Below are 121,896 nucleotides of genomic sequence, written 5' to 3'. Positions count from 1 at the left end.
AATTCCTACCAGATCCCAGGGATTCCCATTTCCACCACCCAGCCCTCCCACCCCACTTTTGTCCCCATCCAACTCTCAGCGTGGTAAAAGGCAAGTCACACCAAGATATTGGAGGAGATCCATTTACTCCAAATAAAAGCCCGAGAGCAAAACAACAGCAAAGCCAACAAAAGGAGACCGGGGATAAATGATTGTTTTACTTATTGATAGAGCCTCCAATACAGTGTTGAATAAAATAACACACTGGCATTCCTTGCCCTGGAGGTGATTTTCACGACGAAAGGCCCAGTCATTCACAGTCATTCATTACATGCTACTTAGATATTTTCACAGGTACTCATTGTCTCTCCCAGACGTCTCCTCTTATCTCTGTCTCGTTGGGGTATTTTTATCCTAAGTGAGTACCGGCCTTGTCAAATGCTTTTCTACAGTTACTGAAACGACCAGATGTTTTGTACAGTTTCATGGAGAAAGAATTTATTTCTTCACTCCCAAATGCTACGGGTAGAGTATTTCCCACTAGGAGAGAATATTGATTATATTACTTATTACTCGTACTTTGTCTGTTCATGATCTTTCTTTTTTCAAAACTGAGTGATCTTTTTTGTATGTGTTTATTTCCTTTTTTCCTTTTACTATTATTCTTCTTACTATTCCTTTTTACTATTGCTTGTATGATATTGTTTTAATGTATTAATTCCAATTTTCCAGTGTTTGAGTCTCTTTTTATCATTGCTATAATTCTCGCTCTGAATGCCTTATTTTTGTGTGTGTGTTTTAGAATTTTGAGACTTGCTCTCAGGTTTACTATGTAAAGGCTGCGCAAGAATCATGGAAGCTGCAATTTAAAGACTTGCTCCTTGTGGTTTGAGTGAGAAGTGAGCCCTATGAGCTCATGTGTTTGATCACTGAGTCCCCAGTTAGTGGTATCTTTTGGGAAGGTTCCAGAAGTCAGTCTTTCCGGAGGAAGGGCAACATTGTTGGGGAGTGCTGAGACTTTATAGCCTTACTCCACTTCTAAGTCAATGTCTCTGCTTCATGCTTATGGTCAATGATGCAACCTTTCAGGTTCCTGCCCCCCTAATAGATTCCACCCCTGGGAAGCATCACCAAAGTAAACTCTCTCTTCCATTTGTTGCTTTTACTCATGGTGTTTTATCACAGCAACAGAAATGGTTTGAATACACTCCTTCGAAGGTGACTTACAATTGACGCTTCTGTGCATCTCAAAGCTACCAACGCTGTATGGGTTCTTTTAGTATTGCGGTTTTTGGATCCTTCAGGAAGTGTAATTACAAATCCAGAGTCCTGTGAAAGTCTAACTATGAGGACAAGCACTTAGGAACCATTTCCTCCTACCGATATCCCGGGCAGTAAGGTGACACTTTACTGTGATCTTTTCATGTCCTTTTCCTGTCTTGGTTGCTGTGTGTTTCTAGTCCTCATTGTTCTATGGATTCAGCATTTTGGGGTTCTCCTCACACTGTTTGTCTTGTTCCAAAGTATTGTCTTTTGGGGATTATTAATAAGTGCTGTTATCTTTAAGTTCAGTGATATGCTACCTATGCTTTAGACCCAAGATATGGTGCCATGTTATTTCTACAAAGGCCTTTTTTTTTCTCTAGGATTTCTTTATTTCTCAAGTGTACACCTATCTAGGTACCATTATTGTATTTGGTTTTGAAGAGAGTCTTTAGTGTTCTTTTCCTGTTGGTACTCAGATCTTGTGCTGCTCCCTGCTCTTCAAATGGCTGCCTCTGGCACCATTTGTGTTATGTGGAAATGACAGCCTGATTTCCAAGTTACATCATCTTACAACTTTGGTTTTGCCTGGCTCTTGTGCTTCTGTTTCTAAAGTTTCCATTTTTCTTTTCCCTTACCCTTCTTTTCTGATCCCTCTCACAGGTGCTTAAAACCATTAAAGATACAATAGCTTTTACTTGTCTATATTTACTAGGACATATAAATTACAGAGACACAGGTTCTGGTCTGATAAATCTACTGCTATGTTTTGTAATGTAAAAATGGTGCCTGGAAAATGGTAAGTATCCATTAAGTGTGCCTAGAATGAGAAAGGGAACTGGAGAGATTTTTAACATGAACCTTCTTCAGGTTATTTTTGGTATGTCTCTCCCCTGAGAACTCTGGTCTATCCCCAAAGATTCTCAGAAAGATCAAGTGTGAAGCCTCTGGTCTTCAAATTCATATTCATATTTGTTTCTGCTCCTCTCAATGCCTGTAATACTCATTTGGTTCTCAGTCACGAAAACATTCAGCTATTCACTTTTTCTGAGTTTCCTGTTTTATTTTGGTTTGTTTGATAATATCTTCAGTGCTTCTTAGAGCTTGTTTATCTGTAACAGTCACTCCATATTGAGATTAACCCTTTCAGATCACTGCACTGGGAAAAGGGAGTAACTCACTCACTTAATTTTTATCAGGTTCAGCATTTCTTCCATAAACTTTCCCAAAATTTAAATGTAGACAATATGAATGATGCCGTTCAAGATATTCAATTTTTTAAACATCTATGCAAAATTGTAATAGAGAATTCCAGGGAAGGGAATGAATATAAATAATTTTCAGAATTTTATTTCTCCTTGCACTCTGGACCAAGATGATCTTTTTGTTTTGGCATAAATACAACAAAAACGTATATTCATTTGGTTGTTCCTCATACACACACACAAACACACACACAAGAAGGAAAGAAAGGAAGAAAGAAAGAAAGAAGAAAGAAGGAAGGAAAGAAGAAAGGAAGGAAGGAAAGAAGAAAGGAAGGAAGGAAAGAAGCTGGAGTTGTTATTATAAATTGAGGAATGGAAGAATGTGGGTTACCAAGTAAGAATGTAACAAAATCAGGCTCATTCCTCCATTCTCCCCTTATAGAGTTGTATGAGTAGAGCGTGATCAGAGTATGACCACTTCTGCACTAAAAGCAATACAGAGAGACAGTTGTTTTAACTTAAGCAACATTTCTCTTAGAAATACTACTAGGAAATATTTACTTGGACAGAATATGGAAGGGAAGTTATTTCTGGTTCTTAGAGCATATGGATGTTTGAAGTATACCATAAGACTGCCATTCTGTTGACTCAAGTCAGATTCCACATGGCAAACAAACCAAGCCAATACACATGGAATGTTCTTCATTTTGAGATTGGTTCAGTTGTCACAAGATGGAGCACTACAGGAGGAGGATCAAAACCCAAATGAAATCAGTTGCGTAACTACCAACGTAGGAGAAAATTCCCTTGGGTGATTTGTCATGATCACATGAAAATTTAAGGAGGAATTATTGGCCCATTTCCTATTCCATAATCTAAAACTGAGATGACCGACCAATCACGGCTATCAAGTTGAATGGACTCATTAATCTAGTTTAACTATTCATAATTACACGCATAATATGTAAATTCTCCCATTCCTTTGTGGATCTATAATGTTATTTTGTGGTGGTGAACTCTGAGTGATTCTAGACTCCCCCTAACTTACTAGAGACTTCCAGAGTGTATGTGTGGTTGCAAACGGGCACATGTATGTGACTGTGCCAACAGCTGGGGAGAGATTTGAGAGGGGCACACTTTCCCTCCATGGCTCTTTTTGCTGCCCTGAGATTGAACTGTCAGGCCCTGCATCTTGCAGTACAAAGCATGTTTTCAGTGAGGTTGTATAAAGCCTGTGTATCTACTCCAGAGCATCAGTGCATTCGTGACTATACATACTGTTCCAGTAGGTAATCTAAGAAACCCAAACTATATTGCTTTAGCATGAGCCAAAACTAAAGCCTACATAGGGATACTAATCAGGATTGCTTTGGAATGACAGAGATGTTGGCCAATGAGAAATCAAAGACTCATGTCTCAGTGTAGGGCAAGGAAAGACTGTGTTTAATTATCAAACCATTCAGACACCAGTTTGGGAAGGGGTGGGAAAACCACAATAAATGTGGAGATGGCTGCAAGATAGGATCAGATTGAAGTGGAACACCAAGTCCTTACACGAAAATATCGGAGTTTTTAGCTTTCTGAGCTCCTTCTACCAAACATAATCTTAAGAGGAGATCAAGATATTTTCTTCCTTGGAAAATTTCCAGCACAAGGTAAGGGACTTGATGCTCTCTGTAGTGCTTGGGAGTCCCTGATACCTGTTCATATGCACATCTTATCAGTACTCCAAGTTCTGTCCCTCTTCCCAATTTGGAAGTTACTAAAGCTTGAACATAAAATATGTCTCATGGGCTCCTGTGTATTGACACTTGGTCCTCAGCTGTTGTCACAATTGTGAAACCTTTAAGTATTGAAGCTTCAAGGGAGGAAGTTAATCACTGAAACCTCGAGATTTATAGCCCAAATCTACTTCCTGTCTCATCTCTACTACCTGTTCTGCCAATAAGTGAGGAGATAAGAAGTTATACCTAAATTCTTATGCCATCATGGAGCCACCTGCTGGCCATGCCTTCTCCAAGATGATAGGCTGACTGTATTCTTCAGACTGTGAGCCAAAGTAAATTCTCCTGCTCTTAAATTTATTTAGGCAAGAATTTTATCATGGAAAAGAAAAACCTGAACATGATTAAGCAAGACACATATTTATTGATTAAAATAACTCCTCCATTCTCTCAAAACTGGAAACAATAAGTATATGTAGACGAATTGCAAATTACCAACACAACAATTTGGAGGACTATAAAAAGTCAAGGGTAAAATTACAAAATTCTCATTCTGTTTAACCTTTTAAACATTTTCTGGCCAAAATGATAAAACGTTTACATATATAATATGTTGTGTTGTACATATTTAATACCACATTTCAGGCTGGAAATTCAATGGCTTAACTGAGTAACATGTTTTAGGTTTCTTCCTTTGAATATCCTGGATATAAATAAATTGGATACTCAGTTCATAACTTTCTTCATAACCATGAACCTTGTATCTTTCTACCTTTTGTGTTAACTTCTAAAATCATCTTTCAGCTAGGAATGGCTTTGAACTTAAGTATAAAATAGATGAGAATTGTGATCATCGCCTGCCATGGGCAGATGAATTCTTTTATATTGTTTATAGTTATTGAACTTTAGGAAAAATGTAATTGAAGGACAGTAATACGAACATAAGACACAATTATCCAAGTGCTTAAATCTCTTTAAGTTCATGGGAGAAAAACATCCAGCAGACTGTCTTAAATGTAAACAGTGTTGATTTTTAAATGTCAAAAGTTGCTACTCAGGCATGCTCTTTGTTTAAATTGAGACAAATGAAAAAGTAGCTGCCACTGCACAAAATCATTTTAAACAAAATATGAGGCTGTAAACACTGAGTACCTCATTGTGTCCCTTCTTTCTAAATTATAAAAACATTTGATAGCTCAAAATATCTTATGATTGGGTTACCCTAAGTATTTAGACATTAGAAACCATTGTTGTTAGTCAAGGTAGTCGAAGAGATTTTCAAAACGTTATAGGCTATTCTGTTAAAATAACTTTCATTCGCCTGTTTTAAGTGTCATCTCATAGGCTTAAGTAGTCATCTCATCTACTAACCTAGGCCTAGTCCTGGAAGCTTCTAGCCTTTGTACAATCTAATCTAGACCTACAATGTTTTCAGCCTCTGAGACTTAATGCTAAATAAGCTTATTCATTCTAGTTCTTTCTGAACTCTGGCTGGCTGGTTCAACTCAGCTGTTTTGGCTCAAACTCCTCTCCAAGTTAACTGATTCAATCTGGCTTCTCTCAGCTTTGACTAAATTGCTCTGCTTGGCCTCATACAACCTTAGCAATCTGTTCTAATCGTCTAGCTCCTTCTCATTCTCGGGCTCATTCTGTCTTCACCTGTGTTTAGCTTATTCTCTCCTCACCCTGTCTCAGTTTTACTTTCCCAGTCAAACTGCCTCTGAATTCCACAAACTAAAACTACCACAAACTCAACTCCACCACACTGCCTCTCAACTCACTGACTCAACCAAACTGCCTGAATAGAGCTGACTAACTCAGAGGTCTTCTACCTCTGTCTCCTAGGTGCTGGGGTTAAATATGTATACCACCATGCCTGGACCTAAGCTTTTCTTTACCTGACACTTGCTCTATACCAGGCTGCTCTTGAACTCAGAAATCTGCTTGCCTCTCTCCTGGGATTAAAGGCATGTATTTCAGCCAGAGTAGACATGTCACTGGATTAAAGTTCCTCTACACCATTACCCCTAAGATACGTTCTTAAAGAACAGAACAGATGAGGACCATGGCTTCTTCCCCATTTCTCTCACAGTTTTGCAGCTACTATGTGTTCCCTACCCTGATTGCCAGCCTGTCTCGGGCACAAAGAGATAGGCTCAAATGACGACAGACTGATCCTTTGAAACTATGAGTCAAAATCAATCTTTCCTTCTTCAAGGCAGTTTATCTCAGGTGCTTTGTGACAGCAATGGAAACATCTACATTGTTGTTGCTTTTCCTAAACCCCTACTACTTGGTCATTGTATAAAGGAATGATTTATTTAGAGTTGAAGGGTGCATCTTATTAGATCTATTAAATACAATAAGCCTAGAGGAGCACAAGCCAAAACACAGTGTTTTCTGTAAGTGATTGTGAGGTCCCTACAGGCCCATAGAGAACGGCACTATTAGGAAGTGGTGGCCTTGCCTGAAGAACTGTGTCATTGCGGGGACAGGCTTTGAGGTCCCATATGCTCAAGCTGCACCCAGTATGACACACAGTCTCCTTCTCTGCACCATGTCTGCCTGCACACCACCATGCTTCTCACCATGATGATGATGGGCAAAACCTCTAAGCCAGGCCCAGTTAAGTGTTTTCCTTCGTAAGACTTGCCATGGTCATAGAATCTCTTCACGGTGATAGCAACCCTAACCAATACAGTGGTCAAATCCTCTCTAAATAATCACTCCTAAATAATTATTCTCTAAATAATAATCTGTGTAGATTATATAAGATTATAAAAAGATTAGTAGGTACTTGAAATGCAATCAATGCTAAATTAGTCAGCCGACTAAGTAATCCTGGAGTGACGGGGGACTCAGAAACAACCAAGAAAAGCTTAACTCTATTTGTTTATTATTTTAAAATAAGGATCATTTGAGCTTCAGTATCCATGTTGAGTTTTATAACACTTTGAAAACAAAGGAAGTTTCCATTTGAATTGTAAGTGGAGCCATCATCATGAACTTTATAGTGTTTGGGATTTCTCAAATTCCCAACATAGCCAAGAACAGCTTTAAACATGGAGAGATGAGACCTAGCTCCCTTACAACTATTTATATTGAGCAAGCGTTGCCCGTCCCCAAGAACATGCAGCTTCCCCGACACCAACCTCTCTTCACGGGGTTACGCTAATTTGCTGATCCCTGGCTCAATAGCAACACTGTTCATCGTTGCTTCGATTCAGATTGTAATTTCTTTTTAAACTACCTGACCCTTATAATCATATGGTGAGTGGGTCTGGCCATTCATCCTCCCTGGGTCAAGTATGGTCTGAACACAGCCTCATTTGTGTTTGAGGCCTCTCAGCGTGGTGAGCCGAGCAGGAAGACTGTTGGTTAGAGAGGTTTGAAAAGAACTTTTTGTGCATTGTTTTCATTGTCTTACTTTCCTTCTGGAACTAAAATTCCTGGTAGGAAAAACAAGTTTTCCTAGATACAAGGATGAGATTTTTTTTTTTTAAGAGATACTCTGTTTCTAATTAAGTATGGAAAACTATCAACTATTTTATTGCTGCCAGGGTTGGAAAACTATTGAGCGAGATTTTGCTCCCACTCAGGGCTCAGCAGCATTCATGAAGCATCCAGCAAATGCTTTCTGAATAAATAGAGGAAGGAAGGACTCTATGCATTAGTGCCTTTGTCTGGAAGGTGTCTTTTCATCCTAGGACGAAAACGGTTTGTTAGGGTCTGGCTTCAACGTCACAGAACACTGCTCCAAGTCTCACCCAAGTAGCACCATGGGCTGGAGGAAAAGTCATAAACTGACTGATCACTGGGGCTGGGTTTCTGCCCATCTCCAAACCATGACTGAGACAAAACAGATGTGATTACACTGGCTGGTGTAAAGCAGTGTCTGTCCATCTTGGCAGGGAGGGTGATGTCAGCTCCACCTTCCAGATTAACGAATCAACTCACCGAAACCAAAGATACAATTTCCAAAACGAGCCTGGGTGCCACAAAGAGCTGACAAGCGGTGGCTGTGGAGATGGCCCAGGGCGTAAATCACGTGATCCAGAAGCATGAGGTTGGGACCTGCATCCCAGCACCCACGTGAATACTAGGCATGAAGCATGGCGGCAGCCTATGAGCCCAGCGCTGCAGAGGCTGAGAATGGTGATCCCGAGAGCAAGCTGGCTAGCCAGGCTACCCTAATCAGAGCACTCCGGGTTCTCACGGAGCCTGCCTCCATACACAGCTGGAGGAAGATCAAGGAAGAGGCTCAGTGTTGACCTCGCCTCCACAGGCACCCACACCTACGCGCATGTGCCCTCACACACGTGACCCTTGATACATACCCGGGCGCGCGCACGCGCACACGCGCACACACACACACAAGAAACAGAGAGGACAAGTGTGCTGCGGATGCTGGATGGGCCAACAGTGATTCTGATAGTGTACTCTTTCGTGTTTAGTGTGACTCAACATGAAGAATGCAATGGAAATTAGAAACGAGCCCACATTACGTTTTTTTTTTTCAGTTTCATAAAATATTGTTTAATGTGCAATTCATGTTCAAATTATCAATCCCATTACTATATTTTTTATAAAATTCATTTTTATATTAGGTTTTTTTCATTATCACTTATTACAGTTTATTCTCCTTGTATCCAAGCTGTGGCCCCCTCCCTCATCTCCTCCCTCTTCTTCTCCTATGCTTCCCCCAGTCCACTGTTTATGTTGTAAAGAAAAATCTCCTTCACATTTGTAAGAAGAAAACACTACAAGGGTCACTATGACACTCACAGCACAGTTTTGTTTTAGCTGGTGTATAAAAGAAATGCTTTAAAATGAGCCAATGTTAGCTAACTGACTAGATTGTTATTTAACCAATTAACATTATTTACACAGAAATTTTAAGAAAACAATGACTTTAGGTAGATGATTTTTGCTGTCTTTTGCATAATTTTAAAGGAATCTTTCTGACAGCAGAGGGCTGCCTACATACTGCTCTTCAGCCTTTCATGCAAGCTTGAATGAAATAAGCACTCTTTAATTTTAGAGTATATGAGTCTTTATGAATTAATTGAGCCAAGTCTGGTTCTGTGATTTCATTATTTATTTATTTATTTATTTATTTATTTATTTATTTATTTATTTATTGTTGGCATCCCCATTTCCCCTTCTGCCTTTCCCTTATCTCTACCATTACCCCCTTCCACTTTGCTCTACTGTCATGCCCACCCTGTCTCTTAGAGCCCATCCTTCACAGTCTCATGAGTCCCTTTCTACCTTCTTGCCTTTCACTCTTATTTTTTCCCATCCGGATACACATGTTTCATAGTTAAGAGCCTAGAATTCACATGAGAGAAAACATAAGAACATATTATCATTTTCTACACTTTTATGTTGCTGCTTGAGCTAAAAATGGAAGGAAAGAACGTGAAGCATGAGGCTTCTCTGGTTTTTCCTATAGTCATACTAATTTCTTTCCACTTCGTTGAAAATTATTAATTTTAATTCATTTGTTGAGACATCTGTCCCAATATCCGTTTCATCCTTACACTTTTCATCAAATGGATTCAGAATAAAAGATGCACAGGGAAGAAAACAATACATTTTAAGATAAAACAATAAACATTAATTCCCACTCAAATAACAGGTAAGAGATGGGCAGCTACCCCAACAGACCTTAGAGACCTGTGGGACTGCATGCAGTTAGGGGCCTGGCTTTCAGGATTGCCAAGAGGAGGACAAGGGCCATTTTGAAAGGTCTTTAAGATGCTCAATCCCCATTCAGAAAGGCAAAGAGGATGGACATCAGAGGAGGGAGAAAACAGGGAACAGGACAGGAGCCTACCACAGAGGGCCTCTGAAAGACTCTACCCTGCAGGGTATCGAGGCAGATGCTGGGACTCATAGCCAAACTTTGGGCAGAGTACAGGGAATCTTATGAAAGAAGGGGGAGAGAATAAGACTTGGAGAGGACAGGAGCTCCACAAGGAGAACAACAGATCCAAAAAGTCTGGGCACAGGGGTCTTTACTGAAACTGATATTCCAGCCAAGGACCACTCATGGAGATGGCTTGGAACCCCTGCACAGAGGTGGCCTATGGCAGTTCTGTATCCAAGTGGCCTCCACAGTAATGGGGACAGGGACTGTCTCTGACATAAACTGATTGGCCTGCTCTTTGATCACCTACCCCTGAGGGGAGAGCAGCCTTACCAGCCACAGAAGACAATGCAGCCACTCCTGATGAGACCTGATAGAATAGGATCAGAGGGAAGGGAAGGAGGACCTCCCTTTTCAGTGGACTGGGAGAGAGACATGGGTGGGGAAGAGGGAGGATAGGATTGGGAGGGGAGGACAGAGGGAGGTTCAGGGGGAAACAAAGTGAATAAATTGTAATTAATAAAAATAATTCATTATGTAAAAAAAGAAATGACCCCAAATTCCCCAAATTTGGCAAAAGACATAAATGCGCAGATGAGCTGAAAACTCTCAAACGATGTAACTTCCAAAAATGCCACCAAATCACACAACCATGTTCAAGTTTAAGCATTTGAAAACTAAAAACGAAAGAAAGGAAGGAAGGAAGGAAGGAAGGAAGGAAGGAAGGAAGGAAGGAAGGAAAAGGAGAAATTAGATATATCTATACGGGAAAATTTGAAAACTGCTGAATTTCTTAAGAAGAGCCATGGAAACTAGAAAAACAAAAAAAAAAAAAAGAGCAAAACAATACTTATCACTTTCTGGCAAACAAGAAGTATTAACCTTGGATTTTATGTTTGATGAAAAAGATGGGGCATCCAGCAATGAAGAGAAAATGCAGACAGTGGTGGAGAAAAGATTATAGAATTCAGTGTTAAACAGGGCAATGACAACAGTAACAATTATAGGTCAAAGGACATTTGCCAAGCACATGAAATGATAACTGAAGAAATTCGGGCTATCAGGAGGAAATGAACGCAACAAGGAAGAATATGAGGAAATATCACCACATTCCTTGTTTTTAAATGACTTCTCACTGGGTTTGATGGTTGACCGTAGTGAAGTTCTGAAAGTGCACAGGGGAGATTCTCGCAACTGGCATAGGGATATTGACACAGCTGAACAGACAATATGGTGTCTGTTCATGGCTACAGTTGGCTAAGTGAGGCACTACATGTATCTACACTTAAAAATTTGAAAGCCAGAGCAGCCACAAAAATAGTCACAAAGCATGACACTGAAAATAAGAGTAGACAGTCCCAGAAAGGAAGGACAAAGTGGAAATAATACCTCTACATGATTTTGAGACTTCTTTATTGTAGTAACTAAGACTTTTAGCATCGGTGCAGATGCTCAAGGGATCACAGCAGATATCCAAGAGGCTGACTCCCTTCCACACCTCTAAGTAAGCTGAATCCTCTACCTCATCCTTGACTAACTGATGTTGACAGAGAAGCAAAGTCAATTCAGTGAAGGGAGAAGATAACGTTTTATACAAACACAGGTCTGGTACTACTAGACATCAACAGATGGATCTTCATCCAAGTCTCGCTTTATGCAAAATTAACCCAAAAGGAATCTGTACTTAAAGGTAATATCAAGGTATATTACTCACAAACACAAAAGAGAAAACTTTCAGAACCTAGGACTACGCAAAGAGTTCTTACTACCAGGAACATGAGGAGCAAATGAAAAATTAATTAATGGGATTTCATCAGACTCAAAATCTTTCACTCTGCAAAAGGTACACTTGAGAGAATGAGAAGGTAATCCACAGACTGGGGAAAATATCCCTGAGCCATGCCTTAGTGTTCTATTGCTGGAGGAGACCACGATGACTGAAAAGCAAGTTGGGTGGAAGGGGCTTACTTGGCTTACTTCCACATTGCTATTCATCACCAAAGGAAGACAAAACAGGAACTCAAGCAAGGCAAGAAACTGGGGGCAGGAGCTGATGCAGGGACCATGGAGGAGTGGGGTTTACTGGTCTGCTCCCCCCCTGGCTTGCTCAGCCTGCTTTCTTATAGAACCCAGGACCACCAGCCCAGGGATGGCACCACCCACCACAGGCTGGGCCCTCCCCCATTGATCACTAATTAGAAAATGCCTTAGAGCTGGATCTCATGGAGGCATTTCCTCAACTGAGGCTCCTTCCTCTCTGATGACTCTAGCTTGTGTCAACTCACACTAAAGCAGCCAGTACAAGCCATATATCCGAGGAAGGACTATCTTGCAAATATATGTTTTTAAAACTAAACTTAATTAGAAAAAGTGGAATGACCTGAAGAAATTTGTCGCTACAGAACTATTGGTGGCAATATACACAGGAAACAGGATGTTCCATATTAGCCAGGAGTAAAATGTAGTGCAAATAGCAGTCAGCATTACCTACCTACTAGAAGACGAATGGCACCATGGAGTGAAGACATAAAGACACTGGCTCACTCCCAAACCACTGGTGATTGGTGGGAATTAAAAGGGACAGCTTTTTTTTGGTCAAAAATCAAGTATCTATAGGTGTGTGGGTTTATCTCTGGGTCTTCTATTCAATTCCATTGATCCACCATTCTGTTTCTATGCCAGTACCATGGAGGTTTGTTTTTTTGTTTTTTGTTTTTTTACTGTTGCTCTATAGTACAGCTTGAGATCAGTGATGGAGATACTTCCAGAAGCTCTGTTATTATACAGGGCTGTTTTAGCAATTCTGGGGTTTTTTGTTTTTCCATATGAAATTGAGAATTGTTCTTACAAGTTCTATAAAGAATTGTGAATTCAGGGAGTCTTATAAAAGAAGGGGGAGATAGAAAGGCATGTGGAGGACAGGAGCTCCAAAGGAGACCAACAAAGCCAAAACAAACAAACAAACAAAAACAAACAACAACAACAAAAACCGGAGCCCTGGGGCCTCTGCAGAGAGTGATACCCCAATCAAGGCTAATGCATGGAGAAGACATAAAACCCAGGCTCAGATGTAGCCGATAGACTCAATCTCCAAGTAGGTTCCCTAATAAGGGGAACAGGGTCTTTCTCTGGCATGAACTCAGTGACAGGATCTCTGATCACCTCCCCCTGGGGGGTATACCCTTGCCAGGCCACAGATCAAGGTAATGCAATCAGTCCTGATGAGACCTGATAGGCTACGGTTAAATAGAAGAGGAAGAGGACATCCCCTATCAGTGGACTAGGGGAGGGGCATATAGGGAGAAAAGGGAGGGAGGGTAGGATTAGGAGGAGATAGGGGAGGGGACCATAGCCAGGATACAAAGTGTAATAAATGATAACAATAAATAAAAAATGTAAAAATAACAACAGCAACAACATCAAAACCCACTCAATTAATTTATGTGCCTTCAGATTCTAAATATTAAACATGTTGTTTACTCACTATTAAAAAAATAAAAATAAAAGAGACAGCTACCGTGGCAGCAAGTGATTTTCACATTTTCTTAAAAATTATCTACTTAGGGCCAGAGAAAGGGCTCAGTGGTTAATAGGCTGACTGATCTTCCAGAAGACCTGTATTGAATTCCCAGCACCCACATGGGCATCAGGCACGCATGTGGTTCTCAGACATAGACACAGGCAAAACACACATTCACACTGAAAATAATAAGAGTTTACAAAAACAAAGACAATTCAGCTAGCACATGAACTAAGAGTTCAACTGAGAGATATTTATGCTATAATAAAAGGAAACTTGTATTAATATAAAGCTTACACGTACATTTATAGCTGGTCATAATACATACATAATAACAGAGCTGGTCTGATGTCCCTCAGCAAGAAATAATCCAGGGTAAATCCACATAACCGAACCATGCTCACATCCCAAAGAAAATATTGGTTGATTCAATAGACCTACTGGGGTGAGTCTCTCAAGAAGTGAAATTTAAAATGTCAACCATGAAGGCTCATGCTACATAGTTCCAGTTATATGACATTGTGGAAAATGGCTGAAACCATAACATATTCCTCACTAAAACATGCCTTGTGATTCCTGAGTCATCAGAAGGGTTGGCTGGGACCTAGAAGCCTTCTTCACCTCCAAGTCTTTATTGATACTAAATTTTAAAAGGAATAAATCTCTCACATTTCTTGGGTTCGATCCCTAATTTCTAAAACTGTTTTTATTTGTCAACGCTCACTATTTCTGTTGTAAAATCACCGACACAAAGCACACATTCTGAGTGAAAGCAGGGATCAGCACGTCTTAGCCGAGGCGAAGTGGGTTCGTCTCTCAGCTTTCAGCCCATGCCCGTAGCTTTGAGCGTCTAGTGGCACTTACAGTAAACACTTAAAAATTTGTACTTTGGGTTGGCCCAAATGGGAATTAATACTCTTTCAAGTTTATTTAAAGACTAGGTTCAGTTCTAGAAGACTCCCTAGAAAACAAGTAGGGGTGTTATGCATGCGCGGCCCAAACAGGAAATCTGGTTTTGCCTTCTACCACTCACATGAAAAGAATGTCATAACTCCTCAACCTACGGGAACCCAGTCTGAGCAGCTCAGTGACTAACTTCTTAAGGCCCTGCCAGAAGCAACAGCCTCGGCTATTGAGCTAGCTCTCGGCGTTTAGAAGTCGGGTTATTTGGAGAGCGATGCTCGCTGGCTAATGTTTTTTGTGTCAATCAAAAGACAACCGGTTAAAATCGGCACGTTGATGCGTATACCTGAATTACAGGAAACTACACTGGTATCAGCTGGCAGATGAGTCTTCATTCTTCCTTGTTCTTTTTGCTCCTGTCACTCTCCCTTGCCTCTCTTCCCTTCCCCCCACTTTGTATTTGTCACAGGTAGCCCAAACTGGCTTGGACCTTGTTGTGTAGCCAGTAGAGGCTAGTATCAAATCTCTGATCTTCCTTCCTTCGCTCCCTAAGTACTGGGACTTCAATCATGGAGTTTTCAAGCATGGGATTTCAAGCAAGTCTGAGAGTTTTCTTCTACCTCCCCTTATCATTAAAGGCAATGTAAGACATAAGAAAGAAAACCAACAATGGCTGAGGATGAGGTAAGGTTAACTATGAAACATCCTGTGGTGTATTTTGCAAAGAGGATACCCAGTGTATTTGTCTGCAGTGGAATCCGAATTCCCCGTGCTCACTCCCTTCTTTGTACAGCTCTGCCCTCTACTGGAAGCAGTAATTCAGCCAATGTCTTATCAATGTGGGACCTGACATCCAAGCTACTCCTAATCCAGCCACAGCCATCAGAACTCTGGTGACTTTTTAGATAGCCCATCAAAACAGATTCTTTCTAGAAAACTCGACTTTCTAGAGGTCTTCTAAATGAGGAACAGAAATAAAACCCAGTCACTTTGTGAGGGGGAAATAGGATCCACTGGAGAGACCCCTCTTTAGAGTGGTGGCCAGTGATTTAAGTACCCAGTGGTCCCAAAGTGAATCCATCCCTGCACACTTCCTCTTCCTTTCCTACCTTCCATTTTCTTATGAAACACAAAGTGTAGCTCAGGCAGGCCTTAAGTTCCCTGTAGTGGAAGATGGCCTTGAACTTCTGATCCTCCTGCCTCCTCTTCCAGACAGCTTTATGTGGTACTGAAGACTGAGCTCTTGGCCCTGCGTGTGCTGTATAAGCATGCTACCAACTGAGCTACATCCCCAGGCCCTATATACAGTAAGTGATTTTTATGTGTCAAATGTCAAGACGTACATCCTCTGTAAGGACTACACTTGTTTGGTTCGTTCATAATCTTTATGCCCAGACATGTAGTACACTGGCAAAAAGCTGATCCCAGATCAATGCAAAATAGTCAAGTATTTATTGAGGAACTGCTATGAGGATGGAAGTAGGGAGGAAAACAAGGAGGTGATGCAGAAAGAAACTGCTGGCCACTGCTGGCCACTGCTGTCCTAACAAACACACATCTTGTTGGGAGAAAAAGTCACCACTCTCTCCAGCAGCCAGGACAGCTCCTGAGGTGGCTTTGTCACTGTGCACTGCAAGCCAAGATCAAATGTATTTCTTGGACGTTGCAGTTACTTTTCCTCCCTGCAGTTTTTATTTTTGTCCATGAACTTTACTTTTCTGCCCAGGGAAGCAAAAACAATACAAACTCCAAAATATTGTGAGTGGGTTTTGCTTGTTTGTTTTTTGCTAAAACCATGCACCTGTTTCAGGGGCCCAGCGTGAACTGGGTCACCTGCTTTTCATGATAGGCTTGTCGAAACACACTCACATTCAAAATGCTCTGCTTACAAAATTGGGGCCTTTTCATCAAATGCTAACTGCCCGAGTGCTAACATCTTCAAGTTGGGGTGGTCTTAATGGTTCCTGCTGTAGATGCTGTCGTGGTCCTTGGTATGTTCGTGGAGCCGCCAGACTGTGCACATGGCTTGCTGTTTTATCCTGCTCCCCCCCCCCCCCCCGTGCCCATACCTGTAACAGGAGACCCCATTCCCACTGAGAAATACTGCACTATATTCAAAGGGAACAGTTATTCTTTTTTCTTTTCTTTTTTATTTAAGACAAGATTTCTCTGTGTAGCCCTGGCTCTCCTGGACTCACTTTGGAGCCCAGGCTGGCCTCAGACTCACAGAGATCCACCTGCCTCTGCCTTATAGAGTGCTGGGATTAAAGGTGTGTGTGCCACTGCACCCAGCTAACAGTTTCTCTTTACCATTAACTGTTCCAAAATATCATGTCTTTACGACGTTTCAATAACCTGCATGTTAGCTGGCCATCTGACTTAAGAGGCCAGCTCATCTCACTCAGCCAGGTCTGAAGACACTGACCAACACTCAGGGAGGACATTTCTTCAGTCTGAACCAGACTCAGATGCAGTCACAAAACCCTCTCTGTTCGTTTTCCAGTGTAAAGATGCAATGTACAAGAGCTGGAGGATGGGGAGGAAGCCTGAGAAATGCTGTGCTCTGGACGTGATGTGCCTATCCCTTTCGTGAACTTACAGCAGCTGGGAACACCTCCACAAGACCCCAGGCTACCTCCCACCCCTCACTGAGTAGCTAAGGGCAATTTACAGATGTTTGGGGGGCAGTGGTCTTCTCTAGGGATGCAGCTATGGGCAGAACTCCCACGCCATCACAGACAGTTCCACACTCGTGTACATATAAACAGCACTAACTGATCCTAGTGAGCTATAAAAATTAAAGATGAATAATAATTAAAAAAAAAACACAAAGTTGGGGTGGGAGTGTGTTGAAGATATGGGCAGAGTTCAAGTGGGGAAATAGAGGCTAAGTAGGATCATATTTCACGAAATATGTAAAGTGCATGAGAGCCTCAATAATAAAGAAAAATATTCTTCCAAAGAACATTTCAGAGCAATTCTAAAACTGATGTGAGGGAGACCTCAAGCTTTTGTTCTCACTTGGCTATTCTCTTATGTTTTGCATTTAAACTTTTTTTTCAATAAAAATGAGTTTTCCGTCCCAAATATTTCCATAAAAGCTTCCTCAAATTAATGCTTTTTAAAAGAATACGAGCAACTAAAGTTCCTGTGGTAGGTAGATCACTGCCCAGCTAAAACAGTAATTTACCATCAAATTTTAAGTAAAGGCGCTAAGTCATGCCCCAGTTTTAGAAGGCGCTCTGCTGTTGGGGGCGCCTAACAACAGAGGGCACAGAAGGTTTCCTTTGGCTGTGAGATGGCAGTGCTCTGACCCTGGAAGCTGGGGGTGGGGGTGGGGGAGGCGGTCAAGAAGAGAAGACCTGCTGGGCGGGGACAAACCTGGCAGCATCTACGTGAATTCTCCTCAGATCACCCATCCTCATCATGAAAACCGGCGGAACCTGGGACCAGAAAACCTCAGCATTCCAGTCTCACAAAAATGTTTTCTTTTCTTTTCTCCCTTTTTTTTTTTTTTTTTTTTTTTTTTTGTTTGTTCGGTCAGAGCCCCAACTGTCCTGGACTCACTTTGTAGACCAGGCTGGCCTCGAAGTCACAGAGATCTGCCTGCCTCTGCCTCCCTGAATGCTGGGATTACAGGCGTGTGCCACCATGCCTGGAACACAAAAATGTTTTCTATTATCACTTTTATAGGGAAAAAAAGAGGAGGTCAGGATGTAAAATAAAAATAAAATTAAAAAATTAATTTCTGAGCTGGGCATGGTGGCACAGATCTGTAATCCCAGCACTTGCGGGGAGATAGAAGAAGGAGGAAAAGCAGGTGGATTTGTAACAGTCAAGCTACACAGAGGGATGTCTCAAAAAAATCAAACAACAAGCAAGTTCTGCTGAGATGTGAACCAATGAATAACCCACTCAATACTCCAAAATTAAAAATGCCGACCAGCGATCCAGAACTATGGAGACCGTCCCGCCATGGTGCATAGCTTCTGTCAGCAGCAAATATGAGGGAACCCTGGGTTCCACAGAAAGAGCCCTCACGAATGAAAATTAGCAGACATCGCTGAAATCATCTTTATTCTGGTTGCAAAGATACAATGATTCACTTAATATTTCACTTGTCCCAGTTAAAAGATTCAGAACCTGCCACATTAAACAATGCCTTCACTAGCCAACTGCTATGTGAGTACATTATAAAACAAACAATAAACTAAGATGGCCTATTTACAGCATTCAGGTTAGTGCATTGAAACATTGATTCATTGACTTTAAAAAAACAGTTAAGTAAGTTCACTGGCAGACAGCCTATTCTAAGAAAGGATGGTTAAAAAAAAAATGGCACACTAAATAAACTCTGAAATTTAAGTGTCAAAAATTAAGTATAAAAATTAAATCCCAAATCTGTAACGTGGGGACATTACTTTGTGAAGAGAAGATCCAAAGACACATGTCTAATCAATGTTTTGTAGAAAAAAATGGGAAAGTAAATAATGGCCCACAAAACCAGACAGTATGGTAAAAACTGTTCAGCGCAGTAAGAAATTGGAATCTTTAGCATCTAACAGAATAGATATTCGTGTGGGTTTTTCAGAGACTTCCTCCAACTTACATGGAACATTACAATAACATTACAAGAACTATACTCTCCTTAGCACACAGAGAATTAAATAGACCGTGTGTAAATACAGTCTATCTTTACTATCTACAGAAAATGCATAGATACACATCGGGAAATGACTCACTGATTTAGTCACTGCAATCCAGTAACGAAAGATCAATAATGATCTGCACTGCTGTGAACCACTGGCTAGAAAATGTCCCATAAATAATTATGTTAAGACGTTGATATTGAGAATATTTGCTGGACAAATCCAATTTAAACTTTTTTTTAAATAAGATAGAACAATCATGTTATACATGTTACACGGTGACAGAGGTGCAGACAGAGCACAGACACCAATCAAATAGTTCCCCAAACTCAGTCAGGCAATATAAATAAATTATAAATGAAAGGCATATACAATGTGAGCAAAACCCAACAGTCATTGGACTGAAAAGCATGGAAGTTATACCAGCAAGGGTATTTAGAAAAACCTCCAGTATTAGAAAATATCAGGTTGAATCCAAAGGAACCTCCTCCCCAACCCCCGCCAGTAAAAACGACAAACTGTGGAACCATCCTTTACACGACAGCCTTAAAATAATAATTGACACTGATGGCGAGAATCTGCCCACGTGACTTAGACTACATCATGCAGAAGGTCCAGTCCTTCACGGCTCAGCCTTTCAGTCCCCATACGATGAGACAGATAACCACAATTCCCACAACGAGGATAAAAATGATGATGCAAAGGGTTTTTCTGGATTTGCGCTGCAGAAGCAAGAACAAGATGCAGTGTGAGTGAGATTCAGCGACATGACAGCCCAAAGTAGCTCAGTTCACTTGAGTAACAGTTTGCAGACCTCATATCTCAGATTTTCTTCTCAAAAACCTCTACGACATGCATGGTGTTGTTCTTTTTCAAAAAAAAATTTGTGTGAAATAATGTTATAATTCAAGGAGCAATTTTTTAAAAAAATATGCAGGCAGTTTTCCTGGGAGCATGTTTGAACTTTAGAAGAAAGAAACCATGGCTGGAGAGACGGCTTGGCGTTCAGGGCCCTGACTACTCTTTCAGAGGACCCAGGCTCGATTCCAGGGATAAGCCCGCATGGCAGCTCACAACTGTGTGGAACTCAGGCATGTGGTACACAGACATACACCGGCAAAACACCAATACACATTGTTGGAGCACAGTCTAAAAATGAAGTATTGTGAGGGGAATTCTGAGTGCTTGTGAGAAAATTCCAAAAAAGTAAGAGACTTGTGACCTCAGTTTCTTCAAGAACACAGAAGTGTTCTTGGAATGTGTTTTCTTGCCCCTCCCAAGTGCAGCGGAGAGGAGTGAGTTTACCCTAGATTATTCATCACAACTGGCTATTGTTATGTGTTGTATGTCTTAATGAAAAAACATGTTGTGCCATGCGTGGCTTATCCCTGTGAATGTACATTTTACTCATGTGACTCTACTAAACCCTTGGAAAATAAATTGTCTGATGTCCTGAATAAAGCTGGCTATTGTGTGAGACTCTAGTCTGTCTTATTTTTAGTCTGTCAGGTTCAGCTGACTTTAAAGCAGTGACAGAAGTAAAATAAATAAACCTTTTTAAAGAAGAATATGTTCAGAATATAGTGTTCAGTGGCAAAGTGTTTGCTTGGCCATTTGCAAGGTCCTGGGTTAGATTCCCTGTTCTCTCTTAATCCCCAACAATGAAAAAGAAGACAGGAATAACTAAAAGCTGCCAGCTTAAGTGTTAAACTGGAAAATATTGCAAAGAAGAGCCCCCAAGACGCCAGAGTTACAGGTGGCTTACCGGATGAAAAATGGTGCTAACAGGAACCTTTCAGGTTAAAAGGGAACTAAAAAGCGGTTGAGAAATACCTCAGAAGTCACAATACTGTGCACCTTTACAAGCTCCAAAAGGTGGTAACTATGAACAACAAAAAGTGATGTTTCAGGCGGGGGTTCAGATGACGCGCTGTGACGATGTTCAGAACCTCCGGAAGAGTGCGGCCTTACTCTTACTGAACAAAGGCCTCCATATTGTACAACAGTTAATAATTAAACACTGTTTGGAGCGTTATTTATACTTCACAGACACAGACAGTCTCCCCGCGTTAATGAGATTCCCTTGAGGAATAAACTGGCGTGGATTGAAGGGTCTGCTGCATGTTACTGTACCATGTAATGATTAACAGCACTCCCAGCTAACAGTTTCCAGGGACTTTCAAGAGACCTTTCTAGTGCAAGGACCTTTGTCACTTCAACAAGACTTGTCACTGACAACAAGAAAGAAAAAGGTCTGGGTGGTGGTCATTCCCGCCCCCCCCCCTTTACTCTCAACACTTGAGAGACAGGGGCAGGTGGATTTCTGAGTTTGAGGCTAGCCTGGTCTACCTGGTGAGTTCCAGGACAGCCAGGCTTGCGAGAGACTTGTCTTGAAAAACCAAAAACCAAAACCAAATAAAAAGAAACAGACCAGAATGGGAAACAAAGGGAAAATGCTACCAAAGAGGTCTCTCCGTGTGTTGGGCTGTCACGGTCACATCAGAGACCATCACTGAGTAGAGGGCAGTGCTCCGCAGCAAGCGCCAGAAAAAACTAGAATTGCTAAACGTGCAGATTTTTTTTTCTTCAGCAGGAAAAATTGATACTGTTTCCCATGCGGAAGGCTGTGAATGGCTGCATTAATACCTGTTAGTCTTTACTGTTCTGTAAATATAGCCCTCGTCAACCCCCCAGAATACAAGCATTGTTCATCTTCACGCTTACTAAAACCCTTCCTCCCTAGGTCCTTGTCCTGAGCTCTGTTTCTGTGTCCACAGAACCCGCTTTGTGTAATGGTCACAGATGCTTGCCTCAAACAGATATACGTCAATGTAGCCATGCTCGAAGCGTTGCTACGATAGCTCACCTGCAGCCCCTTCAAAGTGATCATGCGTGTATACTGTAAGGCAAAACTCCGAGTTATAGATACGGAAGCATGCTGTGGTTCGTGTTACCTGGTAATCTGCCGCTCTTGACAGCTGCTGGTTTGCCTGCTGCACGTGAACCTCCGCGCTCTCCACGTTGGCTTCTATGCTGTCTTTAAAACAAATGCACATACACACAGCACTGTGAAACACAAACTAATGACCCAATACTAAGTCGCTACCCTGCACCCAACAGACGCTTAAAGAAAAGAAGTGACCCAACCAATATGCAAACATATAAGCAGAGGACCTTAATCGCCTTCTCCAGTTCTACCCGGACACAACACCACAACTAAGTCCTGTCATTTTGTAGCTATTGGATCAGCGCCAGAAAAAGCACCTGTCTCTAGCCTCAGAGCTCACTGTCTCAAGACCAGAGTGAAGAACAGATTGACCCCCCCTCTGCCCAGTCCCAATTCACCATTGCATAGGGAAAAAAACTCACCTCAGCTTCCCAGAAACAATCCCCTCAGGAGCAAAGGAGGAGGCCAGACAGCACACCTCGGTCCTTTGCGTGTCTGCTTACTCAAACTGCTAATTCAGTGTTCCTCAGCTCTGTGTCTGTTTCCATAAGCGCAACCCACCTCAAACCGTTCACACGAGCACGATGTCCTACCCATTGTGCACAGTCCAGTGGCCAACTCCACAGTGAGAATAACTTCAGTTCGTCTGTTCTCATCATCTACCTAACCGCAGCGAGGAGCAGACCTCACGCAGGGCCTGTGGGCCTTCACAGGGTGGCGGCCCTCCTTTCCACTCTGCTCTAACCTGAGGGTCGAGCAGACACTGATTTGCAGGGTCTCCTCCCTACAGACTCTCAATCTCTCTGTCACGTCCTTCTGGCCACCTTTGATAGCAGACATCCATAGCTTCTTCATTTCTTGACTATCTTGCCCTCTGACTCAGTGATGTTCTTTTCAATACTTCCTTTAGTGACGGAGCTGGCGACTGCGTCATGCAAGAGTGGAGCCTTCTTACTATACCGTGTGTGTGTGTGTGTGTGTGTGTGTGTGTGTGTGCACATGCCTGGTACGCACATACTTGTGCACATGGGTGTGGAAGGTTGACATCACCTTTCTTCCTCAGATGTCTTCCTCACTACTTTTTCACATAGAGCCTCTGGCTGAATCTGGAGCTCATTAATTTCACAGGAATAACAGGCTAGAGAGCTCCAGGAATAGCCTGCTTCTGTCTCTTCAGTTCTAAAACCCAGACTAGGATAGTATATGCCCACATGAAACTCAGCCTTTCCGTGTAGGCGTGAGGGATCTCAACTCAGGTCCTTGAGGCTTGTGAACCAGCCCGTTTCACTAACTGAGCCATCTCTGCAGCCCTACCATACTCTAGGGGTGCCTGTGTGTTGTGTGCACATGCACACACATGCATGCGTGTGGAAGTATGAATGTGTACGAGTGGGGTGTATGTGTGCGGTGTATGTGCGCATGCATTTGTGGGTACAAGCCTCTGTGTGTCCAGAGGCCAAAGGGAAATGCCAGGTGTCCTGCTCCATCACTCTCGGCCTTCTTCCACCAAGGCGGGGTCTCTCACTGAAGCAGAAGCTAGGCAGGGAGCAAACCTCAAAGATCCAGTCTCTGCACTCCATAGTTCTGGGGTCACAGACAGGTGTGGCCAGGCCCAGCTCTCTTTTCACAGGTGTCTGATCTCAGATCCTCATGCACAGTGAAAGGTCTCACTCACTGAACTCTCCCTCCAGCTCCCACGCTCCATTACTCCCCTCCCCCTTCCACGGTTACATCCAGACCTAAAACTTTAGTGCCAAGGGGCCCCTACCATCTAAAGGAGCTACACTAATCTATCAAAAACTATACAGTGATTGGTAGAACAAATGACCAGGCAAGTTAACCAAGTGTTTCACATAAGACAAGACAACATACACAATTACAAATATCATGAGTTCACCCAGTCCTCAGCATGAGGAACACTAGATCTGGATAAAACTGAAACTCATGTCCTGGACAGACGTTGGAATGCCACATGGGGCCTTATGAGCTCAGCATCAGGAAGGTAGGAATGCAGACAGAGGCAGGGGCAGCATATGGATTGTAGAGAGTATGCTTTTGATTGCAGAGGGGCCCAGCGAAACGGAAAGGCAGTTACGCTTGCCTGAGAAAGCGGATGCAGGTGAAATGCAATAACATGCTCCTGCCTCTCAGTCCATACCAGCAAGACTTACCAATCACATCTCCTTGCTCGTGAATCATCATCCCCAAGTCTTTAAATATTTCATTAATGTCCATAATATCAGCCTAAGACAAAGGAGCACACGTTATTAGAAATTCAGTCACCACTCCCACAAGTGGGGAAATTCAAAAGAAAAAAAATTTAACACCCATTCATACATTTATAAGCATGCATTTAGATGTAATTTATAAGTTTTAGGATCATTGGAAAGATGTGCTACTATAAGCCGTCCTAACTCGAGCCTCTGGATGGCCACTAACTGTCCAAGAGCCTGTGACATTTTCTGTATCAAGGGAGGCAGGATGGACGCTGAGGAAGGCATGGACTACAAGTTCAACCCAAGAATTTCTCTTGTCACAAGCAATATTTGCTTAGACAAATACAAATATTATTATATTTCAATAAAAAACACCCATCAATTTAACAATTTCAGTTTACAAAACGTGTAAATTTAAAGCCTTACTTTAATAAATTTAACTGTCCAACGGATCATAGTGAAATTACAAACATCATTAGTGGGTAAACATATTATAAATTTATAGGAGAAAGAAATTACTTTTTCTCAGCATATACCTATTTGATTTTCCCAATTAAAAACTTTTTTTTTATTTAGGTGTATAAGGAAATCTGCATATCACTCATGGCCTTGACTTCCCTATGTGTGAAATGTCAATGATAATGACACAGAGAGTTTAAAGAGCTTTTATGAGGACGGCATGGAAAATTAACAGTTATCAGGGTGTCCTGGCACATGAGAGACCTGCAGTGAACTGCAGCGCTGTAGCGATTAGTAGCCTACATTTCAGGGGCCAGAGCAGCTCCACAAGAATGACAACCTAGCAAGTCCTTCATCTCCATGATGCCACAGACACCCTAAAAAAAACGACAGTGCTTTTAACACTGTTGTGAAAGTCTACTCATGGAGGGATGGTGCACTTGCTGCCGGATGCTATCTCAACTCTCCGGACAGAGGTTTGTTTCCAGGATGGTATTTTCTCAGTACTGCCGAGAACTGCAGATGATTTAACCACATGGAAGGAATATGGCTTCTCATCCTACAGCCGACAGTGTCATTTCTTAAACTGGAGTCACTCCAAACTCTATACCAGAAATTTCACCAAACTGGCAGGCGTTCTTAGAGCTCTCCTCCCCACCATTCCCCAAGGGTGTGAACACAAACTCAAAGACCGAGGCAGTGGCCAGGCACGGCCATGTGAGCCTTACTTCCAGCTGCCTGATTGAAGACTCTCGCTCCTGAATGAGGCGGAGGTCGTCCTCTGTGATTTCCTCATCTTGAACTTGCACTTGGGGCTGTGTTTGGCTATCAACATAAATACAGAAAGAAGACTTATTCACCACTTAAGACGCTCTTTCTGGGCAGGATATTTTGATCCTCAAGATCAGAACGCTGCTCATGTTCCAAAGTGCTGAAATAAGTAGGCATGGTGGTACATGCTTGTAGTCCCAGGGCTCAGCAGCGGAGGCAAGAGGATCTGGAATTCAGGGTCAGCTGGCTACACAGTGACCCCAGGCTAGCCTGGACAACACAGATAGCTCCTGTCTCAGCAAATAAATAAAACATTCTGGGATATTTTGTCCAAATTGTACCCCATTTTCATTCCACTCATTATATCATCATATATAGGTTTAGACTTACTTATTAAAAGTTATGCCTGGTAACTTCACATAAGAATATTTTACTCTTAAAATTAAGTATATAAGTATATTTGGGTGATCTATTTACATATTACAAATAAATATTTTATAAATATTTGATTTTTCTGAAATCTACTATTTCAGTTTATAATTAATAGGCTATTTGTGCTACAATACAATAAAAGCTTTCAGGCTGCTTCATGGAGTATAACATACAAAACTTCAAAAATTATCTTTTGATTTAAAAAATCTTTTTCCTATTTCTTACCTTTCCCAGGATACAAGATTCTTTTCTTTTGAGCTGTCTTCAGGAAAACCACCCTGAATAATTTAGTGAGGATAGAAAGGAAGCAAGAATAAGAAAAAGTTAGCAATACTCATAGTGTCCCTTAAGATGGCCTATCTGTGTTTTATGTGGTTATGTGTTCATGTCTGTGCGCATACATATGAGTATGTGCATGAAGATGGGTGTGTGCATGTATTTGTGTGTGTACTAGTATGTAAGCATATGTATGGGTGTGTGCACACGTTGGGGGATACATGTATGTCAGCATATGTATGGCTGTGTACATACAATCGTGTTTGTGGATGTGAGCATAGTATGGGTGTGTGCCTGTGAAGTGGGTGTGGGGACGGCTAACCTCTTGTTCTAATTTTCTAGGTCACCTGCTTAAGTGATGACAAAATAAGACCTTAAGCTGACAAGGAGGGAATTCACTATTTACAAATAATAAGTAGCATTTAGCTAATATTCAATGTCATTGTGAGCCCTCTACATTAAAGTGTGAAACAACTAATGGTGGCTCCTGAGAGAATTTAAAGCTAGATTAACTCAAAGGTTCACTTTGGATCACCCTCTCATTTATCTTTTCCAGGCTCATATTCATTCTCAGAATCCTTGGCACACTCACTGAGTTCATCTCCGTGCTGGTGCACACCTAGCACCAAGCCTTAAGCAGACCTCTAACCTTTTCTTTTTTCACAGAACAGGCTCTCCTATTTTTATGTAGTCTGTACTCGCTCTTGCTCCATGAGGAGTAACTGCAACAATACACAAGGTGATACTTCTTCACACCTGAGGAGAGACCCCTTAAGATATTCACAGACGTGAGAGTGCCTCGGACCTCCACAACCTTACACAGCAGGACGATGCGAAGGCCAGGCTTTCTGCACAGCACCTACCGACACTCTGGAACTCGCTCGCACTCGAGCAACGAACTCCTTCTCTCTCTCGGCAGCCTGCCTCTGGGCCTTCTGAAAGTTTGTCAGCGAGGTGGTGAACTCCGCCACTAATCGGTCTTTCTGTATCTTTCTTTGACGCTAGAAAGACGAGACAGAAAACAGCCTACTGAATCAAACTGTGAAGGTTGCCGAGATCTACAGCAGTTGCTCCACTACTGATTGGCTCGTTCTTTGATCCTAAAATTGTCACTCACTCCAGTTACAGAAACTCTCTGATGGACTCTGAGGCACATTGCCAGTGGGGTTCAAACACTTGAGGCAAAAGGCCAACCCTGCAGGGCTTCCCACCTTAGACTTTTATAGCCGCTGATGAGTGAGTCATGGGGTTAAGGTTAATATTAAAGTAATGCGGCTTTTAGGCAAATAAAACCTATACCCTTATGTATATAATAACTTGCAGTAAGTAAGCAAGGAGCTAACTGTGCCCCCAGGCATATCTTCCGAGTGTGCATGCTCGGGGGGTGGCAGGTGTTAGTCCTGCAAAGCCAAGAAGCAATTGCACAGAAGGCATTTTTCTCAGCATGCACTTAATTATGAGCCAAGGTAGCTACAAGGAAATAATTTCTGCTTTATGGAACCACATAATACTGCCTGAACAACTAACTATAGTTTCATATTCTGGTAACTAATCTCAGATACAATTTTTTTTTTTTTTTGGCTGTCTAACTTCCTCTGTAGCATCCAAGTTCAAATATCCAGCCGTGCATTTAATGTCTTTCACGTTCAATGCATCTGAAAGTCCAGTACCTGTTCACTGGGCGTGGTGGGCAGAGATCCAAACTCTTTAATGTACTTATCTGTTTCTTTCGCAAGTTGGTTAGTATACTGTTGCTTCTGCTGCCTAAAGTGAAAAGATAGGTAGATGATAAATAAATAAATAAATAAATAAATAAATAAATAAATATCAGAAAGCAGAGCCATGTTATAGCCAAAGAAAACCTCTACCACTTGCATGAACCCTGCAGAAAAATTAGTTTTTGTCAGAGTGTTTATTCAGACTATAACCTGTGAAAGCTCTCATAGTTTTCTGTACTAGCTGTCAATTTCTTCGGCCAACCAAATCTTTACTTTTATTTTTTGATAAATACTAATAAATATGACATAGAGGGGTCTTCATTCACCCAGAGTAACCAAGTTCAGAGAAATAAATATGAATTGTTGTTACCTACAAGTAAATGTCATTGTCTGTAAATGAGAATGACGCCAGTGAGAAGGGCATGTGGTCGGACGGTGCTGGCTGGCTGCCCCTTCAGATTTAGAGGCTGGAAGTGTGTACAGCTCTTACCTGGGTCTCTCTGGGAGGGCATCTGAGAAGGAGAGACTCTTTGTCTTTGTCCAGGTATGAGGTACATTTGGATGTCTTATTTATGTGAATACTTATGTTCCATAAACACTTACAAAGATGGAGGAGAAGGGGTGATAGTACACATTTACTAGTAGTTAAACTTGATGTGGATAGTCTAACAGGGCTTCCTTCTAGATAGAACTGAATACAACAAAATGAGTAAATTATACCTATACCTGTATTTTCCTAGCTTTCTTATAAAGAAAAAGGTACAAATTTTAATGAAAAAAAAAAAAAAAAAAACCTTGGTATTTAACAATGTCATCTTGCACTAGAGGGATGCTTAGAAACGACACTGGGTTTCTGCTGTACATCCTTACTGCACACAGGGACAGCCAGAGGGGCTCACATAACACGGTGCCCAGAGGTGGATGCCTGCGCACAGCTGGCGAGGAAGAACCATAGCAATGCCCCTGCCTCGGTGTCTGAAGAGCTAGGCTTACAGTCATGAGCCACATGCAGGCATTGCTTTGTTTTTGCACAGAAGCTAAGAAGCTGGTGCTGGCTTTCAGAAGTTTTCACTGTGTAAGTCAATCCACCCAAAGCTGGGTTTCTGGTTTTCTTGTTTTGTTTGAGGGGGATTGTTCATAGGGCATATACTGTATCTAAACCAGTGAAAAAGGTGAGAAATGAGTCATATATATAAGACTCTCTGAGCCCAAATTTTCAAATTCCACCAAAACCCATTTTATTTTTGTCTACTTTTTTAAATTTTTATTTTATTTTTATTAATTACAGTTTATTCACTTTGTGTCCCAGCTGTAACCCCCTCCTTCATCCTCTCCCAATTCCACCTTCCCTCCTTCCCTCTTCTTCTCCTAAGCCCCTCCCCAAGTCCAATGATAGGGGAGTCCTCTCCCCCTTCCATCTGACTCTAGTCTATCAGGTTTCATCAGGACTGGCTTCTTTGTACTCCTTTGTGGCCTGGTAAGGCTGCTCCCCCCTCAGGTGGAGGTGATCAAAAAGCCAGCCCATGAGTTCATAAAACCCATTTTAAAACTAACAGGAATATAAAACAAACAAACAAACAAACAAATAAATAAATAAATAGAAAGTTTTCCCATGATAGAGTAAGCCTGTTCCTTAGATGGGGCTCATCCTTACTGGATGAGAAAAGTTACATACAAGTTTGGCTCTGGTGCCAGGGAAACCTTTTAATTTTCCATCAAATTTTCCAATAAAAAAGCCACTGCTAATGCAGCTTAAAATACATGCTCTTTTCTCTGTCTTAAAAAGAAAAAACACTTACAGCTGTTGCCTCAATTCCGATGAATCTTGAGGTGTTCCCAGTTGACTCAGAGCTCTTTGTATTTCCACCGCTATCATGATAGGAAATTAATGAATAATTGTTACAAACGTTACAGCCACAGAAAATTACTACCTTAGAAATAATAAGGCAATTAAATGACTGAAAGAAAGAAAAACAAAAGCCATAACGATAGATAACAATAATTGAAAAAAAAAAAAAAAGAAAGAGAAAGTAAATGGCTTATTTGTATCTAATCAGTAACAGCAACAGACTGATCTCCTAAGATTGAGTGGGAACGTTGGCCTGTGAGATCATGATCATGACCCAGAATGGTAATCTCTTTCCCATGCCACCAGGACTGCATGGAGAGTGGACATGTGTGTTTTACTGGCATTAAAATTATGGAACGCTAAATTACTGTGGCAATTATATATTTTGCTATAACAGAAGGCAAGGATGACAGCTTTAAATTAGAAATGGCTAACAAAATTAGAAAAATTATTTCCATTCATACAGATAAGGGTAATTAAAGTACGCTAAAATCACAAGACATTATTCATACAGCCTCTCTCATCCCTGAAAGACAGTGGTTAAGACCAAAGTCGGCACCAACATGGGACAAAATGGCATTATGAACCACATGGCAAGCTGTGACAGGAAGTCACAGCAGTCCTTGACATGTTTTTCTTTCCAGAAATGCTAACCCAAGTTCAAATCTTGAGGAAGAAACTGGACCATTCTAGACAATGGGACAATCTACAAGACACCTGGTCTGGACCTGTAAAATCAATCTGGCGCTTTCTCAGACAACTAGGAATAGCGCTTCCTCAAGATCCAGCCATACCACTCCTGGGCATATATCCAAAAGAGGCTCAAGTACACAAAAAGGACATTTGCTCAACCATGTTTGTAGCAGCTTTATTTGTAATAGCCAGAAGCTGGAAACAACCCAGATGCCCCTCAACTGAAGAATGGATGCAGAAATTGTGGTACATCTACACAATGGAATATTACTCAGCAATGAAAAATAAGGAAATCATGAAATTTGCAGGTAAATGGTGGGATCTGGAAAGGATCATCCTGAGTGAGTTGTCCCAGAAGCAAAAAGACACACATGGTATATACTCACTCATATAGACATACAACATAGGACAAACCCACTAAAACCTGTGCATCTAAAGAAACTAAGCAAGAGAGAGGACCCTAACTAAAATGTCCAATCCCCATCCGGAAAGGCAAAGAGGATGGACATCAGAAGAAGAAGAAAACAGGAAACAACCTAGGAACCTATCACAGAGGGCCTCTGAAAGCCTCTGCCCTACAGACTATCAAAGCAGATGCTGAGCCTGATGGGCAACTGTTGGGCAGAGTGAATGGAATTTTAGGTAAGAACTGGGAAATAGTAAGAGCTGGAGAGGACAGGGTCTCCACAAGGAGAGCAACAGAACAAGAAAATTTGAACACAGGGAACTTCCCAGAGACTCATACTCCAACCAAGGACTATTCATAGAGATAACCCAGAACCCCTGCACAGATGTAGCCCAGGGCAGTTCAGAGTCCAATTGGGTTACATAGTAATGTGAAGAGGGACTGCCTCTGACATGAACTGACTGGCCTGCTCTTTGATCACCTCCCTCTGGGGGGGAGCAGCCTTACCAGGCCATAGTAGAGGACAATGCAGCCACTTTTGATGTGAACTGATAGACTAAGATCAGAAAGGAGAGGAGAACCTCCCCTATCAGTGGACTTGGGGAGTGGCATGCATGCAGAGGGAGGAGGGAGGGTGGGATCGGGAGGGGAGGAGGGAGGGGCTTATGGGGGGATGCAGAATGAATAAAGTGTAATTGATGAAAAATTAAAAAAAAAATGTCAGTGATGATGGGATTTCGTGTGTGATGGGACCTTTCACAGTCCAGTCCTGTGTGACCCAAAGACCTAGGTGTCCAGGCATTTGAGGTCACCAAAGATTGTCCCTTGCCTTATTCCAGGGAAGATTAAAGATACAGACACTCCTGGGAGTATGTGAAGTGGAAACTCGCTTTATTAAAGAGAAATCAGAAAAGTAAAAAATTAAGGACACGTGAGAGGAAGACACCTTGGAACATCCATGTCCAGAGTTTCTACAGGGCTGTGGCGGAAACTACACAAAGGCTGGGCTAACTGTTAAGACTGGCCACTTCTCTAGGCCATCAACAGCCATTGGAGGGCCCAAACTGAGTTGGCGACCATGCCCTGTCCATGGGCTACCCATCAAGTTAGAAGATGCTGAAGTCCCCTCTGTCCATCTCTGATTTATGCTTTGCTGGCTGTTGACCTTAATGGGCTGTGAGCTGTCAGTCCTGGCCAGTATTGCCATTGATGATCTCGCACGTGTCTTGCTGGCTGCTAATTACACTATTTTCTCTCTGAGCACACATCTGCATGATCAACTTGTAGCTTTACCATAGTGACCAAACTCTATCCCAGCCACCCAGATAAAGGTTCAGTCTTCCGTGGTTACGTCCTAGTTAGCCCTTTGTCTTTGGGCGGTCTGCAGTGGTCCTATGGGAGGAGCCTGTTGTTCGAAGCCACCCTTACTCAGCCTGACAGAAGCTGCTGCATGAGGATGAAGAATATATAAAAGGACAAAAGTGCCTTCTGTGCATTCCCCGAAGGGTCATGGGGCCAGCTGGCATGCCCTAACTGGCAGAGAGCCATGTTTTAACTATTTGCCTCTTTCCCTGTCCATTTTCTCCACTGATGAATACAGGTTGTGCTGTCCACAGGTTACATGCAGAGTCTGGTCTACAGTCTGAGGAATGCTGTCCTTCAGTCCCAGTGGAAGGGAAGTATGTCCAACCAGAAATGACTCACTGGAAACTGCACTGGGCAGAAGAGATCTTACCTCAACTACCCTGTGAAAAAAGTAAATCTGTTCAAGTTGTATGAAAGACAGAAGCAGTATGCCACATTGGGGCTTTTCTTCTTTTTAAAGCTTATGTAGAGAAAGAAAGAAAGAAAGAAAGAAAGAAAGAAAGAAAGAAAGAAAGAAAGAAAGAAAGAAAGAAAGCATGCTTATTGTAGGAAACAAAACAGATGAAGCATCAAAAGCCTTACTATAGTAGTATTGTTTTAGTTGGTCATGTCATGATTAATACAAAGCAGCACCAAAGAATCAATCTTTAAAGAGAAAAAAAAAATCCTAACTGTTAAAGTAACACACTGTATAAAGACTCGTTTACCATGGCTTTCCATCAGATGAGTAATTCTGGTGAGTTTTATGATGGCTCTGGGAGCAGCCACAAAAAGAAAAACGAGAATCTTCCACAAGCCAATTATATCAAAAGGTTTTGGGCTGGAGAGCTGGCTCAGAGGTTAAGAACACTGGCTGTTCTTCCAAAGGTTCTGAGTTCAATTCCCAGCAACCACATGGTAGCTCACAATCATCTATAGTGAGATCTGGTGCCCTCTTCTGGTGTGCAGACACATGCAGGCAGAACACAATAAATAATAAATAAATAAATCTTAAAAAAAAAAAGGGTTTCTATGGACAGATAAGTTTATCACAATTCAAACATTTTGGTGAACACCCCCTTCCACTAAAGAAGGTCAATTCTTAAGAACTATGGCGTTGTCTGAGAGGAAGTATTTAATTGATGAGAGTATGGATGCAGATGGAGGGGTGTCAAGGATACCCACAGCATTTAGCCCACAGAAGGAAAGAAGTCTATAGTAGAGACCCAGAGAGGAGACCCCAAAACAAATGCTTCAAGAGACCCTCAAACCAGAACCTAAAATATCTGTGCTCTTCTGGAGGAAAATGCCCAAACTGTCAGTGGTGTGACATATGTATTGATCTGGAATAACAAGAAATAGAAAAGCAACATCTAGTTTGGAGACTCACATGTCTAATCCCATACTTAGAAGCAGAGTGACATGACCAACTCACCTATAAGACATCACAAGTAGAAAGTAAGCTCTTCACAGGCAAGAACCACAGCTACGCTTTATCCACTCCTGTATTTACATACTCTTGATACTTAATGGATATTTTTATAGTATAACTATTTGAAAAAGCATTGAAGAGATCAAAATTTATATACGAAACTAAAACTGCATGCATTTCTAAAAACAGAAAGCAAAAATAGGAGGTGAGTTTAACATTGCTAAGTGCTCAATTATAGTTAATTCACTTCTTCAATAAGTACTGGCTACCCACTATGGGTCAGACATAGTGGGGGATTATGGACATGGACAGCAATTCTTCAGTGTTTCTCTGACTCAAATAAGTGCATACCCGAAGACCAACTAAATCATCAACAACTGGATAAAGGCCATGGAAACAGAAATCAGAAAGAAAAAAAAATAGTAAGAAACTGAGCGAATCCCATTATACAAAGATGTTGATAGCTGACGTCCAAGAAGCTATATTTATTTAGTAAAGCTGCTGAGATTAAAATAAGAAAATCTGTACACTTAAAGAAACTAATCAAGAAGGAGGACTCTGGGTAAGATGTTCAATCCCCATTCAGAAAGGCAAAGGAGATGGAGATCAGAAGAGGGAGGAAATGGGGAACAGGACAGGAACCTACCACAGAGGCCTCTGAAAGACTCTATCCTGCAGTATATCAAAGCAGATGCTGAGACTCATAGCCAAACTTTGGGCAGAGTGCAGGGAATCCTATGAAAGAAGGGGGAGATAGAAAGACCTGGAAGGGACTGGAACTCCACAGGAGAGCAGCAGAACTAAGAAATCTGAGCCCAGGGGTCTTTTCTGAGACTGATACTCCAACCAAGGACCATGCATGAAGATAACCTACAACCCCTGCACTGATGTAGCCCATGGCAGTTCAGTGTCCAAGTGAGTTCCCTAGTAATAGGAACAAGGACTGTCTCTGACATGAACTGATTGGCCTGTTCTTTGATCACCTCCCCCTCAGGGGATGCAGCCTTACAGGCCACAGAGGAAGACAATGCAGCCACTCCTGATGAGACCTGACAGACTAGGATCAGAAGGAAGGGGATGAAGATCTCCCCTATCAGCAGACTGGGGGAGGGGCATGGTTGGAGAAGCAGGAGGATGGGACTGGGAGGGGAGCTACAGGTGTAATTAATAAAAATAAAAATTAAAAAATAAAATGAAATCTAAAAAAAAATTGTGACAAGGCCAATTATGAGGACAAGATCCTATTTAAAAATGACACCACCATTTTCTCTCCAAAGCAATCAATCTACAGTATGTGGCAACAAGAATGAAACTTGTAATTGAATGTATAATAAAGACATATATAAGAACATAATATAGTTTAAAAAATAAAATAAAATAGGAATTTCCTGGTTTTCAAAACAATATTTTTTTCAGTGTGCTAGAATTACTGAAAAAAGTAATTTCATGGCCTGAGTGTGTGAACAACACAAAGGAGACAAAAGTTGAGCATGCCTAACTGGCAGAAGCAACAGAACGGAGCTGAGTGGAGGCTGCATGAACCCAGCACACCAAGTAAAGGGATGACAGGGCCACTCTGTGCGGATGAAACTGGACTGCTTCTGTTCCCTGAGGTGTTATGGACTAACAAAATTCTAGAGACATCACTTTACAGCTCACTATCCCTACGTTCCAAGGTCATCAGATGGCCTGATAAGCCATGGAGCTGCTCTTGTACAGTGTTCCAAGCTAAGATGGCTATTAAATAAAAAAGGGCAAACACAAACAACAAAGAGAAGCAACTGTGGGAAATCGTGCATTGCCTGCAGAGTCAAGAATGTTTGCTATTTGGTGCGCTAATGGCAAAGCTGTCCTGAATTATTAAATATTACTAAATTCTGAATTCAAAAGCTCCACTCAGCCCTGAGAGAACTAAGAACTTACGCTATTAATTCTATTTGACATAAATACTTAACAGTGTTGCACATTTTCCACAGAGGATGCCTGGGCATTTAGCTGAGTTCCTGCACCTTTCAGAAAATGTGTTACTAGTGCTGGAAAGGACTATGAGAATGACATAAATAAATTACTTTTTCCATTGTCTGCCACTCTGTACTGTTTGCACTATTACCCATTTCCAGGGAATATACTAAAGCTGTTTATAACAAAAAAATATAACACTATCTCTAAAACATCCACCCCAAGCTGCTGTCTCATTAAAAACAGTTCCTGCTAAGAAAGAGTGTGTGCTGCCTTCCAGTGGATGAAAGAAAAACGCCCTATAAGAATGAACTTTAGTCACTAAATTGCAGGTACACTGGATGCCTGCTGTGTAGAGCGGCAGCCTGGGGAAACTGGCGTTCTTGCAAATGTTTGACAAGTGAGTGCGCCAGGCCATTGGGGACCACTGACCCTGCCCTAGCCCCACACAGCACTTTCAAACAGCTCCTCCAAATAGCCATGTGCAGAATTCACTGTATTTTAGCAGAAAAGGTCTCCATCACCGAATCCAGAATAACAGAGTTGCGACGAGTCAGAAATGAAATGACTGCCGGGACCTTTGTGATACCCTGTCGCTCCGATTCAGTTTTACACTCCTTACACAGGGGACAGGCAAGTCAGTGCCTACCAGGAAAGGTCACCAGGCAAGGGCACCTGAGTCAGCCTGCCTTGGAAATGTGATTCCACTTCCTGCTGCTGACTGCGCGTTTACCTCATCAGGCCAGCCACAGCTGCGGGCAGTCTCCTGCACCGAATCCACCTAATTCCCAGTGGTCGTTAGCTTATGGGGAAGCGGCTTGTTCTGGAGATGGGGTGAGCCACCGCACGGGCACTCACAGGAGCGAGCAAGCGGTTTGTCATTTTCTCTTCTGGGTCAGATGTGAACAGTAAGAAAATCCCTATTAACCGTTGACACTCATGCTTGAGGAGAATGCAGCAGCTATTACTAGTTTTATGTCAACATGACACAGCTACAATAATTTGGGAAGAGGGACTCTGGACTAAGACAATGCCTCCATAAGATGAGGTTGTAGGCAAGCATGTGGTGCATTTTTAATCTATCTATCTATCTATCTATCTATCTATCTATCATCTATCTGTCTGTCTGTCTGTCTATGTGCATGCTCTGTTTTCATGCACACCAGAAGAGAGCACCAGATTCCATTATAGATGGTTATGAGCCACCATCTAGTTGCTGGGAATTGAACTCAGGACCTCTGGAAAAGCAGCCAGGGCTCTTAACCTCTGAGCCATCTCTCTAGCCCAAGGTCCAGCCATTGTGAGGGTTGCCACCTCTGCACCTCTGCAAGCCATGGGGAGCAAGCCAGTAGGCAGCACCCCACATGGCCTCTGTTATCAGCTCCTGCCTCCAGGTTCCTGCCTGGCTCAGCTTCCCTCAATAGACTGTGACTCTGAACATGTAAGTCAAATATATCCTTGCTTCCCCAGGTTGCTTTTGGTCATGGTGTTGTATCATAGCACTAGCTACCTTAACTAAGATAAATCATCTCCACTATACTGCAGAACTAGAGATAATGATGAAGAAAAGAAATCACGTGAGAGTTACGTCTTAGTTAGGAGTCAGCTAGTACCTGACAGTAGCACGTATCCAGCAGCATCTACATATAAGAGACATGATTGCAAACAGAGTGAGAAAAGGGGATAAATGTTAAAAGAATCAACCCTTTCCTCGTCTATCCGTTCCTACCTGCATTACAGGCTGGGTTGGAGTATTAGAAGAAAAAGTACGGGAGAACTGGAAGTTGCGTAATCTCCTCTATAAAAATGCAAGGCATTTGCTAGGAAGTCTGGGAGCTGAAATTCAGATTCACTGTGGTGCATGAGGTGCAGTGAGCTGTGGAACGCTCACTGAAAGTCCCACTACCAGCTGAAAATGTGGACGTCATCAACACAAAACAGGCTTTAAGGGCAAGAGTCAAATGAACTTGGCCTAGTTAATACCAATAAAACTGTGAAACTAATTTAAAGTAGAAAAGTCTTCCGGAGAAGACACCAAAAAAACAGAGGCTGAAAACACAACAGCCTCTGTTCAAACTGTTTTATCTCTTGTCCTGTCTTGTGACTTCAGCAGAACGGAGCTCAGCTTCCGGAAGGATTCAAGCCCGGAGCAAACTGTGGAGGCCATTTGCTGGCAGAGCAGAGAGAGATGCCTTTGCCTCCAGAGGCCCAGTCCCTAGCTGCTGACACTCTGCTGCCCAGCTCAGCATCCCTGTGGACACACCACCCTTCCTCTGTACAGAAAGTGGGTCTAGAACACGTCTACACCTGACTACTCATCAGCTTAAGTCACCAAAGGAGCAAAATGCGGGCAGTTTACTGCTACAGCAGACTAATAGGGGGCAATTCTGTTCTTAATACTGAAGCACAGAAGGTGGCGTTCTCTTGAACTGGATTTCCATGAGCAGAACACGACAGCCTGCAGCTCTTAGCAAGGATGCTCTGCCTGGCTGTTTTACCACACACTGCGCTCTGGGGAGGGCTGCTGAGTTGTCTTGGGAGGTCCTGGCCTCTACAGAGGGGAACTGCTCAAGAAGTCAACAGACCAGGATTGGGCTGCAGGGATGTCCTTACACCTTGCAGGAACCCAGCATTCCTGATATCTGATTGCTTGGGATGCTCCCAGTTTCCTTTCTCTCTCACACTCACGGTGGCCTAGCCAGTCTGTCTGAAAGCGGCAGAGAGCACCTCAAGCAACAATTTCAAGCCTTTCTCCCCCTCCCCCATCGCAGCTTCTGATCCGTGCTCACTGCCACAATACCACTCAGGAGCCACTAAGTTACGGACTACTGACAATGGGCACTTGTCTGCTTCCTTTAGGAATGCAACAGAAGCTTGATTCTGAATCTTTTTCCTCCTTCCCTAGACCTGTCTGGTTGCAGAGAACAAGAGTGCGGGTGGGTTGGGGAATCCATATGAATTATATTTTCAGAGGCATTAAAAATAAACTTAAGGTTGTGTAACCATAGGCCAAAGGAACAGAACCAAGCAGACACCAGGCAGGTGCTACAGAGAATGCTGACCCAAGCAAGGGAGGTGGAGCTGCTAACTGTCATTTCACTTCGAACAGAGCACCCCTAACCTGGAATCCTAAACAAAACAAAGAGATGCTCCAAATTCAACACTTGTGTACACCTATGCAGTGACACAAGCAAAAAATCCCCATGGATTTTTTTTTCCTGTACAAAACCACTATAAGGAAACATTGTACACAATTTATCTTTAGACCACAAGTTCAAGGTTTATGTACATAATTAAGTTTCAACCTGAAAGAGGAAGAGAGAAGAGAGAGAGATCTCAACATAGTTGTTAGTGCAGGGCGGTAAAGTGCCGGGCAGGCTGCCAAGGCAGGGGGGTGCTGGAGGGGAGGAGGCGTGAACTTAATGGAAGGAGGAGTGTTCTACAAGGAGGGCAACAGCTTGAAAGAGGTGGCTGCTGTGTATCTTGGGACCATAATAAGATAAAGTGATCAAGACTTAGGAACAACCCTCCAACGCTAAGACAACCCTGGGAGGTACAGAAGGAAGGAATTAAGCAACCGTCACTCTGTGGTGGGGGAATAGGAAAAGGGAATCCTTGCGCTGGGAGAAGGGTCACTTTCTTTTCCACACACCAGTCTCCTGCCCTGAAGATTAAAGTCATCTCACAGAGTGACAAAGAGGCCCTGCACAAAAGGAGGTCTGAAAACGTGAAGAGGAAGATCACAAAAGAATAGCACAGTCAGCCAAATAATCACCACTAAGGAGGTAAAACTGGAGTCACTCGGGAAAGATAAGAAAGGGCAGACTGTGAAATGAAGTCTGAGGAAGTGCCAGAAAGAACCGATGCACACGAAGTGCCAAAACCCATCTCCTCCATCCAGGCCGGTTTGGAGTATTCTAGTTGCTCCGCCACCCTTGCTTCTTTCAGTAGCTGTAGCTCTTGGCTCATTCTTATCTTGCTCACCCAGACTCCTGTCTTATTTCCTGCTGATTTCAACACACAAGCGGCTCAGCATTCTACTGCCCCCCAAAATGTTTCTCCCTCAGACCTCGTACCTGCTCCAAGGGTATGTCACATGCTGTGCCTTCCTCACAATCCCAGTGCCCAGGCACAACACTCACAACCTCTGATCCTCCTGTGCATCCGGCTCCTTCCCTCTGGCATGCTGACTCCATATGCCTCCTGTGTGCCAGCCCTGCCTTACTCACGTTCCTCTTCACTGGCCTCCTGACGCAACACACACTCCACGGTCTATCATTGTAATCTGCCCTCTTGTACACACCCACCAGCCTAGGTACCTCTGACACATCTAAAACCATGACCCTCTATCTCTGCTCTGTCGCTCTGAAGCCTCTGCCCCAACCACGGTAAAGGACTTTATGATGGCCTGTGAGGCCAAGCTAACCTAGCATTGGCTCCTCCTCACTGCTAGTACCCCAAGGGAGCTGCCATCTGAACACCTTTCCCCATTCAAAACATTCCTGCATTCTTCGAGATGCAGACTGAAAATTACCTCAGTGATGAGTTCAAGTACCAGCTCAACCATTAACTCCTCAGCAGGCAAGCTTACCTGGTGCCCATGCACCCTCCTCCAAGCACGCAGTCCCCCACCTCACACAGTAGGCTTTTGTTATTGCTATTGTGCAAATCATTTCCTCTTTCCTTTGAACTCAAATCTTTATCTTATTTTTCTCTCACTAAAGTTTCACTCTACAGATGCAAACATCTCCACTTTATTCACTTATAGACTTCTAGCACCCAGACTGTCCAGCACACCACAGATGCTTCATAAAGAGGGAGAAGTTGTACAGACACACAAGTTAACACTCTGGTACCATATGACAGAGAATCTTAAATACATAGTGGCCACAACTCACATCACTAATTCTTTACCTTAGCTGTGGCTTCTTTAGTGACCATGGTACCTATACTATAGATCGAGGAGTAGGGGCAACAAACACACCAAAGCAGAACATTGTCCCTGTCCAATGTGGACTCTTCCAGGGCAACTAACTGAAGTGGTTGTTTCTAGTTTCCCTGAAGACTTGGTTTTGCCATGTGATGTTTTGCTGCAAGCCGGGCACATGATGTTTTGCCCAGGTTGGCTTGAAAGAGGCACATGTTTTCCTGTGAGCTCTCTCATGCGAGGGGCATGACTTTGACCAGCTGAGAACATCCCTGGGTGGACTCTGAGGAGAGGAGATATACAGAGGCCTACACACTGTGAGACATCACTGATGTTCAGGTTTCTACACTTGACTTCACTGAGAGAAACGTTCCAGAGAACTTCTCCAGGAATCCAACTGAGTCTTGTGGCTTTCGCTGACTTTGTGTTGCTGCTTGGTGTTGGCCTTTGGACTGGACTGCTGGTATCCTGACCATTGAGTTTGGTAATCCCCTGAAGACCCACTGACCCTAATCAGCAGGAAGTAGATAAAAGAGGTCTACAGTTCTTTTCCCTACTAATCTCCTACCGCAGGTTGGGGGAGGAGGATTGGAAGGGAAGTAAAGGTGTTTAAGAACCCTATATAAAGTAGGTTTGATGAAAAAGCTAAGCCCACACTAACAGTAATGACTACTTTAAGGAAAACCCTGTTTGCTATACACGTAAAAGACAATGACTCCATCATGAAAAGTACTGCTCAGGAATTGCTACAGAACAGACAAGCAAACAGTTCCATAAAGAAATCAAAGGGATAAGGAGCAAGTATTGTCAAAATAATTCCAGGAAGCAAAAGCTAGACAGCTTCCAGCCAACCAAACACACATGGGGCAATTGCACAACTAACCACAAACCGAAATTTCATAAAAGGGAAGCAACAATGTAATCCAGTCAATCACTGAGCATAATTATGTTCATGATGACTAAAGCCAAAACTATCTGTAATTATTTAAGTAAGTGTAGCATGATATGTACATATGGGGATGTGGATCACATGGATAGCATCGCGCTTTATCTTTGTAGATCACCTGGAAATAATACAGGTGTTAAGATCCCTGATTCATAAACACACATTTACTCTTGGGATAAAATTACCATAAGTAAAGGACTGTTAAAAGACGGATGCAACATCCAATAATGAAACGCATGAAGCCAGCAGATGTAAGAGAAAAGTAAAGAGTAATATGTGTGTATGTGTGTGTATGTGTATTATAACTCATTTTCTTAAAAATTTTTTGTATAAATACTTTGGTGGCAGAGATACTAAAACCTTTCTCTCAAAGTCTAATATTTTAATGGGGACAATAAGGGAAAAAATTATAATTATACTTTGATTTTTCTGATAAGAGACATTATAAAGACAAAGCAAGCCGATGAGGAAACTAGAGAACGGGTCAAATAAGACATCGTTAAGGAAATATGCTGACACCACTGCAATGCCCCACAAAGCCACCTGAAAGAAAAGCAAGCACAAAGACCCTGAGGTGAGAAAGGGCCACCCCAAGAAGCTACAGAAAGAACCTGAGGCAGATGGTGAGTGGAGGAAGGGGTTAGACTCATTACAAGAGCCAAGAAAGTCAGAGATGAGTTTTAAACTGCGTGGGCTGTGTGCTGATGTGCAGTTTCAAGAGTCTGCCTTGTTTATGCTGTAGAGAAGACGAGGCAGGCCAAAAAGGAGGGGGAGAGAACAACTCGGAGGCTCCCCTCATCCGAAGTGGCAGGAAGAGTGTGGGCCTGGTGGTGACAGTATAAAGGAAGAGAAATGGACAAGGGGACATATGGAAGCAGTGGGCTGTACACCTGGAATCCAGGCAGGGGTTCTGCTCTTGTCTCCCATGCCAGAGTGTAGGACAGAACCAAGGGAAAGAGAGTTCATGCTCGGGGCATCAGACCATCGATGCTTCACACACAGGGAAGAGAGAGAGAGTTCCAGGAAGCCCCTTAGAGCTGCCAATTAAGAATTTAGTGCATAAAACAAATAACAGGTGTGTACTCATGCCTCACAAATAGCAGCCGTACTCTACCTTGCAGGACAAGTCACTAGAGGTGGGGAGGGGAGTCCTTCTCACTAAGATTCCCTTGGATGAGAAAGAGTCTACTGATCTCTGTCCTGTGTCAACAGTTTGGGCATGAAAAAGTCACTACAGGAAAGTTATTGGTGTGCAAGGAGGTATAAGATCTCAGTCACCTATTTCCAAATGTTGTGTCAGGAGAAACAGGTGTATCAGACCACATAGGAGGAGGGCAGGGGCGAATTTTCAACTCCCTCTCTTCCGCTAACCACCTTTTCATTCCACCAAAAGACCAATGGAGAAAACCTCACCCTGTTTCTCAGCAAATCTGCTCTCTTTACTGGAGTTCTTTTTACAGAAAAGCTTGCTCTGGCTGCAAAAAGAAAAGTCAAGATACTAGCTTCCCTTTTGCGCAGTCATGAGTTAAGAGGCAAACATGAGCGTTTCTTCACTGGACTGGAACACGTCTCCTCCCAAAACAACAAAATGACCTATGCTTTAAAAAATATTTTTACTAATTCTTTGAGGATTTCAGACAATGTATTTTGACTACACTGACTCCCAACCCCTCTCCCAATTCCTCCGATATCCACTCCCACCTAAGAACCTACACCTTCATTAGAAGCTTCTTACTTCATTTCAGAGTCCTAAAAGCCTTACGGGTCAGGAGCTAAACAGAGATTCTTCTTCACAAACAAGAATAGAATATGTGAAGTAAGAATAGCTCCTGAACAACATGGAGACATCGTGGTTCCTGTCAAATTCTAATTAAGATTACTTTTATTGAAATAGTTGCATCTTTAAGAGACATATGATTTAAAAAAAAAAATGAAAGAAATGACTGAACACAAAACATGTTTCTGCTATCTTCTTTTAACATTTATAGCTAAGGCACAAGGGTTTACCTGACACTTTCCCAGAGAGCTCCAGAAAGCAGACACACACAGAAAAGCCTGTGTGATATTATTATGTGAACTTCAGTGGAGGTCTGCATTCGAATTCTGACTTCTTTTTAGAGTTGTTTACTTTTCATTGTGTGTGCATGAATGCGTTGCCTACATGCATATATGTGCATATACATACCATAGGTGTGCAGCGCCCAGGGAGGTCAGAAGAGTTACAGATGTCTGTGGGTCACCCTGTGCGTGCTGGCCACCGAACCTGGGTTCTCTATAAGAACAGCAAGTGCTCCTGGCTGCTGAGCAGTTTCTCCAGCCCCCGTAACAAGAAGATTTTGTTTCAGTGCATTTGACTAATTCGTCTTTTAGCCACCTTAGATTTTCCTTTATAATACTTAAATGCCAGAATTCCATTTTTTTATTGATAAATTTTATTTTTTGACTCTTTTGCACATGTATATAACGCATTCTGGATTCTCTCTCTTCAACCTCCACTTTCCCTTCTGTTCTCCTCAGCTGCGCACCTTTACAAATCTCTTTCCCACACCCATTATGTTTTGTTTCATCCCACAGAATGTGACTTGGGCTGTCTGTGTGACCTTCGGTTTGTAACCACCCCTTAATGGCAGAGACTTAACTATAACAACTATATATGGATTTTTCCTTCCCTCAGGTACTGTTTCATAGTTAGCTGTTCTCAATTCTGAATCAATTCCAGCGTGACTCACTCTAGAAACATTTATGCCCATAACTCCCACCTTCTAATATCAAAAAATACTACATAATCCTGGAGGGATTCTAGCCCAGAGGTTCTCAACCTGTGGGTCCTGACTCCCTCAAGGTTAACATGTCAGATATCCTATATATCAGATATTTACATTATGATTCATAACTGTAGCAAAATTACGGTTGTAAAGTAGCAACAAAAATAATTTTATGGTTGGGGTCCCCACAACATATGGAATTTGACTTTATAAAGTTGTTAGGGGTTATAATCTAGCCACGAAACCCACATTCTAGAAAGTGAAAGCCCTTGTTCAAGCTCATGTTCACACACACACACACACAGAGTGTGGATTAGAGAGTGTTCTATGTCCACTGAATTTCCTAATGGTTAAATTCTCAAACAACTGATTCAAATTAGGGAAATGCAATTTAAGCCACATGAGATAAGAAATAGGCTGTGCACGCAGGCAAGGCCTCGGAGCTGTGCGGGCTCTGGAGGACGAAAGCACTCCAGGGTGTTGTTTGCACTAAGACCAACCGCCATCCCCACAACAGAAGCAGCACTGCTGTGGTGGTTTGAAGAGGAACGGCCCCAGACTCGTGTGTGTGTGTGTGTGTGTGTGTGTGTGTGTGTGTGTGTGTGAATACCTGGCTGTAGGGAGTGGCACTATTACCAGGTGTGGCCTCGTGGGAGTAGTTGTGATCTAGTTGGAGGAAGTATGTTACCCTGGGGGCAGGCTTTGAGGTCTCCTATGCTCAAGCTCCGCCCAGTGTGGCACACAGTCTCCTTCTGCTGCCTGTGGATCCAGATGTGGAACCCTGGGCTCCTTCTCCAGCGTCATGTCTGCCTGCACACCGCCATGCTTCCCGCCATGACGAAAATGGACTAATCCTCTGAAACTGTAACCAGTCCCAATTAAATGAATGGCTTTTTGTTTAATCAGTGTTGCCTCAGTCATGGTGTCTCTTCACCACAATAAAACCCTTGCTTGTAACAGCAAAGGGCAAAAACGAAACAAAACAAACAAAAACAGGAAAGACTTCAAATGTTTGCTGATAGTAGAAAAGTAAACTGAGGCATAAATTTTGAATAAAGAACACTAGAAATAAAACTAAGGACCTATAGCCGTGCAGATGAATCCCACCAGCTCAGACAGGGAAGCTCAATACAAAACAAAACTCTTATTAGCTATCGGAGGAAGCTGAACAATCAAGTATATTAATTAGTGACGCTGAAAACTCAGGATCCTGCTAATCTCTGGTGGACATGAAGGAAATGTAACCGTGTAGAGGACTTTGAGGGCTCAGAATGTACTCCTCATCTGCACAATACAGTGGTGGATGATCACTGGGCTGAACACTTGTCATCCACACCACTTAGTAAGAAATGCATGCCAACTTTTAAAGACAAAGATACTATGCTGAAGACTTCACTACATCTCTTCTTCCAAAACACGAGCACTCGGGGAGCCATGGGTTACCGTGCAGACATGGCCAAGTCTAAGAACCACACTACACACAAACCGTCCCGCAGATGGCACAGAAATGGCATCAAGAAACCCCAGTCACAAAGATACGAATCTCTTAAAGGGATGGACCCCAAGTTCCTGAGGAACATGTGCTTTGCCAAGAAGCACAACAAGAAAGGCCTGAAGAAGATGCAGGCAACCAACGCAAAGGCAATGAGTGTGCGAGCAGACGCCATCAAGGCCCTAGTGTAGCCTACTACCATTAAGCCTAAAATGCCAAAGGGCCCCCGCCACAAACTCAGCTGTCTAGCTTTCATTGTTCACCCCAACCTTGGGAAGTGGATTCAAAGCTACATGACCACAGGTCATAGGCTCTGCCAACCAAAGCCCAAGGTCCACACCAAGGCAGAGGCCACAGCTCTAGCTAAGACCAAGGATTCTGCTCCAGCTCTGGCTCCCAAAGGTGCCCGGGCCCCTGTGAAGGCCCCGTAGGAAAGGCTTCTGTTAATGTGAAGACAGACAGACTGGTGTGACACAGCCACCTACACACTATAAAGATGACCAGTGTCCTATGCTGCTTTTACAAATAAACCTGAGGTAAGAGCTGTTAAAAAAAATACAAGTTCTCTTTGTGTGTTCTAAAGACATATTTTTTATGAGTTCTTTGGGGAAGAAGCATGCATGGCCCATGTGAAAATATTCTCTGGCCAGCCCACAAAAGGTTGTTGACCTCATCCATGACAGGTAGGAGTTGTCTCGAGGAAAACACACAAAGTCGACAGAAGGTAAAGACTGGATATGCCCATTCCAGATGTTCTAATAAAAAATGCTACCTTTGAACGTGAGCTCTAACTTTGAGAAACTAACTCTATCATTTCTGAGATGCACACGGAGCTTCTAGACCTAGGAGGCTCATTTGCTTAGCAACATTAGCCTGCTGGGAACAGCTGTCAGAGAGCTCCAGCTAAGAAGGACTAGACGCCATATCCGGCCTGGGACAGAAAGCACTGCCTATGGCACACGGGCACAGGAGGGAGTGCTGGCGGCACAAATGTCTCAGCAGCTCTGCTAAAGATCAACAGCCTACACCAGGGGATAAAAATACCTGCTACATCGCTTTACTGCTCCATGCTGGAGTCACAAAGAAATCCACAAACTTGGAGTTTGCTGCAGCTGTTCAACTTGTTTAAAGGACAGATTGTTTCAGTGTAAGTAGACATCTACAATATGAGCCTCTACCTGTTACATACACGTGTAAATAGTTATCTAAATATTTTGTTCACTATAAATCATATCAGTCATAGTATAAATGCTTACTTACTCTTAAAGCAGATTTATAGGAGTATAGGATCCTCTTCAACAAAAAGTTACCGAACAGCAAAAACCACTTAACTTCAAAATACTATTCCAGGGCTAAGGATTCTGGAGACACAGCTCAGTGGTGGGGCACTTGCCTCACATGTATGAGGCCCTCAATTCAATACCCACTACTTCAGGAAAACAAAGCTTCATCTATCCTGTGCTTTGTAAAACAGAACTGCCAGGATACTGGTAAAAGCAGACAAAATTATATTCTTGCTATCTGTTATTCTTTGCTTCCTCTAATAATAATAATAATAATAATAAAATGTTATTTCCTTTTTTGGCATCATATAAGCCACAACATTCAATATTCATATAATCCTTTATTTATCTGATCAAGACCAACAGGAACATAAGCCTTGCATTCTGCTTGAGCAAGACACCCACCTTCTAGCTACCTTACTCACAATATCTTTCACTTACAAAACCCGCCCATCTGGAAGGTCACAGACTTTAAAGATGCAAACGCTGGTGTCTGAAGAAGCACCCACCTCGGGTGCAGAAAACCTATTCCATTGCACCCTTGGGTATTAATAGCATTGTCAGAATGGGGGAAGGAGAACTGAGATTTCACACTTCTGCCTTTCACTTCCACGTGTCTACCCAGCTCTTATCAGAATGTCTACCGGCCACTTATTTTCACTCTAAACCTCCTTTCATTCAGTCACTGAAGTTCAAAATTAGAGAAAGGTGCAGGCAGCAGTGCTGGCCATAAAGCCATGACCAGTCTCGGGTTGGCACCAGCCAACTAAACCCTCCCACTCTAGCTTCTCCTGCACTGTAAGCTCTCCCTCAGCTGCTCAAGCCATCCACACCTATCTCTTCCCTCTCTCTCCTTATCTGATGCTTTCCCTTTGTATTTCCCACAAAGAGGAACATACTCAGAAACTCACCTTGCAGAGCAGATGAAAAGGCAAAGCGCTCTCCAGAGCAGTGGTTCTCAAACCTTCCTTATTGCCTTCAATCCCTGCTATCCGTCAATACAGTCCCTCAGGTTGTGCTGACTCCCAACCACAACATCATTTCATGGCTGCTTCATAACTGTATCAGTACTGTTTATAAACCGTAACGCAAATATCTGTGTTTGCCTAGCAACTTAAGCGATCCCTGTGAGAGGGTCATTTGACACCAAGAGGCGCATGACCCACAGTTTGAGAACTGCTGCTCTAAGTGCTACAGTTCCAGTGGCCCCTCACCTTGAAAGACTTTTCCTTTACAATTCTATTCTAAAATTTTAGCATTTCCCTTTTCTAGTTAAAAAATAAATAAAAAAAAATAATAAATGCAGCCCCTGCTCTGACCATAATCTTTCACTGGCAGTGGTGGTTCATGACTTTTAATTCCAGGCAACCAACCCCATGAAAGCAGAGAGAGTGACTTGTTCGGGTCATCCAGGAAAAGACCTGAGCACGAAAGCCACTGAAAGTGAAAACAGAAAGCCAGGTGGTGCTGGCTACTTCATCTTGATTTCGTTCCTGGTTCTCTGACCCCTCAAATGCTTCCTGTCACCTTCTCCTTGACCTCCAGAGTTTTTAACACCTTGGTCCCTTTCTCCAAACCTTTTCAGGCTTAATTCAGACCCACTGTCTTAAATACCATTTGTGCTATGATCCCAAGTTCCAAATTGGGATACGAATCCCAAGTTCCAAATTCATACATTTCAACTGTCTGCTATCTCCACTTAGATGTCCAAAAGACATTACAAAGTGGACTCGACCAAGGGGAAGCGATCCAGTGGTCATGTACTTCCCTAGAACGGCAGTAAAAATAAAAACATCTACTAGAAGGAAACAAAATCCCCCCCCCCAGCTAGTCCAGGATGGCAGTCCCACTTGTAACTGTGGTCAAGGCAGAAAGTGTGGCTCCTCCCCTCTCCTCCCAGGCCCTCCCACAGGCACCTTCAAGTCCTGCTGGGTTTGTCTCTAAAATGCACTCTCATGCCTCCTTATCTGTCAATAGACACTGCAAAGACCAATATATGGATCTGACTCTGTCTCTGAAGCTTCAGCAGTCTCCACTGCCTTCAACAGGGAAATTTAAACCCCCTACAGTGCAGACAAAGCCCTAGATAACTCAAGCATCAAGCCTCTTCTGATTTCCCCTCCAGCTACTCTGGCCTCACGTACTGTGCTTTGGACAGGTTGGCTCAGGCTCTCTGAGCAACAAGCTCTAGACTGCTTTGGGGCGTTTGTGGTTAGGGATCCCTTCATGTGACTTGTACCTGTAGCTCTCTCTGCCAGGCCTTCCCCCTCCAGCCAGGGCCCAGCTAAGCAGCAAAGCTCCCCAGATGCCTGCTTCGGCATCACTTTCACACAGGAGGCTGAGGCGCTTATTCACTTTATACCATATGTTGTTTCATGAAGACCTGACAGGGCCTTACAGATCTGTTTACGGCTACAGTCACATTCTCTGAGCTGACTGGTGTCTGATATTTAACAGAGCTCAAAGAACTACTGTTGAATATGCCAAAACAGAATAACACAATTAAAAGTCACTCAATCTGGACCATCCTTCCGATATTTAAATGTCTGAATAAATGACTTGGGAATTATCTGACCACTATTTCTAGCCACTTGGTAACAACACTCACTCCTGAGAGGCGCACCCTTGAGCAATTTGGATTATTCAAAAGCCCCTCTGCCTTCTTAGTTTGAGACCTAACTCCCAGTAGCTTCGAACTTGTGTAGTGGCCCCAATGGACAGAACAGGCTTCAGTTGCAGGACTGACAGAAGGTACTTTGCATATCTGAAGATATATCTTGACTTAATGATTTCAGTCTTCACTAAAAAATATTTTAATTATTATATTGGCACACAGCCTCCAGTTCAGGTGCTTTTGAACTGTCTACCGCTTACCATTTCCCTAACCTTAGAGTGGTACAGCCACTGCTCAGCCTCCTGCATTCCTGGCACTGTTTCATGATACAAGCCAAGAGACCTACTCTATTTTGGCACCCCTTCTTGGAAAAGGTCGGGATTTCCTTATGTGTAAACTGAGCAATAAGCTCCCTTAAATTTCACACAGGTGATTACATTCACCTGAGGCCTATCAGTAACACGGAGACACACAGCAAGGGAGCCATACAGAGATCAGGGCAATCTGAAGCCAAAGAGCAAGAAGCTGCAATCACCTTGACGGAGCAATCTCTACAGCCTGCCACAAATGCATGGTGCTGAGTGCTCCTCTTTCCCAGCTCCCCTGAGGGCAGCCAAAGAAAACACTGATTACTTCGAATCAGAGCAGACATCAGTGCCTTCTAGAAGAATCTTTATTCCCTTTGCCTCCAAAGCACATTGGCATCTCCTTAGCAGAATCACCTTAGCAGAACAGTTTTGAGAGGTTAATGGTTAAAAACGGTACGATCATTTGGAGATGTTCTGTAAGTCAGTAGTGCATTAGCTGTTGGTAAGGCTAACGAATAAAGTGTATTGACATGCAGCCAAGAATGTCACATACACTAGTGTCATGTGCGGTGGTATGTTTAATCCCAGCACGTGGATCTCTGTGAGTTTGAGACCAGCCTGGTCTGCAACAGCAAGTTTGGGCCAGATATGCATACTGAGACCCTGTCTCAAAAAAAAAAAAAAACCAAAAACAAAAACAGAACAAAAAGAGTTCTGACAATGTCCTAATATCAAAGCACCAAGAGAAAGATAGCTAGAATAGAATATTCTGGACTGTGTGATTATCTGTGATTCAGGAATTAAAAACCAAAACCTGTATGCCTATGACTACATTATGCATATACATGAACATGTGCTGAGGGGTACATGTCACATTGGATTTGTTGGTTTGCTGTCTTTGTCGAATGGGAAGTCCGTGGGGAATCAACACCATCTTCCGTAATATCTCTCTAAACAGATTAAAACATCCCCTCCTGCCACAGTCTGAATGCCATGAAGTGGCCATGTAGGAAGATGCCACCGAGAGGTGATTAGTCTATTTCTCAGTCTCTCGGAGCCGGATTGGTCTTCGTGGGTGTGATGGTGACAGCCATGACCGTGAGTCCTACCTCTCCTCATCTCCTGCTTCCCTTCCTGCCATGTGATAACTTGTGTCAAGAGGTTCTCACCAGAAACCAAGAAGATGCTGGTGCTGTGTTCTTGTCCTCCAAAACTGTGACTAAATCATGTTTTCCTTTATAACCTGTTCATCCTCATGTATTTTGTTACAGCAGCAACAACAACAACTAAAATACCTGCTTAGCTCTTTCCTGACTCTCTTAATTTTATACGACTTATTTGCAGGTACAAAATTAACGTAAGTACTATCTATCAGATCTTATTCTTAATGAATATAAATCTTTTGCGCTCTTGCTAGAACTCACCAGATCTTAACCTATGAAACTAAGCCAGCAGATCTCAGCTTCAAGAATGAGATGGTCTCAGAGAAAATCTAAACATCAACCTATAAAGCCTATTTCACTAAAGGAACAGTGCACCTCGGGCATTTGCTGACGGACACTCTGCTCCTCTATTGAATCGCCTCCATACTCACTCTAAAGAGTTCTAACCACTTCACACGTGTTCTTAGAGAACGTTCCTCCCTCCTTCCTTCCTGAACTGGTAGAGTTTTATCAACTGCCACCAGGTTCAATTAAGAACTGAAAACAACAGTGAAATCAAGTTGAAGCTGAACTCACAGCATTGTGTGATCTTCTGGATGTTAGAGGAGATGCGCTGAGCCAGTTGGGCAGGGTCCCCACCAATCCCAGGAGTGTAAGACATGGCTGGCTGGCTGACTGGCTGATTTCATCAGATGCAAGTAGGCTAGCTGGTTTTCTAGGAGTCACCTAAAATATAAAAGTTGTAAAATTATATTTTTGGAAATTATTGGTTTGCATATCCCAACTTACCCACCTGGGAGATTATAGGGTTGAAAAAAAATTACTGCTATTTTCTAGAGAGCATTGGTAAAGCATAAACATACAAGCTTTATACTTAGGTATGATTTATACAGAAAACAAAGGCCTAGACTTGAAGACCAAACAGACAGATCTAGAACATATGAAAAGGCAAATGATATTTATCAAAGAAAAGGAGGAGCTGGTGGCCAGCCCTGGACCAAATGATTCATTCCTGCTATCAGTGGGAGACAACCCAGCAAGGGAAAGAGAGAAATGATGTAACGTTTACTAAAGATCTGTGAAATGGAAATAGTTTATACTGGCTAGCTAGCAACTTCACAGCCTCCTCTTTAAAGGCTTCCTTAACTTATCTTTTGAGAGAACTGTGGCTTATAAGATTAAGTAACAAATCCAAAGTCACACAACTTTGTTACTTTGATGAAGGTGAGATTTCAGACCAGGGTTCAGATTCCAAAGTTACCCATGTTTGCAAGAGCAGGAGTCTTGGTTTCCAGTGCAAAACCATTGGGCTTCCTAACAGATGAGTGTACAAAGATACTAAAATCTGACTATGCTGTCTCAACTTATGTACATGGTTGTTACAGTGTATTTAAGGAAATCTGTATATATGTTCTGTACTGATATAATTAAATGATATTTTTGATGCAATGCTGTGTAGAAGCTACAAACAAGAAACCTGAGGGTTGGGGAAGGCACAGAGGGACAGTGCTGAGAGGAAATACTGCAGCTAAGCCGATACTACTGGTAAACCAACTGGTTCTGTGTCCCTGGAATGTGCCTGGTCATCAGACAGTCTCGAGAGCTTTGCTATGATCTCCGCTCTCCTTCCTTGTGCACATGAATCAAAGCCAATTTCATTAAAAGCAAATTCAAGCCTTAAGTAAGAGATGACCCACAGCTCCCTTCCGGGATATAGTGAATTAGGACTGCAGCCATGTAAAGAGCTGGGCAGGACTGAGTAGGTCCAGACCCACAGAGTTCAGCATAATGCTGTATGCCTGTAATCCCAGCACAGGAGCCACTAAAGCTTAAGAACCTTGAGTTCAAGATCAGCTTAGGCCTGGAGAGTCAATTACCCTGACACCATTTTAAGTATTCTGCGAACCAGTTAGATCTCTCCATTTCATATCTTTATAAATTTTTGAAAATTCATTTGTGTGTGTGTGTGTGTGTGTGTGTGTGTGTTTGTGTTCATGCTCCTGGGAGGGCATGGAGACCAAAGGACAACTCTTGAAAGTGTCTTTCCTCCCACCCTGTGAATCCTAGGGATCAAACTCAGGTCATCAGCTTTAGCAACAAGTGCCCTTAACTGCCAAGCCATTTTTGCTAGCCCATCCTTTAAAAAAATTAGATGTTTACTAAGATATAATTCATAGAGCATGCAATCTGACCATTTAAATCATATAATCCGATGGTTTTAATGTTAGCCAAGCTGTGTGACAATTGCCATGTGATTTTTTTACAATGCACACTGCTCTGAGAAGAAAGTCCTTACCTATCAGTTTTCATCTCCTGTTTGTCCCCAACCTTCTCAGCTATAAACACCATTCATCCACTTGGAATGTTTTTCTATTTCAGATGTTTCACATGAGTGGAATCATACAATATACGTTCTCTGTGACTGACTTGTTTCTCTTCCTTGTGTTTTCCAGGACTATCTCCTGTTAGGGTCCATGAGTATCTCAATCCTTTTTATTGACAAGATTGTAATAAATGGATAAAGACAATTTTCTCTTGGCTCTTTGTATCAGTCAAACTTCCAACAGTGCCCTTGGTTTATAGCCCACATGGACACACTGTGAAGAACTCTTCCTTTAATTGTGGGCACAAATTATAAGTCATACCCTTATTATTCTCTCTCTCTCAGTCTCTGTCTGCCTCTCTCTGTGTGTCTGTCTGTCTGTCTTTCTCTCTCATGTCTATATATCTATGAAGTCACTAGAACACACCAGCTGCCTATTCAGCTGCCAGGAAAACTGGCAACTGGAATTCCCTACCTTGGGCAAGATCCTTAGTTATCTGGGCCTCCTGCCAGGATCAAAATGAGATAATGCACGTCCAGGGACCAAGTGCTTTTCCAGTGTACACAGAGGACCAGGTCTGATGTGCTCCTGCACCTGCGGGGCCCTCATCAGAGGCATACAGCCACATGCTCCCCTACAGCCTAACGTCCCTCCTCCACAGAGGCTAATGACAGAGCCCTGTTAATTCCTGCAAAGGGTTTCTTTCTTTTTAAATTTTTTAAATTTATTTATGTATGCATTTTTTTAATTTTTTTTTTTTTTGAGACAGGGTTTCTCTGTGTAGCCTTGGTTGTCCTCGACTCTCTTTGTAGACCACTCTGGCCTCAAACTCATAGAGATCCACCTGCATCTGCCTTCCTGAGAGCTGGAATTAAAGGCATGTACCACCATGCCCGGCTTCAGCTTTCTCTTAACTCTCAAAATTCATACACCTAAAGTCCAAATCTTCCCAGTGTTTTCTCTAAAAGGGATTCTTTTCTTTTTCAAAAAGTAAGTCAGGCAATCACAGTCAAGCCAGTTGTTCTCATCCCTGTACTCAAGAAGCAAATTAGAGAACTCCCTGTTGGTGAGACAAGCGGGCCTGACCCATTCTAAGAGCTACCACTCACGCTTTAGCTGTGCGGAATCTATCAGAGAAAGGGTGTGGACATGACCACCTTGCTGCAGGCTTGAGAGACGAACGCACAGCAATCTGAGAAGGAGCTGACTATTTTCTACACGTGGGGCCTTTTTCTCATTCTCAAAAGCCTGTGCAGTAGGCATAATTACTATTGTAGTGATTGCGAGGCATCATTGAGAATAAATAACTTGTTTAAGGTGAGCAAAGGACCTACAATCTGAACATAAATCTGGGAGCTCACATATATTCACAAACACTGGACAAAATCTGTTGCTTTCTGGTCAACAGCTTAGCATGGGTGGACCCGCTCAGCTACGAAAGCAAATCTGCAGCCTTTCTGCGGACCCACGGGTAGTTTGTTCCAACACGGAAGCAAAAGTGGATGGACAGATGTAACGCTGTGGCATGGCATGCTCCCTTTCTGTGCAGCTCATGAACGACAGCCTTTAAAAGTCAAGAGTTGGCTCTCCGGATAAAATGCAAAGTACGTGGGACAATGGCTAACTTTTCTAAAAAGACTAAATAAACAGGCAAGTACATAGTTACTGAGAAATGGCTTTAAAGTTTATGCTTTTTTTTTTTACAAGTGAGCTAATAAATTCTGTGCATAAGATGTTTGTGCTCTATAACCCATCCTCAGTCCCTAGCTTGAGCTCCAATGTACCAAAGTATTCTTGTCGAAAACCTATCTGGAATTCCTAGTGTCTTTGCTCAAAATAATTATGTCACTCACGCTGTGTACCTGCTCTGCCTATAGAATAGCTGCTTCTGACATGGACTATTAAAATGAATTCAGTTAAATGAGAGCCACCCGAGCCACCTTTCAAGTGCTCAGAAATTATATGTGGCCAGTGGCCAGCAGCTTGGACAGCTCACATGTCCACTTCTATCGCCATAAAAGTTCTGCTGGACAGTGCTCAGCTCAACATCTCGGTAATTATCTTTTTATGAAGACATACAAACATGAAGGCGAAAGAGGAGAAGCGAGGATCAAAGCACAACAGCCTCGGTGAGAGCCATCTCAGGCTGTGTCGAAAGAACAACGAGGACGTGAACAAAGGAATTCTGACGCAGTCACCACCGGGCACACAGTAGAATCCTTCGGACTTCCGGTGTGACCCTTAGCCTGCTCCCATCAAACGGCCGGTTTCACTTTCTTAATCACGAACACCAGCATAAGATAATGAGCTTCCTTCTCTTTTGTCCCTCAGAGTTTTCACTTGTGTGTGCGGTGTGTGGGGGAGTGTAAATCGCCGGCCTGTTCTATTTTCTAGTACTTGGCTACAACACAGGTCCTGAATGAGCATTTGCAGTTTGAATGAAAAAGCGCACCAATTTCCTAAGAACACATACCCAGCCTCAGAGTAAATGCTAACATTTCTAAAACACCAACTTTCGGGCTTGTTGCTGCCTTGGCCTCTCTGGGTGCCATTTTCCTGGCTCTAGGGGGCCCTTCCCAGGATCTGCACGTGACAACCGGCTCCTTCTCCCAGCGAGGGGTCACTCACCCTAGAGGGGCCAGATCTGAGGTGAGCTGCAGTCACCACCACTGTTGCTCTCTGCTCTCAAGGTAACTTCTACTTCAAACCATTTCTCATACTTAAAAGATCCCCCCCCCACACACACTGCTTATTTTCCACCCCTGAAACGGGAGAGGAATCAGTGGGGATAATCCATGGACAGGAGGGTGCCCAATCTTGCAAACTGCCAAAGTGCAGGTCAGCCCGGCTGCTTCATCAATTGAACTATCACGCTTCACTATTTGGTTTCAGCTTAATTCACCAAGGTTCTTTTTCTTTTCTTTCTCTCTCTCACAGTTTTACACGTTAATATTTCAACTTACACTGAAGTAGTGCAAAATCCACTCAGACTGTATTTGCTTTCTGTAACAGCAATAGACACAGCGGTGCTAAAGACTGAACCAGGACCTCATGCCCGTTTCATTTAGCGGCATAGAGCCCAGCATAATTACTAACAATTTTCAACCACCGACACTTGAACAAACAGGGGATCCTCATCGAAACTAGAAATGGCTGTTCATCAGGAGATGCACAAGAAGTGAGCGAGCTGAAGGAGACCGTCCCAAGGGTGGAAGAGTTAATACAGTGTTATATTAACTTCCCCAGACACTGGGAAAGTACGGGCCTAGTCTTAACTAGTCACAAGCCTGGGGCCAACTTCGGAAGCAGCTTGCAAAGCCAGAGGCCCGTCCACGTCACAAGACACAATTTTACAGTTTTATCAGTCTGTGCCCAGTGTAGCGCAGAGTACACCTAAAAGAAACGCCCACCTCCAACAGGGCCAAACCAGTGTTTCACGGTTACTTCCTTTTTTCTTTTCCTGATTGCAGACAACTTGTAATTGAAAATTACTGCCAGAATACAAGATCTGAAGCAACCAAAATATGATATATGTGTATCAAATCTAAACGTAGTCTAAAAATTAGCATTTGAATAGAAGGCTTCCTCTCCCCACCGTCACCCACGCCTTTTTTGGGGGGTGGGGGTGGGGTGGAGGGCAGTCTGAATTCAACCTAGAATACACAGATGCGAATTCTTGAAATACTTTGTTAAGGGTCTTGGGGGTAAATCAATCAAAGGCATGCACAAGGTAGCTGGTGTAAGTCAAGGCCAACAAGCAAAGCAAACGCAATGGGCCGCGGAAAGAACCTGTGGCCAGACGACCGGGACCCACTGCTTTTGCTTTTTCTGTTCTGTTCTCTTGGAGGGGAAGTTGATAGAGAATGGGAACGGAGTTACCGCCTGCCTGGAGCTGGTGGTGGGGTCGGGCTTCCCTGCCGCGCGCCTTGGAGCGCTCGCGCGCGTGTCCCGGGGCGTGGGAGCCTGGGAGGCGCCGGCCCTGCGCCCCTGGGGAGCCCGATTCTGCGTACCCCAAGACAGCCACCGGGGGCTGCGCTTCTCGGGTGTCCCTCCCGCCACCCGGCCTCCGCCTCTGCAGCCATCCCTTACCGTAACCTCTCCGGCTTCCTCCTGCGCCTCCTCCGGCCGCTGTCACCCCGGGGGCCCACAGCCCTCCGCAGCCGGTCTCAGCTGATGGGCGGTGGCACGAGCACGCCCACTGCGCATGCTCCGCGCACAGCCTAAGGAAGAAGGAGGCGGGGCTCGCGTTTCTTCCATTGGCCAGGGACTGCTGAAGCTCGGAGGGACGAGCAAAACTGCTAGGGAGCTAGGCTTCGAAGGCTGACATTCTGATGGTGGACGTCCATGTGCAAAAGGAGAGGAAGGGATAGAGGAGAGCTGCCTTCTTTATTCGGGGGAACCATCCTCCCCGGATTCGGGGGCTCCTCCAAGTCCTGTTTCCTAACCCTCAGCTCTGCAGTAGACTTTTTTGACAACTCCACTTGAAACCATCACTGCAAAAATGTCAAGGCAGTGCTAGCTGAACCCAGGAAAGAATAAATAAATAATCACCTCCGAGTGCCACTTGATAAAGATGTTTTCCTAGTTCATGATCGATCTCTATTCCTTGATCTACTGGGTGCAGTTTCCCCAGGCTTTAAGAGCATAGAAAGTTCCAACAACAGCTCTCCAGACAACATGTGACTCACAGACGAGAAGCGTCAGTTGTTCAGGTGAAAGAAATACTTTGCCAAATTAATGATAATATAGATTGCTTTGACCTTTGCCTATAATTACGACTGAGCTGTTTTCTGGAAAAGGCATGAAAACACGTGATGCCAAAAGTGCAGAAGAATTCAAGTGAGGAAGATAATTCGGAGTATTGTGAACCAGAACCATGAAGCAAACCCTACGTTGGTTGCTACCACACGTGCAAGCATACATAGATGAATTAGGTCAGACTCAAACACTGCATCCTTTCAAGACAGAACAGATCCACCCAGTGGAGTGAGCAGAGGCCAGAGGACCTGCACCCATTGAAAGCAATGATTCGGCTAGACCCATTGTGAAATGTTGAGTTTTGCTCTGCTTTGTCGGTTACTGGAGACTGAACCAAAGGGCTTGCCCATGGGAGGCAAGTGCTTTAACTGTGCCCTGTATCTCCAGCCTTTTTTTGTTTTTGAAACAGGGTCTTCATAGGTTGCCCATGAACTCACTCTGCAGCCCAGACAGGCCTTGAACTTGCCATCATCCTGCCTCATCATTTCTGAGTAGCTAGAAGTACAGTCCTGTGTCACTCGCCCAGGTTGTTTGGGGTTTTGATTTGAGGTACTAAAGACCAAACCACATTTTGGGTATTTGATCTCCCACTGAGATCTACCTGAAGTGCCCACTGTGAACTTTTAGAAACAGCCCAATATAGTGATCTTATATGTTTTTCAAGATACAGAGGAAATCTGGGTTTTTATTTTTAAATCTCCCCTTTTTTCAAAATTGTTATATTTTTTTAAAGTCATTTTCTGACAACACAACAACCTCTGTAAATCAGAAGTCATGTTAACTGTTAAAGCTACAGAGTCCTTTTTGGAAAATCTAGTTCTGTTTCCTTGTCACACAGATTAAGGAACCTGAAACACCAAACACTTCCAAGTGACACAGATGATTAGCCACAGTGCAGCTTGAGTGTCCCAGTCCAGACTCTGGAGTCCTCCTCACAACCTGATTCACTCAGCAAATACCTGCTGGGAGTCCGTCCTGCAGCAAGAATCAAGCCTTGAACTACGGATATCAAAACGAGTGGAGTAGAGGATGGTGTTTTCCCGTGGGGCAGTGGTATCCCTCCCATGGCACCAGCAGCTGTGCTGTGATGGAGATTTACAGAGTACTGTGACAACCCAGTGCCTTACTGTAGAGTGAGGACTGATTTCTGAAGTGGAAACAGGAGCATAATTTTTGAAAGTTATATAAAAGTTTCACTAGAGAAAGCCTACGACTCGATCGTGAACCAGACTCTGTCCCAGGACAGGCAGTGACTAGTAGGGCAACCCAAGAAGGTCTCTGAGCCCCAGGGCCTTTGCTGGGGTGCAGTACCCTCCCTTCCATCCAGCCCAGGGGTCTAGAAAGTAACTCAGAAGGGACCAAGGCTGGGGGGGGGGGGGCTCAAGATTGAATCTTGGGCTTATTCCAATTTGTCATTTTTTTTAAAGAAAATTTATAATTGGGTTTCTTCCTGGTCATTTGAATTTGAAAAGGAAAATTAAATTTTAACTCTGCTGAACTTAAAGGCCCAGATGGGGGGAAATGTATTGCAAAGGAGTTCCTGACAATTGTAGTATGACATTTACTTGTCAGCTAATTAGTGAGATTCAAATGATGTCCTACACCCAGTGAGGCCCGATACTTTTCAGCTAGTGATTAAATCAAGACCTTAAAAAGCAATCATTTCACCTACCACAAAGAAAATGCTTCTACACTTCTAGGAGTCTGCCTTAGTTACACCTCTCTTTCTGTGAAGAGACACCATAACCAAGCCAACCTATAAAAGAAGGCATTTAATTGGGGCTTATAACAGCGTCAAAGTGTGCCATGACCATCACGGCAGAGAGCATGGCAGCAAGCAGGCAGGCATGGTGCTGCAGAAGTAGATGAGATCAGATGTCTGATCAATAAGAACAAGGCAGAGAGGTGGGGGTAGGGGAAAGAGGGAAAGAAGAGGGGGAGAGAGAGAACCAGTTAACAGGGAATGGAATGGCTTTTAAAACCTCAAAGCCTACCCCCAGTGAAACCCCTTCTTTAACAAATTCACATTTCCTAATCTTTCCCAAACAATTCTACCAACTGGGGACCAAACATTCAAATATAAGCTTCTTGGGATCATTATCATTCAAACCACCACAGAGTCCATTACATATGGCTTTAAAAAAAATGTAATTTGGGTTTTTCAGAGGTAGTTATTTTGGTAATTATGTTTTGTTTTTTTTTAAAGTTTGAGAGGCAATCAGAGGGAGCCATTGCATAGCTGTCAGCATCATTCTTTTCCTATGAAAATATCTCCCATGTAAGCTACCTGTGCAGGATAGGGAGCCACTCACTGCTCTTTCAACAGCTTCTGAATAGCATCCTAGTGGATGGAAATATATAAATAATAATGCCCGCTGGGCAGTGGTGGCTCATGCCTCTAATCCTAACACTTGGGAGGCAAAGGCAGTCAGATCTCTGAGCTCAGGGTCAGCTTGGTCTATACAGTGAGTTCCAGGACAGCCAACACTACAAAAAGAAATCTTGTGTCAGAAAACCAATAATAATAATAATAATAATAATTCCATTTTACTTATTGGCCACTGAACTAAAACAAACAAACAAAAAAATCCAAGGATATTTTTCAATGATTATTGTTTAATTTTGCAGAAAACCCAGAGAAATGGAAGATTAAAAAAATAATAACTATAGATAGCAAGTCAAAGAATATCTTGGTAAGTGAGACATACAGTTTGACTTAAGAAAACTTGTAATTTATAATATAATGAGAAAACCATGGCTGTGTTTCTGAAGTCAGTGCCAGAGCAGGTGAGCATTAGTTCCGGATACCATAACTTGAAGTACCTCACAGCCTCCTGGGGTCGACTTGCTTTCTATGATCACAGGAGCGCCTTGACAAAAGCTAGCACAGGTCAGGGTCTATGCTGATGCTGAAACACTTAGATTAAAACTGAGCATCCAAATAGACGGGTAAGTTGGGATAAACTTTATGTTGATGTCAGTTCATTTTTTTTTTTATTAATATGAGGCTGAGTGACTTATAAAGAAGAGAAGTTCATTTTAGTTTATGGTTCTGGAGGCCATCAAGCCTGAGACCACGATGCCTTGCCTTCCATCTGGAGGGGACCTGAGCTATATCATCAGCCTGGTAGAGGACTGCACATTCACCCATCAGAGGCCATGAGAAGTGGCTCAGTAAAGAAACAGGCATGCCTTTATTTGATCCAACATTCCTGGGTCTCTTCCATTATGAATATTTTTATACTCAATATGCAACATTCTGAAGATTAAGGAAGCCTATGTCAAGACAGCAATCTTCATACAGAGCTGCTGATGCCCTCGTGGTCTTTTCTAATCCCAGTTAGCTCCCAAGGTCTCCCTTAAGCAGCATTAACGTAGCATCTTAATTACTTTCTCCACGGCTGTATGAATTCTGAGACCAAGGCAACTTGAGCAGGCAGGAAGGGGTTTCCTGTGGCCCACGCTTTGGGCGGTCAGCCGTGACAGGGAAGTAGCAGCAGCAGGGACATGGGACTGCTGGTCACACTCCGTCTACAGCAGCAGAGAGTGGCAAAGGGCTTTGCCCGGCTCACTTCCTCCTTTCCTGTCCCGCACTGCAGCTCCGGGAATGGCGCCACCCACTGTGGAGTCTCCTCTTCTTGGTTAGTGAAATCTCGACAGCCTCTCACAGTCATGTTCAAGGGCCTGTTACAAGGTGATTCTAAACTTCGCTGAACTGACTTGTATGAACTGGGCGCTCCATTTTTTGAGCCTTAGGAGACACATCAAAACCATAGACGCCCGTTTGTTTCAGTACTTTTCAGACACTGTTTCCACCAGCCGCCTTCTTTTTGTCCATCACTGTCCATTCCTTGTCCACTACAGTAGCCATGGAGGTGACAAATCCAGTTTTGCTCCATTTTATTATCACCATAGCAGTGACTCACCAGCTGGAAGCCTGACCGGGAAACCCGCACTCCGTGATTGCCGTAAGCCCTAAGGTGGGTGGCGAGGTGTGCTCGCCAGTGAAAGTGTGGAACTTCTAGGTGGGTGAAGAAAGCTGGGGACTGGTCTACAGAGAAATGCTTGAGCAACATTCGACACTTTGAAGATTAAAGCGCACGCTGCACACTCATAAATCAGAGGCCGCGCAGGGGGCTCAGTAAAGAAACAGGTGCGACTTTATTCGAGCCAACATTTAAAAAATATATTTCATCACGGATTTTTTTATATTTAATATTTGAGAATAAGTATGTGCTGTCTAGCTTTACGCCAAGTTTTAGACAAGCTGAGGTCCTCTGGGAAGAGGAAGCATGGATTGAGAAAATGCCCGCCCTAGACTGGATGGTGGGCAGGCCTGTGGGGCATTTTCTGGGTTGATGGTTGATGTGGGGAAGGCTGAACTCACTGTGGGTGGTGCAGCTCCTGGGCTGGTGGGACGGCGTTGGATTAAGATGAAGGCTGAGCAAGCCAGGACACAGCGCTGCTCCGCGGTCTCTGCATCAATGTCTGCCTCCATGTTTCTGCCTGGAGTCTTTGCGCCAACTTCCCTGGATGATGGCCTACAAGCTGTGAGATGAAATAAGCCCGTCCTTCTCCGAGCTGCTTTCGGTTAATAGCATTTTATCACAGCAATAGAAACTCTGAAAAACAACTTTCAAATACGCACTATGGAAAACACGGTTCTCAAAATTAAGTCCAAGCTCTTTATCACGGCAAACTTCCAAATTTATTCCCAAGCTTCTTATGGTGACCACCTCTGCTTTGCATTGGACTGTCCCACTTGACCGCTTCTGCCTCAGTATCCTCCTCCTGAGCAATGCATTCATGCTTCAAGGTGCCCCGCGGCAGACAACACCTTGTTGAGTCACCTTACATCTAAGGACCGCCGCGTGCGTTGGAGCCTGACTTCCCACGCACTCTAATACCAGGTTAATGAAGTTCTCTGTCTGCTCCTACCTCCTCTCCGGCAACAGCTTGACCGCACACTGGGGGTTCTTATTCCTGTACTTGGCTCACAGAGTTATCTTTAACTATCATCTGCTGTTCCTACTTCCTCATTTTAAAGTAGTTTTTTTTTTTTTGAAGATTTTATAATTTTAGACTTAAGAAAGTTGCAGTCTGAGCACGGTAGCTCATGCCTGAAATCCCAGAATGCTGGAGGTTGGGGGAAGAAAATTGCTGTGAATTTGAGACCAACCTATCATACCGAGAAAGCTAGAGGCCAGGATCAGCAACAGTGTGAGACCGTGCAATAAGCCAACAAACAAATAAGTAGAACAGGGGCAGGGAGAAGGTTTTTATAGGTAAAGGCATTTGCCACCAAGTCTGGCAATGTGAATTCGATCCCCAGCGCTCACGTGGTGCAAAAGAAGTGCCTCTCACCAGTAGCCCTCTGAACTCCACGTGTGTGCACAATACACACACACACACATACACACTCACACACACACATACACATTCAATAAATAAATAAATAAATGTAGAAAGAGGTTTAGAAGAGTCTCCAAAGATCCTCCAGAATTTGTATATGAGCGTCATTCAGATGCATTAAGGTAAACAACTCATATGACTTCTGTCAGAAATAAGCAACGACCCTCTGTCCTGTAGTATCAATTAAACTACTACTTTAAACAGCTCCACTAACTGTCTTTCTGGGAACCCATCCAGGAATTCTCACTGTGTTTTTACACTGTTTCCTTTGCCTCTTCCCATCAGTGACTATTACTGTTTCTTTGTCATGACCTTGACACTTAAGTCAAGTGTTCTGTATAATACCCCTCAGTTTTCCTTTCCCTGATTGGACAGGGTCGGTTAGAGAGCAAACCAGAGAGGAAGTGGGCCTCTCCTCACCTGATGTCAACAATAAGACATAGGCATGGCTCGTTGGTGGTGACGACAGCATCAGTCTTTTGGTTAAGGTGGTGTCTGAGCATTCTCCAAGGTCAAGAACTATTTCCATATTACACTAGAAAAGCAATCCATGCTCAAGGGGAGTAGACTTGAACCCCATGTTTAGAAAGGAAGAACATTACGTTTATGAGCTGGGAGTATATATGAAATCTCAACACCTGAGAAGCTGAGGCAGGAGGATGGCTATGAGCTTAAGGACAGTCTGGGGTACACAGCGAAGCAATGTATTAACCACCACTGTATACAAGAGTATCAACAAAAGTTGAGGGGACTATACTGAAACTACAATGCCAATTCATCAGTTTGGGGGGAGGAATATTTTGAGATGGCACACATATTTTAAACCTATTTTAAAGCCTTATAAATCAATGAAAATTTCTTCCTTCAGCGAATTTTGAGCAGCATTCATCAGAACGCGTGTGATTATTTTTCTAGGGATCATTTTCTATATCTTTTTATGCTTATCGAAGGAGGATTTTATCACTCCTCCCAGATTTATTCTTTTAATCATCTATTTGTATCAGCATGAGTTTGTGGATCTTTATTTTATTCTTTATCCTTTCAATTCAATTGTCTCTCAGTTCTTCCATCATTTGGGAGGTGTGTGTTTGTATGTGTTCTGGGGGGAGGGTTACATGTGCATGCACATATGTGTGTACTTCTGTGGACAGAGAGAGAGGGTATTGTTGGGTACCTTTCTTGATTGCTAGGCACCTAATTTTTTGAGACAAGGTCTCTTGTTGAACTAGAGCACCTTGATTCTGCCAGGCTGGTTATCAGCAAGCTCCGGGGACCCTCTGAGGGACCCTCTCAGTGCTGCAATTACAAGCACAGGCTACTGTGACACTTGGCTTCTTTTTTATATTATTTTATTTTTTATTTATTACAGTTTATTCACTTTGTATCCCAGCTGTAGCCCCTTCCAGCATCGCCTTCCAATCCTACCCTTTCTCCCTTATCTCCTTCCATGCCCCTCCTCTAATCCACTGATAGGGGAGGTCTTCCTCCCCTTCTATCTGACCCTAGCCTAAGGGTCTCATCAGGACTGGATGCATTGTCTTCCTCCGTGGCTGGTAAAGTTGATAACCCTCAGGCGGAGGTGATCAAAGAGCTAGCCACTTAGTTCATATCGAAGACAGTCCCTGTTCCCCTTACTAGGGTCCCCCTTGGAGACTGAGCTGCCATGGGCTACATGATAAAGGGTTCTAGGTTATATCCATGAATGGACCTTGGTTGGAGTATCAGTCTCAGCAAAGCCCCCTGGCTTCTTATGTAGGTGTTGTAAATTTAAACTCAGGTCCTCTGCTTGCATGGAAAACACTGTATTGCCGGGGCCTTATATCTCCCCTTCTCGCTGAGACTTTTCTTCTTGGATACCTTGTTCATTGAACAGGTCTTTTAATTTTACTCTGCACTGTTGGCACAAGATGTTCCAGCCTTACCTTCAACTTTTATTTCCATTCCAGCTCTACACATGCTCATTTTACTACCAAAAATATTGTCTTTATTGTGAAAAGTATTTAGAAACCAAGATCAGAGAGCTTATTATTATCAGAATGGATTCTTTTGGAAACAGATAAAGCTAGGAAACAAATGTATTCTATAAACTCATCTATAAAAACATATCTATGACTGTAATTAATATGAAAAAATAAAAAATATATATCAAAAACATATCTATAATTCCATCTATTTTCTCTGTGTCTGCACACAGGGGTTTATGCCAATCTGCTTTACTGTAGGCTTCACCCTAGCCTTCTAGGCAGCCTCCTGTGTTTCTGTGGATCTCTCTCCCTCACAAGGAAGAACCTATCTGCTGTGAGCTACAATTTTTTTATTTGTGTGAGATAAAGGTTGTTTCATAATTACTGGCTCAAACTCATGTGAGAAAAATAAAATCTGGATTATAGTACTCATAAACAATTCTTTGGCCTTAGAGAATTAAGTCAAAATATGTTTCCAAAATTTATCAAGCTCAGCTCTTTGTCCCTACCTACTCTAGTGCAGTGTGGCACATTTGTGTTGCAGATAGTTTTGTTTACTGTGGGTGGGTCTGAATTCCTTCCTACAGTACTGATTTGTTTTTGTAGTTTTAATTTTTTTCCAGTTTTTTAATTAAATTTTAATTTTTATATTAATTACAGTTTATTCAATTTGTATCCCAGATGTAGTCCCCTCCTTCATTCCTTCCCAATCCTACCCTCTCTCCCTCATCTCCTTTCATGCCCCTCTCCAAGTCCACTGATAGGGGAGGTCCTCCTCCCCTTCCCTCTGACCCTAGCTTATCAGGTCTCATCAGGACTGGCTGCATTGTCCTTCTCTGTAGCCTGGCAAGACTGCTCCCCACTCAGGAGGAGGTGATCAAAGAGCCAGCCACTGAGTTCGTGTCAGAGACAGTCCCTGTTCCCCTTACTAGGGTACCCACTTGGAGACTGAGCTGCCATGGGCTACATCTGAACAGAGGTTCTAGGTTATATTCATGAATGGTCCTTGGTTGGAGTATCAATCTCAGAAAAGACCACTGTGCCAGATTTTTTCGTTCTGTTGCTCTCCTTGTGGAGCTCCTATTCTCTCCAGGTCTTACCATCTCCCTCTTCTTTCAGAAGACTCCCTGTACTCTGCCCAAAGTTTGGTTATGAGTCTCAGCATCTGCTTTGATATACTGCTAGGTAGAGTCTTTCATAGGCCCTCTCTGGTAGACTCCTGTCCTGTTTCCTGTTTACTCCTTCTTCCAATTTGTCTTTCTAAGTGAGGATTGATCATCTTACTAGGGTCCTCCTTCTTGTTTAGCTTCTTTAGGTGTACAGATTTTAGTATGTTTATCCTATATTATATGTCTAATATCCACTTATAAGTGAGTATATACCATGTGTGTCTTTCTTCTTCTGGGATAACTTATTCAGGATTATCTTTTCTAGATCCTACCATTTGCCTGCAAATTTCATCATTTCCTTGTTTTTAATTGCTGAGTAGTATTCCATTGTGTAGATGTACTAAAATTTCTGTATCCATTCCTCTCTAGAGGGACATCTGGGTTGTTTCCGGATTCTGGCTATTATTAATAAAGCTGCTACAAACATGATTGAGCAAATGTCCTTGTTGTGTACTTGAGCATCTTTTGGATATATGCCTAGGAGTGGTATGGCTGGATCTTGAGGAAGCACTATTCCTAGTTGTCTGAGAAAGCGCCAGATTGATTTTCAAAGTGGTTGTACAAGTTTACATTCCCACCTACAATGGAGGAGCGTTCTCCTTTCTCCACAACCTCTCTAGCATGTATTATCACTCGAGTTTTTGATTTTAGCCATTCTGACGGGTGTGAGGTGAAATTTCAGGGTCGTTTTGATTTGCATTTCCCTGATGACTAAGGATGTTGAACATTTCTTTTAGTGTTTCTCTGTCATTTGATGTTCCTCTATTGAGAATTCTCTCTTTAGCTCTGTACCCCATTTTTAATTGAATTGCTTGATTTGTTGCTGTTTAACTTCTTGAGTTCTTTTTATATTCTGGATATTAGCCCTCTGTCAGCTATAGGGTTGGTGAAGATCCGTTCCCAGTCTGTAGGCTGTTGTTTTGTTCTGACAATAGTGTCCTTTGCTTTACAGAAGCTTTTCAGTTTCATGGGCTCCCATTTATTGATTGTTGCTCTTAGAGCCTGTGCTGATGGTGTTCTGTTCAGGAAGTTGTCTCCTGTGCCGATGAGTTCTGGGCTCTTACCCACTTTTTCTTCTAACTGATTTAGTAAATCTGGTTTTATTTTGAGGTCTTTGATACACTTGGACTTTAGTTTTGTGCAGGGTGATAAGTATGGCTCTATTTGCATTTTCCTCCATGTAGATATCCAGTTAGTCCACTACCATTTGTTGAAGGTGCTGTCTTTTTTCCAGTGTATGGTTTCAGTTTCTTTGTCAAAAATCAAGTATTGGTAGGTGTGTGGGTTTATTTTTGGGTATTCAATTTTATTCCATTGATCCACCATTCTGTTTCTATGCCAATCCGTGCAGTTTTTATTACTATTGCTCTCTAGTACAGCTTGAGATCAGGGATGGGGATACCTCCAAACGAGGTATCTGTTATTGTACAGGATTGTTTTGGCAATTCTGGGTTTTTTGTTTTTCCATGTGAAGTTGAGAATTTTTCTTTCAAGGTCTGTAAAGAATTGTGTTGGTATTTTGATGGGAATTGCTTTGACTCTGATTGCTTTTGGCAGGATGGCCATTTTCACTATGTTAATCCTACTGATCCATGAGCATGGGAGATCTTTCCATCTTCTGATATCTTCTCCAATTTCTTTCTTCAGAGACTTGAAGTTTTTTTTGAACAGGTTTTTCACTTGCTTGGTCAAAGTCATACCAAGATACTTTATGTTATTAGTGGCTATTGTGAAGAGTGTTGTTTCCCTAATTTCTTTCTCGGCCCTTTTGTCTTTGGTATACACGAGGGCTTCTGATTTTTTTTTTTTTTTTTTTTTTTTTTTTTTAGTTAATTTTGTATTCAGCCACTTTGCTGAAGGTGTTTATCAGCTGAAGGAATTCTCTGGTAGAATTTTTGGGGTCATTCAGGTATACTATCATATCATCTGCAAATACTGATACTTTGACTTCTTCATTTCTGATTTGTATCTCCTTGATATTCTTTAGTTGTCTTATTGCTCTAGCTAGGACTTCAAGTAGTATGTTGAAGAGATATGGAGAGAGTGGGCAGCCTTGCCTTGTCCCTGATTTCAGTGGGATTGATTTATGTTTCTCTCCATTTAATTTGATGTTGGCTATAGGCTTGCTGTATATTGTTTGCCTGGATTCCACTGGTAGACCCGCAGAACAGGGGCTTCAATGTTGAGAACACTGTCCCAAGAGTCCCTATGTTGCCCACAGTGGAGCTGTGGGTGGTAGAGATCCAATGTCTGGCTGCTAGCGTAGAGGGACCCTGCATCTGGGACTCTGCATGCACTCACTTGAGGGCTCATTCACTCTCTATCAGGTCTAACTGGAAGGCACAGGGGTTTCTCCTGTTCTCTACTCCCAAATTTGGGCCTGCTGGGGCAAATGCAAATGTGGGAGATCTGTCAGCTCAGTGGTGCTCCAGCCGCAGAACTTGGAGGCCGGTATAGGGTCCAAAAGGGGTCCAGCCACAGCAGCAGAACTGGAGGCCCTGGGGAGCCCCTACAGATGTCCATGGACCTGGGTGGGCCGGCAGACCTGGGTGGCCCGTACAGCTGGCAGCCTGCCACTGACAGACTGGTGGGCCTGCCTTCTGCGTCTCAGATACCGAGCAGGGAGTCCTGTGCTGTGAGCCGTGGACACTGTGGGCCTCCTCTGCTGAGGAGGAGGGAGGTCGGACAAGGGAAGTGCAGGGGGATTGAATATTCGCCGCTATCAGTCCCCAGTGAAGTCTGCGGGTGGACCTGGATCCAGATGGTCTCAGCTCACCAGTTGTCCTCTCTCACCCAGGAAGCCTCAATGTCGATGTTCTGGCTTCAGCTGCCCCTCCACTCACCAATTTCAGAGTTTCAGATCCTCTGTCCCTCAGATACCATGCGTGCTGGTGGCTGCCGTCTTGGATCCCCTCACTGATTTTTTTTTAAGGCTGATTTTTATTCTTTTTATTATTTGAAAAGAGCTTTATATATAATAGTTTAACATATACAATACATAATCATATGTAATATATAATTATATATTGGCAAATTATAATTATATATTAATATAATATAGTTTTAATATATAATATATTATGCATACAATATATATTTCTGTTATTTGAATCAACACACACACACACACACACACACACACACACATATATATATATACACACATTTAAGTGGGTTTTTTGACAAACACAATAATACATCTATTTCCTCAATATGGTTCAGAACATTTCCACTGCTCTAAACATTTCCTCTGCTCCTTTAATCCACTACACCTTCTTCCCTAACCTGAGCAATATGGTGTTTTCTGATCTAATTGAGGCAGAATAGAAAGACAAAGGACTTTATGGGAATTTGAGAGAAGAAAAGAACCCCTTACCCAGGAACCAGGCTGAATTTACCTCTAAGGAAGCAACACCCAATACAAGGGACAACTGTTCAAGGCCTTTCTCCTTTCCCATCTGTTAGTGTGCTGTTTTCTAGGAATCTCAGTAGAAACACTAGTTACAGGAAGGCAATATTAATAACCCCTTGTGCAACTCTACGGATTTCTGGTTTTAGTTTATCAGATTATGATACCATCCAAGGTGTCTCTGGCACCACCTGAAATACCTCCTGCATTAAAAGAAAAAGTAGGGTGATGGTGGTTATTCTCAGCAGACTTTTCAGATGTAACGTGAGAACCAACAACAACAAAACTAGTGGCATTCTAAGCCAGTGAATTGCAAGCTCCTTCAGGCAACTGTACCTACACTAGAGAGCATCTTAAGACCTGTTTTTATAGAGGCCTGCACCTGAAGTCTCAACTGTGTCTTTCTACCCATCCCCGAGCTCCTTTCTTTTTATTCTTATTAAAATGTTCAGCTCTGCTTCAAACTAACAAACCAGAAGTGCTTTTCTATATCAAAGCCACAAATCTTAGTTTGGCCTGAGTCAAGATCCCTAAGAGAATAAAGCAAGTCCCTAGGTTGCAATTCTGTAACCCTTGCCACTGACACCAGTACAAAGATGGAGTTGTGCAACCTTTAGAGTCTCTGGTGTAGCAAAATGCATTTGAGATGCTTCCGAGGTGTTGGAAGAATCAATACTGTGTTCTCTTTTGTGGCTGACTGGTCAGATATGATATAACATTATTATCCCCACTGGTTACTTTGGTTTCAGGTTGTTATGAGGAAAAAGCCTGTAGATATCAGAATACAGTTTGTTTGTTTGTTTGTTTTTTAGTAACATTTATTTTTTTATTTGACTAATTATCTAGAAATGGGATTGAGGGATTGAATGGAACACACATACACTTAAAATTTGAAAAATAATAAAGCTACCATCAGAAAGGTTTACAAACATCAGTGAGTTCAAGGTGGTTTGAGTATGCAGGGATTTACTAATTTTTCTACTTACTCCTGTCATTATTTATTAAAAAACAAAGATCGAAGTCTCCAACTAATTTTGATTTTTCTACTTTTTCTTCAAGCTCAATCAGGATTAACTTTATGTGTTCATGTGTTTAATTTCTCTTTTATTATAATTATGCACTGCCCCCCTTTTTTTCTGTTGTGGCAATCCAAGGTTCACATCACATTTATTTTAGCTGCTTTAGCTTTTATTCAGTTGAGGTTTGTATAGTCTATTTTTATCTATCTCTTTAATTTTATCATCTTCACATTTAACATGAGCAGTGTGTAGATAGTATAAAGTCTTTTCTTGATTTCTATCTTTAGTCCTTATGTTTTAATTATTAGATACAGACTGTTCTGTAAAAGGACTTTTATTCTGTTTCAGTCCTTGTCTCGTAGGCTTACTGCCTCTGTCTCTTACCAAGGCCTAGTCCTGGAAGCTTCTAGCCTCCATATACTCTAACGTAGACCTAGAACATTTTGAGCCTCTGAGACTTACTGCTGAATAAGCTCACCCTTTCTTGATCTTACTAAGCTCTGGGCTGGCTGGTTCAACTCAGCTGTTCTGGCTCAAATTCCTCTCTCAGCTGACTTATTCAATCTGGCTTTTCTCTAGACCTGGGAATTGCTCTGTTTGGCCTCAAACGAACTCCAGCCATGTGCTCTACTCTCTTGGCTCCTTCTATTCTCTGGCTCATTTGGTCTTCACCTGAGTTCTCTCTCTGCAACCTGTCTCTATTACTGTCCCAGTAAAATTGCCTCTCTCTCTCCCTGCATTGCCCCTTAAGTAGCTTCCCTTTCCTCTCTCTTCTCCTGAGAGTTGGGAGTATCCTATTCTGTCAAATCTCTCTTTAATTCATCACTTTTTCTGCCACTCAATTAATCATCACTTTCAAACATGAGTGTTTCCTTCTACAAACTAATTTTACCTTCTTTGTTTGGGAATAAAGGCATGTACCATCACACCCGGACCTAAGATTTCTTTACCTGAAACTTGTTCTATACCAGGCTGGCCTTGAGCTCAGATCTGCTTGCCACTCCTTGTCTCCTGGGTTAAAGGTGTGTTTGTATTCCAGCTAGATCACTCAGACCTAGAAGGTCTTTGGATGTGATCTCTTGCCAGAACAGCCATGTTCTGAATTTAAATTCCTCTACACCATCCATTTGTAAAGTCATTGATGTGTTTGAGTTAAATCTTCCTAGTTGTTGTCTATTTGCCTCATTTGTTCATTGTTTTTCTCATTTTCTTTCTTCTTGAGTTTCATTAAGAATTTGTAAAAAAAAAAAAAAAAGAAAGAAAGAAAAAAGGAAAGAAAGAATTTTTAGCTCTACTAGTAAATTATTATATGTGCTTATGAAAATGTATAACTTAGAAAAGCTTATCTCCATTTCCTTTGAATCAGGCGTTTTAAGGACCTAAACGTAAGCCCCTTCTCAAGTCTTAGTTCTTTGCTATTGTCATACGTCGCACTTAAAGAACCCAAAGTGTCTTTCAGCTTTTTAAAAATTGTTAGCCTTTTGAGTTATTTAAGGTACAGCGGGTTTGTTTTGCCTTTGTACAGTCCATCTCTTAATTTTTTTTTCAATTCTTTGTGTAGAAACCAAGTTTGTAACCTAGTTAATATTTCTTCATGCACATTGTGTGCTGTCTCCTTGAAGTGAAGAGGGTGAGAAAAGCAGAAATTTCACAGATGTGTAGACAGGACACAAAGTGAACAATTTCTTCATTAATGTATCATTAGACATTCCCGAGTCTAATGATACAAGTGCTTAGTACTCTCACAAATACTAAGAAGACACAATTCATTCCATAGTTGCTAATGATACAACGACCAGATTCCCTTTAATTACCATGGTAACTGATTCTCAATGACTGTGGGTAATGCTAAATTGAAATTAATTTGGCCTGAAATTACCTCTCTGCATGTTTAAGTTCGTCTTAAAGGTTTCTTGAAACCAGCGTTTGTTGTGACTTTATCTTTTAATTAACCAATCAGTCAAAACCAAAACCAAACAAAACACAAGAGACCGGGGAGATGGTTCAGTGGTTGAGAGCACCGGCTGCTCTTACAGAGGGCCCAGGCTCAGAGCTCAGCACCCATATGGCAGCTTAAAATCAGGTGTAAATCCAGTTCCAGGGGATCTGATGCCTTCTTCTGAGCTCCAACGGCAGGAGATGCTGGTGCGGTGCACAGCCGTGGATGCAGGCAAAACCCTTCCACACGTCCACCAAAAAACAAACAAATGTTAACAAATAGAAGCAGGAAGCATGCCTGAACTCCAGGCAGAAGTGCTGTCCCTCCAAGAATAGCTGCCACATTCAGTCAGTACCTCTTGGTCCCACCTGCCCACTCTACTTTGGCCTTGGTTGATATTGCTTGGAAGATTTGACTGATCTTCTGACTACTTGCTTCTTCTGTTGCCAAGTGAAGTGCATTGATGTTTCCGGCCATCAGTGCGTCTGTTTACTTCCCTTCTTGGTCGGTGAGTGTTTTGAAACTGCTTTCTAAAGTGAACACACACTTGGGGTTGTTATATCTTCCAAATTATTTCCTTTACCTGAACCGGTTAACATCAGATGGCTCCTGGGCTTACAGTGGAACTAACCCTGCAGCTCTGTTTATGCTCCGGAGCATCTCTGCGGGTTTTGACCTAAACTTGTCTCTAGCTGTATCCTAATTCTGTGTGGATTGTGTGTATGTGGAGGGTGGGGGAAGGGTACATATGATGTGGTACATCCGTCTTTGAGTACATATATAGAAGATAGAGGATGACATCTAAATGTTCTTTTCAATTGCCTCTAAACCTTATTTTTTCAGACATTTATAAGTCATATGTACATGTGTACTATATATGTATATGATATGTATATACAAATGTTATATACACATATACATGTATACATGTGATATACTACACATATACATGTAACTATGTATGTGTGATATAGGTAATGCTTGTGTGTATATATGTATGTGTGTCGTGCCTGCTCATTCTCAAATTCCAGATTTAGATGGATTATATTACCTATCCTATCCTTTTTACAAAGTCAGATCCAAAGGAGGGAACTAGCCAATGCAGTAGAAACCATGAGAGAAGCCGTTGCCTCTTACGGATGAGGCAGGTTTGAAACTGTACCAGAGCTGCTAGACCCATGACAGAGACTTTGCAGAAACAGTGCTGAGGAAGCCATGAGGTCCAGAGGGTCAGGGTAACTCCGGCTCGGTGACTGAAATCTCCTGAGGTGAAGTCCTAGAAGCTTATGAAATGAGCATTTCTGCCAGGGAACTTTAAAGAGCTTACGGGAAGAACCAGAAAGTAGCCCTCATTTACATTACAAATAACAAAAGAATAACAAAAAGAACGTTAAAAGTAAAATCAAACGAACAAATTGTAAAAATCTTTTGTGGTATAAAAAAAATAACAGTAAACCTGAACTTGCAAGGAATCACTGAAAAGCTATCCCAGCAGGGAAGGGGCCCATTGCAAGTGTGACGATCCTTGGATTACAAAAATCTATAAGGGCTCCTGGTTCACACAAAGGAGTTTCGTTTTATAGAAACAGGGCCAGAAAAGACTGGGTGGGGAGAAGTGGAATGAAAGGGAGTGACCGGATCAGATAATGCTTAACCCCAGGCCTTCCTGTTCTCAGAAGAGAACTAGCTGGCTCAGACCACTAGACAGGAATTTAGGACTTGGAAAAAGAAGTCTCAGCTGAAGGATCATCAATAGGAGTTTTGTTCTTCTTGTTCAGGGAAGACCAAAAGTTGAAGTTGAGCTAACTGTGAATGGAGTGGGGGGGGGGCATTTTCTCTATATCTGGCCTCATCAAAGCAAAAGATGTGGGTCATTGTCTCAGTCCTATGGGGATGATCTTTATCAGGACACAAAATACGGGACAGGGGTTCTTAAATACTACTGTTTTCGGGGGTCAAGGTGCCCAGGAGAAATTTAGTACTGTTGGTCACCAGATAGCCATATGAGAAAGAGTGAAATTTGTGGTGACAAGGGGTGTGTGTGGGAGGGACCAGCTGTCTTACAGTACGGTAATCCTGCCATAAGTATAGCCTTTCTGAACAAGTTACAGCTGTGGTCGATTACGTCTTCAGCTCACCTGTATTCTGACATCCGTTTGGAAAAGCATGCAGAAATGACATCATAGCAGTGTTTGTAAAAGTTCCACAGGGCCGGTGAGGCAGCTGGCTTGGTGGTGAGAAGGTTCTTCCACCAAGTCTGAATGTTTACATTTGAGTCTCAGAACTCACACCGTAGGAGAGAACTGACTCCATAAAGTTGTCCTCTGACCTCCACACAAATGCCTTGGTGCACGTGACCACCCAGATAAATAAAAGTTAAAAAGTAAATAAAATAAAACTCACAACACTTGTGAACATCATAGAAACCTGCAGGTGGAGCTTTTAAGGACATTTTCATGCCCCACAGGAAGACCAACAGAGCCAACTAACCAGGGCCCACGGAGACCTGTGGAGACTGAAGCACCAGCCAAGGACCAGGCATGGACTGGACCTAGGCCTCCTACACGTGTGCCCGGGTTGGCAGCTCGGTCCTCATACGGGTTTCCTAGTAAGAGGAGAGAGGGCTGACTCTGACATGGACTCTGTTGCTAGCCTTTTGATCACTTTCCCCTGGTGGGGCTGCCCTGCCAGGCCACAGGGGAAGAGGATGTGCTCAGTCCTGATGTGACTCGATCTGTTGTGGGGAGGCAATTCCTCTTCTCTGAGGAGTAGGGGAGAGGGTTAGGGGAAACAGGGAAACAGAGAGAGAGAGGCTGAGACCAGGAGGAGAGGAGGGAGGGGACTATGACCAGCATGCAAAATGAATAAATACAAATTAAAATTTAAAAGGGGCATTTTTACATATTTAAGAACTGAATAACAAGTGGCCCCTGGCACCACCAACAACACAACATTGTGATAACAGCATGCTCTCTGAGCCAGCGTGCCTGCTTCAAACAGCTCTGGAATTGACAAATGTGTGCTTTGGTTAACTGAATCTTTCAATGCTTTGTTTCCTCACTTGGGAAATGGAGACACAGGTTTGCTGTGAGGGTTACATGAGTGAATGCGTGTCACACTCCAATACAGATGTGGTAGAATAGCTATTATTATCGGCTGTATTATTATTTTATCATATAAACACAGACACAGAGAGGGGGAGAAGACAGAGAAGGAGAGAGTGACAGAGAGAGATGAAGCAAAATCTGGAAGAATATGCTTATAAACATTCATTTGTAAACTTTTGCTTTATATGCTTCTGAGCTTTCTTTTCTTGTCTTTTCTTGTCTTTCCTTTCCTTTTCTTGTCTTTCCTTTCCTTTTCTTTTCTTTTCTTTTCTTTTCTTTTCTTTTCTTTTCTTTTCTTTTCTTTTCTTTTCTTTTCTTTTCTTTCTTGTTCTTTAAGTGACTTACATGAAGAAAACCAAGCTCCTCTATTTGAAAATGACGGGTCATGAAGAATCTCAGAGGGCCACAGCTGGCCTGTGGCTCAGATGATGCTGGTACTGAGCAGACAGCTCTCTGGTGTGCAGTGCCTGCTGAGGCCAGAAGAGGGCGTCAGACCTCCTGCAGCTGGAGTTACAGCTGGGTCCCCTCAGAGAGCAGCAAATGCTCTTAATGACTGGAACATCTTTCCATCCCGCGCCCCAACTTAAACAACTTAAAGGTTAGGAGACAAGCAATGAAACTTGGATATTCCTACTCATGGCCACTTGGCGCCAATTTTTCTCAAAACTTCCTGACCACTAGACTTATGGGTAAGATATTGGCAGCATGTGTGGGTCGCCGTGGTGTTTCAGGAAGGACCACAGAAAGTATTTTGCTGTGCAGACAAACAGAGAGGAGGGGCCAGACAGATAGACAGGCAGACAGACAGATACACACACATAGAGACACACAAGACACAAGAGAGACACACAAAGAGACGGAGAGAGGACAAAATCTCAAGCAGCAACAGAATCACCAAAATGTGAAGGTTCTAATTTAGAAAAGTAAAAATACTTTCTCTGGTTCCTTGCAGCCCTGTCTTTGTCTATCATCCCCCCCCCCCCCCCGCTTCTTTCCTTTTTTTTTTTTTTGGGTAAATAATCTATTTCAGTCTGTGGATCTCATCTCACCTCACGCTATGAAACATAATTTTCCTTCTGAACTCTTATGTAGTTCTATGTTTACTGGCAGAACGTTTGTGGAGAGTGTTTCGGAGTCAGCTCTGATAACTGCTACAAACCCAGGAAAAGCTGTGAATAACCATCAAGCAACGGAGAAAAGCCCCACAAACGACCGAGCAACTGTAAATTCACTTTTAGCCTTATGAGAGCGACAAGGACACACTCAGAGACTCCAGGGTGTGTACGGGGTCACACAGAATAGAAAATGAATGTCATTTGTCATGGCTCTATCTGGAGTCTCTTTGACGGGAGGCGCTCAGACAGTGAGTGTCTTCAACCGGGCTCTTCCGAAGGCGGGTCTCTTCTCCTCCCAAGATGCCTTGCTGCTCTCTTTCCTGAACTTTACTGTTGTTTACTTGGCCCCTCCCCTATGACCTTACCCTAGGCTGTTCCCTGCGGACTCAGCAGCCCTTGAAGACGTCTGCGCTGGAAGGTGCTTAGGAAGCCTGACTGAGAATGAAAGAAATGTTACCTTGACTCTTGTAACTCCTGCCTGAGACTTCTCCGTAACCAGGCCAGCACCCCATGGAAACGTTGTTTGAAGAGCCTATTCAGGTACCAGTTCAGACTCAAGAGGAAATTGTCTGCAGACCAGAAGGAGATCTGAAGCAAACACTTTAATGAAGACTAACGTGCTTCCGATGATGACAACAGTTTCGTGCTTTTGCATGGTTTTATGGAGAGGCGGCTTGGAAGGGAGGGGATCTCGGAAGCGTGGACTATTGTACTTTATCTGGCCTATGGCCTAGAAATTCTTTCGCTCCGGATGCTGGTGATCCCGAGACGGTGGCTCTCTGGTCAGAGCAGTTGAAGGGAGAGTCGCTTGATGTGTATACAGCGAAATTACTCTATAGTTCATTAATACTTGAAAACATTGTTTTATGTGTGGGAGCGTTTTGTCTGCGTGGACGTCTGTCGCATTTTCAAAGTGTTTGATTATGATATAGGGGGGTGGGAGAGGTCTTTTCTTTTAAGATGGATTTTAATGGTACCCAGAGGTGTGGTTGCAACAACTGTAGGGTGACCACAAATCCATGGGAAATCAGGAATCCGGAGGTTACAAAATAGCAACATGACAGGGAGGGCCGTGGGAAGAGAAGCTGTTCCAGGAATCTAGGTCCCAGTATGGCCTCTCCCTGAGATCCTGTCTGTTCTCAGCCCTGGGGTCCATCTTGTCAGCGCCAAAGTCATCTCTGTCCCCCACAAATGCAAGCCCCTGGCAGAGAGGTCTCATTTGAAAGAAACAGCCCAGGTTTCTCTAGCTTTGGTTTCCTCTTTTGATCAGTCTGGAGTTGTTCAAATTGACCAATAGGGGGCAGCAAATAACAGCAAAATTACAAGGTCTTAAATAGGCTTGGCGGTAATAAGCTTGAAACAGAGCTATAACTAAAGCTTGCTTCCTCCTTTTAGCTTTTGCTCTCAAATATAGTTTATACTGTCGTTATGTACATTATTTCTAAGTAATGCGAGGATTTTCCTCAGGATCAAGAAAATGGTGCCTGGAAACATGATTTTATTTTATTGTCTTAAAAATAATATTTATTTTTTAAATGAAAATCATTTTGTTGCAATGAACTCAAAAGTAGAGATATCACACTGCACTTTTAGAATTGTCATTCTAAAGTTATGGGGCTTCGCTCGGGGTTTCATACTTTCACTATCAATTATAAAAAAGAAAACAAAAACAAAAACAAACAAATAACAAGAAAACACTCCAGAGTTAAAACTAGAAAACCCATTACCTTTATGTCCTTTTTCCCAACCCATGTGTCCTATTTCTTACTTTCCATCCTCCCCTGTCACCAATCACCAATCACCCTCTTTGGGACTCCTTTCTAAATGTTTGCAAATATGGAGACTTTGACTTCTTGCTTTCCTATTTTTTTTCCTTCATATCTTTGTCCTGTCTGATTGCTATAGCTAAGACTTCCAGTACTACACTGAACAAGAAAGTGGAGAGCAGGCTTGCTTGTCTCTTTCCAGGTCTTGGAGGACATCCTCTTATTGTCTTTGTTTAATATGAGGTTGCTATCTTAGTTGCCATTCTACTGCTATGAGAACACACCATGACCAAGCCAACTTGTAACAGAAAGCATTTAACTGGGTTCAGAGGTTTAGTCCAGGATTGTCTTGACAGGGAGCATGGTGACAGGAGGGCACAGTGCTGGAGAGGCAGCAGATAGCTTACATTTGATCCATAAATTGCAGGCAGAGAGAAACATGAGCTTTTGAAACCTTAAAGCACACCTCCAGTGATGCAGCACTTCTAAGAAGACCACACCCACCCCAACACAGCCACACCACCTAATCCTTCTCAAACAATTCCACTAACTGGGGACCAAGCACTCAAATATATAAGTCTGTGGGGACCATCATCATTCACACTACCACAGTTGCTATGGTTTTATTATTTTGAAATATTCTCTACTCATTTCTAATGTCCCCAGGACTTTTTATCATGAAGGCATGTTAAACTTTGCCAAATGCTTCTTCTGGCATCAATGGAAATGGTTATGTAATTTCTGTCCTTCAGTTACTTTATGTACTGTGTTTCATTCATTGTTTTAAGTATTTTGAAACAAACTTCTCTCTCCAGGATAGCGCTCACTTGGTCAAAATGTGTGACAGACAAGCAGATCTCTGAATTCAAGGCCAGACTGGTATAGAGCAAGTTTCAGGTAACAAAAAGCTTAGATCCAGGGGTGGTGGAACATATCTTTAATCTCAAACTATGAAAGTAAAGTTAGTTTGTAGAAGGAAGTCCCCATATATGAAAGTGACATCTAATTGAGTGGGAGAAAAAGAGATGGATCAGAGAAAGACTTGATAGAATAGGATAGGTCCAACTCTCTCATTTTTTTTTCCTGAGAAAAGAAAGGAAAGGGAAACTACTTAAAGGAACAACACAGAGAATGAGAGAAAGAGAGGAAGCAGTTTTACTGGAAGAGTTTTACAGAGACAGGTCTAAGAGAAAACAAGCTAGACACAGGTGAAGACAGAATGAGCCAGAGAATGATTAGAACAGACTAGAACCAGATGGTTAGAGCCAGATTAGAACATACTGCTGGAGTTAGTTTGAAGCCAAGCAGAGCAATTTGGAGAAGCTGAGAAAAGCCAGATGGAATCAGTCAGCTGGGAGAGGAGATTGAACCAGAACAGTTGTGTTGAACCAGCCAGCCAGAGTTCAGAAAGAACAAGAAAGTGAGAGCCTATTCAGCAGTACGTTTCAGCAGTACTGAAAACATTCTAGGTCTAGATTGGATTGTACGAAGGCTGGAAGCTTCCAGTACTAGGCGTAGGATAGCAGACAGAGGTAGTAAGCCTCCAAGACGACAATTAAAACAGGAGATTAAAAGTTACTTTTACAGAACGCCATTTAACAAATCTGTAGAAATCAGAAACTCCTCTCTAATAATACCCTTCAGTGTAATCGCCCTCAGTCACCACAGAAAGCAACACAGATAAATGGACTTGATTTAAAACCAAGAACCAGGTATATGTAGTAGTCTCTAAGAAATGCGTTTGAACACGTCTCTGATTTTACTATGTGCTTCCCAGACATCCTCAGCAGCTGAAACTTCCTGAAGTTTCTTACTATACTTAACTTGTCTGTGTCCCAAAATGACAAGAAAAATCTTATGTAACATTTTTTTCTCAGGGCATAGTAAAAAACTGTGAAGCCATTAATCTATTTTCATGGGTATGAGGAAAGCATTTTGATAATCTAACAATGACACTTAAAAGATGCCTGAAAGTGAAGATGTATCACAAATCATCTCATTCTCATTCTTAGTACTCTAGGTGATTAATTACGGCATATAAAATGACAACTTCTCCATTTTACTGAGAAGCATTACAATGTCAACTTCCAGACATCCCAAAAATGTGTCCAAAAAGCTGTATCCTTTATCATAAACCTGATGTCACCTTGCTAACAGGAACAGCAAAGCCTCACAGACAGATCATTCCATGATGAGGCCATCTCTAAGCAGAAACAATATCCTAAAGCAACAGGTGTGTCTCCCAGCGATAAAGACCTTTTAAAACCACCTTAAAGGACCAGAGTGGATAATGACCCCCCAGACCATACATCATACTTTGACACAGACTACTTAGTTAGACATGCATGCCTTTTGCCCATAACCCCAGTTCTTCCCCTATTTAAACCTAAAGCCCATGTCTACGTTCAGAATGAAAACTTGGGGGTCATTTAAACATTTTATCTCTGCCCCTTCTAAGCCCCATATCAACTAAATCTACTTTATTTGGAGAGAGAAAAAGGAGAAAGGGAGGGAGAGACAGAAAGAGAGGAGAGGAGAAGATAGTCTCTAGATGAATCTTTCTTGTATTTGGAGTACAATATGAATCCACCCATTGCTTTGCTGGACATCTTAAATTCAACAATTCAGTATTCCCCAACCGGAAATTCTCTCCCCTTCACATTATCCATATTTACTCTTCTACCAGGTCACCTAGGATAGAATGTTAGGCGTTGTTCTGGAATTGTTGTCATTTCTCCTCCATGCCATCAAGGCTGTTTTGAGAGAGAAAGGCTTAGAGAATATCTCGCGGCAGTAGAATCGCCTATTGAGTCAGTAGGAATCAACGGAGACTCCACCATGAAGGGATCTACTGAGAAAACCACACAAGAACTTTCAACCTTAGGTGTGTTTTGCCACTGCGGACATGGAACATCATGGTGGAGTCAGAAGTGACGATCTCTAAGTCACTCTATGCTTGCGTCACACCCTGCAGGCTCTGAGCTTGTACCTGCCTGTATCTTTGCACATTAGGAACAAGCAGGAAGAGGCCAAACAGCATAACATGGATCCTGATGTCTCCTCTCTTGCTAATTCCTCACCTGTAGGTAGACATTTTGGGTATCTCACACTCAATAACACACATACCTGCATTCAACACACTTACCTCCTCTAAACTTGCATATAGAAGGTCTTCCTCATATTGTCACCCCTTGCATAACCCAAAGCTTGCCTTCCAGATACTGCTTATAGCTCCAAGTCTAGGCCTTCTGGATGGCAGCTATTCCTCTCCTATTGCTGTTACAGTACTCGCTGTATAGTCAATAACCTAAAATGGCCTAAAATGGCACTCATGTGTCTAGTGGTTCATTGCACCATCTGGAATATGAGCTGCTTCTGGATTCCTCTCGGTACAGGTACAGCCCTGCAGCACATCAGCCCGCTCTGCACTTCTTTCAGCGTAAATCTGCTGTGCTGAGTGTGTACCCTGTGTTGTACGAGAGATATCCCATAGGTAACGGATGGTGGAATGCACAGAACACAGCAAGTGGAGACTCTAGATTTGAGTTCACGTAAGTGTTTTTACAACAGCTATCCTGGCTCCCCCAAGATAATAGAGTTCTCGTAACTGATTTTCCAGTTTGTAGTAGTTCTGCATTCCTACAAAATGGAAAAACAAGGAGGGATGTCCGCCATGTTAGGCCTCTACTTAGCCCCTATTTCTGCTGCTGTCACTACTAGTTCATGAAGCCACTGACCAAGTAGCATTTGGGTTGGGAAGTGAGGTTAGTCAGCATCTCTAAGTGGGCTACCTTCATACCAAGTTGTTAATAGTTTTCTCTGCAGGTGTGGCCTTTTCATAGGTATTCACATGGAAGATAGCGCTTTTTCTTTGTGAGCCCATGTTAAAAGGTCTAGTCATCATATCCTTTGCTTAACTCTCATCTCAATTCTTCCAGGGTCCTGATCACCCAGGTAAATCAATACAGGCCATCCATGCAAATCCATACCTGAAAAATCTCTTGTTCTAGGTTAAGCGTGCATTAGAAGGCACAGTAAAAATTACAGTAAACAGTAAAAATTCTGTTTACTGAAAGCATTTGCCCTAGCCATGATCCATCATGGTTATCTTTAATATGACTATAATGTTACAGTATTTGTGTTATAAGAGGTATATGCATAACTAAAAGTCAGGCTTGATTTTATTTTCTTCTTATCAAGTCATTATGAACATCCAAAGAGATTGCCAACATAAGCGACATAGGATGAGAGAGAAGGCAGGCCCAAGTTGAAGGGCCTTGCCTTTAGAGTTAGGAGCTAGTTTCAATATGTCCCAGATGTTTGCATCTCCTCAGGCTTTATTTAAATGACACATTCATATGCTGTAGCACATCAATCTACAAAGTGACTTAGGTACATGCTACTTCTTTTTTCTTTTTTAATTGCATGCCACTTCTTGACAACTATGTTGCTTTTAGTTATGTACTCAAAGGGATTTTTTTCCCATCATAACATCTTTTGAAATAATATCAAAATTATTTCTTTTTTATGATTATTACATTTTTATTTTTTATATTAGTTTATTTACTTTGTATCCCAGCTATAGCCCCCTCCCTCATTCCTTCCCAATCCCATCCTCCTTCCCTCATCTCTTCCCTGCCCCTCTCTAAGTCCACTAATAGGGGAGGTCCTCCTCCCCTTCCATCTGACCTTAGGTTACCAGGTCTCTTCAGGACTGGCTGCAATGTCCTCCTCTGTGGCCTAGCAAGGCTGCTCCTCCCTCGAGAGTGGGGAGGTCAAAGAGCCAGCCACTGACATCATGTCAGAGATAATCCATGTTCCCCTTACTAGAGAAACCCACTTGGACACTGAGCTGCCATGGTCTATGTCTAAGCAGGAGTTCTAGGTTATATCCATGCATGGTCCTTGGTTGGAGAATCAGTCTTAGAAAAGACCCCTGTGCCCTGACATATTTGGTCCTTGTGGAGCTCCTGTCCTCTCCAGATCTTACTAATTTCTCCTTCTTTCATATGATTCTCTGCACTCTGCCCAAGGTCTAGTTATGAGTCTCAGCATCTGCTTTGATACACTGCTAGGTAGTCTTTCAGAGGCCCTTTGTGGTAGGCTCCTGTCCTGTTACTTGTTTTCTCCTACTTCCAATGTCCATCCCATTTGTCTTTCTAAGTGAGGATTGATCATCTTACCCCAGGTCCTCCTTCTTGTTTAACTTCTTTAGGTGTACAGATTTTAGTATGTTTATCCTATATTATAGGTCTAGTATCCACTTATAAGTGAATATTTACCATGTGTGTCTTTCTTCTTCTGGGATAACTCACTCAGGATGATCTTTTCTAGATCCCACCATTTGCCTGCAAATTTCACGATTTCCTTGTTTTTAATTGCTGAGTAGTATTCCATTGTGTAAATGTACCACAATTTCTGTATCCATTCCTCTGTTGAGGAACATCTGGGTTGTTTCCAGGTTCTGGCTATTATGAATAAAGCTGCTACAAACATGGTTGAGCAAATGTCCTTGTTGTGTACTTGAGCATCTTTTGGATATATGCCTAAGAGTGCTATAGCTGGATCTTGATGAAGCACTATTTCTAATTGTCTGAGAAAGCACCGAATTGATTTCCAAAGTGGTTGTACAAGTTTACATTCCCACCAGCAATGGAGGAGCATTCTCCTTTCTCCACATCCTCTCCAGCATGTATTATCGCTTGAGGTTTTGATTTTAGCCATTCTGATGGGTGTAAGGTGAAATCTCAGGGTTGTTTTGATTTGCATTTCTCTGATGACTAAAGATGTTGAGCATTTCTTTACGTGTTTCTCTGCCATTTGATGTTCCTCTATTGAGAATTCTGGCTAGATCTGTACTCTGTTTTTTAATTGGATTACTTGATTTGTTGCTGTTTAATTTCGTGAGTTCTTTATATATTCTGGATATTAGACCTCTGTCAGATATAGTGTTGGTGAAGATCTTTTTCCAATCTGTAGGCTGTTGTTTTCTTCTGATGACAGTATTCTTTGCTTACAGAAGCTTTTCAGTTTCATGAGGTCCCATTTATTGATTGTTGCTCTTAGAGCCTGTGCTGTTGGTGTTCTGTTGAGGAAGTTGTCTCCTGTGCCAATGAGTTCAAGGCTCTTCACTACTTTTTCTTCTAACAGGTTTAGTGTGTCTGTTTTTATATTAAGGTCTTTGATCCACTTGGATTTTAGTTTTGTGCAGGGTTATAAGTATGGATCTATTTGCATTTTCCTACATGTAGACATCCAGTTAGACCAGCACCATTTGTTGAAGATGCTATCTTTTTTTCATTGTATGGTTTTGGCATCTTTGTCAAAGATCAGGTGTCCATAAGTGTGTGGGTTTATTTTTGGGTCTTATATTTGATTCCATTGATCCACCATTCTGTTTCTATGCCAGTACCGTGCAGGTTTTATTATTGTTGCTCTATAGTACAGCTTGAGATTAGGGATGAAGATATCTCCATCTCCAGAAGATCTTTTATTGTAGATGATTTTTTTTTTTTTTTTTTTTTTTTTTTTTTTTTTTTTTTTTAGGGATTCTGGTTTCTTGTTATTCCATTTGAAGTTGAGAATTTTTCTTTCAAGGTCTGTAAAGAATGTGTTGGTAATTTGATGGAAATTGCATTGAATCTGTAGATTGCTTTTTGTAGGATGGCCAATTTTACTATTTTAATCCTGCCAAGCCATGAGCATGGGAGATCTTTCCATCTTCTGATATCTTCTTGTAATTCTTTCTTCAGAAACTGGAAATTTTTTTTTATACAAGTCTTTGACTTGTGTTTAGAGTTATACCAAGATACTTTATGGTATTAGTGGCTATTGTGAAGGGTGTTGTTTCCCTAATTTCTTTCTCAGCCCTTTTGTCTTTTGTATACAGGAGGGCTACTGATTTTTTTGAATTGATTTTGTATCCAGCCATTTTGCTGAAGGTGTTTATCAGCTCTAGGAGTTTTCTGGTAGAATTTTTGGGACCACTCATATATACTACCACATCTTCTGCAAATAGTGATAATTTGACTTCTTCCTTTCTGAACTGAATCCCCTTGATCTCCTTTCATTGTATTATTGCTCTAGCAAGGACTTCAAGTACTATGTTAAAGAGGTATGGAGAGAGTGGGCAGCCTTGTCAAGGCATATTATTAACTCAACTGCTAGGAAGGTCTGGTAGATGTTCAGTTTCTGTAAGCAAGAGGAGAAATTTCCTAAAAATACATCACCACAATTGAGTGTTACACAATTCACACTCATTGCAGGGTCCTATAAAAGCTGGTTGTATATGGGTATAATGTGCTATTATGTGCAATGTGCATGAAAAATACTCTGCATTGCTCTTGAAAGTCAAAAATGTATATCCTAGGTGGCTCATTTTTAAAATTAAATTTTTTAGGTTAGCATACAGAGCACTTTAGCCATAACTGTATGCTGAGAGCTCCCATAGTTATTGAAAGTAATACAAGAAGTTAAGGTAGTTGTGGGTTATTAGATATTGTCACTGAGTGATGTGGTATTACTATTCTGTTCTCTTCCTGGTAAACCACTTCTGTTTGTAGAAAAAAATTTCTGCTGCATTGACTACACTATTTCAACAGTATTTCCTTAGAAATGAATGTCATAGCTAGTACGAAGCTCCCACAATTTTCTTATTTAACTAGACTAGCTGTCTATCATCTTATATGTATGTCTTATAGACAGATCTATCCTTAATTAGTATGGCCTGATTTGGTCCCATTTCTCAGTACCTATAATTTTTCATTCTTCATTATTACTTTGGCATTGGAGATTTGTATTCTAAGTGCCTATTTACACTGGCAGCCGGGTCCTTATGAAATGTCTTGACATTAAGAAGAGGATCTTCTTCTTAGTTTCTGGCATAAAAATGTGTTTGATTGTCTCTTTACCTTCTCCCCTATCCCACTGCTGGGAAAGCCATTTTTTAAGAACTCCTAACCCCTCGCATGCATGAAGAACATCATTAACCAACAATATGGATCTTGGCAGTATTCCTTCTTGCTCCGTGTCTTTGCTTCTAGGTAAGAGCCAGGATTAAGACATTGTTGAGACTGCAGCTGTCCTCTAGGGCTCAAGGATAGAGGACTGGGAAAGGCAGTGGAGTCGGGGAGAATCCAAGGACTGAAGTTACAGAATTCATTCCACCAGTATTTTAAACTCTGAGACAGGGTATCACCTGGAGTGAAATGCCTTTAGCTCGCCTGGGAGTAAAATAAGACATGTATGAACTTTACTTGAATAGTGGGGATAGAAGCAGAAAATACGTCATCAATGTAGCTGATCTATGAACATGTTAGATTTACCATCTGGGGGAGCCCAAGAGTGACCAGAGACACTGTGCAAAGAGGGTAGTTAATTCTGGAACAACGAACCGAGTAGACCTCAAGTAGAAATGGGAAATCAAAGTCAAGAAAATACGTTTGTGAAGCATGAAACAGCACACATGTCATTTAAAATCTTCCGACGGGGAAAGCCGTGGCCTAAAACTAATAAAATCGAAAGACACACATATCTGTATATAACTGAATTTTTAACAGGTGCGGGCCACGGAATGAATGACAATGGGTGCTGTCTATTCTCTAGTAGAGAGATTAATATGGAAACGGAGGTATTTCATATTCACAAAGTAGAAGCCAATCATTCGCTCATCAGGGATACTTGGAAAAGCCCTCTAAGAACAAACTCAAACACCCACAGGAGCTATTTGTGCAGCGTGACAGCAGCATGCCTTGACACTTACGGGACAGGGCAGATGTGCAGGCGTCACTCCCCCACCCGTTACTCCCAGCTGTCGCCACACCTGTGTGAGGGGTTTAAAACTAAACTTCCTGCTTCCAGAACGGAAGGTGAGGCTAGTTACGGCTTATTTAAAAAGAAAAAATTCTTACTGATTTCAGACAACAGAGGCTATTTGCCTGGGAAATGCTTTCCTATTGACTATGCTAGTAACCATTTGGTAATAGGTTTCCAGTCACTTCCAGCTGCTCACATCATCTGGGTAAAAAAGAAAGAAAAAAACTGAATGCATAAGGCATAGTTGAAGCACATTCTTCAAGTGTGCTTAAGGCAAAAACTCCTCTCCGCCTTCACACTCAGCCTTCACACTCTATCCTGTGGGGACTTTGAAGTTGTGATTTGAAGGATATGTGATTTAGTTTTTCCAGTTTGGGAAAAAAAAAAAAAAAAGCAGAGTTGAGTTGCTGATCGCAGCCACGGCAGCCACTCTGGGGAGACGACTAGTAAATAAAATTCAGCCGTTTGTGGCCAAGCTATTTCTCATTCCGGGTGGCCACAGGTGAGACTTTCCAAAGGTGAGGTGACACCCACAAAATACCTTATCTGAATTTCATTCTGTGTTGTGAATAATACAGTAACAATAAGTGATAATATAATAATATAAAATAAATTCTACGTTAGGCTATGCGTATTGCTGGTCCTTTAGTTAGTAATACGTTTGACCTTTAAGATGGCTTTCTGCAGCAAGTTTCTATCAACCAACGATTTTAGAGTGCTTTTGGGGACCACCAACATGGGAGTAGACAGCACATAAAGGTGTGAGTGTAAAGGTTAGCACTATTTTAACTAGAGCTTTTCTTTCTGCTTTTGTTTCCTATCAGGAGCCGTTGACGTTGTCACCCCGTTGTTTTTTTGTTTGTTTGTTTGTTTTGTTTTGTTTTAGATTGCTAGAATGGAAATCTGGGACGTTTAAAATTATCAAGGGCGAAGGCAATGGCAAGCAACTTCTCCCCGGAGGACATTGTGGAGCTCTGCTATCAGAATGTGAACGGATCCTGCGTCAAAAGTGCCTATTCACCCTGGCCTCGAGCCATCCTCTACGCGGTCCTCGTTTTGGGAGCCGTGCTGGCAGTGTTTGGGAACTTCCTGGTCCTGACTGCCATCCTTCACTTTAAACAGCTACACACGCCTACGAACTTTCTGGTGGCGTCCCTGGCCTGTGCCGACTTCCTGGTGGGCGTGACAGTGATGCCCTTCAGCACGGTGAGGTCTGTGGAGGGCTGCTGGTACTTCGGGGAGAGTTACTGTAAGTTCCACACGTGTTTTGACACCTCCTTCTGCTTCGCGTCGCTCTTTCATCTATGCTGCATCTCCATCGACAGGTACATTGCCGTTACGGACCCGCTGGCCTATCCAACCAAGTTCACCATCTCTGTCTCAGGAATCTGCATTGCTCTCTCTTGGTTCTTTTCTGTCACCTACAGCTTTTCCATCTTTTACACAGGAGCCAACGAAGAAGGGATCGAGGAACTGGTGGCCGCTCTGACCTGTGTGGGAGGCTGCCAGGCTCCACTGAATCAAAACTGGGTTTTGCTGTGTTTCCTTTTATTCTTTCTGCCCACAGTTGTCATGGTGTTCCTCTATGGCAGGATATTTTTGGTGGCAAAGCACCAGGCTAGGAAGATAGAGAGCACAGCCAATCCAGCCCAGGCGTCTTCGGAGAGCTACAAGGAAAGAGTAGCCAAAAGAGAGAGGAAGGCTGCCAGAACCTTGGGGATTGCCATGGCAGCCTTCCTTGTGTCTTGGCTGCCATACATTGTTGATGCTGTGATTGATGCCTACATGAACTTCATAACACCCGCCTACGTCTATGAGATATTAGTGTGGTGTGTTTATTACAACTCAGCCATGAACCCCTTGATATATGCCTTCTTTTATCCTTGGTTTCGCAAGGCAATAAAACTCATTATGAGTGGCAAAGTCTTCCAGGCTGATTCATCAACGACTAATTTATTCTCTGAAGAGGCGGGTGCAGGTTAAAACTACCGCTGCAGAGATTTGAAGCCTGACTCGGGTTTAATCAGAGGCAGAAATAAACACTCTGATCTAGGGAGGTCCTACAATCATTCACCAGGTAGCAGGCTGCTCTGAAGCATTTTCTCCTCATAGACTGAGTGACACTTGATCAGAGGTCAGATCTGTTATTAACAGATCTTCCTTCCAATGCTGTGATTTTGCTTAATGTTTTTCCTTTATGTTTTTGCTTTGCTCTGAAATCTCCACTTGTATCTTCAAATAATTTGAAGGATTATCCCTCCTTTCCCACCCTCGGTGAGTTTTCAAATGCTGACAATAACATAAAGGAAAAGAAGCTCTTAGAAATATGGAATTAGATTTTTCAGGGGAGTAGGCTTTCTTTAAAGTATATTTTGCATGAGAAGTAAATATAATTTCATATTCTGAAAATGCTTAATTTTAACCTCAAAGAACTTTATAGTGAGCTGTACTGTAGAGCTCCCGAGTGACTGAAAAGCATCTAAAAGTATCCAAAGCCTTACATCTCCGGAGCCCTGCAGATCACCCGTTCGCTTAATTACACAGAGACAGGTTCACACAAAATGCATGTGCTCACACCGTGACCCAACTTGATTTCTCGAGAATATATTTTATTATTGAAGTATTTGCATATGAATAAACAGAGGGCCTATCTACTTGTTTAGGAGATGTGGTAGGGTGCTTGTTTGTCGTCTTTATTTATTTATTTTTTTTTTGAGAGAGGGTTTCACTCTGTAGCCTGGGCTGGCCTGGCACTTGCGGTGTAAACCAGGCTTTCCATGAACTCAGAGAATCTGCCTCTCACTTTCCACTTAGCTAGAATTTGATAAGATGCAAATTTTGTATTTTAAAATGTTAATTCGAATGAGTGTGTTTTAACCTTTGAGGTCTGTCTCTGAGTCAAAGAAAGCACATTTGGTATCAATAATGCATAAAAACAAAGTCAGCCAATGGTTGTTTTAATACAGCAAAAACTCAAACATATGCTCCCACTTTCTAGTCAGTTTCTCAATCAACATGCCTTATAATTCATTTTGATTGAAATATGTGTTGTATATTACAAGACACAGTTTGAACCTCAAAACAACTGGGATAAGGATATTATTCTCCTCATGTACTTGAACCGTGGTCGTGAATGTAGCCGATTACCCAATGACTCTATAATGAGCTTTTGTTACAAAGTGAAATGGTTCTAAGTAAACAGTCCCACAAGCATTTCACAGAATAGCTGCTGCATTCTTTATAGACGGACCAGGTTAGAAACACCTCACAGAAAATTTAAGCCACGTCACGTCTGGAGGCTGATAGACTTTCAGCGGAGCAGCGAGTGTTTAGCAAAAAAGAGGCTAAAAGAGGAGAAAGGGAATGTGATCCTTCACACCTGGTTGTGGTTCAGAAAACAGCCACACACAGGGCTCTGTAGATCACCGTTCAAGCGATCTCTGTCAGGCTCGCATGTTCTTGCTCCTTAAGAGGCAATGCAAAGCTTGTGTCTCCTGGGTGGTGAGGCAGATGTGTCTTTATACCAATTCCTGTTCTGTCCTTCACTGCAAACATAAGCTTTGTAAAAAACACTCGTAAGCAACAGAGGAAAGAACCCAAAGCAATTCCGTTCAATTTTAGCTCACTTCTTTAAATCTGTAGACCACATTCTTAGATGAACAGATTGCGAGAGTAATAAATCCTAACCAGAGACGCTTTCCAGTCTTCCCAACATCACTAAGTGGGGAGTGTACTCCCAAGCAACTGTCTTGCTTATTTCTGTGCTCTCTGCGTCCTTCCAAAGGACGTCTTCTGGTAACACTTCTGTGTCTTTTTCTTCAAGATCAAGCTGACTGTTAGCACAGCTCCATCCTCTCTCCAATGACACTGATTCCTAGAAACAAGCTGCAAGAATCTGACATCCACACATTAAGACCCTGCAGAGCCGCAGATGTGTTTAAACCCATGGAAGAGGGATGTGAGCTCTGCTCTCTGATATCCACTCCTTCTGGGCTGTGTCCTGAACTTGGTCTTTCATCCTAGTGATTTGCAGGTCTTGAGTTATTTTCTGTCCAAGAAAAGGTTGCACACTCTTACAGAGAACAGTTAATTCCCTTAAGCCCTGGTGTAGCTAAGGAAATACAGTGCCTCTCAAATATAGAAATTATTCTTAAAATACAAATTTAAGGTTTCTATAAAATAAAAATCTGTTCTAAAGTGTTACTTAATTCACAATTGCTTTTTGTTTCCATATGTTTTCTTAGGTTGATACTTAAGTTGACAATTATATTATACAAAACTGTGTATTTTTTAAAATATTATTTAAAAGACATGCTCAGACATATTATAGAAATTATCAGCAACTGGACAATGCCCCCCAGTGCGGTAAAGATTATCACAACTTTTCTGATCATTTAGTGGTAAGGCTATTGATTGTTCATCAGTAACAAAATACAGACACAGTAATAGTGGATTGGGAATATAGAACAGCGATAGAGCGCTTGCCTTGTATGTGTGAGGCCACAAATCTCATTCCTAGCACAGCTAAAAATGAATGAATGAATGAATGAATGAACGAATGAAAAATCACCATTCACACCTGGACCTCTAAGAACTATCAATATGACTGAGCATTGCTGTAATAGAATGTTCCATTTGTTACAGAAGCCATAACTGCTTAACTGGCTGGGATTCATGACGTCTTTATTTTTACAGCCCATTGATAGGCCGCATTTGTGTTTATTTCACCCTAATGCCTTTGACTTAGTTTTACTCTTACACATTTGAAGGTCAACCAGAAAGAATTACATTTCTCACTACATTTGTATTTAAAAAAAAAAAAAGGACAGAATAATACTAGAAATACTAATTTCAATATTAAATTATTTCAAGGCAAGCATTAAAGGCAACACGCATACCCCTACTTACCTTGAAAATTTAGTTCAATAATAATAGTTTTCTTTTATTGTTAGAATTGATTTATGTTAAAAAATAAATGTTATTTTAAGGCTTATTCACCATGATGCTAACATGATCTCAAACAATGTTTCTACCATCTTATATTTTTGTTAAAAATGGCTGATACCTCCTTATTTAATAAACATATTCAATAAAATGTAACAGAATTGACAGTGTTTGTTTCATACATTAACCCTCTAGACATGACCTATCCTAGAGCTGTTTTTTCATTCATTCTTTCTACATTTCTCAGTTCCATTTACCTTATATTTTATTGATATGTACATATTGTATGTGTGAGTGTGTACTTGCGTGTGTGAGGGCATGCCTGCCTGCCTGTCTGTCTGTGTGAATGTCTGCCCTTTGTGTAGGTCCTGTAGAAGCCAAAAAAGGTCATTGGATGCCCTGCAGCAGGAGTTACAGGACTGTGAACTGTCTGATGCGGGTGCTAGGAACTGAACCCAGTGAGCACTCTCATTCTGAGACACATCTTGTCATTTGCTGCACTGCAAAAACTATTTGTTATAATACAATTGTGTGCCACAGTTTTCACTTTCCTGCCCTTTATAAATCACGATGGTGTATGTTTACAGAAAATGCTAAATGTCCGTCCACAATTTTGGTTGGCTGGTAAGGTCTTATCCATTCTATTTAAATATTTTTTAATATTGCCTTACAAATTTTAAAACTGTAAAAAAAATTAAAACAAACAAGTTACCAACTTTTAAATTTTCACCCATATAGTGATAATCCATTAGTCTTTCATTCTTAAAAACTTACATCATTTTTCATCTTTATTTGGTTTTGTAAAATGTTTAATGATTAATATTTGAGGAGAACCTTGCATTAGTTTGTCTCTGCTTATATTAACAGAGAACAAACAAGCCAAAATCTTAGAGATTGACTGTAAAGAGTCCATATGGCAGGTTTGTTTCTGAAAGCAGTTACTTTCCTCCGTCTGAAAGAGCTGTGCATAAGACCAAGGTCCGAGTGAGCTCCTCACCACCCGTGTTTGAAATGTTCAAATCTGTCTACATCATTCAGTGGCTTCACTTGGGCTAAGTCATTTACCATTTGTGTGTGTGTGTGAGAGAGAGAGAGAGTTCTCAACTCTAAAATGGGGGTAAAAATAGTGTTCTCTGTGCAGAGCTGCCTACAAAGCAAAATGGACCTGTAGATTCTCAAACCGGAGGTGATAAACCACTGCAGCATAACCTGTTTCAAGCCTTATAAATGTTCTCTGTAAGAAAAAAAGTGCCAACATGTTGCATTGAAGAGTCTTTTAATGCAAGCCCAATAAGATGAGTTCAAAAACAAGTCTGGCATAAGGAAGTATCAAGTCCAGATCTCAACAGGAAGATCTGGAATCCAAATGTAAAGAATAAAGACAATGTAATTACAAGATAAAATTGCATTTGTATGAATAGCTGGCAGTTACATTCATACTCTGTGGGTTTTCAGAGTTAGGATTTTGTTTTTTTACTGTTAATACTACCTCAAAAGTCTTAAATTAAGAAACACATTTTGTTTAACTTAAGTTCCTTATATAGTCTGGATATTAGCCCTCTGTCAGATATAGGGTTGGTGAAGATCCTTTCCCAGTCTGTAGGTGTTATTTTGTCCTGATGATAGTGTCTTTTGCTTTACAGAAGCTTTTCAGTTTCATGAGGTCTCAATTATTGATTGTTGCTCTTAGAGCCTGTGCTGTTGGTGTTCTGTTCAGGAAGTTGTCTTCTGTAGAAGGGAATTTTTAAGGAGTTTCTCCCTCTTAGAATTTTTAGGCAGCCAGACAACTCACTTCAACCATTACGAACTTTTCTCAAGGAGTCTCTGTGGCATGAGGTATGAAGAGAGATCTACTTTGATAATTATGATCACTAAGTTCTGCTCTTAAGTGCTTTTTGTGTGCTGTGTAATTTCCTACAGATGATTCTGACTTTTGTCACCCAAGACTTTTTCTCAGTTCAACAGTGTTGAAAGAGCCCAACCAGCATTTGACTCTGTTTTGATGTTTCCTTATACATAAATCTGCCTTCAAATTTTATAAGGAAGGCCTAGGATATAGTGAAAATGAATGAAAGAAAAGGTAGTTACTTAAAAATGTGAGTAAGAGGCTGAAGAGATGGCACAGAGGTTAAAAACACTCGCTGTTCTTCCAAAGATCCTGAGTTCAATTCCCAGCAACCACCATCTATAGTAAGCTCTGGTGTGCAGGCAGAATGTTATTTAAATAATAAATAAATCTTTTAAAAACTGTAAGTAAGTAAAGGCAAAGCATAGGAAAGATCTAAAAAAAAAATCAAGCTGTCTGCTCTCTTTTGTGGTCTCTCCTGGAGGTCAGCGTTTGCATGGCCTCACTTCCTTAGTGTCACACTTACTTTTCAATTGTCGTGACAAAACACCAAGACCAAAAGAACTTATAAAAGAAAGCATTTAATTTGGGCTCACAGCTCCAGAGGCTGAGAGTCCATGACCATCATGGCAGCAGGCAGGCTGGCATGGTGTTGGAGCAGTAGCCGAGAGCTTACATCTTCATCCACAAGCACCATGCACAGAGCTAACAGAGACTGACATGGGATTTTGAAGCCTCAAGGCTCACCTCCAGTGATAAACCTCCTCCAGCCAGACCCTCTCTCCTAATCCTTCCCAAACAATTCCCCACCAACCCACAACCATGTATTCAAACATATGCACTATTGCAGGCCAATCTCATTCAACCTACACCTAGGTAGAGATGATTGTTTTACAGGGCACATGACGATCCTCACAGATGTCTTTATGCTCTGCCCTACAGTTCAGCACGCATGTGCCACAGACACTGCACTGTTCACTTCCCATCAGTGCTAAACCATTACGTCATGCTCATGATGGAGACGAGGAAGTAGACCCAGAGAACATCAGTTCTCATAGGCCTGTCACTTCAACCAACAAAGGTGACTTCATGGGAATTGTAATCTTTACAGGACAGATAACTTGGATCTGGGGAGAGAGTAGGAGAATTGGCTTTTCTATGTAGGCTAACAAAAGTTTTCTGACACCAGCCTATGCCTAATCCTGAGACTCACAATTCTGTCGACCACATCCAGGTGGGAAGAGGGTGGGAGGGTAGCAAGTGTGGAAGAGGTAATTTGGAAGAAACTCAGAGAAGTATAGGGGCAGGTGACAGAACTTAGCAGAGATGAAGGGATGGGATATGTGTTATATAGAAGCATTATCCCTTGGATTCCAGTTCTAGATCAGAGAATGATATCTCACAGTGTTCATTCTATCCATTCCTTCCCTTCTTTTTCCAAAATATTATTTTTATTGATTCTTTGGGGATTTCACATCATACACCTCTACCACCTTTGCTTCCCAGTCCTTTCCTGTCCATCCACTCCTCCCCTACCCTGTGACCTCCTATGAAAGAGAGAAAGAGAGAGAGAGAGAGAGAGAGAGAGAGAGAGAGAGAGAGGCAGAGAGAGAGAGTGTGTATGTGTGTGTATGTGTGTAGAATTTGTGTTATCTATATACTCACTGGAGCCTGGTCATACTCCCTTCAACAAGCTGCTGTATTTATTACCTTCCAGTTGACAATCGGTTTATGAGATCAAAGGTGACTGTTTTCACAGACAGAAAACCTCTTGCAACTCCAGCTCCTCATTTTCCCTCCTGACTTCTGATAAACTGCCAGTGCAAGACTCTAGGTCAGAAATTATGCTGAAGCTGCTGTTGCCTGGTCCTCACCTCCCACACCCTGGCTGGCTGTCATGCAATAAAGCACACTGGAAGCTATTCTTGGCCTTGTCACTAAGTGGCTATTACCAAGATATAACAATCTATATGAAATGAAATAAGAACTGTTGGTTTTGGATCGGCAACTGGAGCAGTAGTAGAGCCTTGCAACTGGGCTTTGGTGCCTGAATTTTATTTATGATTCAAGATGCATTTGACTGGTCAGTCTCCTGGTACAACTGGAGATAAAAATTGTGATGGTTAAAGTCTGTTCTTTATACTTTTTCAGGATAATTTAAATACTCCACTGTATGTTGTCACAGGTTTTGAGATATCTCATTTATTCATTTAACACAACATAAATAATAACTGATGCCTTAGGGTTTTTAGTACATCGTAAATATCCTATTTGGGCTCAAATTCTATATGTGGGCTTTCATTATAGAAACTTAAATTTACTGTAATGAAGATATTCAGGAGGGAGAGATGGCTCAGTGGTTAAGAGAGAGCACTGTCTGTTCTTCCAAAGGAGCCGGGTTCAAATCCCACACCCACATGGCAGCTTCACAACTGTCTGTAATGCCAATTCCAAAGGATCTGACACCTTCACATTAATGCACATAAAATAAAATCAAATAAATAAAAATATACTTTCACCTTGTACCATAAGAAAAGAAAATGTACAACAAAATATCATCACTTGATTCCAGATTTTATACTCAGACTCCATATTCCCAAATGGGAAGAGCAAATTGCAGGCAGTGATCAACCAGAATCTATGTTGTTCTGAGGGTGGAGCACGGTCCAGAGATGACATCAGTTTCTGGACCATGCAGCAGCAGCATGAAGAATACAGAAGAAGGAGTCAGATCCCATGTGGCTCAAGGCCTAGATATTTTAAAATAAGTGATGGAGCAACTTTTATTGGAATAATCAAATGGTTGATTCAGTGTATACTACCTAAACATCACACTGACTGAATGCAAAATTTTACTTACATTATTCCTAAATTCTCACTGAAATACCCTAATAATTAGATCTGAAAGATCAATAACAGAGGTGGTCAAATTAATGGAAAAAAAACAGAAACACACACATGTACATATGCACACATACATACATACATGAACATATACACATACATAAACAAACAAGCACATTACATACATATACACATATTGATCTCTAATTATAGTTTTCTTGATTAAAATCATATTTTCCTTTGAAATACTTATGTGAAATTTATGTGCGTCAAAACCTGTGCTCTAAAGAACATCAGAGGATGTGCTCAGTCCTGATGTGACCTGAAGTGCTGGGGAGGATTAGCGATGGGGGGGGGGGGGTCTTAGGAGGAGGAAAGGAGGAGGGAGGGTGGGACCAGGAGGATGGGAGGATGGAGACTACGATTGAGACATAAAGCGAACAACTAGATGAAAATAAAGTTAAAAGTTTTTAAAAAAAACTTGTCATGAGTGACTGTCATCTCCTTTGTGATGGGAGGAACATTGAAGAGCAGTCCCCCTTGCTCTCTGAGTTCCAGGGTGGCGTATGCTCACGTCTGAGCGTGATGACATTAGGTGTGACACTTGACCTCTTCTGACAAAAGGACACTCACTAACGGAGGGACAGTCCTGCCTGATTCCCCAGGATGTGGGGAGAGCAAGTGAGCTCCTGTAATTAAAGCAGTGCACAGCACAGCGCAAATACTGCAAATTTACGAGAGATCTTCTGAAGGCTTAAGTTCCTCCTGTCCTGTGTGCTTCCGGTTCCAGAGTTGGTGAGTTTACTCCCGGAGAGCCCGATAAATGGTCGCTGAAACAGGGCTCATGAAAGAAACCAGCACAAATGAGACTGTAAGAGATTAATGTCGCACTAGATTGCTCAGATTTATGCTCAGTTTCCAGTGCATATAAAAATATTCAGAAAAGTATAACCACCGAGGTAGGGAGATGGTAAAATTACTTACCATTAATTACCTAGTGTGTTTGAGAGGTGTCTTGGTTAGGATTACTATTGCTGTGTGTTGGGGGAGCAAAGGTCCTCGCATTCACAGAAACCAGGAAGGATAAACCCACAGGGTCGCCTTCTCAGAGGTGGAGATAGAACAAAATAACTGCATTCCACCCGGAAAGCCGGTGACCTTTTTGCTATCTGTAGAGGCGGGCCTCAACCACATCCCCCAGAACGTCTGCTCTAGACTTTTCCCTCCCTTGAGCGTTTTCTCTGGCTCCCAGTTAACAGAGTCCACCCGTAGTGGAACGGTCACATGTTCTTTTCGGCCTGCCGATCCTAGTCCCATCTGAAGCTTTATTGTGCGCCTGGACCTGGAAGGATTGTTGCCTGGAAACCTTTTTCCAAATTCCGTTGTGTTTAAATATGCTTAAAACTAAACCAACTGGTATCAGAATCCCCCAAGTTTGATCCAGGTTGACGAAACCAGTCAGAACCGAGTTTTGATTCTCACCTCCTCCAGGTTCATTTCTGCACCTCCAATGGAGCCTGCAGTCCCCCCCCGCCCCCCAGACACACCCTCAGCTGTGATAAAGCACCATGACCAAGGCAGCTTTCGGAGGAAAGGGTTTATTTCAGCCAACACTGCCAGGTAAAGGGCCTTCACTTAAGGAAGTCAGGGCAGAAATTCAAACAAGCCAGGAAGTAAGGCAGGGGCTAAGGCAGAAGCCAAGGAGGGCTGCTGCTCACCAGCTTCTCCCTATGGCTCGCTCAGCCTGCTTTCTTGTAGAACCCAGGACCACCAGCCCAGGGATGGCACCACCCGCAAAGGGCTGGGCCTTCCCCCATCAATCGCTAACAAGGAAAATTCCTCACAGCCGGATCTCATGGAGGCATTCTCTCAAGTGAGGTTCCCTCCTTTCGCGTAACTCTAGCTTGCGTCAAGTTGCTATAAAACTAGACAGCACAAAATGCTACTGAGAGAGGAGTTTGCTGCTTTTGTTGTATTTGAACTGAGTATTAGAGTTACTTTTGGGTGCAAAGGATGCGAGGACCACATGATGCGAGCTTCAGCTACTCTAAAGTGTCTGTTTGTCTACTCTGCCACTCAGCAGGAGAAGGGTTACAGATCAATGGCGGCAGGATACGCCACTCTTACTTTAACAGCTGAAGGCAGCTGGTGATGTTTACCGTCTGAACACAAGAGCCACGAGCAGGGGATATGAAAGAGTCTGAAGTGTCGTTAGTCACCTGTCAGTCATACAAAGACAGACCTCAAACACTTTAAAATAGGACATAAGCCAAAGGTGATAGCTTAAGCCTCTAATCACACGGTTCAGAAAGCTGAGGCAGGGGGCTTGCCTGCAGTTAGCCTGAGCTACAGGGGAAGACTCCATGTCTCCAATAAAAATCAGGAATGGGATTGCACCTAAGGAATGACTTTCTCAGTTTAAAATAGGTCTGATAGTAAAAGTCAACACACGTGAATAGTAAGGACTCTTGGTGTTTCCCAACAGAGAAACTAGAAAGGAAGAGCAAGCAAGAACATTTCAACATGTATCAATAACTTTGTCACCTATCAGTGCGCTCAGGTCTCGTCTGCTGCATGTTAGGATGTTCTGCTTGCATATATGTCTGTGCATCGTGCGCGTGCAGTGCCTGGGGAAGCCAGGCATACAGACAGCGCTAAAGCTATCTCTGGGTGTGAGCTGCCATGGCCGGCTGGTCATTGAATCCTGGTCCTCAGGAAGAGCAGCTGGTGCTCTTAACTCACAGCCGCCTCTACATCCTAAGGCTTGGAGTTTCATAACTTCTCGTCTGAAATAAAACAGTAGAGAGCAGAATAGAAGGGCTGATTATTCCTCTGCTGTACACTGCCCTCTAGTTTATGATAAAGCAAGACATCTCAAAAACACCCAGTTGACGTATCCTGGGAAAATATACAAGAAATTCAGATCTTTACAGAGAGGGGGCATTAGAAACACATCTGTGGATCCTAATAAAATGTGTTTTCCAGACTCTGGTTAACTGCATATTTTGCCCTTTATCTTAGTGGGTTTTTTTTTCTTCTGAACACATTAATTTCACTTTTATGTACATCCTTGAAAGCCTGTATAAATTATTAGAAACTTTACAAAATAAATAAGCTAATTTATAAATCATCATGTATAAAGAACGATCATCTTTAAATCTTCGATTTAAACATATTCTACTTCGTAAAACTTCAGGACTGTGACCATTCCCCTGACTGAATAGATGTTACTATATAAGACACCAATTCTCTTTTCCTCTGTAAGGAGCTGAGTAGATGTTAGTTAATACATAAACACCTGACATTAAAAAAAAATCACATTTTGAGTGCCCAAATCTGGGCCTCAGTTAAAAGACACTCACATATCCCCCTTCCCTGAGCAAGAAACAGCCCCCTAAACGTCTCTTAGTTTCATTGGGATTTAAAGACTATATATTCAAGTTTGCGGTTTAAAAGATTTAACAGAAGCCAACAATTAGAATTTTACAAAACCAGGAAAGGGGGCTTCTAGTTGGGGATCCAAAGAAATTTCATCTTTATGCACATCTTTGAAAACCTGTACAAGCCTTTAGAAACTCTACAAAATGAAAGATGAGCTGATTTACAAGTCATAGCGATTAAAGAAAAAAATCCTTGATTTAAACATATAATAACTTGTAATGCTTTAGGACTGTGACCCTTCCTCGGTGTGCTCGCTCCCTAGACAGCAGGTCACTGAATGGACAGAATGTGTATGTGTATGAATGACCATGAATGTATGAATGGGTGCGTGTGCCTATTGAAGCCTACAGGTGACACCGGGAGACTCACTGAGCCTCTTGAGTCTTATTCAGTCTTATTGAGATTTACTGAATTGTATTTATGGTTCTATTCAAAATTCCATGGAGCACTAACCAGCACAAAACACAGCGGAAAATGGTTAGATCTGAGGACATCTGATTTTATTTCAACTAGAAATTCACTTTACATTTCATAAAGAACCTGTCAGCTGGATCTCTACATTTCAGTCACAGCTGAAGCTTAACTCCTCACTTTGTGGGAGTAGATCTGGACCCTCAGTTGCAGAGGTGATGCTATGCTCTGAATCTCTTTGTCATCCCCAACTAAACCAAGAAACAAGTTGGTGGTGGAGGAATTCCCTCTCAAGATTCTGCCAGTGACAATCATTCTGATGGCTTTTCGAAACCAAGGATAAAAGAAAGCATAAATCAGAGGGTTCATGGCTGAGTTATAGTAAGCAATCCAAACTAGTATTTCATACACATACGTGGGTGTGATGAACCCTAGGAAGGCATCAATGATGGAGTCAATGAAGTATGGCAGCCATGAGAGGAGGAAGGCAGCCACCGCAATTCCCAGGGTTTTGGCTGCTTTCCTCTCCCTCTTGGCCACCCTGTCCTTGTAGCTGCCTGGGGCCTTGGCTCTCTGGTCACTCATCTTCTCAATCTTCTGAGCCTGCTGTTTAGCAATGAGGAAAATCTTAGAGTAGACAGTTACCATGACCAGCGTGGGGATGAAAAATAACAAAAAATTGATGAAGACCCAGCTTTGATTGACTGCCAGCTGACATCCGCCTACACAGGTGAGAGCACTGACTAAGTCCTCCAGCCCAGCTTCATTTGCCCCTGAGTAAAGGAGGGAAAAGCTGTAGATGATGGACAGGAGCCAGGAGAAGGTGATGCACTTGCCAGACACAGATGCAGTGAACCTGGCAGGGTAGCTCAGGGGGTCACTGATGGCAATGTATCTGTCCACAGAGATGAAGCACAGGTGGAAGATAGAAGAATAACAGAATGATGCATCAAAACAAGTGTGTAATCTGCAGTAACTCTCCCCGAAGTACCAGCAGCCCTCCACAGACCTCACCGTGCTGAAGGGCATCACTGTCACCCCCACCAGGAAGTCGGCACAGGCCAGGGATGCCACCAGGAAGTTGGCAGGAGAATGCAGCTGCCTGAAATGGAGAATTGACATCATCACCAGGAGGTTTCCCAACACAGCCAGCACAGCCCCAGAGCCAAAGACTGCATAGAGGATGAGGCGGGGGCCTGGAGAGTATGGGCTCCTGACACAGGATCTGTTCAGGTTCTCATAGCACAGCTGGACAGATGTAGCAGAGAGCAAATCTTTGTTCAAGATGTTTTCTTGAGCCCAGGAAGAACTGTCTCCCTCTGCCCCCATGTGTGCTATTTCAAAATCCTCAGGGGGGAAAAAAAACAAAACAAAAACCCCAACAAACTACAGAATGTGCAATTGCTAATGCATTTTGTCTATCTTAACATCAGATTTCAGACATCAACTCAGATTTTCATTTACTAAAATGATTTCCTTCCGAAACCACAGTAAACCTTCTTTATTATATAAAGACTGTTTAGTCTTTTTAAAATGTTTTCTCTGCTTAATATATTTCATCACATCTCAAGCACCAGTGTGTCTTGTAACACACATTTGAATCTCAGCTTTTATTAGTATTCTCAGCCTTATTTAACTAACCTACATTAATGCTCCAAGCACTCTTAGCACCCCGGAAAGCAGTCTAATGATGACAAAGACTGTTTCCCTAGGACTGAATCCCCATGGTGTAAGGTGAGGCAAGTGAGAGCTTGTTGTAAGCATGGTGTTGATTTTCCCCTTCTAATTTGCTACTGACAACTAGCCTTTCTGTATAATGCAGGGGGATTGGATACTATTCCTGCCCCAATTCTTTAGCAAGAATTTGAATTTTATTCATTAATTAGAGATGACCATTCCCCTTTGTGAGAAAACTTACCAATGACTCACATCTCCGAGGTGATCAAAATTCCTCCATAAAAATTCATTCTTCCTTCAAGGATTGGTCTATGTTAAAGAAATAGGATGCCGAGCCATGAGAACACCTACTTTCCTCCACTTTCAGCTTTAATATTTCTGATTTGGAAAGGTGAGGGTATCGACTGCCAGAATTTGCTCATGGAATGAAGAAAGGAGGATGTTAAAACATAGGAGTTATTTTTTGGGGGGTGCTTTGTTTGATTTAACTGAATCACTGGAAAGATACTGCAAAGATCAAATGTGGAAGAAATGTGTGGCCTGCTATTGTGTGCTTCCATTTTTACCTTGGAAATATTTTTTTACCTCTCACAAGACAGTAATAGAATCTCCCTAAACTCAGAAATAGTTTTTCCTTTGAATATCTGGACATTCTTAATACTGATTTTTTTGGTACTGAGTTGTAAATTATACTTTAAATACTTCACATCAACATCTGTCTAAGGATTTTTAAACATTTATTTTATTTTATTTTTTCCTTATCAGTTACATTTTATTAACTCTGTATCCCAGCCATATCCCGCCCCCTCATTCCCTCCCAATCCCACCCTCCCTCCCTCATCTCCACTGTGCCCCTTTCCAAGTCCACTGAAAGGGGGGTCCTCCTCCCCATTCATCCAATCCTGTTTTATCAGGTATCTTCAGGACTGGCTGCAAAGCCCTCCTCTGTGGCCTAACAGGACTACTCCTCCCTTGGGGGGGTGGAGGAGGTCAAAGAGCCAGTCATTGAGTTCCTTTTAGAAATAGTCCTTGTTCCCCTCACTATGGGAAACCAATTGGTTACTGAGCTACCACAGGCTACATCTGAGCAGAGGTTCTAGGTTATATCCATACATGGTCCTTGGTTGAATGTCAGTCTCAGAAAAGACCCTGTGCTCAGATATATTTGGTCCTTGTGGAGCTCCTATCCTTTCCCCATCATACTAACTCCCCTTTTTTTATATGATTCCCTGTACTCTGCCGAAGGTTTGGTCATGAGTCTTTGTATCTGCTTTAAAAACACTGCTAGTTAGAGTCTTTCAAATGCGCTCAATAGACTCCTGTCATACGTTGAATGCACATCCCATCTGTCTTTCTAAATGAGGATTGATCATCTTACCCCATGTCTGCTCTCTTGATTATCTTTTTTAGGTGTATAGATTTCATTATGTTTATCATATCTTATAGGTCTATATAAGTGAGTATATACCGTGTTTGTCTTTCTCCTTCTGGGATATTTCACTCAGAATTTTCTTCTCTAGATCCCACCATTTGCCTGCAAATTTCATGATTTCCTCCTTTTTGATTGCTGAGTAGTATTCCATTGTGTAAAAATACCACAATTTCTGTACCCATTCCTCCGTTAATGGACATCTGGGTTGTTTCCAGGTTCTAGCTATTACAAATAAAGCTGCTATAAACATGGTTGAGCAAGTATCCCTTTTGTGTACTTGAGCAAACTTTGGGTATATACCTAGCAGTGGTATAGCTGGGTCTTGAGGAAGCACTATTCCTAATTGTCTGAGAAAGTGCCAGATAGATTTCCAGAGTGGTTGTACCAGTTTACATTTCCACCAGCAGTGGAGGAGGGTTCCCCTTTCTCCACAACCTCTCTAGCATGTGTTTTCACTTGAGTTTTTCATCTTGGCCATTCTGATGGGTGTAAGGTGAAATCTCAGGGTCACTTTGATTTGCATTTCCCTGATGGCTAATGAGGTTGAGCATTTCTTTAAGTGTTTCTCTGCTATTCGATATTTCTCTGTCGAGAATTCTCTGTTTAGCTCTGTTCCCCATTTTTTAATTGGATTACTTGGTTTGCTGCTTATTTTTTTGGTACTGAGTTGTAAATTATACTTTAAATACTTCACATCAACATCCGTCTAAGGATTTTTAAACATTTTTTTACTTTCATCGCCATATATGAACACGTGTATTCCCTGTAGTTTTTTCATTTTTTTATTAATTAATTCAATTTACATCTCAGTCATAGGCCCCTCACACCTCTCCTCCCAGTACCACCCTCACTCTCACATCCCCTCTCCCCTATTCTTAAGAATAAGGGAGCCCCCACCCCCCCAGACACCACAGCTCATCTGTTCACATGAGGATTGAGTTCATCTTCCTCCTCTGTTGCCTGGTAGGGCAGTCCCATCAGGGGGAAGTGATCAAAACCAGGCAACATAGTCCATGTCAGAGACAGCTCCCACTCCCCTAACTAACCCAGGTCCAGAGTGTGCATTGTCCTTGATTGCTGCTTCAGACTCCACAGGCCCCTCTGGGCCCTGGTTGATTGGTTCTGATGGTCTTCTTGTGGAGCTTTTGTCACCTCTAGGCCCATTTAGCCTTTCTCTCTCTTTTCCATAGACTCCCGTGCTTCACCCAATGTTTGGCATTCTCTGTAGTTTAAAGGTAGTCAGCATGGCATTATTATTTTTCATAATAATAATATACAAAACAGTTTCTTTTTTTTATTTGCCTATCAGAACAACAAAAAGGTACTACACTTTGAATTATGGTTATGGCTCTATTCAAAACAAAACCGTGCTTTCATGGCTGGGAGATTCTCAGAAAATAAAGTTCTGGCAGGAAGCACACAAGTGGGGATTTGGACCCTCCAAACCCTTGTCAATGCCTGGTGGACATGGCTGCCCACATGTAATTCCAGTGCCCAGAAGGAAGAGACAGTGGATTCGCAGAGCAAGTGGCTAGCTAGAACAGCAGTATTACCAAGCTATATGCTCAACAGAGAGACTTTGACTGAAAGAATGAGGAGGGTGCAACTGGGTAAGCCTCCCAGTGTCTGTCGGCTTCAACAAGCACACACATGCATGTAGAAATTCATGCACGTGCTAAACATAACGATAGTAAATAATTTCCACTTCTCTGTCAAACTGCAAACTGTCCGTTTCATTACTGGAGATATTTTGCTTATAGTTTAAGATTTTAAGAACATTACATAGGTTTAATTGTTGGAATTTGAGAAGGCATAGTATCACTTTTTAATATATGTAATCAGGGGTAATGTATAATTTCTATAGATCATAATTTCTATAGGTCATAATTTTACAGGTCAAACATTTATCCATTTCCTTAGTTTCCATTTCTATGACAAGTATCCCAAATTAATATTTTTGTCCAAGAAATAAAACCAATGTTTTCTTCTAATATTTGAACTTCCAAAAGAATTAATTATAATTTCACAAAGGTTATGAGTAACTTACTTGAGTTTTTAAACAGCCCTACACTTCATTACTATTTTTTAAATAATCTGTTCCCTTTCTATGCATTATTTACCTTGCAAGGTGTTTTATTATCAACATTATAGAATATTAGTGGTTGTAGCAAATAAAGACAACATTACTGTAACAACATTACTGTAAATTATGATATTGGGCATACATAACTCCAGGTAAAGAGTAAAAGAATCTTACAAAAGACAGTTTTTAGGAGCTGGATAGAATAACATCAATGATAAAACCTATTATTGACAACAGAAAAGAGAGAAAATGAGGGATATTCTCACTTTTATATAAAATACAAACACCTAAGCTCCTGGTCTACACTTTCCTGGCAAGTTCCAGGCCATGCAGGGATACAGAGTGAGAACATCTCAAAAAAAAAGGTCATATATCATGACTGGAGGCTTTCCCTGTGTGGGCATGTGTGGTGCGTAGGCCTGAGGCAGAAGTTGACTGTCTTGCTCTTCCCCTTAGTTTTGAAATAGAGTCTCTAGCTAAACCCAGAGCTTTCCAGCCCTCATGTACAAGGCAGGATGGCCAGTGAGCCCTCGAGATCCATCTGCCTCTGCCCCACCATGAAATCTGGAGTGAAAGGTCCACAACTGGTTTACATAAGTGTCTGTGTGTGGGGCTGTCTCTGCATACGCATGTGCTATGCCCAAGGAAGCCTGAATCCACTGGATTTGGAGTTACAGGCAGTTGGGAGCTGCCTGAGGTGGGTGCTGGAAACTGAGCTCAGGTCTTCTGCAAAGGCTGTACATGGTTTTATCTTCTGAGAGATCCCTCCAGTTCCCAGTTCTGCACTTTTTTTCTTTATTTAATTTTTTTATAATTTAGTCACTTTATATCCAGATTGTAGTCCTACCTCTTTCTTCCTGGTCCCTCCCTCCCTCTTCTGCCCATTCCCCTTCCCTAGGCCACAGAAAGAGGGAGCTCTCCTCCCCTACCATCTGACCCTAGCCTATTAAGTCTCCTCAGGACTGCCTGCATCCTCTTCCTCTGTGGCTTGACAAGACCACCTTGCCAGGGGAAAATGATCAAACAGAGTCCATGTCACAGACAGCCACTGCTCCCCTTACTAGGGAACCCACATGGAGACTGAGCTGCCTATAGGCTACATTTGAGCAGGGGTTCTAGGTCCTCTCCATACATGGTCCTTGGTTGGTGCATCAATTCTGTACTTCTTATTCAAACTACATCGCTTCACAGTCACCCCATATTTCTGCAGTCAGAATGATTTCAGAGCCAAACTGACACTGTACTATTTTCTTAGAAATTTGCTTGTAGATTTTCTCTTACAGTTTTTAATCAGTCTGGCTAAGACATGGCTGGATTTCTACATTGCCCCCCACAGAGATCCTATTAATAACGAGGCCTAAGTCGATGGAGTAATGCAGCTGGCTTTGTTTTACTAGGACCATTAGCGAGCAGCTTCAGCCACCTCCTACATCCAGGTAACCAGCATGCATCTCACACCCTCCCAGAACTGTCAATCGAATGGCTTCCAAAATATCCTTATTCTTCGTTCATTCTGCTTCACACTCCTGGAGGGCATACTGTTCCCATTTACATCTTTTCTTTTCTTTTCCGTAAAACTCAGACCGTTTCCTCCAAATTCTTCTGTCCTGCAGATTTTCTCCAGCCATCTTCTACTCACTGATTTTTGTTGTTGTTCACTGATGCCTCCTTACGATTCTGACTCAGCTTTTATGCGGCAATTGCATTTTTAAACTCATAACTTGCTTTTCAGTTCTGGTATCTCTTCTCATTTCTTATACATTTTGATTTTCTGTTGAATTTCCTTTTAAGCCCTGTGTCTGAGTTGCGTTATCGAGGCTCCGCGTGGGTCCACCTTGTGCGGAATCATTTAGTCCCAACACGAGAAGAGACTAGTCACTTCTTTGGAGGGCTGTCAATCCAGTGTGAAAAGCACGGAAGTTCTGAATGGTGGTTCCTTCAAGAGGAGATTTGGCTTCCTTAAGCCAAGCTATAAGTGCTTTAACACACTTAGTAAACTTCTCTCAAACTGTCTTGGAAGAAGACAGTTGAAACACTTAGTTCCCATGGGTCCCAGCAGGAGTAGATGCTGCTGTGAGGTATATCCCACTCATTTCAGCAAGTCCCTTTCCTGTTTAATTTTCTCAACAATCTCAGCTGTCTCGCTTATTCTCTGACACTTTCACTGAACACTGAGCTTTCACCCATGCTTGTGGGTGTCAGGGTTGGAGCTTGTACAAACTACTGTTAATCATATGGAGCCCAAGTGAGAACTTTCACCTGGTATCCCATGATTTTTATTTTGTTCTTTTTTTCTCTTTTTTAATTTATTTTTATTTTTTAAATTTATTTATTTATTGATTACAGTTTATTCACTTTGTATCCCAGCTATAGCCCCCTCCCTTAGCCCCTCCCCATCCCAGCCTCACTCCCTTTTCTCCTGCTATGCCCCTTCCATAGTCCACTGATAGGGGAGGTCCTCTTCCCCTTCCATCTGACCCTAGTCTATCAGGTCTCATCAGGACTGGCTGCATTGTCTTCCTCTGTGGCCTGGCAAGGCTGCCCTCCTCCTCATGGGGAGGCGATCAAAGGGCCAGCCACTGAGTTCATGTCAGAAACAGCCCCTGTTCCCCTTACTAGGAAACCCATTTGGAGACTGAGCTGCCATGGGCTACATCTGTGCAGGGGTTCTAGTTTATCTCCATGCATAGTCCTTGGTTGGAGTATCAGTCTCAGGAAAGACCCCTGTGCTCAGATTTTTTGGTTCTGTTGTTCTCCTTATGGAGTTCCTGTCCTCTCCAGATCTTACTGTTTCCCACTTCTTTCCTAAGAAAGATGCTGAGATGCTGAGACTCATAGCCAAATTTTGGGCAGAGTGCAGGGAATCTTATGAAAGAAGGGAGAGATAGAAAGACCTGGAGGGGACAAGAGCTCCACAAGGAGAGCAACAGAATAAAAAAAATCTGGGCCCAGGGTTTTTTTCTGAGACATTTTTTTCCCTTATTGATTGAATTTTTCTCTTCATTCAGCTAATTATATATTTGTGATTTTGATATCTCCTTTATCTCGATGCCCTTTTCATTTGGCCATTTTGTCTGTGCTATGATTCCCTCAATCTCATGCCTAACAACTCACCATAAGCCACTATACATCTCCACTGGTGTCTTTTGAGTCTACAATGTACAGCCCGTGAAGAAAAACCAGCTTCTCTTACCTGTTTCAGACTCAAGAGCTATGGCCATTTCCTTTCACGGGGAGTGTAGGTTGACAAAATGAAGGTCTCCTGAAGTTAGAGATTGAATTTGCTGTAGTTTTTTTGAGGGTGTTGAGGATAAGGGGTGTGGAGGTCACCCAGCAGTAGCTGAAATGTAGCCAGCTCACAAGTAAGGTGTCTATAAATTGCCACAAAAGTAAAGTTTGGCTTCTTTTTGGCTTTAGCCAAATAGACCAATAATTTTCAACTACAGAACTTCCTTTAAAAAAAAAATGTGTATAGGGGCTGGAGAGATGGTTCAATGGTTAAAAGTGTGTATTGCTCTTGTAGAAGACCTTCGTTTGGCTCCCAGCACCTACATTGGGTGAATCAATCCTCTTTACTTTCATTTCCAGGTGACCTGACTCTATCTTCTGTTCTCCACAGCTACCTACCCTCACATGCCCATGTCCACACAGAGACTGATAGACACAGGCAAAATTAGAAATGAAATCACTCTCTAAAACAAATGGCTTAAGCCACATGTTGTGGCTTACACTTTTAATCCTAGCACTGAGGAAGCAAAGGCAAGCAGATCTGAGTTCAAGGCCAGCCTGGTCTACATAGCTCCAGGTCAGCCAGGGATACACAGTGAGACCACATTAAAATAGATAGATGGATAGATAGATAGATAGATAGATAGATAGATAGATAAAGTAAATAGTTTATATTAAGCCCAAGAATTTAATAGTGAGATTACATTAAATTAAATGGCTTTTGCAAACAGCAGAAACAAGCCGTAGCATAATCTAACAGCCTATACCTTGGAGAAAATCTTAAACAAGTATTGCCCAATAGGGGATTAGTATCCTTATGTATGATGGCAAATCACATGCCAACTTCCTAATAAGCAAGCAAATAAATAAATGTGATTAAAAAAATAAAACAACCAAAGAAAGAAAGAAAGAAAAGAACAGAAAAGAAAGGAAACCTGAAGAGTGGAACCACCATTTGATCTGGCTGTACAGATCCTAGGAGTGTGCCTGAGAATATGAAACGAACATACACACAAACTCTGGATTCCCATGTTCTTTATAGCTCATCCTCAAAAGCTATAATAAAGAATTAGCCAAGATGTCCACTAACAAATGGGTAGATTTAAGAACACGGTGTGTGTCCACAATGGCGTAGTGTTCAACTGTAAAGAACAAAATCTTGTCATTTGCAGGAAAGTGGGTGAACTGGAAGACAACAGATTGGGAAAAATAAAGCAGGCACAGACAGACAAAGATGTCCTGCTCACTCTTGCTGGGGAAAAAACCAAACGCCTTTCCCATCTGGGGACACCAGGTTGGGTGCTGAATCTCTGGGAGCTTAGTGGTAGTCTGGAGGCCACCCCTCAACTGTAATCATGCTGCTAATTGAATATATCCAATTACGCCATGAACATTAGAGATACTGCTTGGCTAACCAGAAAAGCAGAACGTTGAGAAACTCATGAGTGTTCAAAGAAAAAAAGAAAAATTCGTGGCAGCTGAAATCTACTATAAAGGGTGCATTCAGTCTGAAAAAAATGCAAATAAGAAAAATGGTCAAGACGCCAACCAAAGGGCCAGGAGGCACCACAGAGAAGGACAGGCCTGGCAAGAGTGCTTTTCAACACAATTAAATGAAAACTAAAGAGCAGGCTGAGCGATGGCTACAGACTCAACGACTGTAATCAAAGAGAAACAGAAGAGTAAAAGCCACTGGAACATTAAAGAGAAAAAGGAAAGTGCAGAGAGGTGTTGCTTGCGCCAGCCTTGCTCGAGGGCCCTCCAGGAAACTTCACATAGGAGAGTGCCAACGTCGGCTGGCTGTGGTGGGCACACCTTTAATCCCAGCACTCCAGAGGCAGAGGCAGGCAGCCCTCTGAGGTTCAGATCTGCCTGGTCTACAGAGTGAGTTCCAGGACAGCTCAGGCTACACAGATAAACCCTATATTGAAAAAGACCAAAACCAAAAATCTCAACATAGGAAGTAACCTGTCCTGAAATAAAATGAGTGAGCACACACACATACACACGCACACACACACACACACACACACACACACACACACACACGCGCGCGTGCACAAATAAGTAAATAAATGGATAAATAAATATAATAAGGACTGTTAAAAATGACTTCAGTAGTAATGTAAACAGTTCACTCAAATAAAAAAATACATAAATGACTGACATGACTATGAAAATAGATTGGGTTTCTTCAAAATAAATTAACTCAAAACATGTTTTTTTCTCTAATACAAAATTAACAAATATAAAATGACAATATTCTATGAAGATTTAACAAAGAGGGTTGAACGCAGTCAAATGTACTGATAAAAGTGAATTTTTTAAGTTTAGTAAAGAAAATTTGAAATGACAGTTTTTACATAATTCACCATATCTCAATATCAACACTGATTTTGGAAAATGACCAGATGTCATTCATCAGAAAAATCTTAGCAAAGACTAAGATGAAAGCTGAGTGCCGTGATGTATACTTACGGTCCTAGCACTGGGGAAACTGAGGAAAGAGGACTGTCCTAGAACCTGGGACTTGGGAATCAGTCTGGACAACACATCAAGAGACTAATTAGAAAAAAGAAAGAAAGAATAAAATGGATAATAGAGGGGTAGGGTGAATAGATGATAGTTAGGTAGACAGACAGACAGGACAGACAGACAATAGGCTGAAAGGAAAAGATTCAAGAGTTCTGTCTGGGAGGAGAAGGAAATTTTACTAAGATAAAATTTAGCCAAACTCAGCACTAATTGGGCTCGATGGGTGAGTGAAAAGAGAAAACAGAAGGTTGGGGAATGATGGGACAATGGATCTGGGAGGGGTGATGATGTTCATAAGACATGAATACATGTCAAAGAATTAACAGAAATGATTTTTTAAATACTAGAAGAGAAGAACTGTCATTGTCCAAAGAATGCCCATGTATAACCAAGAGAATTAAATCTGTGCAATAGCCTCGTCACACAACTCTCATGATCAGTGTGAAATATGAAATATGGGTTGCCTATGAAACACTCATTTAAAAGCCACTATTAAAATTATATTTTCATCTTTCTCAGGCTTTTCACTCAGATGTAAACATTTATGTGCACAGTGTATATAAATAAAGTTATTGTATGCAAACCTTAAAAGGGGAGCCAGATTAAAATTTCTACATTCTGTCTATTTTATTTTAAACGCATATTCCAGAGCTGGAGAAATGGCTTAGGTGTTAAGAGCAAATGCTGCTCTTACAGAGGACCCTGATTCAGTTCCTAGCACCCCCACAAGAGGCCAAAAACATCCGGCTCTGAGAGAATCTGATGCCCTCCTCTGGCCTCTGCAGGCACCCGGAAAACTCACGTGGTGCACAGACAGACATTTAAACACTCACACACTTAGAGTGAAAACAGATATTGAACATACACTCTTTTCAAAATTTCCCATTACAAAACAAGTAAAACTTAAGAGCTACTAATTTTTTGTGGCTGTGTGTGTGTGTGGGTGTGGGTGTGTGAGAGAGAGGGGGGGGTTTCTTTGTGTCCCAGAACTTACTCTGTAGACTAGGCCGACCTTGAACTCACAGAGATCCACCTGCCTCTGTCGCCTGAGTGCTGGGATTAAAGGTGTGTGCTACCAGTACAGGGCTAGAGTGCCTATATTTATTTCTTTTCTATTTGCATTCTATTCTCCCTTTATTCTAAGTTAGAATTATTAAAACTAAGCCTGTAGCATTCCAGATCTTAAACCATGTAATTCCTGATACTACTTAACATATTATGTCATTAATAAAAATCAATACTGTAATGCAAAAAGATATTTCTGAAGACATTTAAAGGCAGTCAATTTAAGAATTGTTAATAAAAGTTCTTATACAAACACAATGGCGATTTTTAAACAATAAGAAAATCGGCATGGCTTACAAAGGCAAAACAGGAATCTCTTCAGGGAGGTATTGTTCGCATCTCCAGAAAAGGTCTGATGTCATCAAAAATTAAATGGCTGTGAATTTAGTTGTGGCATAAACATAAGACATGCTGAAAAGTGTCTTGCCTGCCCATTTGCACTGTAGGGATTCAGTCTTCAGGGCTTTCATTATTGGCAGTCATTAAGCTACTTTCCAGCAGAGAAGGTGTGTTTTGGGCACTCTTGGGTCTGGGCAGTTAGAGGAGTATGGCCAATAAAAGGTGATCGCAAGCAAGCGTCACACAACAGAGCACTGTGGAAGGCACATGTTTGTTTCTCCAGTATGAGAAACACATAATTCAGAATTCACAGAATTCAGAAGCACAGGAGAGAATAGAGAGAAATAGCATTGTATAAAATAATGAAAATTACAACTTAAACATTAGGGAGTAAATAATGATGGTAGAAATTAACAGCTTTTCTATGATGAAGGCATTAATTTATGTACTGAAAGCATGAATAGATTCCTAAGCATGGCTGAAACAACTTATAGGTACAAGAAACAGACAAGCAGTAGCAATTTTTGACATATTTTTATATCTTTTTCTGAGGATTTTCTGAAAACCGGAGTAGCATACATGGACGAATTGGATGACAATTTTCTCAGGGATCAGCCCAGAATCATGAGAGAAGACCTGCTCTCTGCCACATCTGTCCAGCTGTGCTATGAGAACCTGAACAGATCCTGTGTCAGGAGCCCATACTCTCCAGGCCCCCGCCTCATCCTCTATGCAGTCTTTGGCTCTGGGGCTGTGCTGGCTGTGTTGGGAAACCTCCTGGTGATGATGTCAATTCTCCATTTCAGGCAGCTGCATTCTCCTGCCAACTTCCTGGTGGCATCCCTGGCCTGTGCCGACTTCCTGGTGGGGCTGACAGTGATGCCCTTCAGCACGGTGAGGTCTGTGGAGGGCTGCTGGTATTTCGGGGAGAGTTACTGTAAATTCCATTCTTGTTTTGAAGGTTCGTTCTGTTATTCTTCTATCTTCCACCTGTGCTTCATCTCTGTGGACAGATACATTGCCATCAGTGACCCCCTGAGCTACCCTGCCAGGTTCACTGCATCTGTGTCTGGCAAGTGCATCACCTTCTCCTGGCTCCTGTCCATCATCTACAGCTTTTCCCTCCTTTACTCAGGGGCAAATGAAGCTGGGCTGGAGGACTTAGTCAGTGCTCTCACCTGTGTGGGCGGATGTCAAATCGCAGTCAACCAAAGCTGGGTCTTCATCAATTTTCTGTTATTTTTCATCCCCACGCTGGTCATGGTAACTGTCTACTCTAAGATTTTCCTCATTGCTAAACAGCAGGCTCAGAAGATTGAGAAGATGAGTGACCAGAGAGCCAAGGCCCCAGGCAGCTACAAGGACAGGGTGGCCAAGAGGGAGAGGAAAGCAGCCAAAACCCTGGGAATTGCAGTGGCTGCCTTCCTCCTCTCATGGCTGCCATACTTCATTGACTCCATCATTGATGCCTTCCTAGGGTTCATCACACCCACGTATGTGTATGAAATACTAGTTTGGATTGCTTACTATAACTCAGCCATGAACCCTCTGATTTATGCTTTCTTTTATCCTTGGTTTCGAAAAGCCATCAGAATGATTGTCACTGGCAGAATCTTGAGAGGGAATTCCTCCACCACCAACTTGTTTCCTGAGTAGATTCTTGGTTTAGTTGGGGATGACAAAGAGATTCAGAGCATAGCATCACCTCTGCAACTGAGGGTCCAGATCTACTCCCGCAAAGTGAGGAGTTAAGCTTCAGCTGTGACTGAAATGTGGAGATCCAGCAACAATAGCTCCTTGATTAACAAACACAATGTTAACATTTGATTGTAATGGTTCCAACAGGACAGAATCCAAGAATGGCAGGATTGAAAGCACATTTCACTTTTTATCATTGTGCTCTTGTTCTGCCTAGTTTTGTTCTGAGTTCCCTATATTTCATAGATTAGTAAACCTTTCCTTGTAGTATTCTTGAAAAAATGGTGAGTGTACATGTTCACGCAATCTTTCTTTCTCTATCCATATATGGAATATATATATACATATATATATATACATATATATATGTATATATATGTATGTATAGCATTTTCCCTTTCATATTAGTTCAATCTCTGGACATAACATGTCTTCATTCATATCTGTGGTTTTTTTAATAGAATTTAGTTGCAGAAGGAAACCGTAGGTGTCAGAGGAAAACCTAAGTTCAGAATTGTGCCTCACCAACTATAACTTCAGTCATGAAAAATAAATCAAGGCATATCTTTATTACTGACAATGTTAGTTCCGTTATTTGCAACAATAACAAAAACTAGCATCATAAGTGATAACACCCACTCGTGTACTTAGAACCCTGAAATGAGTGTTCAGATCCTCAGAGTCAGGGGGGTAGAAGCTTACTTCTAAATGTTTCTTTACTCACCAAGGACACAGAGCCCCAGACACTGTTGTCAATTTGCTTAGAGCTCTTTGAAGTACAATGTATTTATGGACTCGATTTCAGTGGAACAAAGCAATTGTCATGATGTATAGTGTAAGTGAGACTCACAGATAAAATAGACATTGGAAGATGTAACTAATTTAAAGGAATACAAGCGTTTAATCCACCAATATTCTCAACCATAATTTTTAATTAAAAAATACCTGTGTTGTACAAGATATTTTTCCTCTAAGGTTAAAAAAAAAAAAACCTGTTAGTCAAATAAACTGCTTTGCTTATTAACACAAGCTTTGTCAGCACATCAAAGAAAACTGTGATTATTACTTTTTTTTTACTTCTGTGAAATTTGTTATATTTACTATGTGTTATTCCATTGTTTTTATATATATATAATTTTTATTTTTGGTATTAATTACATATTATTTACTTTGTATCCCAGCTGTAACCCCCTCCCTCATTCCTTCCAAATCCCACCCTCCCTGCCTCATCTCCTCCCTGCCCCTCTCTAAGTCTACTGATAGGGAAGGTCCTCCTATCCTTTCATTTGACCCTAGTTTATAAGGTCTCATCAGGACTGGCTGCAATGTCCTCCTCTGTGGCCTAGCAAGGCTGCTTCTCCCTCAGGGGGAGGGAGGTCAAAGAGCCCACCATGAGTTCATGTCAGAGACAGTCTATGTTCCCCTTACCCACTTGGATACTGAGCTGCCATGGGCTATGTCTGAGCAGGGGTTCTAGGTTATATTCATGCATGGTCCTTGGTTGGAGAAACAGTCTCAGAAAAGACCCCTGTGCCCAGATATATTTGGTCCTTGTGGTGCTCCCATCCTCTCCAGGTCTTACTAACTCCCCCTTCTTTCATATGATTCCCTGCACTCTGCCCAAGGTTTGGTTATGAGTCTTAGTATCTGCTTTGATACACTGCTAGGAAGAGTCTTTCAGAGGAACCTCTATGGTAGACTCCCGTCCTGTTTGACTATTACATTTTATACAGCTTGACCCTTCAGTATCTTTGAGCCTCTCTCCAACCAGACTAGCACAGGCAACTCCATTTATCCATCCTCAGATTAGTTGAGAGAACAAATCCTAAGTTGTTCTCCATGGATACCAGTTTGCTGTTAGAAAGAACAGGGCGACCATGCTTGTGAATTGCATGTCCGTTCAGTGGCTTATGGATCAACAGCACCTTGGCCAGGGCCCAGTGTACAAAAGCTTAAGACAAAAGTGATTCTGAGCCTTCTGGTGTTGTAGCCCGGGTTTTAGGACCCAGGCTGCTTATCCTCCAGATTGTGTTGCATTCTGCATCTCAGTGACCCACGGACATTCGTGTCCTTTCCTTGTTCCTCCACATGCTCCAGCCAGGGACCTTACACTGTGTGCCGAGTATAGCAATCAGCCAATGGATTTTTGCTAAATAAATGTGTGTTTCCTTTAAATCCAGAATGTTCTAACATCTTTCCTTTAAAACCGGGTAAGGAAAGAACAGCTCTTAGCCCTGTGGCCACCTCCTGCTGTGCATGTTAACCTGTGTGATTCCTTTCTCTGGTTTTTCAATCAATTTGATTCCTCTCACCTACATGTATGGGAGGGGGAGGCAATCCAATACGATTTCAGAAGTAATATCAGTGAAACTGTGTGCTCAAGTGGTTTGCTAAGTGATCTGCAGATGGTGTGTGGCATTTCCACTATTGCAAATGCTAAAGGTTGAAATGCTTACACAGATAATTACAAGAGTGATTTACTTTATCAGTCTCTACTCCTATGAGTCCCCATGCAAGACTTTGGTGCACTCCCCAGATTCCTTCGAGTGCTCCAAGCTTCCTTGTGATGCAGAAATGGGAGGCATCTCAGGAGAGCATCCTTTCAGGTAGGCCCTTGCCTAGATCCTGCCACAGGGGTATTTTAGCATACAAACATCAGATCTGAATACTGACCCAGAAATAAAACTGTTACACTTTAAGGATGACTTCACCAATAAAGTGTATGTTTTTGATCATGGAGTGATCAAACATGTGGAATTTGAAATAGGCTTTAGTAATACCTGATACGTCACTGTTTTGATTTTTAAAATTGAATGAGATTTCCTGGTATGCAACCCGACCTTTTCCAGATATTCAGGAAAACCACACAGAATGGTCTCTGAGTCATGAGAGCTAGTCGGCCCTCCATCTGACTAGGAAGTGTGAACATGTCTCTAGGTATAGGACAGTTTAAACTTAATACATTACAGATGTAAAATGGCCTCACCATTAAAGCTATTCTTAAGTGGAAGGTTGCTGCAGACAATCTTCCTTCCCCTGTTCTTATAGCTCAGCAATAGAAACACAGAAAATTCCATAGAAGATTCATTGGCTTCTTTTTCCCTCTCTTTTGATCACTTTTCTTTGGGGGAGGTACTTTAAACAGGTCCTTTATTTGCTTGAGATCCTTATTAAGAGTATAGTCCTCTCAGACATCACCATGAATGAATGTCAGTCAGGAAGGAGTTTGTTCTCCACATAAAGCCTGATGATTTGAAGGCAATCACAATATATATTATATATACATATAAATATAAACATATACATATACACACACACAAACATACAGACATATACATATCCACTGTTAGGTGTGGTGGTATATGCCCTTAATTTCAGCATTTGGGAGGCAGAGGCGCACAGGTCTCTGTGAGTATGAGGCCAGCTTAGTCTACGTAGTGATTTCTAGGGCACCCAGGGCTACATGGTGAGGACAGGGTGGTGGTGGGGGTTGACTCATGTTAGGTACATGACCACATAACGTATGTCATAGGTCACTGTAAAATTAAGGAAGTAGTAAACGCAACTTCTAGCACAGACATTTCAAGCTTAGAAATATTGTTAGGACTATACTACAATTGAGACTCTTGCCAGATGTGGTAGTACATACCTTCCTAGCACCCAGGAGGCAGGGGCAGAGCAGGGGTCTCTGAGTTCTAGAACAGCCAAGGCTACCCAAAGAGAACTTTTTTTTAATGCTTTCTTTGTGTGTATGTGAAGAATTTTTTTCATTCTTTGCCTAAAACCAGGCTTTTTGAGGGTAGACATCCTCACGTAGGTGTGGGCTGAAGCCGTAACCGAAATCAATCAACCGAAGATTGATGCTTCTGGCGCACATAGTGACCAGACAAGTGTGTGTGACACCTGAGGGCTGTCTGGCAGACGAAGAAGGAAACACTTGCTGACCTGCTCTTGGAAGGGTGGGGGGATGGTTTCGTATAACTTCTTACCCTACTCCAAGCTCCCACAGCCCGTTAACACACACTTAGAGGAACACTTGTGAGCCCCAGCTGATGATGTAGAGAAGTTGACTTAGTCATGCCCTAACTCAGGGAGCCTCTGAGACCATCAGCAGACAAGCTGGCTGCACGTGCTCAGTGCCCAGGGTTCTTCACTTGCAGGTTAATACTCTGACCTTCCTGGTGTTTGGTTACCTCCAGCCTCTAATCCACAGAGACAGGACGAAGACACTTCCTCTCATTAACACTCCTCTGTCTGTACTCTGCCATGACCATGGGCCGTCATTATCACCTCCTTTTCTTACTTTGGTCATAATGAGGAATATTTCACACATACAGTCACAGGGGAGATGGTCTAATGATAAGAATGTCTTGAAGGACCCAACTAAAGCTCAAGAACATAAATGAGAGGAAAAACTTTATCTGATGTAAGAACCAAAAGTTTGCCTAAGAAACCTTTCCTGGGCATTAGAGTCATAAACCCATGGGGATGGAGACTTTTTCCTAACATTGCTAAACTATTTACTAGAGATGGTCTGGAGGACAGCATTAGAGAGTCAGAGTTGTGTAAGAATTTTAGAGGCCTTGGAAAGAGCCTCCAGTTACATCTCACCTCAGCATTGGGAGAAGTGCTCCTTACTAAGTTAGCAAACACGAAGGCACAAGTTAGCTTGCATCCCTCTACCGAGCTTAGATGACAGAAATATATATATATACATACATATACATATATATATATGTATATATGTATAAGTTTAGTTAGTTAGTTAGTTAGTTAGAATTGTACAAATACTGAAGCAGCTCTTTGCATAACCCTATTTTAAGATTGCTGGGCCTGGGTGTGCCTGTCCTTACGATTGCTATGGCAATCGTATGCCACGATTGAACACTGTCTTTTCCCTTCAGGGGCTGTAGTCACATGGCCAGCTCTCCACTTATGTTTCAGTGTTGCTTCATCTTCAAGACCTCAGGCCTTGTGCTCATAGAGATCACATGCATTTTTTTTATTACTTTATGCCCAGTTACAGATATCCACTTCCTATGTTCATTCATTAATTAATTAATGAATAAATCTCAGAATGCTGGCAGGAGCCATAAAGTTATTTCTCTACCCGATGGCAAGGATGCCAAGGGAAATGTTTGTATTGGCTAGAACATAGATCTCAGTGTGGGGAACAGACATGTTTACCTCCTGAGAATATATGACAATATTTAGAGACATTCACAGCCGGGGATTGTGTGTAGATAATAGTGGTTGTATACAGGAATGCTACTTGGTGCTACATAACATTTAGAACTGGTTCAAATCTCTACAGAACAGAGATGGGGAAAGCTGAGTATAGGATTTTGCAACATAAGTAATTGACGTCATTTTATAAAATCAGACACTAAGAAAATGTCAGAAGAAATCTGAAGGATACCTAAATAAGAAAATTGGGGGTGCAGTGGGGGTAAGAAGGACTGAGAAAAAGAATAGAAATCTGTGGGGGGGTCATCTCTGGGACAGGGGAGGCTCCCAGGAGTTTTTTGGGGGGTGACCCTAGCTGAGACTTCTAGCAGGCGTTAAGGAGCCTGAAGTTACCAACGCCTGAAGCCAGGTGGAACTTCCAGTGGAGGAAGAAGGACACATCCATAAAACCTTAGACCCAAAAATTGTCTCACCTTCAAGAAGTGTAGGGGTAAAGATGGAGCAGAGATTGAGGGAATAACAAACCAGTGATTGGTCAAACTTGAGACCCAACCCATGGGAGATACCCTGTCACTCTTAATGATACTCTACTATGCTTGCAGACAGTAACCTAGAACAACTGTCTTCTGAGAGGCTTCATCCAGCAGATAATAGACACAGATGCAGAGACCCACAGCCAAACAATAGGGTGAGGTCAGGGAGTGTTGTGGAAGAGTGGGAGAAAGAACAGAGGGAGCCAAAGGGGTCAAGGACACCACAAGAAGACCTACAGAGTCAACTAACCTGGGCTCAAAGGGGCTCATAGAGACTGAACCACCCACTGAAGAGCATGCCTGGGCTGGACCTAGACGCCCTACACATATGTAACAGATGTGCAGCTTGGTTATCATGTGGGGCCCCTAACAATGGGAGTAGGGGCTGTCTCTGACTCTGTTGCCTGCCACTTTCTGCTAGCTGGGATGCCTTGTCTGGTCCCAGTGGAAGAGGATGCCCTTAGTCTTTCTGTGATTTGAGGGGCCTGGGTGAGATGAGACACTTGGGGCCTCCCCTTCTCTGAGAGAAAGGAGAGGGGGAAGTAGAGGGAGGGGCATGAGAACTGGAACTGGGAAGGGGAGGAGGGTGAGGGCTGGGATCAGGCTAAAAAGAGATTAAATTAGTAAAAAGAAAAAGAATATTAATGTTATTGACTTGTGCCTCTCACTCTTTATAAGGCACCATGCAAGCTTATAAATGCCTGCCTGTCTCCAGTCCTGCC

At 42.2% G+C, this 121,896-nt stretch overlaps 4 protein-coding genes and 1 pseudogene across 4 annotated transcripts; 3 read left to right on the top strand and 2 right to left on the bottom strand.

Moving 5' to 3' along the window:
* Positions 1-18,526: 18,526 nt before the first annotated feature.
* Positions 18,527-57,654, bottom strand: Stx7 (syntaxin 7). Its single transcript, XM_021653701.2, has 10 exons — positions 57,529-57,654; positions 51,692-51,841; positions 29,734-29,803; positions 27,887-27,980; positions 27,080-27,217; positions 26,166-26,218; positions 25,466-25,562; positions 24,234-24,306; positions 22,070-22,152; positions 18,527-19,837 (listed from the first exon to the last, which is right to left on the bottom strand). Exons 2-10 carry the CDS (start codon positions 51,774-51,776, stop codon positions 19,745-19,747), a joined length of 786 nt encoding a protein of 261 aa, XP_021509376.1. The 5' UTR covers positions 51,777-51,841; positions 57,529-57,654; the 3' UTR covers positions 18,527-19,744.
* LOC110558650 (large ribosomal subunit protein eL29-like) lies at positions 45,708-46,178 on the top strand (annotated as a pseudogene).
* A 31,193-nt stretch (positions 57,655-88,847) lies between the features above and the next one.
* On the top strand, positions 88,848-89,894 carry Taar9 (trace amine associated receptor 9). Its single transcript, XM_021653706.2, has one exon. It carries the CDS (start codon positions 88,848-88,850, stop codon positions 89,892-89,894), a length of 1,047 nt encoding a protein of 348 aa, XP_021509381.2.
* Positions 89,895-101,565: 11,671 nt separating this feature from the next.
* Positions 101,566-102,726, bottom strand: LOC110544569 (trace amine-associated receptor 7b-like). The gene has a single exon (XM_021630501.2). It carries the CDS (start codon positions 102,724-102,726, stop codon positions 101,566-101,568), a length of 1,161 nt encoding a protein of 386 aa, XP_021486176.2.
* Positions 102,727-114,335: 11,609 nt separating this feature from the next.
* On the top strand, positions 114,336-115,412 carry LOC110558651 (trace amine-associated receptor 7a). The gene has a single exon (XM_060373312.1). The coding sequence runs from the start codon at positions 114,336-114,338 to the stop codon at positions 115,410-115,412; it is 1,077 nt and encodes a 358-aa protein (XP_060229295.1).
* Positions 115,413-121,896: the final 6,484 nt, after the last annotated feature.

Source organism: Meriones unguiculatus, chromosome 20 (assembly GCF_030254825.1).
Source record: "Meriones unguiculatus strain TT.TT164.6M chromosome 20, Bangor_MerUng_6.1, whole genome shotgun sequence".
NCBI classification, from domain to species: Eukaryota; Metazoa; Chordata; class Mammalia; order Rodentia; family Muridae; genus Meriones; species Meriones unguiculatus.
The sequence above is the reverse complement of the archived record's forward strand: the minus strand, read 5'-3'. Positions and strand labels throughout refer to the sequence as shown.

What these genes read in the sequence shown, in the direction of transcription:
- Stx7 (XM_021653701.2), bottom strand. Translation starts at nt 51,776, where the DNA reads ATGTCTTACACTCCTGGGATTGGTGGGGACCCTGCCCAACTGGCTCAG. An exon ending in TCGGAATTGAGGCAACAGCT is followed by an intron (nt 27,981 to 29,733) that starts GTAAGTGTTTTT and finishes TTTTCACTTTAG; the next exon opens with GCAGCAGAAGCAACAGTATA. An exon ending in CGAGCAAGGAGATGTGATTG is followed by an intron (nt 22,153 to 24,233) that starts GTAAGTCTTGCT and finishes TTTGTTTTAAAG; the next exon opens with ACAGCATAGAAGCCAACGTG.
- Taar9 (XM_021653706.2), top strand. Translation starts at nt 88,848, where the DNA reads ATGGCAAGCAACTTCTCCCCGGAGGACATTGTGGAGCTCTGCTATCAG.
- LOC110544569 (XM_021630501.2), bottom strand. Translation starts at nt 102,726, where the DNA reads ATGGGGGCAGAGGGAGACAGTTCTTCCTGGGCTCAAGAAAACATCTTG.
- LOC110558651 (XM_060373312.1), top strand. Translation starts at nt 114,336, where the DNA reads ATGGACGAATTGGATGACAATTTTCTCAGGGATCAGCCCAGAATCATG.